Source organism: Pseudochaenichthys georgianus, unplaced genomic scaffold (assembly GCF_902827115.2).
Source record: "Pseudochaenichthys georgianus unplaced genomic scaffold, fPseGeo1.2 scaffold_547_arrow_ctg1, whole genome shotgun sequence".
Lineage (NCBI taxonomy): Eukaryota > Metazoa > Chordata > Actinopteri > Perciformes > Channichthyidae > Pseudochaenichthys > Pseudochaenichthys georgianus.
Window position 1 is genome coordinate 1 of NW_027263108.1, and position 140,000 is coordinate 140,000.

The 140,000-nt window shown below is 42.3% G+C and overlaps 6 protein-coding genes and 1 pseudogene across 10 annotated transcripts; 3 read left to right on the top strand and 4 right to left on the bottom strand.

Annotated features, from left to right (window-relative positions):
* Positions 1-13,023: 13,023 nt before the first annotated feature.
* On the bottom strand, positions 13,024-40,976 carry mybl2b (v-myb avian myeloblastosis viral oncogene homolog-like 2b). Its single transcript, XM_034079104.1, has 16 exons — positions 40,762-40,976; positions 40,136-40,492; positions 39,137-39,233; positions 38,950-39,021; positions 38,773-38,865; positions 38,373-38,593; positions 33,427-33,559; positions 31,082-31,141; positions 23,843-24,034; positions 22,621-22,893; positions 20,891-21,033; positions 19,463-19,562; positions 19,268-19,378; positions 18,937-19,044; positions 16,566-16,697; positions 13,024-13,923 (listed from the first exon to the last, which is right to left on the bottom strand). The coding sequence occupies exons 2-16, from the start codon at positions 40,153-40,155 to the stop codon at positions 13,795-13,797; spliced, it is 1,884 nt and encodes a 627-aa protein (XP_033934995.1). The 5' UTR covers positions 40,156-40,492; positions 40,762-40,976; the 3' UTR covers positions 13,024-13,794.
* Positions 40,977-41,063: 87 nt separating this feature from the next.
* Positions 41,064-41,932, top strand: LOC117443158 (uncharacterized). 2 transcript variants are annotated; one of them, XR_004551627.2, is made up of 3 exons: positions 41,064-41,165; positions 41,242-41,801; positions 41,881-41,932. XR_004551627.2 is itself a non-coding variant. In XM_034079108.2 (2 exons), the coding sequence occupies exons 1-2, from the start codon at positions 41,141-41,143 to the stop codon at positions 41,712-41,714; spliced, it is 498 nt and encodes a 165-aa protein (XP_033934999.1). In that variant the 5' UTR covers positions 41,064-41,140; the 3' UTR covers positions 41,715-41,837. The 2 variants fall into 2 exon arrangements, 1 of the variants encoding a protein (XP_033934999.1); XM_034079108.2 differs by lacking the exon at positions 41,881-41,932 and having other exon boundaries at positions 41,242-41,837.
* On the bottom strand, positions 41,918-47,827 carry ift52 (intraflagellar transport 52 homolog (Chlamydomonas)). 3 transcript variants are annotated; one of them, XM_034079106.1, is made up of 14 exons: positions 47,772-47,827; positions 47,200-47,372; positions 46,974-47,061; positions 46,680-46,809; positions 46,262-46,337; positions 45,846-45,917; positions 45,624-45,750; positions 45,457-45,540; positions 44,532-44,600; positions 44,292-44,446; positions 44,115-44,202; positions 42,927-43,035; positions 42,251-42,396; positions 41,918-42,174 (listed from the first exon to the last, which is right to left on the bottom strand). In XM_034079106.1, exons 2-14 carry the CDS (start codon positions 47,316-47,318, stop codon positions 42,133-42,135), a joined length of 1,305 nt encoding a protein of 434 aa, XP_033934997.1. In that variant the 5' UTR covers positions 47,319-47,372; positions 47,772-47,827; the 3' UTR covers positions 41,918-42,132. The 3 variants fall into 3 exon arrangements, with proteins under 3 accessions (XP_033934997.1, XP_033934998.1, XP_033934996.1); XM_034079107.2 differs by lacking the exon at positions 47,772-47,827 and adding an exon at positions 47,658-47,756; XM_034079105.1 differs by lacking the exon at positions 47,772-47,827 and having other exon boundaries at positions 47,200-47,760.
* A 980-nt stretch (positions 47,828-48,807) lies between these two features.
* On the bottom strand, positions 48,808-58,051 carry acot8 (acyl-CoA thioesterase 8). The gene is made up of 6 exons (XM_034079109.2): positions 57,838-58,051; positions 52,938-53,074; positions 52,049-52,274; positions 50,327-50,484; positions 49,534-49,725; positions 48,808-49,057 (listed from the first exon to the last, which is right to left on the bottom strand). Exons 1-6 carry the CDS (start codon positions 58,032-58,034, stop codon positions 48,939-48,941), a joined length of 1,029 nt encoding a protein of 342 aa, XP_033935000.1. The 5' UTR covers positions 58,035-58,051; the 3' UTR covers positions 48,808-48,938.
* An 806-nt stretch (positions 58,052-58,857) lies between these two features.
* Positions 58,858-63,672, top strand: snrpe (small nuclear ribonucleoprotein polypeptide E). Its single transcript, XM_071202548.1, has 5 exons — positions 58,858-59,033; positions 59,709-59,735; positions 59,834-59,896; positions 62,502-62,579; positions 63,462-63,672. Exons 1-5 carry the CDS (start codon positions 58,980-58,982, stop codon positions 63,516-63,518), a joined length of 279 nt encoding a protein of 92 aa, XP_071058649.1. The 5' UTR covers positions 58,858-58,979; the 3' UTR covers positions 63,519-63,672.
* Positions 63,673-64,221: 549 nt separating this feature from the next.
* LOC117443153 (cell division control protein 42 homolog) lies at positions 64,222-84,336 on the top strand. Of its 2 annotated transcripts, none has more exons than XM_034079100.1 (6): positions 64,222-64,306; positions 70,101-70,241; positions 72,413-72,485; positions 72,960-73,069; positions 75,176-75,373; positions 82,835-84,336. In XM_034079100.1, exons 2-6 carry the CDS (start codon positions 70,137-70,139, stop codon positions 82,922-82,924), a joined length of 576 nt encoding a protein of 191 aa, XP_033934991.1. In that variant the 5' UTR covers positions 64,222-64,306; positions 70,101-70,136; the 3' UTR covers positions 82,925-84,336. The 2 variants fall into 2 exon arrangements, with proteins under 2 accessions (XP_033934991.1, XP_033934992.1); XM_034079101.2 differs by lacking the exon at positions 82,835-84,336 and adding an exon at positions 79,304-82,799.
* Positions 84,337-103,561: 19,225 nt separating this feature from the next.
* LOC117443154 (zinc finger protein 91-like) lies at positions 103,562-115,147 on the bottom strand (annotated as a pseudogene).
* Positions 115,148-140,000: the final 24,853 nt, after the last annotated feature.

A 140,000-nucleotide genomic window follows, 5' to 3' on the forward strand; every position in this document is an offset into this window, starting at 1 on the left:
GAACCTCGCTGATATCATTCTGTTAGAACTTATTTCACCCTCATCGAAGTGTAAGCAACTTCAGCTGTTTGTGATTGTAGTATTCTGCTTTCAAATCTCAAAAGGAATATCCCTATAAAGGGAAACATCATGGAACAATAAACATTTAGGATCAAACGTTCCATACATTACTTTAGTAGCTACGTTTTCTCTGAACTGCAATTACAATACATTTCATCAAGTAAAAAAGGCCCTCAAGACTCTTAACCTGTTAAGCCCGAAGGTCCCCGCCGACGGGGACCCTGATTTTTTTTATACACACACTCACACAATATTTTTAATATTTTTTTAAGAATCTTTTTTTTTATTTACATTTTTTTTTTTAAATTTTTTTTTTTAATGGAATACCTATAGTGATTATTCAATGTAATACAATGCTTTTTATAGTCTGGTATCTGAAAAAGGTCAAATGGCACTGATGGGCCCAAATGGGCCCAAATGTGCCCAAAGCTTATTCCGCCTGGACTTTATTTTCATAAACCTCTCTAAAAGGTCAAATGTCACTTGTTTTGCCTCAATCTTGATACAGGGTACTTATTATATGTTATAATTTGGATTCCTAAAGCTTTTAGGCTACTAACCCATCATTCAAGGTTGGTCTTCACTATAAGTAATGGGTTTTCTTTAGGCGGAGACAGGAATTTACATTTTTTTGCTATGTTCCATCTGAATTTACTCTGACACAGAAACATCTATATTGATTCTGACACTTCTACATCCAACTCACAGATGTAACCTTGCTTTGATACAACAATTATTCATATAAACCTTTTAGAAGTGAAGTGCCAGTCATTTGTTCTGGGAATGTCATTTTCGAGCCTGAAACCTGAAAACAGGCTCGGGGTTTAACAGGTTAAGGTCTTCGTTGTGCGTCCGTTAGAGTTTACTTAGTCCACGTGAGCTGCAGGATTTTGTAAAAACATGTTAAGGAGGAAATAAAGTCCAAAAGATACTCCTCTGCTGTACGGGAAGACTTCCTGCCTGGCATCTTTCCAGAAGCACTTGTTGTTCTTCCATTCTTCTAACAATAAGACACTTTATCTTGTTACGCTGCTGCATTCGTGAAGCATGAGGAACTATTGTCTATCAGCTGTGAGCATCGGTTTCTGTGAAAGTCTATCTTTACATTATTGCCTCATTCCTGTCTCGCTCACGCCTTCATTCACACAACAGCTAAAGGCACAAAATGGTCCTTATGGTGGCTGGTGATTGGCTTATGCTGCAAAAGGACACAGTGAGAGTTAGAGCCACTCGACGGACATTTAGTGTCGCTTGTCGTCAAGAAACGAGAGCATCAGCATGACGAAACCACTGCGTCAATCAGCCGCCGTGAACAGGAAGTGTGTTGAGAAACAGGAAATGAAGAGACAGAGTTTATGTTGATGAGCTCCAGAGACGGGAGGAGCAGTGAGGGAAGAGAGATACGTTTGAAATGCAGACACTCAAATATAATGGAAACCCACACAGTTCAAATTGAGAGAGGGTAAATAACTCACCCCTCCCCCAGCTTCTCCAGGACGTCGAACACCTTCCTCCGGCTGCTTGGTGAGGCTGTCCTCGCTCAGCTTCTTCAGCTGTCTGGAAGAGACGGAAGAAAGGGACGTTTTAGTATTTCTGATGAACAACCACGAAAAAGAGATTAATTGTACTTCCTGTTATGTCTTATTATATCTTTTATGTATACATTTAGCTTATTCTTGCAACTTTCTTTCCCCATTATGTCAATTAACTTATTTCATTCCTTCCCTCTGTTCATGTTCAGTCTTTGAATCGATAGCAAGACAATATTCAAGGGTTTTTCTAGAAAGATACAGTATGAGAGTGAAACTGTGGCGTTGATCTCGTTTATAAGATATATCAGTACTGTCGGGAACATGGCGCTCGTATACAACATGGCGCTCGTATACAAGATGGCGCTCGTATACAAGATGGTGCTCGTATACAACATGGCGCTCGTATACAACATGGCGCTCGTATACAAGATGGTGCTCGTATACAACATGGCGCTCGTATACAAGATGGTGCTCGTATACAACATGGCGCTCGTATACAAGATGGTGCTCGTATAACAACATGCGCTCGTATACAAGATTGGCGCTCGTATACAAGATGGGCCGCGGACGTAAACAACAACGTGGCGCCAGAGCTCCTTCCGTAAACAAGCCGTCTCTGCCGTCTGACGCTCGATTTGACACCATTTTCATATTTTGGAGTGTTACACAACACACATACACACACAAAACACGTCTTTGAGGAACAGAAATATTGCTTTCCTGGCTTCACTTTAAACATTTACACGGGAAAATGTGCATTTTAGGTTCAGACAAAACCCTGCATATTGTAAGGGTGTGCCATTGGTGGCTTTCACAGAATGACATTCAGTAGTAATGAAGATGTAATGGCTAAAGGCTATAATAGAACAGTCAGTTCAGTTCAACGTTATGATATCTGTGAAATGGGAAAGAGTGTCTTGTTTGGGTCCAAACCAATAATAAGAAATCTATAGATTATCAGCTTTCAATGATATTTAAAAATGGTAGATCTTCACATTTAAGTGTCATTTAGTTTGATTTCTGGGATGGATGATTATCAGCGATATACATTTGACAGAATTTTCCAAATTAAAGTAACTTTTTCTTGCTCTTTTACACGAGTTAAACAATATAAACATCTTGAAAGTCCATATTTATGAGTTCTTTAAGGAATTCAAGAGCCGTGTTTCCCACAGAGTCTTTATGGACAGTCAGGACGTGCAAACTGAATTCATCTCAGTATTTTGTAACCATCCGTCCACATCTGCTCTCTCCCGAGTCGGAGCAGAACTATAAAACTCCTCCAGATGTTTGACAAAGTTTTGACAGGATAGAAATAGCCTCAGCTTGAAACTAAAATAGATCCCAAAGACGCCCCAGATGCAGCTTGTGAGCAAAAAGACAGATATTAAATCAAGTCGAATCAAAGACACGTTGTATTCACATTGTATTTTTGTTAAGAAGCCTGTTCTATATAAGACATTTGGATTTATAAATTAGTTCCTTCATATTTTTATCAGACTATCATGTGGGAAATACTTCCTCTGATGATACAAGTACAGAATCAATCAACAGTCCACCTTCATTTGTTACAATCGTTCTTCTTCCTTTATTAAAGGGGCCCTACTCTACTCATGTTCAGGTGTATATCAGTATGGAGTGTCTCTACTTTAAAGAGTCCTCTCCTGCTGATGTTCAGGTGTATTTCAGTATGTAGTGTCTCTACTTTAAAGAGTCCTCTCCTCTGATGTTCAGTTGTATATCAGTATGGAGTGTCTCTACTTTAAAGAGTCCTCTCCTGCTGATGTTCAGGTGTATATCAGTATGTAGTGTCTCTACTTTAAAGAGTCCTCTCCTGCTGATGTTCAGGTGTATATCAGTATGTAGTGTCTCTACTTTAAAGAGTCCTCTCCTCTGATGTTCAGTTGTATATCAGTATGTAGTGTCTCTACTTTAAAGAGTCCTCTCCTCTGATGTTCAGTTGTATATCAGTATGGAGTGTCTCTACTTTAAAGAGTCCTCTCCTGCTGATGTTCAGGTGTATATCAGTATGTAGTGTCTCTACTTTAAAGAGTCCTCTCCTGCTGATGTTCAGGTGTATATCAGTATGTAGTGTCTCTACTTTAAAGAGTCCTCTCCTGCTGATGTTCAGGTGTATATCAGTATGTAGGGTCTCTACTTTAAAGAGTCCTCTCCTGCTGATGTTCAGGTGTATATCAGTATGTAGTGTCTCTACTTTAAAGAGTCCTCTCCTGCTGATGTTCAGGTGTATATCAGTATGTAGTGTCTCTACTTTAAAGAGTCCTCTCCTGCTGATGTTCAGGTGTATATCAGTATGTAGTGTCTCTACTTTAAAGAGTCCTCTCCTGCTGATGTTCAGGTCGTATATCAGTATCTAGTGTCTCTACTTTAAAGAGTCCTCTCCTGCTGATGTTCAGGTGTATATCAGTATGTAGTGTCTCTACTTTAAAGAGTCCTCTCCTGCTGATGTTCAGGTGTATATCAGTATGTAGTGTCTCTACTTTAAAGAGTCCTCTCCTGCTGATGTTCAGGTGTATATCAGGTATGTAGGGTCTCTACTTTAAAGTTAGCTGGCCCGGCTCTGTTGTGATTGGTTAACTGCTTAGAGATGTCCCGCATCACATCACGTAGGTGTTGGAGCGATAGCCAATAGGAGCGCGAGTGTCACATGGTGATGTGACCATATTCAGAAACGTTGGGATTTTAGCCTTTGGAGACCATTCACATGCACATAAAACACCCTACAGGAGAGGGAGAACCCTAAAATAGGAAACTCTTTAAAACAGTTATTGTTTCAAGCATTTTAATCTTTTATTGCTAGCACCTGCTAGCTGGACTTTATTTCAGAGAAGTTGTTTTGGATAAACAAATATGAGAAATAGATCATGCTTCTTCTTTTGATTGACCCTTTGTTTGTTATCGTTTGTCGAAGAATGGAAAACTACATGTTTTTATATTTGAAAAGCTCTGGAAAACATAGGAATGCATACTAGTCTTTCTGTCTGTCGAGTGGTCACTTGATGACAGAGCGTCTGACTCGCTAAATGTATATCTGCCACATGTCAAACTGCGTGGACTTGGATCCAGAAGCTCCGGAGAAACAGATCTGAGCCCTGAAAGAGAATCTACTGCGGCGGCTTGCGGCGGCGGCTACACACACACACACACACACACACACACACACACGCAGCTATTTCAGTTTCCATTGTTTGTTATTCAACTTAAAAGTTATTTAACTAAATTTAACAAGGATACAAATATAATTTATACTACAAATAATAATCCACGGATGATTTAAATCAAATAATTGAGGTGTTGACTAGACGCTGTAAAGCTTTCTGATATTAGTTATTATATAAACGAGTCTTAATGCCGCAAATCTCCTTTTTAATGAGTTAACAAACTGTTGAAGTTGACTGTCGAAGTCAATTATGGACTGAAAGCATCACAAGGAAATTCTAGTTTTTAGTCATAAATTCAATTAAACAATAAAGTGCCTTAAATTGAATTTTGGGGCCGGTCGCCGGAATCAGTATCGGCCGATACCGATCCGATCGAGTGGGCGGGGCCTATGGGGGATCTACCATTTAGAGTGAGTGTTTAAAACTCAGTTTAATGCTCATTCACTGGCGTTTCCACAGCAACCAACATAATTATTACATTCAAATGAAGTACATTATTCAAGTTTACATTAACTTTGGAGAATAACACGGGAGAAGTGAGCGGTCTCTCTCTCTCTCTCTCTCTCCTGACAGCCTGTCAGTATGTCGTGTAGCTCCTGATCCAGTACTGAGTGACCCGACAGTGAGATAAATATATGTATAACTAGTTTAGCTTGTTCCAGAGGTAGATCAAATAGCTAAGTGTGTTAGGTCTAACCTATTACGCCCGTCCACACTACAGCTTCGACAGATTCAAAAAACGGTTTCCAGCGCGTCTGCCCATTCACTTTGATGGGTGACGTCACTTTTCGCCGAACTGCATTGTGGGAAGCAGAGCGGAGCTTTCCTGGCGGCTGCAAAAGTTGAGCAATGTTCAACTTTTGAAGCTTTCGGTGGAAGCGTCAGCCAATCAAATCATATGCCAGTACAAGCTCTAGCCAATCAAACCGCTGCTTGTGTGTCAGGGGCGGGAGATTCATGTGATTGGTTGTTGGTCGAGCTTCAGACACGCCAGCTCCAAGCTTTTTTTGAAGCTGTAGTGTGGACGGGCCGTTAGTGTGTGTTTCGCTCCGCTCACCGTTCCGTCACACTTCACACACGTTGCATACCGCTATTTTACTGTCTTTTTCGGACACCTACAAATACTGCCAGACCGGTGAAGCCATTTTGGCGAGCTTGTTTTGGCGATCGATCGATCGGAGCATCCCTAGTAGAAAGGTTTCCTGAAGTACATTTTCAGAGCCAATTGCTCTCAAGGTCGCCGTACAAACACATAAAAACAAGATACACACAATACATAACACCAGCATAAGAGACATAAACAAGACAATGCAGTGTATAAATCAATCAAATAACCAAACCGAGGATGTGTGATGGATAATGACCAGGGTGGATATGGGGCCACTGGAATCTTCTTCTTCGTATTTTACATTTTCCCACGGTTTTTATGACACCGCTAACGTAAGTGAGCGGTGAGATTTCACTGCATCACATATAGGGTTGGGTATCGTTTGGATTTTAACGATTCCGGTTCTGCTTTTCGATTCCGGTTATTTTTGGTTCTCGATTCCGGTTCTTTGAGAGGGTAAATAAGTCCCATGACAAACATTAAGTCAAATCTGTATTCCTATTTACAAATCACTTCATACTGTTTAATTTCTTACGGTTATTGAATACAATTATATAAAAATAATCTCTGCATTGTTTAGTTAGTTCTAAGCGGTGCAGTTTGAGAATGTACAATTGGCCCAGTGTCCTCTGATGTTACACTGCCTGGGAGACAGAGTCCAACCACACATGTCCAACACATAGGACATAACCTAATAATAATAATGACACATTATATTTATAGCCTATAGGCCTAGCGCTTTTCTACAACTCAAAGACGCTTGCACGCTTACACATGCTGCAGCTGCAGCTGCTCACTGTTTGTAAAAGTAAATAAATAGTATTTTCATTTCAATAATGTACTTCCTATACCCTGCTTCATAAACAATACTGACATCCCTGTGCGCCTCTGAGTCTGGGGGTCCGGGGATGTGAGGACAGCGCGAGGACACAGACAGGGAGGCTGCTTCACTTCACAAAGGAAATGGCATCAATATTAACAACACGGGAGCTAAAACGCTTACTAACCTTCATTACGTGTTCGAGAAAGAACATAAGAAAGTTTGACAAAGATGAGGCTGTTAACGGGCAGCGGATCCGCTGTGTAGAGAGAGAGAGAGAGAGAGAGAGAGAGAGAGAGAGAGAGAAGAGGAGAGGAGAGAGAGAGAGAGAGAGAGAGAGAGAGTAGAGAGAGAGAGAGCGAGAGAGAGAGAGAGAGAGAGAGAGAGAGAGAGAGAGAGAGAGAGAGAGACGCTGAGCTGCACCGTGCGATCAGCGATCAGCTGATACGGAGCAGAGAGAGCTGCAGTCCGCGGGGCTCGGCCTCGCCTCCTGTCCTCACAACTCTTATTAATCCCGGTACCGGACAATTGTTATCTGTTCCTACTCGGAACCGAGTTTTGCTTCCCGACCCGGCCACTGTGCTACACTTCCCACCCCGCTCCGCCCGCCCCCGTCTAACTGTACAGAAAACGGTGAGATGCATTTCCTTAGGAATCGACAAGCAGAACCGAAACTAACACTTCTAAACGAACAATGGTGGACACGTACAATTTGCGAATGAGTTCTGCCTTTTGTAAACTGAATGTATCAATAATGTGTCAATAAATCAGGCCGAAAAACGCCACTTGTCGGCCGGACAAGTCAATTGAAAAATCTTGTCCGATATTGTAAAGTACACGTCCCGGACGGTGGGACGTGTACTTTTTCGCACACTGAGTCAGTGTTGCGGATGTCAGGTGGGAGGGAGTTCCAGAGGCGGGGTGCAGAGCGGCTGAAGGCTCGAGACCCCATGGTGGTTAGGCGGAAGGGGGGTGCAGAGCGGCTGAAGGCTCTAGACCCCATGGTGGTTAAACGGAAGGGGGGTGCAGTGAGGCTGAAGGCTCTAGACCCCATGGTGGTTAAACGGAAGGGGGGTGCAGTGAGGCTGAAGGCTCTAGACCCCATGGTGGTTAAACGGAAGGGGGGTGCAGAGCGGCTGAAGGCTCTAGACCCCATGGTGGTTAAACGGAAGGGGGGTGCAGTGAGGCTGAAGGCTCTAGACCCCATGGTGGTTAAACGGAAGGGGGGTGCAGAGCGGCTGAAGGCTCTAGACCCCATGGTGGTTAGGCGGAAGGGGGGTGCAGAGCGGCTAAAGGCTCTAGACCCCATGGTGGTTAAACGGAAGGGGGGTGCAGAGCGGCTGAAGGCTCGAGACCCCATGGTGGTTAGGCGGAAGGGAGGTGCAGAGCGGCTAAAGGCTCTAGACCCCATGGTGGTTAAACGGAAGGGGGGTGCAGTGAGGCTGAAGGCTCTAGACCCCATGGTGGTTAAACGGAAGGGGGGTGCAGTGAGGCTGAAGGCTCTAGACCCCATGGTGGTTAAACGGAAGGGGGGTGCAGTGAGGCTGAAGGCTCTAGACCCCATGGTGGTTAAACGGAAGGGGGGTGCAGAGCGGCTGAAGGCTCTAGACCCCATGGTGGTTAAACGGAAGGGGGGTGCAGTGAGGCTGAAGGCTCTAGACCCCATGGTGGTTAAACGGAAGGGGGGTGCAGTGAGGCTGAAGGCTCTAGACCCCATGGTGGTTAAACGGAAGGGGGGTGCAGAGCGGCTGAAGGCTCTAGACCCCATGGTGGTTAGGCGGAAGGGGGGTGCAGTGAGGCTGAAGGCTCGAGACCCCATGGTGGTTAAACGGAAGGGGGGTGCAGTGAGGCTGAAGGCTCTAGACCCCATGGTGGTTAAACGGAAGGGGGGTGCAGTGAGGCTGAAGGCTCGAGACCCCATGGTGGTTAAACGGAAGGGGGGTGCAGTGAGGCTGAAGGCTCGAGACCCCATGGTGGTTAAACGGAAGGGGGGTGCAGTGAGGCTGAAGGCTCTAGACCCCATGGTGGTTAAACGGAAGGGGGGTGCAGTGAGGCTGAAGGCTCTAGACCCCATGGTGTTTAAACGGAAGGGGGGTGCAGTGAGGCTGAAGGCTCGAGACCCCATGGTGGTTAAACGGAAGGGGGGTGCAATGAGGCTGAAGGCTCGAGACCCCATGGTGGTTAAACGGAAGGGGGGTGCAGTGAGGCTGAAGGCTCTAGACCCCATGGTGGTTAAACGGAAGGGGGGTGCAGTGAGGCTGAAGGCTCTAGACCCCATGGTGGTTAAACGGAAGGGGGGTGCAGTGAGGCTGAAGGCTCGAGACCCCATGGTGGTTAAACGGAAGGGGGGTGCAGTGAGGCTGAAGGCTCGAGACCCCATGGTGGTTAAACGGAAGGGGGGTGCAGTGAGGCTGAAGGCTCTAGACCCCATGGTGGTTAAACGGAAGGGGGGTGCAGTGAGGCTGAAGGCTCTAGACCCCATGGTGTTTAAACGGAAGGGGGGTGCAGTGAGGCTGAAGGCTCGAGACCCCATGGTGGTTAAACGGAAGGGGGGTGCAATGAGGCTGAAGGCTCGAGACCCCATGGTGGTTAAACGGAAGGGGGGTGCAGTGAGGCTGAAGGCTCTAGACCCCATGGTGGTTAAACGGAAGGGGGGTGCAGTGAGGCTGAAGGCTCGAGACCCCATGGTGGTTAAACGGAAGGGGGGTGCAGCGCGGCTGAAGGCTCTAGACCCCATGGTGGTTAAACGGAAGGGGGGTGCAGTGAGGCTGAGGGAATCAGAAGACCTGAGAGTGCGGATGGGTGTGTTGATGTGCAGGAGGTCGGAGAGGTAGAGAGGAGAGAGGAGAGAGGTTATGGATGGCCTTAAAGGCGAGGAGCAGAATCTTAAAGACGATACGGGACTTGACGGGGAGCCAGGGAAGCTGCTGAAGAACAGGAGTGATGTGGTTAATGGAGGGGGCTCTGGGGACGATGCGGGCGGCAGAGTTCTGAACCAGTTGAAGTCTGTGGATGGATTTGAGAGGGAGACCAAAGAGAAGGGAGTTGCAGTAGTCGATGCGGGAAGAGACCAGGGTGTGAACAAGAATGGCGGTGGTCTGAGGGTTCAGGGACGGGCGGAGGCGGTTGATGTTGCGTAGATGGAAATAGGCAGACCGAGTGATATTACTGATGTGAGATTTGAATGAAAGTGTGCCGTCGAGGATGATCCCCACCTTTACCGTTAAGTGCTAACTTGATATAATAAATTGTGATATGTTTTTATCTGATATGGGCCAGACTGGAAAACGAGTACTTTTGGTACTTTCCGTATAGTTTGATACTAATACTTTTGTTCTTTTATAAGTACAACTTGAATGCAGGACTTTTACTTTTAACAGAGTATTCCTACACTCTTGTGCTTCCACTTTTACTTCAGAATAAGAACGGAGTGCTTCTTTCACTTGAGTAAATGAGCTTTGTTACACTTCACCTATAAAACACTCAAAAGCTGCACTAAGGTGATTTACCTGGTGTTAGGCACATCTTTGTAGTACAGTATTTGATCCGACATATATATATATAATTGACTTCTTCTGCATTACTTGCACACTTGTCTTGCACCTTCTTGGACTATTTGTATTTGTTTTATGTCTTAATATATTTGTTGGAGGAGCCTGGGACTTCAGATGTCAATGTATTATACACTGTAGCTGTTTATATGACAATAAAGCTTTGAATCTTGAATGTCCATCCCACCTGCAGCACCACAAACAGCAGCCAGACAACATCAACATTTTGTTTGTTTCTATTTCTATACGTTGTTAACTGTTTATTTGTATTTATCTATAGTGTATTTGCACTATTCATAGTTATTGACCGAAAACAAGTGCCTTAAATGTTGTAAATTGTAAATGATTGATACAAAAAAACATCACAGGTTGAAGGTGAATATATATTTTCATTATTAGCATATATTTACCTGCGAGGGTGGCTCCTCATCTGCACTTTATCCTTATTCTCCATAATGTTGTCCTCTTCTGGACCCCCTTCTCTGTAGAACTTGACGTGAACAACTCGATGCTAATTGACGCTAACGGATGCTACTAATACCTTCAAACTACCGTGTGGTCTGTTAGCTCGCTAAGCTAAGCTAACTGTTAGCAGCACTGTTACAGCAGCTCCTGCCGCACGTTAGCCGCTGAAAACACACCGTTCGGTATTCATTCTGTAACACGGGTTTCACAGACGGTACAGACTCCTCTCCGGTGTTGTTTCCCCGCCTCTGAGCTTATCCTCCTCCGGTGTCTCGGTAACTTTGGACTTGTTTCGCAAACCACTCGGAAGACGTTTGAAAATAAACCAGGAAGTGATCGTGAGGAGGCGGGCAGACAAAGGGTGCAGTTCCGAGGAGAGGCCGCTGGGGGGCGACACAATGCAAAGACTCAGAGCAACAATGTCATAATAAAGAGTCTATGGTCATAACACACTTCATTTTAAAAGTCAATTCATTTTCCTGATATTTTTAAGTTAAAATAGTGTTCCATCCATCAATTAAGTTGATTTATATAGCCCAATATCACACATTTTATGTTGGTCTCAGTGGACTTTCAAAGGTGTTGTGGGGGGGAATTCACGTTTTTTTCTGGTTTAAAAAACCCCCTCCATTCTAACAATATAACGGTTATCTCGTTTGGGAAATCCAGCTATGACTAGAAGGTGGTGGGTTAAATCCCAGCCATGCCGTTATCATGTTGATTTAACCTAGTGTTAATTGAAATGTGCGTGTTCTTACTGCTAGTCGAGAAGAGCTAATAAACCTGGCTCTTCAGGGCTCCGGAGTGAAGTGTACTTCTGGCGCCAAATCCATCAATTGAAGTATATTCAATCAGCCCAATTTCACACATTTTACATTTGTCTCAGGGGGATTTACAGCTTATACAGAATATGAAGACGCCGGAAATCCCCAGTGCTGTAAGCTTTTATAAATATGTATTGAAGAGAGAAGAGTCACTGTGTTCCCCCAAATAAAAGGGGGACTGGTCAGAAGAAAGGAAATAACATATTATTGCAACTCAAAGATATTGAGACACATGCACAAAACGTTCAGAGCAATTAAAAGTAGGACATTGTTATACATATTGTCGTATCCACAGAATACAAGGAAACCAAGCAGAACAACATTGTGTGAAACACGCAGACACAGAAATACAAATATATGAATGTAAGTGAAAATAAATGTAGAAATACATTTGAGATATCTAATGTGTGTTGTTTTATTCTCAACTTTTATTTTTGTATTTAATTATTCCTGTATTTATTTAATGTTTTGTATTCCTGTATTTATGCATTTATTTATGTGTTACTTATGTCATGTTCTGTCCTCCTACCCGTGTGCTCGCTGTGTGCAACAAGGTACACATTCACCTCATCACAGCAAGACCTATCGATAGGCGTTCATGATTTAAAAACACATTGGTGCTCCAGAGGTTAATGCATTGATTTGTCATGCAGGTGCTCGAGGTTCATAATAATAAATTATATTTATATAGCGCTTTTCTGGAACTCAAAGAAATTGTCCCAACCACTTTTTCTAACATCGTGGTGTTTGTTGTAAAAGGGTTGCCATCTGTTCTCTGTAAGCTGTTCTGATAGGAGAATACTGTGTGAATCTATAGAGAGATAGATCGGGAGGGAGGAACCCTCTGTAATGGTCACACATGCAGAGCACACAGCACACAGTGAAATGTGTCCTCTGCTTTTAACCCATCCAGTGCCAGGAGAAGTACTAGGAGCAGTGGGCAGCTATTGTACAGGGCCCAGAGTGAGGGGGGTGTCCGGTACCTTGCTCAAGGGCACCACGGCAGGGCAGGAGGTGAACTGGGACCTCTCCAAGTAGCAGTCCACACTCCGTATTTAGGTCTGGTCGGGGACTTGAACCGGCGACCCTACGGCTCGGAGTCCAAGCCCCGACTGCCTGAATCTGCTTTTCACTTTCTTTGCTTCATTTGTTCCGTTTTTAAATTCAGCAGGTGAACCTATATGTTCATAAAATAGTGTGTGTGAGCTTAACGGTGTGTGTGAAACTAAAACGGATTTTATTCCTGCTTTTTTAAACCTCGCCTTTCGAAATTCTAAAACCTAACTTTACCTTGTTCTGTAACTTCTGTAATGTGTCGGCACTGAAACAGCAGCCAGACGAATATATCACACCCTGTGTCTGCATGTGCTAAGATCAAATATGAAACGGCACCGTATCCAGTTTATAAATGAATTAACTGAGCTAATGATGACCTACCACATGTCACATGTCACGCTAACGGCAGCATCAGGAGAACTGTGAATCGGACATATTGTGTTTTATTAAATTTGTTCACAAAATGCTGTACGATAAAAAACATACAACTCTAAATATTTACAAACAGTGCCAAAAGACATAATACTCTTGCCATCAATGTTGGTACAGCATCCATTATGTTGAAACGACATGAAAACAACAACAACCGTTCTACATATATTAATCCCTTCTAGCATCCCAACAGAGAGCGAGTCACCTCGAGGAACTGCAGTCACTCCGATGTCCTCACTTTGATTTGCTTTGAGATGCTCATCATAAATCTACACACATGCTAAACTGATTTATACAACAAGACAATGTTTACTTAACATTTTTCAACATGAACCCCTCGTCTAATTTCCGAACAAGCCGTCTGCATATCCTCCATATTCAATTTTTTTACAAACAATACTTAAGATACGGAGGCTCCACCCGAGTCTTTGTACTGCTCACGACGTTAAAAAACTGCTCAATCACACACATTATGTAAAAACCATGTCTCCTCAGTGATAGCTAAAACATGGAGCCGTGATTTTCCCACTTTCCATTCATTGTTCTTTTTTAAGCAACGAAATGAAATTCATGACTTGTTTTTTAAAGCCTTCGGTGTCTGTGAGATTAATTATAAAAGCACCATTCTCTCTCAACTTACGGACAGAGCTATATATTATCAGTGTTTTGATTGTTAGGGACAGAAAATTGAGTACACATGACACCATTAAACAGTACAGGGAAAAACAACAGCATCAGGGTGTGCATGTTGGTCTTAAGACGTCTCAGGACAGAATGAGAGCCCGGTTGGTGGAGTGGGATTTTAACGAGCGGAGGCAACATCTCGCTTTCTCCGTCATGAAGAGCTGGTCTTTAGTTTTCCCACAAACCACCGTCTCCCATTCTTTAGACATCTGGAACGAGAGGGGGAGAGCGGTGTTAACATGGCTTCTATTAATAAACACATTCGTTAAAACAGAGGCCTGAACTACGAAGCAGGATGTTCGCTTAGCGGCTAACTTCAGGGTAAACTCGGGGTTTCCGGTCCGACGACGCTGGTTCTCTTTTTAGCGGGCTAGATCTCCATGGTAACTGATGCTGTGCGGCTAACCTGCTCCGGAGTAGGGTTGCCAGAAACTGACAATGATCAAAATCGATTATTCGGCAGCCCTGGCGAATAATAATCGATTATTCGACCGACCCCCCCCCCCCTTTTACCTGCCGCTTTGTTCATCTTTAGTCGCACCACGTGTGAGGGAGAGGGGGGGGGGGGGTCGGTGTGTAGCGTGCTGCACGCAGGCTTCCTCCAAGTTTACAGTAAAACAAACTGGTGGTGTGACCAATGGCCATTTACAATTATTAATACTATTAGCATATATATATTTATATATATTTTTGGTTGAAACTAAGCCAGAAAAAAAAAAAAAAACCGACATAAAAAAAAAAATATATATATATAAATAAAATCGATTTTTAAAAATAATATTCGATTATGGAGACTGTAGCGAATATTCGAATAATCGCTGGCATCCCTACTCCGGACCAGGTTAGGTTGCAGGCTAAGAGCTCAACTCAGTGAAAGCACCGCCTGCTGACCAATCAGAGCTCAGTGTGCGGAGTTTAAAGCGATCAAGTCATATTACAGGAGAAAGGAAATACAGAAAAACTGCCGTCGCAGGAAAGACGGCCGGCAAAAATCACCGACTGTGTGAACGTGAACATTAATAGAATATCACCTCCCATCTTCAGAGCAATCTGACTATTATAACATTAGCGTTAAGAAAGCTTACTTAAATATCGGCCACAACATCAGTACCCGGATCAGAGTACATTAAGTACAGTCCGCGGCATATCACTTCATAATGTATCATATATCTCCTTATCTGAGTCAGCTGAGCCGTATCTGGCCGTGCAGCACTCACAGTGTCACATACTGTATGCAGAAGTATTATTTTAAGCAACACATAAGTTGACGAAACACTCGAGACAAATGTAATTGAAGTCAGATCGTGTTTTAGAGGAGGCAGTGATATCATAAACCTGTTAATGTACGCATTCAAACACTTGTTCTGTTCCAGCTGTGTTCACCTTGCAGGTGCAGCTCTGTGGCTTTGATCCTGATCAAGTGTTCAAGTCATGGATGTTTAAAGTTTAACTTCTTCATGTGTCTAATATTATAGTTGACTTTTCATTCAGGAAGTATGACGCTGCGCTGTCAGTACGCTTCTCCCTGTTTGTGATTGGTCAAATGTTGCTAGCCCCGCCCCTTTTATGTGAACGTGCACATAACTAGATCGGGCAAAACTGGCTTGAGGATTAGGTAAGCCGGGTAAATCAAACATATCCAGGTTATGTTGAACCGGCTTCGTCGTACAGGCCTCTGGTCTCCCAAAAACAAACAACTGTTGTTCCGCTTTCCTTTGCTATTTATTATGCTACATTGCTTTGGTGTGAGTCGCTGAGCTTTGCTGCCAGTCTCTCCAACGACAGCGTCGCATTGCAGCTTGCCGGTTGGCGCTTCTGGAGCGCGACCAACAACCAATCACATCCCGCCCCGGACACACAAGCATGCGGTTTGATTGGCTGGAGCGTGTACTGGCAGATGATTTGATTGGCTGGAGCGTGTACTGGCAGATGATTTGATTGGCTGGCGCTTCCATCGAAAGTTGAACTTTTCTCAACTTGCGAAGCGAGCGACGGAACCACAATGCAGTTCGGCAAAGTGTGACGTCACTCCGTTCAAAGTGAATGGGAAGCGTCTCCGCTGAAGCACGCGACGCTGCCGTGCGGACGGGCCGTAACACCATGGCACTAATAAATAACAATAATAACAATAATAAGTACGTTATTGACCCCAATTTGGGAAATGTTGGCGTTGCAGCAGCATAAAGACATGGCATTGTACATTAGAGAAACTAAAAGACTACACAAACAATCCAAAGTGTAAACATCTCAAATAGAAATAAAATAGCATTAAAAAGTACATACACCACAGAATACATTTCCCTTTCTCACTTTTGCTCCAAAACATATTTAAAAATCCCAACAGCAATGTTTTTCCCCAGAAACCAGATTACACGAAGAACCATGCCGATGCCTTTATTAGAGGCAGGTGGAGCCGTGATGGGACGCAGGTTCCCTTGTCAAAAAGCAGAGGTCTGATTGTTAGAAAGAGAGGAAGTAAAACATGGACCTCCTGACTAATGTGTTAACTGGCAGCCGTTTGATTTACGTTGTTGGTTTCATTGTTAAAGGCACGGAGAGGAAAAAGATAGGTCTTTAATTTACTTTTAAAAATTCCAATTGAAGTTGCCTTTCTAAGATCAAATGTGATTTCTTGTAATGCACTCTTGGTCCTTCTAAAAGCGAAACACTGGAGGATCTGAGTGTCCTTGCTGGTTGATAACACGAGAGACAGCCACTTAAATATGCTGGGGCAAGGTTAAGTAAATCCTTAATCATTAAAAGCTCTTTAAAATCAATTCTGAAAGAAGACTAACAGATATCATTCCGTCACTTTTTCGTGGACAGTCATTTCATGAAACCAGTCACTTACTGGAGCTGGAGGCGCGTTGCTGGGGAATATGTCGCTGTCGCTGGGTCCCATCAAGAAGCCCTGATCCAAAATGCTGTCATGCTGCTTGCTGCAGAACGACGAGGAGCTGAGAGAAACTATCATGGGTTCTTCCTGTGGGCGGGAGAGGAGGAAAAGAATTAGGTTGAGTCAAATCTCCAAACAGGACTCTTAAAGGTCCCCTATTGTACTGTTTCTCATCAATATATCACAGGTCTCAGATATACACAGAGCCTGTCTCTGATTGGCTGAAACAGATTATCGCAGCATTACCCATAATCCCCTCTGTTTCAGCCCTGTTTCAAACGTGCTGATTCTCTGGGTGTTTCTCAATGTCGAGTAAAGCTGCTCCAGAGCCACTATTTCAAGCATGCTACGTCATCGAGTGCCGCTGAAGGACTGTTCCAATGTCCAGCATACTTGGAATTCTACCGAGCCCGGCGTACTTCGTTTGGAGAGATTTCGAGGCTGCACATGAGTAGACTCCGGTCTTAAAATCCCCACAATGCTTTGCGCACGGACCAAATTCCCCAAATCTGTGGCGGAAAATGTAAGGCGGGCCTCTCATATGACGCACACCTGCTCACCTGTTCCACTCTTCGTTTTCCAAAATGCCAGGAAGTATTCTTGCCTCGCTTCTGAAGCAAGAGGCTCGGTAGACATGTGCTACCAAGCAAGCGTACTCGACATTGAGAAACACCCCATGTCTGTTACTTTAGATGAAAGTAAGGAGCCACTCCCCACGCCCCTCTGAGAGTGGTTAAAAAGAACTCAATAGCCGCGTTCACACCAAGTGCTTCGCCGTACTTTGTCCCGCCGTACTCTTTAGTTCCTGGAACTGTCCTAGCAGATCGCCTTCACACTGGAATAAGTCCCTGAGGGAGGATTACGCAAATGAAGCCGCTGACGTCACTTCTTCTTCTTCTTCTGCTTTGGGTTTACTGGCAGGCCGCAAACAACTTCACGGCGTATACTGCCAACCGACTCCGGGTAAATCGGCAGAAGCGCCAACACCTCCTCATCTCCACCGCTTTTTTTTTGTGTTTCCATAAATTAGTCTCTCTGCGTTGGTGCGCTGGGCTAATGCTAATGCTAATAATGCTAATGCTAATAATGCTAATGCGAGAAAATAAAATGGCGGCTTCACAAAACTTTTCAGAGTTTTATGGGCCGTGGTTTGCAATCCGCCCAGCCAATCAGAACTTGGAACCTTTTCCTCCCCAGGAAAGCACCTGCTCTCTAGCAGGGACTGAAAAGGGGGTGAAACGGTTCCAATTTCTGATTGGCTGGGCGGACACATATTGAAGTAGAAGAGACATGGAGAAGAGGGGACACATGTTGATGTAGAAGAGACATGAAGAAGAGGGGACACATGTTGATGTAGAAGAGACATGAAGAAGAGGGGACACATGTTGATGTAGAAGAGACATGAAGAAGAGGGGACACATGTTGATGTAGAAGAGACATGAAGAAGAGGGGACACATGTTGATGTAGAAGAGACATGAAGAAGAGGGGACACATGTTGATGTAGAAGAGACGTGAAGAAGAGGGGACACATGTTGATGTAGAAGAGACATGGAGAAGAGGGGACACATGTTGATGTAGAAGAGACATGAAGAAGAGGGGACACATGTTGATGTAGAAGAGACATGAAGAAGAGGGGACACATGTTGATGTAGAAGAGACATGAAGAAGAGGGGACACATGTTGATGTAGAAGAGACATGAAGAAGAGGGGACACATGTTGATGTAGAAGAGACATGAAGAAGAGGGGACACATGTTGATGTAGAAGAGACATGAAGAAGAGGGGACACATGTTGATGTAGAAGAGACATGGAGAAGAGGGGACACATGTTGATGTAGAAGAGACATGAAGAAGAGGGGACACATGTTGATGTAGAAGAGACATGAAGAAGAGGGGACACATGTTGATGTAGAAGAGACATGAAGAAGAGGGGACACATGTTGATGTAGAAGAGACATGAAGAAGAGGGGACACATGTTGATGTAGAAGAGACATGAAGAAGAGGGGACACATGGTGATGTAGAAGAGACATGAAGAAGAGGGGACACATGTTGATGTAGAAGAGACATGAAGAAGAGGGGACACATGTTGATGTAGAAGAGACATGAAGAAGAGGGGACACATGTTGATGTAGAAGAGACATGAAGAAGAGGGGACACATGTTGATGTAGAAGAGACATGAAGAAGAGGGGACACATGTTGATGTAGAAGAGACATGAAGAAGAGGGGACACATGTTGATGTAGAAGAGACATGAAGAAGAGGGGACACATGTTGATGTAGAAGAGACATGAAGAAGAGGGGACACATGTTGATGTAGAAGAGACCTTGATGTTGTGCCTGGCTTCCAGTTTGATGGCCTTTCGTTTGGACACATGGCAGTCGACCACATCGAGAGCGAGGGATTTCCTCACCTTCTTCATAGGAGCCCGATGCTGGAAGGAAACGAACATCTGTGTTAATAACTTCAACAATATAAGGATGCTCGTGCAACAGATACGAGTTGTTAGGATACGAGTTGTGCGACTCATTCTGACACGGCTATAAACCGACCGGACTTCGGGTCGTACCGTTGGAATACGTTTCTCATCTGATCTAGTAGAACTATGCATAAATGCTTCGGTACACGGGTCAAAGTACTCAAGCAGATTTAGCTACCATTGTTTTGCGCCTTTGCTCAGGAGGAGTGGATCTGGAGGACGCGAAGTCGACCCCAGCGTCTCTCAGGATCACTTCGTTGATGTCGTCTTCCAGGTTGGGAGTCTGAGGCTGAGACGGCAGAAAGACGGAGTTAATGATAAACCCATGAAAGGCGACCTGGATGGTTCGTCCCTCTCGGTCCCAGACGCTCACCAGAGGCTGCAGAGGCCCGTATTTCTCCATGGCGTTTTTGAACGGCGTCGGAGTTCGCGGGGTCGTATACAGATCCAGCTTGTGGTTGGGCGTCACAAATCTACAGGGAAACAAGACGTCAACACAGAATTCAGAGCCAGTCTTTAATGCGATTCCTCTTTCAAATCTTACGAGGCATACATTTCAATAAAAACAGTCACTTCAATTTCTTTGAGAATTAGTGCCAGACGATGACAGTCTCAAAGTTATTGAAGTGACTGTTTTTTTGTATATCTTGATTGTTGTGCTTTTATTTAGGTGACATGTGTGCATATGTATAAATGTGTCTGTTGATTGTGTATATATAGGATATACACATTTTCACCTTTTTTCTGGCCCGACAAAATCGTGGTTCTATCGGGGCCAACAAGCGGGCTGAGTATGCTAAACTAGTGAGAAGAGAATCTCTACAACTACAACAAGATGAACATATTTGTGATTTAATTGTAATACACGTTTCAAAATGATGAAGTAACAACACACTGATACCGGTTAGTAAAAACCATGAATTGATGCTTTGACGAGTCTGCAGACAGACGGCAGAGAAACACCTTTTAAAATGCGTGTTTTCTGAATGGAGATCGGCTAAGCTAACGCTATATATGCTCCGACCGTCCACACTCACAACAACGGCCTACAGACATAAATAAACAAGCGACTGTACTCGCCATGACACAGGCGGTCTGTGGTTTGTACTGGTTTAACTTTTGTCTAGGAGGCGTGTGGCGCAGTGGGTTGTGCGTTGGTGTTCGGATCAGGGGATCACAGGTTCAAACCCCACCGCAGTCAGCATGTCGGTGTGTCCCTGAGACACTTCACCCCAAAGTGCTCCTGTGGGGATTGCCCACAGTATTGAGTTTGTAAGTCGCTTTGGATAAAAGCGTCTAACAAGTGACGTGAAATGAAAAATAAAAAAAAAGTTTCTGAACAGATATGAGGAGCTGTGAGCTCTGAGGGCTAATGTTGGTTTTGTGTTTCGCATTGAAGATGACGCCACGGCTCTGCCGACACTGCGTTACTATAGTTACTGCCCCAGCTACTAAACTGTCATGGAGACGCAGCATAAAGTGAGCCTGGCCTAACGAGGCCTAGCCATACCGAGCGAGGCCGTGTAGTGGAAATGCGCCATAAGTGCGGCAAAGTACTTGGTGTGAAAGGGGCTGTTGGAGGTGTAGAATTCTCGGATATAACTATGTTGCAGCCTGTGTGTGTAATATGTGAAAACACAACAGAGTGGAGAAAGACATTTCAGCGCTCTTGTTTAATACTGGACCAATTGCATGGGAAAATAGGGTCCAGCTTAAAATAAATAAGATTTCTCTGGAACTAAACCATGTATTGCCTGAAACGGCAGCTTTTGTAACCCCTTGCTGGTTAGAGAGCACTCACACTGAGTTCTCCTTCTGGGTGAGGGGGGTCTTGTCTCTCTGCAGAGGGGTGGAGACGAGGGGTCTCTGGCTGCACACGGGCGTGGATGTGAGCGACGGGTTCTCCAGGTCGTGAGAGTCCTGCTTGGTCCACATGTTGAGGAACTGGAACCACACGGGATAGCGATTAACGGACCGGCTCATGAGTGTTTAGGGAACTCTAATTCCCTTAAGAGAGACTGATCAATGATTCATGGCCAACGTTTGTTATATTTGATGAAGTAATAAAGAAAGTCTACATACAATTGAAATCGATCTGAAATGCAAGAACAGAGAACTTCGCATTATAGAGTAGAGAAAACATCCAACTGGTCCCACTCATCAGTTCTCTAAACATCCCCACCATTAAACCCCCCGTCCCCCTGTCCTTAACCCCGTGCCCTTCCTGAAATGTAAATCCTAAACATGTTTCTGTTAAACACATATAGGACTAAAATACCATTTAAACGAATTAAAGGTCAATCAGAGCATAACAAGTATGGCGCCGTGTCTTTTGCTCCGACCTGTTTGCAACTCACAAATTATGTATCACTTGTTTATAGACTCTCATTTGGTCTGAGGACAGAGGGTCTGAGGACAGAGGGTCTGAGGACAGAGGGTCTGAGGACAGAGGGTCTAAGGACTGAAGGTCTGAGGACAGAGGGTCTAAGGACAGAGGGTCTGAGGACAGAAGGTCTAAGGACAGAGGGTCTAAGGACAGAGGGTCTGAGGACAGAGGGTCTAAGGACTGAAGGTCTGAGGACAGAGGGTCTAAGGACAGAGGGTCTGAGGACAGAAGGTCTAAGGACAGAGGGTCTAAAGACAGAGGGTCTGAGGACAGAGGGTCTGAGGACAGAGGGTCTAAGGACAGAGTGTCTAAGGACAGAGGGTCTGAGGACAGAGTGTCTAAGGACAGAGGGTCTGAGGACAGAGGGTCTAAGGACAGAGGGTCTGAGGACAGAGGGTCTAAGGACAGAGGGTCTGAGGACAGAGTGTCTAAGGACAGAGGGTCTAAGGACAGAGGGTCTAAGGACAGAAGGTCTAAGGACAGAGGGTCTAAGGACAGAGGGTCTAAGGACAGAGGGTCTGAGGACAGAAAGTCTAAGGACAGAGGGTCTGAGGACAGAGGGTCTGAGGACAGAGGGTCTGAGGACAGAGGGTCTGAGGACAGAGGGTCTAAGGACAGAGGGTCTGAGGACAGAAAGTCTAAGGACAGAGGGTCTGAGGACAGAGGGTCTGAGGACAGAGGGTCTGAGGACAGAGGGTCTGAGGACAGAGGGTCTAAGGACAGAGGGTCTGAGGACAGAAAGTCTAAGGACAGAGGGTCTGAGGACAGAAGGTCTAAGGACAGAGGGTCTAAAGACAGAGGGTCTGAGGACAGAGGGTCTGAGGACAGAGGGTCTGAGGACAGAGTGTCTGAGGACAGAGGGTCTGAGGACAGAGGGTGTCATATTGTCATACTGATATTCTGTACAAACTGTGAAGGCTATATAAATAAACATTGATTGATTGGTGCACTATTGTATTTATTTGCACCATTGTATCCGTGTTATCGTGTAGCACTAACGGAGGAGCCGTGACCTCAGTAGCCGTGTACACGTGACAATAAAAGCCTTGAACCTTGAAATAAAACATAATCTATACGATTTGATTAAATGAAACTTTGACACGGCAATAAGCGGAACGTTTCTTCCAGCGGGTCCCAGGCCTCACCTGAGAGGGAGAGAAGGCCAGGATTTTGACCGGAGTGCTTTTGGGAGTCATGGAGTTGTTCCCGTCGGGGGACAAGGCGATGCGTCTGCGGCTCCTGTGGGTCAGGATGGAGGGCGGGGTCACCCCCCCCGGAGAGATGGGGATCAGCTCCCCTTTGCCGTTCTTACTCAGCTCCTGCAAGGCGCTGGCCTCCAGGCGAAACTGGTGCCGCTCGGGACTCGGACTGTCCACCGGGAGGTCGAAGGCTTCCAGGTTACACCAGCCGTCGATATCCTGAGAGAAGAGCGGACATTTCTACACGATAGTTTGACTTCTATTCGTCCTCACAGAGCTATCGAGTGCTGCAGGGGTGATGCGTCTTTGTAGGCCGACCAGGCAGGAAGCTGCATGGGTTCCCTCGACAGAAAGCAACGGGATTTCTCCACAGGATTTTGGAAAATAGCTCGAAATAAGATCTGCGGCGAACGAACCTGTTTGATAAAAGCACGTTTTGTTCAGCCGGATAATCTCCACATGTCTACTTTTATAACTTTCTAATCATAAATCTAACGGCCAGAAGCAAAATGCTAACGTGATGCTATAAAGGAGCTACAGGCGAGTCCAGCAGCACGACTTCAACGTCACGCCGACTTCAGATCCATATTCACACAGATTCTAAAGGCTTCAAGTTGAAGCGTTTTAACACTCTGCAGGAGGCAGGGACTTGCTTTCAAGCAGAACAGAAACTATCTCAGAGGAGTGTTTACGTGTTCGCCGTAATGACGTACAACGGCCTCCACGACTTCTGGAGTCCTATTCAGCCACTTGGTAACAACCATCGTTTCTCAGACACGTCAACTCTTCAGAAATCACCAGCTGATGGATTTAATGTCGTCGAACAAAACGTGATCCGTCTCTTCAACGTGTCTCAACCACAGACCTTATTTCAGCCAGTTTCCTAAATCCTACGGAGAGATCCCATTGGCTCTGAGACGAGGGAACAGGAAGTGGTGTACTATGTAGTGCACTATTCAAATAGCAGGAAGGGCAATATTTGGTAAAGGTTGGATATGTGTTCAAATGTAATTTTCTGAGCTGCGTAGAAATCTCAGCCGACAGGAAGATGGGACATTTGAGTAGTGATGCATTGACAATTTGGTAAGAAATAACACATTTTGATTATTTTAAAAACACAATATTAGAGGGACAAAATCATATGTGGTTTGTCCTTTTGGAAACTCACCCCGTCCACCATGTCCAGCACCTCCTTCAGAACGGGTCCGGTGGGAGACAGGAAGCCGGAGCTGTCCACCACCCAGCTGGTGCTGATCTCTCCTGGACTCTGAGCTTCACTCTTAGGACTCAGACTCGGAGACGACGGAGAAATCGCTGGTCCTGCTGCTGTGGAGACGACTTTAACGCAGACGGGCGTTTCCTGCAATAAAAGGTAAACGTCTGTTCTTAGAGGGACATTGAGACATGACAGTCGTCTAAGACAGACTTTGGATAAAAGCGGGTTGATGTAATGTATTTGTATGCCAGGATATCCCAACAGTGCTTCATTCAAAATTGTATTTTAACACATATATAGCCGTTAACTTCATTCGAAATGAAATGCTGCACTCGTCCATATTGCTATTTGGATTAATTGTGCTGCTCTATTGGGATACATTTAAGAAAACTGATGGTAAAGATCTGTGTGTGAACGTTTTTTAAATGTATGCAAGTTGCTTTGGATACAAGCGTCTAACAAGTGACATTGAGACATGACAACAGTAGTCTAACGGCCGTCCACACAGCGTGTCTGAAACTCAACCAACAACCAATCGCATGAATCTCCCGCCCCGGACACACAAGCAGCGGTTTGATTGGCTAGAGCTTGTACTGGCATATGATTAGATTGGCTGACGCTTCTGCCGAGGCGTCAAAAGTTGAACATTGCTCAACTTTTGCAGCGAGCCACGCCAGCTACGCTCCACGTCGCTTCCCACGATGCATTTCGGCTAAAAGTGACGTCACCCCATTCAAAGTGAATGGTGAAGCGTCAACGCACGCCGCTGTGTGGACGGGCCGTAAGACAGACAGTCTAACCACCCATCCTTCTATTTAAAGGTCACCCATCATGCCATTTGTAGGCAATAGCACAAGTCTCAGATATATAAAAATATATTAAAAACATGTCTATGAAGTGTTTTGCTCAAAATACCAAACAGATCATTCTAGCCATGCCTCATATCCCTCTATTTCACTTCCTGTTTCAAAAGCGCTGATTCGGGGATAAAGCTTTAGGAGGGGTCTGAGCTCATGCGGGACCCGGCAGCTACCGTCTAAACTAAATGCTGCCGTGATGAAACACCATATCATGGATTATCAAGGATCTGAAACAGTCTGGAGCTCAAAGGCTTTCTCTCTTGCCGGTTATACCACAAGGTGAGTTCCTTTTTACTTCCTGCTTCTTCACACACATGCTCTCCAGTACAGGTTAGCTCTGAGTGTTAGCATGCTAATGTAAACACCGACCATATTACGTACAAAACAGTCGGGCATTGTTTCTGATAGCAACCAGGCATGAAAACGGGTCAGGGGTGAAAAAGGTGAGAAGGATATTATCCCTCTAGGGGGGTTTGGGGGCATGCTCCCCCGGAAGAAAATGTTGAATATTCCATATTTTAAAGCATCTGATGCATTTTGAGATGCATTTTTTTGCCAACCTGGGGAGAGCTGGAGAAACTTAACTTCAGCCATGAGTCAAAAATATTATGGCCTCCTTACTAAGTATTATGCAAGACATTTCATGCCAGCCTGTCACTGGGTCTAACATTTACAGTATATGAGGCACAATGTGGTAATGGCTTAATGCAAATGGCTTAATGCATATGCAGATGGTGGACATGCTGTAACCTAACTTGTCTACTCTTTCATCATGACTGACAGCCAATACAATGTTATGTAATTCAGATTTTAATACATTTTATTGGCAAAGATAGCCTAAAACACACAATACAGTGGTTTCCAGCATTATCAAAACATTAAACACTTTACAAGGGACAGTGATATATTACTTTAAATCTGTTAAGGTCAACATAGAAAAGGAACACAATCAATCTGGTTTTGTACAAAATACTGAATGAAAGGGAGAGGAAAGGGATGTCCTTGTGAAACTGTAGTTACAGCTGAAACACTCCCTCCTGAGACTTAAGGACACAGTTCGTAATACTCTCAGAACCAGACCTCATTTGTTCTTCTTTGCCTGGACCACCAGTGTCTCCATGGCCCGCTTTCGCTGTTCTGCCACATGTCTCAGCCTCGCCCTTTTCTCTTCTTCAGCAGTCTGTTTCTTGGCCTGCTGAGCACTGCCAAATGCTTGGGAGCCATACTTGCTCTGTTGCTTTTCTTTCTGATTCATCTTCTGCTGGCGTTTGTATGTGGCTGCTGCAGAGTTGATGTTCTTGCATAGTGTTCTGTCCACCTTCCCGAACTTCACATCCTCCCTTCTGAAGAGCTGCACGGCTGTCTTCCCCCTGGACTGCAGGGTGTACTTGACCGTCTGGATTGCATTAAATGTTGGTACATTCATGTTGCCACTCCTTTGGTCAATTACTTCATTCATCAACCTAAAAGAAGACTCAACCCTTGGTCCGTGAAAGATGGAGGCAACATTTAACCATCGCACTCAGGGAGGGGTACTTATCTGGCTTGTCAAAGACATGACCCCACCACTCAACGATGCTCTCTCCCTCCTTGAAACTGGGGATGGTCAGGTGAACATGTCCTGGTCTGCTGGCAAGAGGTGCCGCAGCATACCACTCAGCCTGCCAAGAAATGGATGAGAATTTGAAATCAGTTTAAGGACATGAGGTAACAAAAATCCCAAAGTACCTGGTAATATGGCAAAAACTTTAAATGTTATTCTTACCTCTTAAACTGGATGGTTGCCTGTGAGTGGCCTCTCAGAAGAGAGTCCAGAGCAGACAGGGCTGTAAGAGTCGGACTGGCCAAGGGGAGCTTCTTCTGGAGGTACACTGCAGTGGTGATGTAGGCTTTCCTGACGTCTGCTAGGAAGGGCACCAACAGCTGACACAAAACACCCAAAACTGACCATTACGTGAACGTGTCAGCCTCCTGTCCCACATAGACCTCCTTGGAGGGCAGCAGCATATGATCCTCCAGGACCATCTCCCTCAGAGCCCTGGGAGACAGCTGTGTAAGGGAAGTAATTAATGGGAGTAATACCTTAAGTGCCTTTCAAAAGACCCCAGGTTGCTTAACAAAAAAGGAAACACTCAACTGATAGCACAAACAGAAAAGATAAGACAGGGATAAAATCAATATACTAATGTAGGCAGAGTGGGTGTGAGGAGGAGTTAATTACCTGAGTAATGTGTTCCTGGCCTTCACGAAGCTAGCCATGAAGGCCAGGAACAGCTCAAGCTGCCGATCATGAAGTTTGTGAACCAATGTCTGGCTAGCCTGTGTATGTAAAACAAATTCTTATGAAATTGATTGATTGCCAACATTGGATGTGCATGCACGTGCAGTCAAGTTGCAGTAATTCCAAGCACAACTAACACCCACCTGGAAAACCATGACATACTCCTTGAGAATAGCCAGCAAACCCATGTCGATGCTGAGCCGTAAGACTGTTGTCGTCTCCTCATGCCACAGCTTCTGACATACCCTCTTTTTTTCTCTCACGGCCTTGTGGAGTCATGCCTGTGAAACACAATACATATTCCTCCTCATCAGGGTTTCCGCTTGGATTTTTTCTCGCCGGTCAAATGTCCGGACAGAATTTATTTTACCGGAGAAATGTGAAACTTACCGGTCATGTTTCAATAAGAATAATAAGAATTGTGTAGCAGAGTTTCCGTTGGCAGTTAATTACCGGACTAGGACCGGATATGCTGATGTTTAAAAGTCAGTTAATGGGGCTCATTTTTATATTGCTTCAGTTTATAATCGTAACAGATCGAAAAATTCAGATTAATTTTTCAATAAATGATTCCAAAACCAACATAATCATTACATTCAAAGAAACTACTAGTAGATGAAGTACATTATTCAAAAGTTTACATTAACTTTGAATAATAACACGGGAGAAACGGATCCTCTTCCTCCCTCTCTCTCTCCCTCTCTCTCTCCTGACAGCCCGTCAGTTTCTCATGCAGCTCGCTTAACAGTGGGCGGGGCTTCAGGTGATTATGCAGCAGCTGATCTGATCTCTCTCTCGCTCCGGTTACACTTCACTCGTGTGTATGTCCATATCGATCAGATCCAGCTCTCCTGATCGGCCTTTATAGAGAGCAACGATCAAACTATTAAGGGTGAATATCGGCCGATAATGACCGGCGGCCGATCGATCGGAGCATCGGACATTTTGACTGGCAGGTTTGAATTTACCGGTTTTTATTAAATGTTACCAGCTAAAAACCGGTAATTACCGGCTAACGGAAACCCTGCTCCTCATTAGTAACTTCAAAACAAGTATAAGTGCTAATTATTATAAGGGATGGAACATCAAGTCTCATCACCTTTCCTGTTGAGTTCCTCCTGAACCACCTTGATACGGGCTCGTCCCGCCTGGTTGACGTGGTACTTGGTGTACATCAGTTCCAAAGGCTCCCTATACAGCTCCTTATCTGCAGTGGAGAGGAAGCCATAATAGAGGACTCTGTACGCAGGCATCATGGCATGGGTTGCCATGCTGGCATCGTATGCAGACAGCCAGCGATGAGGAACAAAGCCCCTCCGTGGGCTGGAGGCGGGGAGATTTAGAATCATAGCTATCTCCTTGAGGTACATCCCCTGACAAAAGACAGAAAAAGATTTTGAAAGAGACACATACATCGACATTCTACACATTCCATAGTTCTACCATAGTACAGAACAGTAGGGTTAGCAGCCGTGGTCTGGACTAGAGCTGCATTTTGTTTACCTGGTCTGGACTCCACCGATGGTCAATCACTGAACAGCTTCTCCAAGTAGCTGTCAAATGGCTCTGAGTACTTCTTTGCCGCATTGTGTATATGATGACGAGTCCCCATCAACATCGAGCAGGTTGCGACAGTATCGGTGCATCCTGATCTCGAGGCCGGTCTTGCTGCCCCTCATCACAGCACACGAGTCCATCAGCACACTCACAAGGTTATTCCACGGGATGTTGTTTTTCTCACAGAACTCACAGAGCACCTTCTCTAAAGAAGCAGCATTCACCTTCACGATCTCCAAGGACCCCAAATGCTCCACTGTCACCTTCCTCAAGTCTGCATGATAGTAGCAAACGAGCATGGAGAGGATCTTCAACATAAAAAGGTTTATTAGCCATGCAACATTCTACAGGGCATACACTGAAGCAAAAACAGAAGGACTTCGCTTAATATGAGACCAACCTTTTTGTTGGAGGTACTCTCGTCTAAATTTAACGAAAAGGGAAATATCTTCATGTTTGAAAAGATCCTCTCAGAGTCGGTCCGCCCTACACAAAGTTGGACAGATTTGTCACATCACATGCATAGTCTAATTGGTACAATATAAATCAGACAACAGGTACTTCTGGCAACATAGCAGTATATATAGCAACATGGTAGTTTAAGGAACGTGTTTTATGTGTGCAGTTCACTCAAATGGAAATTAAAACACTGAAATAGTAGGTAAGAAAGAAAATGTAAATACCTAGACCACGGATCATCTTGTATGAAGCTGCCGTCCGCGACAGCTTCATACCCTGCAAAGCTGGTTCATCCAAGGAAAGGGTCTGGGCAAGCTCAACAATTACAGGGGCCTTAGAAAACGGGATGGAAAGCTCCGCCAAGGTTCCAAGGACCATTGCCATGTAAAGCTAGTGTATTCCATGTTTAGGTGATGATGCTGCCAGTGACCGGAGCTGATTGTGAATAATAATAATACTACATTATTATTATCGTTATAATAAAAATAACAATCTCAAAGTGCTAGTGTACTCCGTCTATGCTGCCTGTGCTGACTAACAGGCCTACACCACCTACCTCTGCTATGCGGTTTATAACTGGTACGGGCATCTTTCCCTGGCACTGCTGCCTGATTGTTTCTGACCCCTGGTTGGCTTGACTCTGGCTGATGGATTCACCCTGTCTGATGCTGGAAGGAAGCTGCTGGCAACGCTATGAGTGGAAGCTATCATCGGCACCTTCTTCTTGTGAACTTCCGCCTGGCAGTGAGCCTGCAGGGCATGGCGGCCTTTGTTAGCATCATTGATCTCTTTGTGGCAGAGAATGCATCTGGCGAATCCCTGCCTGTTGATTTTGATGAATACTTCTCCGAGATGAAAGGACACCTCTTGCTCTTTTACTGAGACCTTGCCTTCCAGCTTTAGCCACGACCAGTTCCAGCTGTATTTCAATCCAGCATCCAGCTGTTTAACAATGGCTGAATCCTTCTCCCCTAACACACTCATTCTGCAAAAATAATGTTTGTATTAGTGTTAGCACTAACTTCTAGTTTAGCTTATTGATAGAACGGTGGAGCACTTTACCCTTCAGCCTCGTCAGTCCCCTCACCTCAAAATCATCAACACGTCCTGGAAAAACGAGTTGTAGAGATTTTAGAAAGTAGCACTAACCAGTTTTTCTTTTTTGTGATTTACCGTAAGCTATACAAGCTAGCATCTAACTTTAGTAACGATATCTAGCTAATGTTTGGCTAACGGTAGCTAATCATTTTCCACCGGAGCTTTATTGCTAGCTGTCTAACGTTGCGTTCTCTCCTGCTGTGTGCAATGACTTAATTCATCAAGCTGTAGCTAACGTTAGCTAAGCCTATGTCAACAGAGCTCCTGGGTAACTTAGATATACCAGAAAATATTAAAATGATTGAAACCATCACTCACCAACTTCAGTCAGGTAAATCGCCGAGGCCAGGCGTGCTTTCAGCTTCTGATGGTGGTCTGGATCCCGCTCTGGTCAGCACGAGCGACGCGAACTGCTTGTAAACCAATGATCAGGTCCCTTTTGGCACGCGCACCTGTTCGCAGTTCACCGAATCTCTGGGGCTGGTTCAGAGCCCGCAACGGTACGCACCGTGGAAGACGAGACCCAATCACTGCCGCCGGGAGACTCTCTCAGCGGCAGTGATTGGGTCTCGTCTTCCACTCGTCACCCAACGGTGCGTACCATTACGGCCTCTGAACCTACCCCCCCCCCTTAAATATGTTCTCATCGAATCTACACGATTCACGTAGGTCATCTATTTTGGTTTCAAAACGTCGAATTTCGCCGAAAGGTGAGTGATTTTCATGCCTGAGCAACGTTTCTGATATTCATTTCAGATATTACGTCACATCGGACGCAAATCTGGATCAGCTCCAGGATTTTATTTTCTGACGCTGCGTGAGTTCCCCGACGCACCGGGGACACATCTTTATGTATACAAGACGTCAAAAAGTGCATTTTGCATGATGGGTCCACTTTGAATAACAATATTTTCAAATAGATTTTAGTTTGCTTACTGAAGGCTGCGTTCTCTGCTCAGACTCCTTTTCTGGACCGTCTTGGGAACAACCGAGCACCTGTGTGATAAGAACGATAATTAGAAATACTTTCAAAGCACCATCCTTATGCTTGGCATGTCTACTCAATGTGTTTAAGCACTAGGGATGTAACGATACCAAAAACTCACGGTACGATAATATCGCGATAAAAAGTCCACGGTACGATATTTATCGCGATATTGAAAAATTACTTCAATTTCTTTTCTTTATTAAATAATAAATCGGATTTGAACAGCATTTTAGTAGGATAGTAGTATTTTAAAGTGTCAACAATATAATAATCAGACCCTGCAATAGAATAAATCAAGTTTCACTTTAGTTGTTCAAGTAACTCAACTCTAACTCACTCACTCAGCGTCATCAAGGTTATCTTTCAGACTGCCTCCGCCACTGACAGCCGACACACACACACGCACACACCACACATTTCCTGCTCTCTTCCGTCAAATGAACTATGCAATTTCTTATTTATTTTACGTTTGTTTAATTATGGGGAATAATTATGTTAAGAGGTGGTTAACCTGTTTATGTTTGGGTCGGATTCTTTTGTTGAAATGTGGTTTTGAGTCGATTGTGTCACCTGTTGACGGTGAGCCTGTGGGAGGGGCTATGGGGTCAAAAGGGCCGGTGTTGGTTCCTTGGACTCTAGAGGCTTCTCAATACTCAAATTTCCCCTCCTCGACTCCTCGATCCTCCGGTAGTGACCCGGAAATGAATTTCAGCGCGCCATTTTGAAGGACGTCTCATTTCTCTAAATGCACACCGAGGACCGAGGATCGAGCGTCGAGGAGGCTCCCTGGAGGAGCTCTAACCGAGGATACACTGATGGTTCCTCCACGGCTCCTCCGCGGATGCATTTCCGGGAACGGTGGAGGCGTGACGCACGGCCGGACTTATCTCTGCCAATGACAGCTCTGCATGCATCCCCTGGATATTATTTTAGAAACTGCTCTCATCGCAACACGATGTTTACAGTGAGAACAGCTGTGAGGCCCGTGCAGAAAGCAGAGCAGTGTGTATAATATGTACCACTCAGTATAACAGGCCTACTCTCTTTATTTGCTTTAGTTTAGTAGATATCTACAAACAAAGAGTCGATATTTTTCTAAAACCATTTAGTGCTTCACATAATAAAATACACAACGGCTGTAGCCTGATTATGCGTTAGGAGCTGTACGTGTGTGTGGTACAGTATGTCGGTGTGTGTTGTACAGTGCGCAGATGCGGCGGACAGACATGTCTCAGTTGGTTTGGTGTCCTCTGCTTACTTTTAATACTTGCAAATACAACTTTTGGCCTGTCATTTCAATTCCCCATTTCAGCGACCAGAGAGAGGGGGGGATATATCCAGTCTCTGATTGTGTTACGTTATTATGAGAGTGCTCTCATACTTTAAATTGCATATATTTATATAAATATATTTGTGTGTGTGTGTCCGCATCTGTAGCCTGTTATTGTCTCATTATACCGCACTCTCAATGAATTCAAATAAAATATGTGGGGGAACAATGTTCAGCTGATCTAACAGAGATTATAAAATATGACAAAACACTCCAGCTGATGCAGCTGTTGCCACGTAATAATGAACGGACGTCGCTTTAATATGACCGCTCAGAGGAGAGGAGTTCTCATTTCTTTAAACGTCTGCTGCTTCCCCTCCTCTCTCCTCGGTTCCCCTCCTCGGTCCTCCGCTCGCATCTCCTGTGGGCGGGACTAAGTCTCGAGGAGGGGAGTCGAGGAGGGGAGTCGAGGAGGGGAAATTTAAGAATTGAGAAGCCTCTAGAGTGTCACTCTGAAGAATGTTGCAGAGAAGGCAACAGCCAGAACACATTTACTCTGAATGATGGACGGCCTGTTTTTGTCTTTTATCTCGTTTGTTTAAGGTACGCTGGTTCGTATATTTTTTGTTGCCGATATAAATAAAGTTTTTTTAGAGCTTAAACAACCGATGTATCGAAGCCATGTATCGAATGGACGAATTGAACCCCGTCACATTGATGTTATCATTTCCAAAAAGCACGACCCCTTTTCATCTTCCCTGCCTCGTGGGGTTAAAAAACAACATTATCAATTTGTTTAAAAAACGTTCCTGATTGCTGCACTAAAGCAAACAGCGCTGTGGCAAAAACTAAAGACGACTTTTTACATTTTAATAAGAGACACAACATCATAAAATAAGACGACATATATCCAAAGACTCGTGGAAAATCTCAATTAAAGCTAGAAAGTAAAACAGAAGAGAGATTTGGTTCAGCTTTAACGTGCCCCCTCTTAGAGGAGCACATAACGGAGACATCGCCCACCTGTTCGTCTTTATTCACGCGGGCTAAAAGCTCTTCAAGCTCGTTCGGACCGAACACCTCTCCGGCGTAGAAACCCATCTCCAGTTTGCGTTTGATGGTGGAGTTCCAGTGGTTCTTCACTGCGTTGTCCGTTCTGTGGAAATAAACATTGCAACATGAGCCACTTTGGTAAAATAAGATACAATAAACACAGCAGCACAATAACAATACAACCGTACACTAGCCAATCCAATAACCACAAGACACATAGACGGTCACATCATTATTATTAACAGTATTTAGAAAATGCCTCAATATTTAAGAGACAACCCCAAATCCAACTCTTTATTCCTCTCAAAGACGTGTTTTTATATATAAGTGATGTGTGTCGTGAACTCTACACCCTGTGTGTTTTGGTTTAGCGACTTTTATTACAGTCACAAGACCAGAGGTGGGAATTAGTGGAGTACAAATACTTCGTTACTGTACTTAAATACATGTTTCTGGTATCAGTACTTTACTCCACTACTTATTTTTCTGACGACTTTTTACTTTGACTTCTTACATGTTGAACACAAATACCTGTACTTTCTACTTCTTACATGTTGAACACAAATACCTGTACTTTCTACTTCTTACATGTTGAACACAAATACCTGTACTTTCTACTTCTTACATGTTGAACACAAATACCTGTACTTTCTACTTCTTACATGTTGAACTCAAATACCTGTACTTTCTACTTCTTACATGTTGAACACAAATACCTGTACTTTCTACTTCTTACATGTTGAACTCAAATACCTGTACTTTCTACTTCTTACATGTTGAACACAAATACCTGTACTTTCTACTTCTTACATGTTGAACTCAAATACCTGTACTTTCTACTTCTTACATGTTGAACTCAAATACCTGTACTTTCTACTTCTTACGTGTTGAACACAAATACCTGTACTTTCTACTTCTTACATGTTGAACTCAAATACCTGTACTTTCTACTTCTTACATGTTGAACTCAAATACCTGTACTTTCTACTTCTTACATGTTGAACTCAAATACCTGTACTTTCTACTTCTTACGTGTTGAACACAAATACCTGTACTTCTACTTCTTACATGTTGAACTCAAATACCTGTACTTTCTACTTCTTACATGTTGAACTCAAATACCTGTACTTTCTACTTCTTACATGTTGAACTCAAATACCTGTACTTTCTACTTCTTACATGTTGAACTCAAATACCTGTACTTTCTACTTCTTACATGTTGAACTCAAATACCTGTACTTTCTACTTCTTACATGTTGAACTCAAATACCTGTACTTTCTACTTCTCTCATGTTGAACTCAAATACCTGTACTTTCTACTTCTTACATGTTGAACTCAAATACCTGTACTTTCTACTTCTTACATGTTGAACTCAAATACCTGTACTTTCTACTTCTCTCATGTTGAACTCAAATACCTGTACTTTCTACTTCTTACATGTTGAACTCAAATACCTGTACTTTCTACTTCTTACATGTTGAACTCAAATACCTGTACTTTCTACTTCTTACATGTTGAACTCAAATACCTGTACTTTCTACTTCTTACATGTTGAACTCAAATACCTGTACTTTCTACTTCTCTCATGTTGAACTCAAATACCTGTACTTTCTACTTCTTACATGTTGAACTCAAATACCTGTACTTTCTACTTCTTACATGTTGAACTCAAATACCTGTACTTTCTACTTCTCTCATGTTGAACTCAAATACCTGTACTTTCTACTTCTCTCATGTTGAACTCAAATACCTGTACTTTCTACTTCTTACATGTTGAACTCAAATACCTGTACTTTCTACTTCTTACATGTTGAACTCAAATACCTGTACTTTCTACTTCTTACATGTTGAACTCAAATACCTGTACTTTCTACTTCTTACATGTTGAACTCAAATACCTGTACTTTCTACTTCTCACATGTTGAACTCAAATACCTGTACTTTCTACTTCTCTCATTTGGCTCGGCAAAAGTTTGTTGTTGTTTTGTGTCAGTTTTACGTCGCCCCCTCCATTCCCATTTTCCATCATTGTTCCACGATGTTTATCATCATGAAATTAATATCTATATATTTTATACTATACTTGCAGCTGCTTACCGTTTTCATACTTTATATATCTTAGCATAATGCTTTCTACTTTTTTCCATCTTAAGGCATTTGCCTTCATCAGATGGAAAGTGTCTTGACCAACAACTTAAGTATTTCTTATAGCTATGCAGGGCATGCAAGCGAGCAAACAAGAACAAACAAGTGAAATGAAGAATAAAATTGAACAATATAATATTGTGGTGGTTCATCTTATAATTCAGTCTAGGAATGCACCAGACAGCAGCTAAGACCGGCACACATCTAAATGTTCTAGGGGGAGGCCCCCCAAACCCTTTGTGCGTCATTTCGTCCGCACGCATTTTTCAGGGCAATCTCTATTGGGCTCAGGGCCATCTGTAAATTTACATTCTCCCTCCACTCTGTTTCTGAAGGGCTGGGCTCCGCTCCCCCCCACACATGAATGCACACACTCACAATGAGAGACAAGAGCGGAGGAAAGGAGGAGGACAACAAAGTGTAAAAAAGTCAAACAAATCTGCATTATTGCCCCGAGCTCTGCTGTCTGCCCGTGAGTGTGTGTCCCATACTTGCCAACCTTGAGACCTCAGAAATCGGGAGCATTTCAAAACCACAGCGGAGGGGGGGGGGTGCTAGTGGATCGGCGGAGCTGTTAGATTAACATTAACATGCTTATTGTACTTCTGAGTGCAATGCCTTGCGGCCTGTAGCACCTTCCTCTTGATGGGGCATGTGTGGGCTGGACCAGGAAAGGAGTGAGCAGAGGGTCGAGTTGTCGATTCCTGTTCTGTGACTATCTAGTTGCGAGCGCTACTAAAGAGACGCGCTACCATGGAAACCAAACAATGGTGTAGCTGTATTAAAGTCCGAGTGGAAACAGTCCTGAATAAATCTGATTTTGTCAGAAATCTGGAGAAATATGCCCCCGGGAGGAAACCGGGAGAGGGCTATGAAAATGGGAGTCTCCTGCGAAAATCGGGAGAGTTGGTAAGTATGCCCCCCCCCCCCCTCAGTTTCAAATTCGTTTATTATGAATTTTTAACCGCAAGCCGTTATCGTCACGGGAGACGGACACACACAGCCTGCCCAGGTGGACGCAAGCGAACGCAACAACGAACGTAGCGTGCGCATTCTAAAACTAGCTCACAGGGGGTGAGCAGGTACGGCGGGTTTGAACTACAGTATTGAATTTGACAGAAAACGTCAATGAAACGCAGAAGAAGAATAGTCTAATGAGTTGGGTGGAAAAAAAGACAGGAGATGTGAGTTGGTTTATTCAGTAAATTAGCTCAGGATAATTGGATGTTCTGTCTACACCTGTTGATGTGAGGCTAATGCAGGATTTGCTAGCTTGATGCTACCGGCATTTAGAAGAAGAAGAAGAAGAAGAAGCTTCAACTTATTGTCATTACGTAGTTCAGGTTCTATGTAACGAAACGGTTTCTCTGCATTCGACCCATCCTAGTGTTAGGAGCAGTGGGCTGCCATCATTACGGCGCCCGGGGAGCCGTGTAGGGAACGGTGCCTTGCTCAGGGACACCTCGGTAGCACTTGGTCTTTCCGGGACTTGAACTGGTGACCTTCCAGTTCCAGGTGTCGACTTCGCCACCACCGCCCATTTAGCGGCAGTGACTCAACAAATTGCCTCTTAAAATGTATCGTCAGCGATGTATGACAAGCAGACTGCTTGTTTAATGTTAGACTCACACCAATAGCTCAATATGATCAGAACACGGTTGCTTTCATGTCAGAGATCAGGTGAGGTGGCGCTGCCTCCAGCAATAGAGGCTGAGGCAGAGAGAAGCAGCAGCAGCCCAGGGTTGCAGCTAGGGAGGTGCGATTCTGGCAAAAATCACTATCACGATTATTTTGGGTCAATAATTGATATCACGATTATTAAAAACGATTATCCATTTACTTTGAAAACATCCATTTATTGAAAAAAATAAGTGAACCGTATGTTTTTAAGAGTTGATTACCCTGAACGTTAAAGTATAATTCAACTGAAAAAAAAAATAATAACATTTTTTTTTTTAATAAAAATAATAATCGTTTTATTTCGATTACGTTGTTTTCGCGATTAAAATACGATTAATTGCACAGCCCTAGTTGCAGCAGTATGTTATATGTTGTAGTCAGGTGATTTAAATGTATCAATGAAAGGAAGAAGTGTAGGCTACACGATAAGAAGGGAATACAGTTTGAATAAAAGATACAGTACAGAGTAACTGTACTACTTTTTTAATGTACAAATACTTTGTTACTGTACGATATCAATAACAATAATCCACAGCTCCTCTCTGCTCCAGAGGATAAAAAAAAAAGTCGGGGTTGGGGGGGGTACCCGAGCAGCACCCTGCCAAGGCAGTAAACCTAGGGGAAACACTGTACTTCTCTCATTTTCCAAACAGCTGGGTCCTTTAGTCTGAATGTGTGTTGGTGCGTGGTCATTATTCTTCAGAGTCACTGCGTGCCTATTGGTTGGAACACGATCCGTGTATCCATCACTTCCTGGTCTTCTCTAAAGAAGAGCGACCAATGGAAACGTTGTCATGTTGCCGTGGAAACATTCATTAGCTAACAATGACATTATTGTTCTATTAATATAAAGGGAGGTCAGGTACTCTTTAAAGCAGCTGCTAGCTATGGGTACTTTTACTGAAGTACACTTCAAAGCCTCTTTACTTTTACTTGAGTAAAGAAGTTTAGTCAGTACTTCTACTTTCACCAGAGTATTTTTAAACACGAGTATCTGTACTTCTACTTGAGTAAAGGATGTGGGTACTTTTGCCATCTGCGCACAAGAGACTAAGCAAAATAAGTGTTTACTGATGTGACGTATATTCACCTCCCAGGGAGCAGCTTGGCGATCTCGGCCCAGCGGTTTCCCAGAAGGCAGTGCGCTTTGTAGATAATTAGATCCTCCTCTGCCGTCCATGATGATTTCTTCACGTTGGGGTTCAGGTGGTTGTGCCAGCGCTCTCTGCACTGCTTCCCCAGTCTGCCCTTCAGGTGCTTGGCTACCGTGGCCCACTGTTTGTTCCCGTACAGGTTCACAAGCTCGATAACCTGAGGGGTGCGAATGTCAAGAACATTGTGAATTTAGGTAGGAGGTGCCGGCTTCAAATGGGCCACGCGGGTTTTCTGCCGCCTCTTTCCGTACTCGACTCGGTGTCATCTGTTATGTTTGAGAATGTTTACATTGTGCAAAAAACAATAGTAACCGTAGCAATGGAACATGGTCGTACCTTCTCGTCTTCCTCTTTGGTCCACGGGCCTTTCACCAACTCTGGATCCAAGACCTTAAACCAGCGGTGCTGACACTGGGGTTCACTGTGGTTCTGAACAGGACAAAGGCAAGCTGTAAAACACTGACTGGGGCCCTGAAGCGTACAGTCAACACAGAACAGGACCATCAGACTCACTGGTATGTAGTTGGCGATGTGTTTCCAATCATTAGTGCCCATCTTCTGAACCAGCGCCTTGAGTTTGTCGTCCTGTAAAACAACAAACATGTTTACACTGCCTGTCCTACAGAGACACCGTTTACTTTCACAGGGTCCGGAGATCTGGAGGCGACGTGTGAAATGTTGGACAAGTCTGGACATTCACCTCCTCCTGGGTCCATTTCACCTTCACTTTCCCACCGTCTCCTCGCTCTGGCACGTCAGAGTCGGTGTCTTGATGCATGGCTTCCTCGCTCTCCTCTCTGAAGAGACACAATGAGTGTTATTTGTGACAATAAAGCTGACAGTAGGAGCAGGAAGTAGCTACTAACCTGCCCTGATGGTGGGGAGACTTGATTATCAGGTTTATTGCTATGGTAAGCCAGGGGTAGTAGAAGTACTCTGATTACTTCTTAAGTAGAAGTAGTACAAAAATATTAGTATTGTTGGGAAATACTGAATGTACTCTTCAAATATCAGCTCACAGGTATTAAGAAATCATTTAAGTGCCAAAATGAAAAGTATGCTCGATGCGAAATGGCCATTTTACGCCCTAGATATTACAAAAATACTTTGTTAAAGTTATTGTTGCATTTATATGGGTTCATCACTTTAATTGTGCACTTGGTAAATGTGTGGTTAATTGGAATTACTTGACTATAGTACTGGATAGCTTAACCAATAATAGTGTATTACAATGTCTGTCGATTTATATTGTATATGAACAATCTAAATAGAGTAAAAATCACAACATTTGCCTACAACATGTAATTAAGTATGAAGTAGCAGGACATACAAACCAAAAATACGAAGTAAAAATAAAAGTAAAATACTTCCAAGTAAACGACATTGTGACATTACAGCTACTGTGGTTAGCTAGCACTTGGCTGTGATCTAGTATGCAAACACTGTTATATAATGTCAGTACAGTATACGATAGATGTATTAGACTTATGTGATTTAACAGGTGGCATTAAATTAAATACTCCACCCTGTTTGCCGGGATTTTCCACGAAAAAGGCGGCATCCGTGAAGGGAGCTCAAAAATGGAAACCTATGTCAACTTAATGTACGTCCTACTGTAATGTCATATTATAACACTAAGTGATACAATTAGTAATCATAGTGCTACTGTTGATCAGGAAAACTAAGATGCACTTCTTACCCGCGCTGCCACCGAGACATTTCCCTCTGTTTTTCTGGTGTTTACGATTTTTCCAGCAGCCGCTTCACGACATGTGCATTAATATTTCCCGATATATCCTCGTATTATTCTACGTGTTTGTTGTCTTTAAGGTGCTTCCAGTGTCGGTGGTTGGAGGCCCGGTACGGAGGTGTTTTGTTGGATGTAGGGTTGTTGCATGTGACCAGCTGGAGGAGAGGAGAGCCCGGGTTTTGAGATCCGCGCTCCTGGATTTCTATCTCCCGCCCTTCTCTATGGTAGAAGCCAGGCGATGACGTAGATGCGCAGTAGAGGCGCGCATAGGTTCGAGCAAGAAGATGGAACGCTTCCGGTGAGGAGCTTCAAAATAAAAGTGTGTCCGCCTTACAACAATACATGACATTATCCTGTCAATATACAAAGAAAACAGTCTATGATGCAAACCTACTTGTATATATATTTTATGAAAATGTTGAACATTTAAATAAGTAATTAAAAGCCACAAGAACACTCGCTTTAGTTGGGAGCTTCAAAATAAAAGTGCGTACAAATATTTAATAAAAGATCAGAAGTGATCACGACTTCTTTAAATCCTGATCTTTCCCTGCCAAATTACATTTATTTCTGACCTGGAAAGCCTTTTAGCTGCAGTCTCTCTCTCTGTGACACCCTGCTGCTCTGATTGTCTCGCATTCCTCCCTCTGAGATGTCTGGCATTTTTTTTAAACTAGAACTTAAACTGATGCATAGCCTGTGGTGAGGTCCAACACTCTGTGAGGAGGAAATAACATGTCTGAGGAGCATGTAGAGTTTATATCAGAGGAAAGAAAGCTGCATTTCTGCTGCACATTGCAGAGGGTCATTGTTAAATGTATCTGCACCAATCTGTATGCTCCCCTCCTCCCTCCAACTGATGACCTGTTAAGTCTCCAGCTGGGCCAACTAACAAGCTGCCTCCAGTTAAAACCCACCTGGAGCTCAGTTGACACTCACTGGCCCAAGGAAACAATGGAAGAGGCTTCTGTACTCAAAGGTAAGAAAACTGCTTTTTATTCTCCAGATACATTCTGATCAGATGATGAGATTCTAAATCAAACATTTCCTCCAAGATATGAACAGCTTCGAGTGTCCATCTCCACTGGAGCTGGACAGGGTGTTTTTGGGGGAACAGAGTGGGCTGTCTGCTTGGTCGCTGGATCTTTCAACGTCGAGGGCATCAAACGACACACTTGCTGACGGATCTGACGCCCGGCTGTCCATCCCGGCTTCTCTCTGCCTCTCCTTGGACCCCGTGTCTCCCTCTCTGGCTCCGGCCAACGCTCAAGAATCTGGCGGCTGTTACCTGGCCGTGCCTCTGCAGGGGAAGTCCTCCACTCCCTACGAGCTGCTTCTGAAGAAGAAGAAGAAACAGCTCGCTGCGTTGGACCAGTCGTACAGCGACCTCACTCTCTCTCGAATGTCCTGGGACGTGTCCGGTATTACACCTGGAAACAACAGTCCGAGACCCATCATGGAGTGCAGTGCTCTGGAGGCAACATGGAGTCCAAAACCCCAACCTCCAGGAGCCGATGTCTCCCCCTGACGTGGCCCAGAAAGCCCTTCAGTGAACACGCACTTGGTTGTATCTGCACATGGCCGTCTCTTCTGCTCCATTGAGGATTATGTGAAGGTAAGATGCTCAGTTTGGATAATAACTTTTAATATTCATACAAATCCATGTTCAACTTTTCAAATTCTTTCTTTTACAGGATCCATGTGTGTGGGGATTTAAAGATTACAATTAAATAAATGTATCCATGACTTTATTTGCTTTTGAAGTGTTTTTTTTTCAAAATGAAATGCAGTGGAAAGTTATAAAAATATCTTTATACAATATCTTAACCACATCTGTACCTAGTTGATAGTCCACTACTAGTTATGGTCCCCCTTTGCTCCTGAACTCATCAGCGTGGTCATGTGACGGGGTGTTGAAAGGCAGAGATGGAATATCTTGAATCCAGTCACGACGGAGGGAAAGGCGTGTCTGTGTCGGCATCGTGCTCCTGAAAGAGGGACATTCATTGTTAGACCATCGCTTTCAGAGCCTATACTTCAGGGTAAGAGTTTTAAAGTTCTCACCTGATTGAGTTTCTTGAACTCCACCACCTGGAAGAAAATGTGTTCCAGGATGTGCTTGGCATCCCTCTGCTCTTTGTCCAGCTTTGGAGTCACACCCAGAATTTCCCCGCATTTCCGCACGTAGAATTCCAGGTCATCGTCCGTACCTGTAAACAGAATCTGTTAATAGTCAGGGTGTGCGCAGGAGTCCTGAAGTCAAATTGAAGACCCTTTCCATACATGTTAAGACCTCATCGCCACTTCTAGTTCTAACCGGTTACCATGGCGACACACTTTACCTCACATTGACTATATACAGTATTGATCGTCCTTCCTCCTTATCTTCCAACCATTTGGACGCAGACTTGCATTTCCCCATAACGATGTTGCTTAGCAACCGGCGTAAACGGACCGTCGCGCGCTATCAAGCAGTGAGCGTGCGATGTCCTGTTCAGATGACGTCAAACCCAACGGGATGCCATAAATAAACTCCACAGAATCACACGACACACCTACGCCATGACTACATCCAGCAGACTGTAGAACACAACCGCTTTGGACACTTTAGATACTTATTGAGAACAAGCTACAAAATGTAACACCTTGGAAAATGCCCTTTAATACTTTAAGACCCCGCGGACCCCCTGATTCCTGACGGATGTAACAGTCCTGTTTTTAATTGGAGTAAATAACTTGCATTTATTGGTGAGCTGGGCTAGGCGCACTTTCTCCGAGGAGAACGTTTCATCCAAGTCGAACAGGTCAAGCATCGGGGGAGGCAAGTCGCTCAAGGCAGGTGGAAAGACCTGGAGGACAAGAACACACACACATTGTGGAACTCATAACAATTCCCTTAAAGACACCCGTTCTAAACCGTGAGACATCCAATTATTGTTCTCTTAGAGCGGGTTTAGGTGCTGTGAAAGAACGCAATGCAAACAGACATTGGAGACACAGGAGACATTTGAACATATGAAATTGCTGATCACCACTTTCATTGAATTTTGGATGATTTAGTCAACTTTGAAACACCATGGTGTTCCCGGATAAAACACACACACACAGCAATTTGATACATTTCCCGCTCTTATGTGCCCCTCCCCCACATGGATCACATCTGGCACACGCAATACATGTTCAGTGTCTGTTCTTTGTATATGTACTGCAGTGTTTCATGTACACCAGTAGTCTGAAACAATATGTACAGTTTGAAAGGGTGTTCAAAGAAATGTGGTGACGATGAATGGTTTTTGTGTTAATGCAAAAGCAGTTAAAAAAGGACCGGCTAAATTTGACCGAGAACACCAAGGGGGGGGGGGAAACTTTCCACCTTAAGATTGTGATGTCAAAACTAGCATTTTAGACAAAGGGTGAATACATTAAGAGAAGGTATGAGAAGAATGTGTTCAATGAGCATTAACGCATGTACATCTGGTCTAGTAGAACTACATGATCTAAAATCAGCATTACATTATAGCATAATATACAGCGGTGCAGTGTTGACACTTGTGTAGGCCGAACAGGAAGTTCCAACCACAAAAAGCAAAGGGACCTTTCCATTTGCTTTTGTAGTTTTGCAGATAATTGTTTTAACGCCACGTTTATATTTTTAGAAGAATAAATGCAATCGTAAAAAGTTAGAATACAAACATCACGGCATGGCTTTGTCACCATCGCCGAGCTAAAGGCATTTTACCGGTCTCACTCAAATGTCCGCTTCAAATCAATCACCCACTTGATAATCAACTTTCAGCGACGGAACTGGAAGGGCTACAATGCCTCATTCCCGTGCCACTCGACATGCCTCCTTTTAATATTGCAGTTGTATGCGACTTAAGAATTGACCGGCATGTATGGAAGAAAGACATCCTAAGCACCAACTCACAGCGGGTTGCAGCTGAGGCAGCGGCGTCTCAAACTGCGGCGTGATCAGCTGAAGAGGCTCGTCTTTCACATTGAGCTGCTTGTAAGCACTGCGGAACACATTAGCATTCTCTTAGGCTGTGACGGGAATGGATAGCAAAACTGGGACTGCCTTCTTTTGTGTACTTTGCATTCTCACCTGATGACTTGGGGTAAGGTGTCAGTTGACAAATTGAACAGAGACATATCAAAGAGCGAGGTGAAGTCCCGGGGGGTTTCTTCGCCCTCCTGTAAACACACTCTGAGCTGATCTGACAAACAGCCCGTGTCCGGCAGCATGGTGTAATCTGTGATCTAGGGGAGAGGGTGGATGTCTTATTTTAATAAAAGACAATGCAAGTGATGCCATTCTCTTGTCACGTATACGGTGCTGCCTCACCTCTGGGTCTTCTGCATCGATCTGATTCAGCTGGATATTATCGGCCATGAGCAACTGGAGCAAGACATCCTGGAAGGAAAGTAAGACGGGATATCGTCAGAAATATTTGACAGGTCCACATGACTGGTTGCATGACACAAATGATATTGAAATGCAGGCCCGGTTCCAGAACAAAATGACTCAGGGTGCATCTGAGATTAGAGAGGGTGCAGTGGTAAAGTGATATTTTTTAGTGGGGAGTGGACCTAACACCCTCTAGGGGGGTCCTCACCTCCCCGGGATTTATTTTTTTTAATATTGAAGTTAAAAGCATCAATCTGGTGCACTTTGAGAGCAACATTAAGATACCTATGGATCTATGTGCTCTTTGTTTGATCATGCCTTCCCAGTCCCTTATCACGTAGCCTATAAGAGCATGGTGCCAGTTGTTGTAGCCGTAATGTCCCCATGATCTGAACTGTTATTACCTGCAGTAGATGCAGTGTTACTGCTGGCGATAAGGGCTGGTTGTTTTAATCATTTTCTGATGTCCATCATTGACTGCTGTGTCAGCACCTTGCAGATGATGAATATGCAGCGGCACAGGTCACGCACGTTCTGACATTATAACGTTCCTTGCCGTTTAAATTGACCAAATAAATGCAGCAGACAATGTTATTCAACCACAATTACAATTTATTTTATTTCAACTATATTCTTCTTCTTCTTCTTCTTCTTATTATTATTATTATTATTATTACTACTATTGTTAGTAATAGTAGGCAAAATGTAATATTTTTCACTTTTCATTTTTTTCACTTTTCATTTTTTATTTTTTTTACTTTTCATTTTTCAAATGAGGGTGCATAACGACTCAACTGAGGGTGCAATGCACCCTTATGCACCCCCGTAGAACCGGGCCTGTTGAAATGTCTACTGAACTCACCATGATTTTACTGTTCTCCTCTTTGTCTATGTACTGGTCACTGAACATGTGGCAGGAACCCAACACTACCAGTTTGCCAGCCTCCTGAAAAAGACACGAGACATCTTTTAACATCATCTCACAAGTGGACATAATGCTTTAAGGTCTGGAAGGAGTGTGAAATCTACCTTTCCGTGATGGAAGGCCAGGACGGGTCTGTTGAGGGGGAAGCAGACGGAGCCCGTTGAGAGCAGAGCCACCGCGGGCTTTATCACGCTCAGTGTGGCTCCGTACGGATACACAAACGTGAGAGCCCTGCTCAATTAAAGACAGAACATTCTGTGTTCAAACCCTCCTTCGAAAACACTCAAATGTGTTTTATTGTAAAAGATAGTAAGTAAATAATTTACTGTGCATTGTTTCCAACTTTTTCATCTTCGATGCTGCCTGCGACCACTTTTCCAGCAGCTCGACTGATCTCTCTGAACAAAGACAAAGACAATTGTGACTTTTGTGACTCCAAACTATCTAAAAGGGAACAATTGGATGTTTCAAAGCGGGGTTGAACGAGGTACTCATCCATAATCAAGTGTATTTCCTTCCTCCTTACCCCTTGAGATCTTCGTTTAAAAGGTTAGCATTACACAAGTTACCTCATAAGACCTCCTAGATGTGATGCGTGATTTGAGGATATTTACGTCATACAACCCCACTTTAAATACTACAAACTACTTTTTTAGTACATTTAGTACAACTAAATTTGAAAACATATAAATATATATTGTATATATACATACAACAAACACGCTACAAAAAATCAACAAACCTGTTCAGCACACCATTGGACACAAGCGCCTCCTTAGGGTGGAAGTATTTGTAATACACATTCCTCACAACAGCATCTGCAGCAGTGATGAAGAGAAAACAGATATATGTGAAGGACCAGGGTACAGAAAAACCAGGAGTGCAGGTTGAGGTGCACAAATACGGATTTTATTAACCCAATATATGTACAGTTTTAAGATGGGTAATACAATCAATTAGGTTTAAACAAAAAGGTGTAGATATCAGACACAATCTAGCATGTAAACGCATAAGCAGAACGTCACAAAAATGGGTGACATCCTGTGTGCTCTTCTGTCCAAGAGAAACTCACATACCCCCCCTCATGAATGAAAATCAATTCAAACAAAAATACCCAAAACTGCATAAATGATGTCACTTCAACCCATTTAAATATGCACCATTGTTGACCATTATCCCAAACTCCTCCAGAAGAAAGTTGATGTTAGTATCATATTTCCTTTCTCCTCCTTCACCGAGCATGACCAGGACGTTTCCTCCTGCGTCCAGGTAGTGCTTCAGCACCTCCAGCTGAAAGGAAACGGGACAACACTCTGAAAACATGCCTTTGTGTGCAGGAAATTAAATCAGTGTACAAAATGTGAATGGCGAGGTGATGGTGGCTTCCCATCTCCCACGCCATCATGTCTGTTTTCCCTTTACAACACTGTGATAGCTGTGCTCTCTTTCGGTACCTCTGATGCTGTGAACTTCTCCCTAGGACCCGCAGTTATCCACAGTTTGACACCCTTCAGCTTCTCCAGAGACAGCTCTTCCTTCAAACTGGGGGTGACAGCATTTATTTCACTACTGAGGGTTTTTCTCACGATTATTGCAATACAATTCATTTGTTTACTCTATTAAGCCAAAGCCAGTAGCCCAAGACAACATAGATGGTTATTGATAAACAAGCAACATTACCTTTGGATTTTCCATTGAGCTCTTAGTCTTTTCTGCATGGTTTTGTATCCATTATTCGTAGTAAACAGCTCTCTCTTCGAGACATTGAAGACGACAGTGTTGTGTTGTTCCTTCTCCATTCTTCTTTATATGATTCACTCACCGAAAGAGGCTCTTAATAGCATCCATACAACCTAGAAACAGGTTGTAACTCCAAGTTAGATCAACTAGAAGTACGTATAAACTGCCCTCGATACATTTGCTATCTTAGCTAACTATGCATTGAGTTAACAGGTTTACTCGCTAGCTATATGTGACATTTAGGTAAATAATCGACCAATATTAACTTGATAAAGTTGTAGTAACGTTAGTAGGTCCCTGAAATAACCTAAGCTAGCATACTGTTAGCAACAAAGCTAGCTCCTTCAATGTTATGTTACGTTAGCCGTGTAGAAATTAGCTTAGCGTCGTAGTCTCACGTTCGCGGTTGACGTCTGCTATGAATGTTTGTTTGTTCTCTGCATTTAAATAAATACAAAGTTGATTTCCAGTCTTTTAAAAGTGATATTAGAGTGTTTTCGTTCCCAGGTTACCTCCTTTGGTCTCCTAGACGTGATGCATGATGGGAGGAAAGTGGTAACTAGGGGCGCTAACCACTTAGCAACCAAGCAGTAGGGTGGGTCATTTTAGTATTTTGATACTAACGTTGATACTAACAGAACAACAAAAAGCTATAATACTGATGTCCTACAAGGAGAACACACACTGATGCCTAATAAACATCAGCATAGATCTATGTTAACTGTGTATTGGCTCCTTTGCTCACATTTGTGTGCATTATGGACGCCATTTCAAGTCTGCCACCTTGTAAAATGAACTATTTGTGGCAGATTCAAAGGTACTATTGATAGGGAACAATCTGTACAGTTTTGCTCTGTCCTGCCCCACAATCAGTCTGTTTTTGAGTCTCTCATGAAGGACCAGACTTTCCTTTCCAGGCCGTATCTATGTTGCTCTAATTTAAGTCTCCGTTGATGGATCAGAATGTCCCAATCCAGTCCCAGTTTATAATTCTTCATTACATAACATTTCATTTAGCTTTGAGATTCAAACTCAAGAACCAGGGACATTAGCCTTTCCAAAACATTATATATAAAATATAATGCATTGGCGTCAATTGACCTCAAATAAGCAATGTCTAACAACTACAGAAGGACTTTTTACTGATATTTTGCATTAGAAAAAGGTGGGTTTTCAGTCTGCGATGGAGGATGTGAACACCTTCTGCTGTGCTGATACTTGGAGAGCTTGTTCTACTATTGGCACAGCATGCCAGTAACAGTGTGTTGAGTCTCCACTGGTGAATCAAGCTATTTCCTTTTCTTCTTCAATTAAACAGGCAGATTAAGGCATAAGGCATGTGCAAAATAGGCATTATTCCATCCAAGTTACTTCCTTGTTGGACCTTTTCGTCATATAAAAAATGTTTTACCAGTGAGAACATCCAAGATAACAGCCAAGTTCTTGCGGTAGAATTCAACTAGATATTGTTTAATTTCACAAACTAGTATGAGTGAACCTGCAGATCAGTTTTGTGGCTATGCAAAACAAATGACAAGTGTTCACTCATTATAACATTTTCATTATTTATTGACTGGAAATCAAATATATATTAAAAATCAAATAATAGTAAATTACACATGTATGTATGGAAATCAGAAAACAGTTATACGATTAATTTAAATCTGATAAGTAAGTGCTTATAGTTTGCTGGGCTGTGTGACTGGCTTCACTCTCAGGACCCCCTCCTGGGAGCACGAGGCAGCGAGGACCCCGTCCCTCCTCCACAGCCGGCCCTGCACCAATCCCCTGCTGCCGCCTGCAGGAAACAACACACATGCTCAAGATTCAAGGCTTTTATTGTCTGTACATAGCTACAGTGTCGATATGTCAAAGAGAATCTTAGGTCACGGGCTGGGACACTCGATCTGGAGTTATGCTAAACTGCACATATAATGGTACACTCTTAATGTACTTACTTTTGGTGTATATTTTTTTATAGTGGCTTGAAATAGTTATACATTTCCTCCTATTTTTTAAACAAATTAATTCCCTTCACTGTATTTATGAATTCGACATTTTACATCAAAGCAAATTCTTTGTAAGGGTTTAAAACACATTAGCATTTGTTTCCATTACTTGAAGCTGTAATGTTGATGTTTGTTGAGCAAATCACGAAACTCAAATTAAACTCTGTAGAACTATCTCCAGGTCATAGGTCATACAGTTCCTATAGCGATAAAGACCCGCATGTGTGCTGACAGAAAGCCCAATAGGGGGTCCTGACACACTCACCTGCCCATGGGCTCTCACACTCGTACAGCATCCACTCGTCGCTGCGGAAGCTGCTGTGGAACCACATGGCGTGGTCCAGCGAGGCGGCAAACTGAGCTCTGTAGCCGGGGTACGGAAGCAGAGCGGTGCCCAGCAAGGCGAAGTCGGACACGTAGGCAGCAACGCAGCAGTGCAGCTTCATGTTGCCCTCACCTGCAACAATACACATTAGTGAGCACTGACTCACCAGACTCCATTCAAACAAATAGCCCTTTGCTTGTGATCAACAGGTGATATATTTATTACTAAGAAGGCCTTGTGTCATACACCTAAAGCTCAACTTGTAGAATTTGATCCTGGCATGCTTGACCACTGTTTTTGTATAACAGGAGTAAACAGAGCTGAGTGAAATTTAAAAAAAAAAAAATTGTGGTACATCTAATTTCTGCATGTGACTTAATGTGTCATCCAAATATTCGTAACCGACAATGTGAGGTATTAAAAGTATTACAACTGAATTTGATGTGGCGTAAATGTTTAAGCCCATCCGCGACCTTTGGGATAAACTGCTAGTGGTGTATAGGCTATTCAATATGTGTGATGCACATGTGACTTACTTTGTATCTTGGCCATCAAACCAAACCCAGCATCACGAAAACAAACGGAGCACATCGCTTGCTTATTAGAGACGTAGTATATCTGCATGTTTCTTTTTCCGAGTTTGTATCTCGATGGTTTATAGCCCTTACTGTAAGTCGCTTTGGATACAAGTGTCAACTGGATGAATTGTAATATCAAACGTCAGCCCTTTTACCGATATATCCTCGTGCTCGCACCCAGAACAGGTTCTTCGGCTCGCTCGCAGTGACTTTGTAAAAGACCGGGGGGTTGACTGGCTTTATCTCGATGGGGACCTCGTTGGCCAGCAGTTTGTTCAGGCCGAGCTTATACTTCTCTGCCAGGTCCGGTTTACTGTGAGACAACAGAGAGACAAGCAGATCATTAAATAACACCAAATACTTCATTTCCTGTTACCGTTGTTGGTGCTATATATTGATTTTGATATCTTAATATACTTACTGTCTTAGTTTATATTCAATGTACCGGTATAATTATTTATTGCAATTACTTTAGAACTTTATTAAAGTAGTTGTTTATGCCTTTATTTTGAAGGTGATCCAATCCAATTGTATTTAAATAGCACATTTAAAAACAACAGAGTTGGCCAAAGTGCTGTTCATCAATACATATATAAAAAGCAGCATAAATACATTTAGACAAAATCGATAAGACAAAAAAAACAAATGTAAAAGCACGAGACAATAAAACCATACTTTTCGCCACAGACTGAAAAACTCTCAAACATGATGTAAAAACATTTTAAAACACAACGGAATAGAAAACCCCAGCTGATGATGGGACACATTGGAGTGCACCAGTATAGGCATGTGTTTTTTCACCAGGGTGATTCAAGTAAAAGCTATTGGAAAGGCTGCAAGACAAGAATAGCAATTGCACCTTTGATGATATTGGATCATGGAAATAAATGTATGATAAGGAAACTCTTGCCTGGAATTTGACTAATTTCCCCCGCGTAGGATTCTTTAACTGGGGCTTTATCAGTTTTATTGATTCAATTGGATTTCTTTAGGATTTTCGCCGCTACAACCGTACTTATCTTAGCATCTGTTAGAAAAATCTCACTCGTCACCGGCTTGAGCCTCAGGATCCATGTATTTCTGATCCTCTCCAGATGGAAGGAGTCATCACATACAGAGCATCAACTAGTTCCTGAACAGTGTCCTTCACATGCTGATGTCCAAGAGAGGGAGTCACACAGTCACAAGATGGAGGAATGCCGGTTCTTCTCTGTAATCATACATCCTGTCATTTTCAAAACACTGACTTTTTTCTCAAAATTCTGACTTTTTTTCTCAAAATCATTTTTTATTTACTTTCCCTCAAAATTCTGATTTCTCTCAAAATTATGTATTTTTTTTCTCAAATTCAATTTTTTGGCACTTTTTCCACAAAATTATAACTTTCTCTCAAAATTATGTATTTTTATCAAAATAATTTTTTTTGTAACTTTTTCTCAAAATCTTTTTTTTTTACTTTCTCTCAAAATTATACATTTTTTCCTCAAAATTCTGTTGTTTTTCTCAAAATCTCAAAATTCTGTTGTTTTTCTCAAAATCTTAAAATTCTGACTTTACTCAAAATCTCAAACAGTGTCCTTCACACGCTGATGTCCAAGAGAGGGAGCCACACAGGCACAAAATGGAGGAATAGAAAGCAGTATTCAATGTTTACTTCAGATTAGCTCCACGTCAGAAATGAGCATGCTTGATGTCTCTCTCCATAGAGGCTGAGTCATCATGTTCATCACATAGCTATCATCTGCCTCAAACAGTCCTGATGCTCTTCCAGGTCATCACACACCCTGTCATGTTCACAGCTACAGTTGGGATACCTTTGTTAGCATGCTACTCTCAGACTGGAAGAGGACATTCAGTAATTGAGACAGCATCTTTACCTGAGATAGAGGCGGATGAGCTCCTCCACGGTGAGGAGGTCTTCGGGTGGGGGGACCACAGGCATGGTGAACTGGTGCTGCAGGGGGCTGGGCTGCAGCATCTGGAAGGAGGCCTGGCAGATGAGGATGGGCTGCCCGTGCTGGATGGCCCTGACGGAGCGCACCGTGAAGCTGCGTCCGTCTCTGATGCGGTCCACCTGGTACAGCACAGGCACCTTAGGGTCTCCTGAGACACACCCAGATACAACTGTGAGGAGACGCTGATTCCATTGTATTATGTGCAATATAGTGGAGGAAATAAGTATTTGCCGATTTTGTAAGTTACCCACTTACAAATAAATGAACAGTCTATAATTGTAATGGTAGGTTTATTTTACTAATGAGAGTAAGAATATCAAAACGAAAATCCAGAGATGTACATTATATAAAAGATACAAATGTATTTTCATTTTACTGGGGGAAATAAGTATTTGATCCCTTTGCAACCAACAAGAGTTCTGGCTCCCACAGACCGGATACATAAGTCCATTTCCTTTAGGAAAGTACTCATAATATCAACTTGTTACCAACTTCCCTAGTTACCAAGACACCTGTCCACAGGATAACAACTGTTGGGAAAACTGCCAATTGTTTCAGTTTATTCTATGGATATAATAAGGATATTTAGAACAGCTTAGTAATCATTTATTTATCTGAAGTTGGGAATGTTTGTTGTTGGGATGTTTTGATGTACACAAATGCTTAAAAGCAAAGTCATTGTCTGCTTTTTCGGTAGCTTAAATGATTATTTTTAAGATAACTTGCAGGATTTATGAGCCCCCTTTCATAAAGTTGGTCAGCACTCTTCCTGGCCATTAAAATAAACCATTAACACAATGCTGCATCTTACCTGCCCGTACAAAGTAGCAGTGGAGGGAATGGGCGTAGAGATTATCGCTGACTGATTTGGCAGCAGCGACGAGGGCCTGACCGATGATCTGACCCCCGAACAGACGCTGGCTGCGGGGAACCCAGTGGTGCGTCCCTCTGGGGAGAGATAGAGAAGAATCCATCTCTGCTGTAAGAGATATGATATTATTTCCCCCTGTGCCTAAATGCAGCAGCCATAACAATCCTAACGTTGTAAAGGGAACAAGAATAAGAGATGCTTTTTTCAAAGATAGAACGCTTTGTAGTTTTATTTACCTACAGTGCATTATATTATGTTCTCTTCCACTTGTGCGTGTTAATAGGAGTCTAGCAGCACGCCCATCTGCGAGGCTCCACGAGCATGGCATGGGACCTTTCAGGAAATATACATCAACTGAAGTAATAATGCCGCATTTATAGATATTTCATAGATGACCGTTTCCTATATTGTGCAAACGTCACGACAAACAATCACCATATGTAAAATAAAAGTAGGTTAAGATATTGAGCAGCAGCATAAAAGTGATGAATTAGCACTACCTGTACTGGTCAGCTGTGATGAATACATGAGTGTTAATAATCCAGTAATTTAATATATGATCCTGAAATATGGGACATTACGCACAATAGGACGACACGCAAGTCTATATCTCAACCAAACCCAACACCGCCCGCCCGCCCACCTCCCTCACCACCTCCCTCACCACCTGCCTCACCACCTCCCTCACCACCTCCCTCACCACCTCCCTCACCACCTCCCTCACCACCTGCCTCCAGGATACAGGAGCTGGATGAGCAGGAACTTCCTGAAGCTAAATGGTAGTAAAACTGAGGCCCTGCTCATCGGCTCAAAAAACACCCTCCCCAAAATCCTAACCACCCCACCCCCAAGCTTCATGATCGACGGCTTCCCTGTGTCCTTCACCAGCCAAGTCAAAAGCCTTGGCGTCATCCTGGACACAGTGGCGGCGCCAGAGATTTTCTCTAGGGGGTGCTGTGGGGTAGCTTGACGTTTCATAGAGGGTGCTCAAACATTAAGGGTTTCCCATTAATGCACCAGCGCTACAGTTGAATTTTCTACTGCAACACACACACACACACACACACACACACACACACACACACACACACACACACACACACACACACACACACACACACACACACACACACACACACACACACACACACACACACACCACACACACACACACACACACACACACACACACACACACACACACACACACACACACACACACACACACACACACCACACACACACACACACACACACACACACACACACACACACACACACACACACACACAATGAAGGCTCGATAATCAGCTCACGGCATAAAGGTGTAAGCAGGGGTAAAGTGATATTTTTACAAGTGGGGAGTGGACCTCACCTGCTCTAGGAGGGTCCTCACCTCCTCTAGGAGGGTCCTCACCTCCTCTAGGAGGGACCTCACCTCCTCTAGGGGGGTCTGAGGGCATGCTCCCCCGGGAAGATTTTTTTTAAATATTGAAGTTAAAAGCATCAATCTGGTGCACTTTGAGAGCAACATTAAGGGATCTATGGATACATCTCTCAACACCCATATGAAACAGAACTGGAAACAGATTTTCTATTTCTTCATAGACATTTTACAAATCACTCCCCTTTTAAAACAAACCGTTTTGATAACTAGACTAAAGTTAACTATCTAAACACTGAGAGTCCTTTACTTCACCTGAGCTGAGGTTACCTGAGACTCTCCGTCTGACAGGAGAGAGTTCTCCCTCCACCTTATACCCGTTAGCTTGGCTAGCTAGCACCAGATGCTAACCACAACGATCTCCGGTACCCACCGGTGCGCTCTCTCTCTCTCTCGCTCGCTCGCGCACGCACACAAAATGGCTCGTGCCACACACACAGAGCAGAGCTTGAATGAAACACAGAGACCCAGAAGTAAGCTACTTGTACTCACGAGGCCTATTATGTGCAGAATCCCTCTCGCTTTCAGGTGGTTTTGATTGAGTGTCCACACGTGGACGTTTAAGGACTAGAAAATGATAATTTTTTCATTTTGCTGTTAGCAAATCATTTGGCGCTCTGCTAACAGGAAGTCACTCAAGTGTCACAAAGTAATTTAGCCTATGGGTAGGTCAAAAATGGAATGGGTGCTGGCCATTGGCCTAATCATATCATCTGTGTTGGCTTTATGTTTTTGGTCAAACATTTGTTTGTTTCACATTGATGTAATCAATAATTTTTCTAATTTAATTTAATTTAATACAAATAATAATAATAATTTTCGGAAGAAAAAAAACACATTTCTTGGGGGTGCTTAGGGGGTGCTTTGGTAATCCTGGGGGGTGCTTCAGCACCCCCTAGCTCCCCCCTACCGCCGCCCCTGCCTGGACAGCACCCTTTCGTTTGCACCCCACATAAAAAACATCACGCGGACTGCCTTCTTCCATATCCGCAACATTTCCAGACTCCGCCCATCCCTTTCACAACCCAGCACCGAAATCCTGGTTAAGGCATTTGTCACATCCCGGATTGACCACTGTAATGCTATCCTCTCTGGCCTACCCACAAAAATACTCAACAGACTCCAAATCATTCAAAACTCGGCTGCCCGGATCATTACCTGTACCAAATCGTCACACCACATCACCCCTATCCTCATACGACGCTGAAGATGGCTTCCGATTCAAAGCATCCGATTCGGCAGTTAAGGGGAAAGTTAAGGGACATTTAATTTACAGCGCTGAGCAAACAATCCTCCGTGTTTGAACCTCTTAAATCGCTGCATAGCCGATTTATTTGGACTGGATTATCGCTAAAGATTCTTTATAACCCAGTTTCAGATTTGAGAAACCTTTATTCTATTTGTGAAAATACAAAAAGTGAGATTTCAGTGCTTTTTTCACATGTAGACCACATTAGACCAGGTCCTGATCTGAAACCACTAGACCTACACTCATCAAATCTGGACTGGATTATCCCAGAGGGTCTAAAGATTCTTTATAACAGTTTCAGATTTGTGAAATCTTTATTTTATTTGTGAAAATACAAACACAGGTGGAAGGCTGAGGTTGCTGCAGCAGGCCAGGATCAGGATCAGAGAGTGAACCTCCCAGCTGGACAAGCCGGGCACAAACAGGACGACACTCCCAGTCCCTGCCAGAGGACAGCAAGGCAGGGAGCACAGCCAGGCAGAAGGGGGAGGGGTCCTCACAACATGTTCTTTTGTTTTGTTGTTCTGTCTTTGTATTTAAGTATTCCAGTAATGTATGTTGCATGTTTTAATTTGATTGTATTTACTTGTTTAAATGAAATGTGTTTTTGGTTCACTTATAAAATCTGTCCAGGGACTACAGATGAAAAATAGCCTCTTGGCTAACTCTGGCACATTTACAGGACTGTTAGTTAATGTGCACTGTCCCTGTTAAACAAATGAATACATAAAAATAAGTGTATGCTCCTCATTTAGGTGATAATTCTTTAGCTACAACGTTTTCGTATCTTAAATACTGTTTCATAGCAAACACAAAAATGAAAGAGATGTTAAAGGAATTCAGGTTCATGAGATAAAGGCTAACCTTCAGTCTTTCATCCACTCTGAACAGCTTCTGCTGCTTTGTCCTAAAGCTGAATAGCAATTATTTTTCTGAGAGAGAAGACAGGATTACAATGAACCAACTTTCTCATACCATTGTTACCAAAGGGTTATTTTCTAATCTTGTAATGTTTTTCACATTCCAAGCAAGTACTCAAGAGGACATACTGTAATTAGGCAAACAAAGCTTGTTGCTTAAAGTAAACTTGAACAATGCTAGTTATAGACTATATTTAATTTCCTGTTGAAATGTTTTGCCTGCAACTGTAAATACATTACTGTAAGTTTATATAAGTATACCTACTTCTCTGTTGAATTTTTATTTGCAACAAAAAATTATAATACATTTGAGAAGTAAAGACTTTATTCTTCCTTAATTAGCTGTCCATACTTACCCGATTTGATGAGTGTAGGTCTAGTGGTTTCAGATCAGGACCTGGTCTAATGTGGTCTACATGAAAAAAAAAAGCACTGAAATCTCCCTTGTTTGTATTTTCACAAATATAATTAAGGTTTCACAAATCTGAAACTGGGTTATAAAGAATCTTTAGCCTCTCTGGGATAATCCAGTCCAAATAAATCGGCTATGCAGCGATTTAAGAGGTTCAAACACGGAGGATTGTTCGCTCAGCGCTGTAAATTAAATGTCCCTTAACTTTCCCCTTAACTGCCGAATCGGATGCTTTGAATCGGAAGCCAACTTCAGCGTCGTGCTGTATTGCCTTGTCGGTTCGATTAAATTGTGTTCCGTTTTTGTTTTAGCTGTTTTAACTTTTAAATGCACTGTAAGGCGACCTTGGGTGTCCTGAAAGGCGCCTCGAAATAAAATGTATTATTATTATTATTATTATTATTATTATTATATTGAACTGACTGTTATTTGTGTATTGATTGTTGTGCTTTTATTTAGGTCTTAATGTGTGCGTATACATGTGTCTGTTGAATGTGTATAGGTAGGCCTATATATACATATTTTTATATATATTTGTAATTTTTGTATTCGGGATTGTGGGAAACGGTATTTCGATCTCTGTCTGTACCATAGACGGTCTGTACACACAAACTGAAAGATTGACAATAAAGTTTACTTTGACTTTGACAATTCCACTTTTGGCGCACTTAGATATCCAGGGTTTCCCTAAGTAGAAATTAGACCTTGAACGTTGACGTTAGCGCTGTATGAATGTAGGAAAGTGATAATAACGAAAATCTCAGTAAGATATGAATGCATCACTACTTTCGTTTTATGCCAAACTTCACATCTACCTGTACAGGTCCACGCCCAGCTCTTCCAGGTTCAACACGCTGGTGACCAGGACGCTTTTGAGGTCCTGGTCCTTCTGGGCCTCAGGGCTCTCCGGGTCTCCATCCTCTGGCTTCAGGTCCAGAGTTTCCTCTGGGTGATCATCACTTGTTGTTGAAGCGCTGGAGCCACAGATGTCACCCACTTTTCTCTCTGCCATGTTTCTCTTCTTCTTATTTGTGCGTATCAAACTGCATTAAGTGGAATTTACTGCCACCTTGTGGAATGGAGTGTTGATTTGCACGGCATTGCCCTAAATCCTTAAAATTACGATACCTGTCGAAAACTGCTCGGTACACTACATCCCTTAAAATGTCCCATTCACGAGAAGAAATTGACTCACTGTTAACAAAATGTTGCCCTTTTTTACTTGTTATTACAACAACATGGATGGAGCTAATGTCCTGCCATAACTCCACAAACTAAACAAGTTTTACAAATGTTATGATTCACTAACAAACACAGTGAAAAGAACACCATCTACAAACGAATGCATTACGTTTTGCAATAAAACATTTTTGTATCTATCAAACAAACACATTACATTTTTCTAATAAATCATGTTTATGGTACCACTATTGATAATATAAAACGTGTGTAGGCTATATGATAAATATTTTACGTGTAATACCATAACTCTGTATATGTACCCACCTTGAAGTAAAGGTTTTGTGTGTATAACATGTTTGTTGTACTAATATACACAGTTTGGGTTTCTTCCTCCATGAACAATCTGCACGACAGCTACTTAGCAAAACTGTAATTGATGTACTTTCTGTTTCCGCTACTTTATTATCTGTATATTTATGTTGCTGTAGGTATTTTATAGAAGATTCTAATTTATCCAGAGTAATTTATAATGTGTATTCTTTGGATATGTGATTTTTACTGCAGTGAGAAAAACGTGTGTGCAGTAACGACCTCCTACCTACAGGGGCGCTGCTCTACACCATGTGACCTCTTTTTAACAGCGAACCACGACACGCGGAAGAAAGACCCGCCATTAAAGCAAGCTAACCTCCAACGTGAGAGTTTCGTTGTTGTGCACTCTACTTAAAAGTGCAATTTTTTTACATATACCTAACGCCGGTATATTCTTGAAAGGATGGCGTACAGGGGACAAGGACAGAAGGTCCAGAAGGTTATGGTCCAGCCCATTGTATCCTTTTGGTTTCCGTTTAATTGTTTGTTACAGTTAGTTAGCAGCTAGGCTAACCGTTCTTATTAGCATGAAGCTAGTCATTAATCTCCGGTTTTAACCGAGCTGTAGGGTGTGATAGAAACGTATAAGAACTATGATATGTGTCTTTATTTTAAAATGCTTTTGCTATCAGTTCTGGTTCTTTCAAACGACCGGTGTGTGTCCACTTTGTTAGCATAACCCGCTAAACTGCAGTCAACAATGTCGGAAATGTTAGCTTACTTTCACAAAGGGGAAGAAGTCTGCAAAGTAACTAAAGGTTTGAAATACATGTAGTGGAGTAAAAGTACACATCTGAATTGTAGTGGGCCAAAAGTACAGAGAAGCAAAAAACGTGTAATACATTACAGTCACCTATGCTTTTACATCACACCATCCCCGATTATAATCTAATTTAGTTTTTAATGAAATTGCTAGTTCGAGATCTGTCTAATCTTATTTTTACATTGACTTGTATAACCTATAGTTGTTCTTAAGTTGACTTTAAGCGTGGGAAAGTATGTAATGCCACCAAGCAATAATACCGTTTACGTTGGCGAGTTAATGTTCAGTGCAACAAAGGGACTATAGTTGCCTTGCATCAATGTTTGTATCTGCTTCACACCTTTTAATTTCCTTGACTCCAAGTGTCAGAACCTCATTTTTAGGTACCTTCAAAATGTAAGTATTTCATTTAAATAATCTTCCATAGTTTGATTACTGATTTTATTTATAATTGTTTGACTACATTGAATTAAACATGTTCTTCTCATTCGCAGCGCTCACGGATCCAGGTGTGGTTGTACGAACAGGTGAACATGCGGATAGAGGGCTGCATTATTGTAAGTTATCTTTCTGCTCCTGAATGTTTTATTGAATTTGAAATGGTAAATGAACTGTACTTATATAGCGCTTTATCCAGTCTTTACGACCCCTCAAAGCGCTTTACATACTACATGTCATTCACCCATTCATACAGAGCAGTGCCACTTGCTCTAGGACCTAACATTCACACACCGTTGGCCATCGGGAGCAACTCAGGGTTAAGTATCTTGCCCAAGGATACATCGACATGTTGGCTGCACGGGCTGGGATCGAACACACAACCTTCTGGTTGAAAGACGACCGCACTCCCTCGCAGCCACAGTTATTGAACACAACATTAGTGATTGTTCTCACACAGTCATCAGAATCCCTTTATTAGTCCCACAGAGGGGAAATGTACATCGTAACCGCAGGAAAGAGCCAAAGGCCGCTTCATGTTACCTAAAAAGCATGCAGTAAAAAAAGTTACACAATTTACCACAAAAAACCACATCCTGTAACAGTTCTGAGGATTCAGCAGCCAGGTATATATTGCACATAGTTTCATTTCATTAACATGGGGCAAATGGACATCGTATGGTAATAGGTTTAGTTAGTTGGCTGATTGGTCTGAAGAAGATTCTAAGACCATGTGCACTAGGGCTGTACCCGAATATTCGTTCGTTGGAGTACTATTCGGGTTTCAATTTCGTTATTCGGATTTTCGTTTTTTTTGGCAGCCGTGCTGCCACATTGAATTTATTGAAATCTCCAATATCAACGTAAGAGCTTGTGCCTCTTTGGGGGGGTGCTAACACTTAACCATACACTTTATTGTTTACTTTCTCTGTCTTTATATGTAGATATGACCTTTTCTCTGTTAATCTCAGTCACGTTGTTTCCATAGCAACGACAACTTCCTGTCAGCAGCGCTAACTCCTTCAAAATAAAAGCATGTCCATACAAAATACGAAGCCAAGCCAAATTACACTTTAAGGTGGGGTAGGTAGGTTTGAGAAACCGGCACGAGATACACTTTTAGTTATATTCCATGGAATGCTCTCAACATCCCGATAGCAATGAATATCTGAAGTGCTTTGACAAAAAATCCATAACAAATGTATCATCTGTGGCGCTGTAAAAAGCACGACCAATCATCTGAGCCGGCTAAAGTAACTGGACGGCCTACCTGCCTGTCAGCCTTCCATCGGGGCACAAACTTATCTCGTGCCCTCATTGGTCGTGTGCGCGTTCGTGTGTGTTGGGGGAGGGGCTCTGTGTGGAAGTGGCAAATTTTTTCCGGCTGTGTATTTTCAAATTCTAGCGCACTCGAGCTGGTTTCTCAAAGTTACCTACCCCACCTTTAAGACATATACACAACTGCAACAAAAATAACAAACGCAATGCAATATCCGTTTCAATTTCAAAGAACACAAATTGGGTTACATAAATGAACAAATAACTATAAAACAACAATACTGTAGAATAACAAAATGAATGACTTGAATAAACCGAAATACACGCGCTGATTAATACGCACACGGATATTCGCTTCTGATGAGTACCGAATATCCAGAGCCCGAAAAATGGTATTCGGGACAGCCCTAGTCTGCACTAAGTGGATAGATTGGATTATGCAGTTTAAATGTGCTCAAAGACTCGATGGACCCACGGTTCCCCACAGGATTGTCATATTACGGTGGGTGGACTCGGGAGGTGTTTCAGAGTGTGTAAGAATGTTTGGTACATTTTACATTTATATCAATCTTGATTACATTGAAAACTAAATGATGTGTTCAAATCTCTATACAAATGTTTGAGTAAGAATGTCTTCTTGTAGCAATTTCTGGTTAATGACTTATTCTCTATAATCAATGTATTTGTAAACTCGAGTCCACTGCCCCAACCCACACCCACCCACCACACACACACACACACACACACACACACACGCACGCACGCAGATAAACTGTCTGCATGTAACTTTGCACTGATCCCCATCTCCTGTACATTGAATTACATTCTGGGTTTAGTCTTTATATGTGTAGTTCCTTGAATATATTAAAATAGAAGGTGAATTAATAATTTCATGTACAGGGCACTTGGAATTCGACAATAAATGATACAAATTGTACTTGAATGTATAATAACTAAAAGAAACACTCAAAAATGATTAACGAGACAGGCGATGTGTTTTTGTAAACATTGCCGCAGACCACCAAAGCGAAGACAACACGGACAATAGCTGCGCACCAAAAACTGGGGAAATGATTATTGTAAATGTGTACATCATGACAGATAGGCTATCATTACAAGATGCACCCGTGGACTGAAGTGTATATGCAGAGAAAGTGAAGAGCAATTATGCATAAAGTATTAAGACTCAAACATTTCCGTACGTTTTCTCTTTATGACATAACTGAATTAATGTTTGAATCATTTTGGGATCCCCTAATACGTTTTAAACTGATCTGTTTTTGCTTTGTATGAATGTATATCTTCTGCTGGTGTCGGCCATCAGAACTGTGCTTTCTTTTTACTCTGAGTTCTATGATAATGAATGAGATCTGTCCAACACTGAGCGACATACAAATGGCTTGTAATGTAATTGAATTTTTGGCCTCACCGTCTTCTCTCTTTTAGGGTTTCGATGAGTACATGAACCTGGTTCTGGATGATGCCGAGGAGGTCCACATGAAGACTAAGAACAGGAAGCCGCTGGGGTAAGAGTAGAAAACATGTTGTGGAAAAATACCTTTTTCCCCAGACCCTCTTTGCATGTGGGACAGCGAAAGCACAGGCGTACTTATGCCGCAATTCCACTGCAAGCGCGGTTTTAAGAGTGCCCGGCCCGTTTTTTGTTGCGTTTCCACTTGGCGTAGTTCCAGCTAACGGGTACTTTTTGACAGTTTTCTGGCCCTCCAAATCGAGGTTCTTTCCGGGCCAACAACCAGGCTGAGTCGGGCTGAGTTTGCTAGACTAGAGAGAATCGCTGGCAAGGGGGCTACAACTACAACAAGATGAACATATTTGACCGTGATTTAATTGTAATACACGTTTCAAAACGATGCCGAAAGTAACAACACACTGATACCGGTTAGTAAAAACCATGAACTAACACTTTGACGAGTCTGCAGACAGACGGCAGGCGAAAACCTTTTAAAATGCGTGTTTTCTGAATGGAGATCAGCTAAGCTAACGTTATATATGCTCCGACCGTCCACACTCACAACAACGGCCTACAGATATAAATAAACCAGCGCCTGTATCCTCCATGACACAGGCAGTCTGTGGTTTGTACTTGTTTAACTTTTGTCAAGTTTCTGAACAGATATGAGGAGCTGTGAGCTCTGAGGGCTAATGTTAATGCTAATGCTCCGCCTACACTGCGTTACTATAGTTACTACCCCAGTTCCTAAACTGTAATGGAAACGCAGCATAAAGTGAGCCTGGCCCTAACGAGGCCTAGCCATACCGTACTAAGCCCTGCGAGGCCCTGCAGTGGAAATGCGCCAATTAGCGTGTTTTGTCCCAGAGTAAGTGTGTCTCCTTCCGTCCATCTGTCTCTCCTGACTCGTCTCCACTTGTGTTTTCTGTCTCCCAGGGAGGATCATGTTGAAAGGAGACAACATCACCTTACTGCAGAGTGTGACCGTCTAGGATAACGGAGAGGCCTACACATCCATCGTACTTTTCGATATATAAATGTTTTCCTTTTTTTGTTGCAAATGGTGTTGAGTATGTTTGCGTTTGTTTAACATGAATTATGTGTCTGTCTACAAAATGGTTTGAGAATAAACTTTTTCTTTTCTTAGCTTGCTTCTCAATTCATTGAACTGGTTTGCGTGAGTTTTGATCAGTGAGCTACTGTGCCATCTAGTGGCAGACAGGGTTATTGTGTACTGAAGTAGGTCAAACTCCCAGCGCCAAATGAAGCACAACAGGAAAACCATTATTTGAAGGGATCTTAAAAAGTCGTTTTGTAGGGGGATATTTTGTTGTTGTGTTCTTTTGAGGAGGGGATTAGTAATGGACGGTGCAGGGAAAACAAGTTAAGCAGATTAGTGCATAATAGCAGATTGAATCAAATACATAATAAATTGTGATGCACGAATCAAGCACATCTGTCTACTTTATACAAGCACCATGTCATATATTACATTACATTGTGTGCATATGTACCTTATTTGCCTATAATCGATATATTTTAGGATAAATATAATAGTGACGCATTCATTCACAAAGTGGGTTTCAAAACATGTCGATGCTTGGTTGTTTTTTTATTTTTCGCCCTAGTTAGAGAAAATAAGTCATAAATTGTTGTAACATTGATCAACGTGATGACGTAGTTCATCCCTAGGCACGCAACGTGCCCCTGTACTGTTGACTGGGAAGCCCCTAGCGCGGAGCTGCCAACGCCCGGCGTAGAGAGACAAATAGAAGATACGGTAAGGAAAAATGTACTTATTCTGTTATTGAAGCTATAACTATGGTTAGTTTTAACCCACAGTTAGTTTACGTTATGCTGTACATCTGTTTGTACATGGATTGTTATTGTCAAATTGCAATTCTCATTCAGCTACAGCATCCGCTAAGGTTAGCTTAGCCAGAAAGCTTATTTAGAGGGACTGTATTTAGCTAAGAGAGCAAACTATCTATAATATTGGACCTAATAATACACGTCTTTTAGCCCTTAATACGCCATATTAAACGTCTAATATATTCGTTACTTGAGTGTTGAAAGAATTTGAGATCCACAAGCCTTATGAGTAAAGCATTAAATTGCAGAGGGTTTTATTTTGTTAGCATTATTAGCTAGCCAGCTAACAAGAAGGCGTAACACTCACTGCTATATTTTAAACTGCGTTGATAACGTTACTGCTTCAGTACAGTGTTGGTTGTGCTTGGGTGGAAAGGTTTCCAACACTGACTTGGCTTAAAAGAGAGACAGCGAGTTGTTTATTGTTCGTTGTAAACAGTCGGCAGGAGAAATTAGGCCAGATTGAGGCCGGGATGTGGCCGAAATACAGCAGCTAAGCATCCGAGCTGAAGCTACTGTGTGACATTATTGGTAGCCAACTCTCAGGTGTAATCCTCAATCTTTGCGAATTAACTCGTATTAGGTGCATGTATTAAGTAAACTAAGTACGTTTACTCATGTAGTGGTCTTAAGTACAATTTTGAGGTACATGTACTTGAGTGTTTGCTACTTTGTACTTATACTCCAGGGGTAAATAGTGTGCTATTTCTCCACTACATTATATATTTCAAACCTTTAGTTACTTATGCAAAAATAATAAGCACTTAAATAAGAGTTGAGATACACCTGCAGCATACAAAGTAAATAAACTACACCTTTACCAGCTGTGATAAATAATAATAAACCATCAATAATAAACCATCAATATTTGTAATGTAATATTTATTATTCTGAAATGGGCCAATCTGCTGAATGAGTACTTTTACTTTCGTTACTTTAAGTATATTTTGCTGCTGTACTTTCACTTGAGTAACATTTGCTTTTACATTGCTGAATGGCAGGGGTGTAAAGTAATTAATTACACTTACAAATACTGTACTTAAGTACAATTTTGAGGTACTTTACTGAAGTATTTCACGTGTTTGCTTGCTTTGTACTTCGACACCACTACAATTCAGGGGTACTTTTACTCCAATACATTTATGCAGTACCTTTAGTTTCATGCAGATATAGATTAATGATAAACAATATAATCAGCACCTCAATCAGACTTTAGTTACAACTGGATTATAAATTCCAACTTTACCAGCTTTCATAAACACATCAATAATTATAATCAAAACATATATTATTCTGAAAATGGGACCAATCTGCACAATGACTACTTTTACTTTTGGTACTTTAAACTATATTTGACGAGAATACTTCTGTACTTTTACTTGAGGAACATTTTGAATGCAGGGACTTTGCTTGTAACTGAGTATTCCTACACTCTTGTACTCGTACTTTAGTGCAAGATCTGAGTACTTCTTCCAGCTCTGACGGTAACAATATCTGACACGACTTGTGGTCGCACGGTTCGTCATGTCATAATGGACCCTAATGTAACAGAAAGTGCATCGTTGGACACTCGTCGTGGATGTTATGTCAATATATCAAAAGAAAACAGCTTCGGGTTTATCTCTTCCGACTTCCAAGTATGCGTGTGTCAACTTTCAAAGAGCCAGACCGTTGAAGCATTTCCCTCTCGAGCCTGTGCACGAGGGCATCCCTAAATATATGTTACAGATGATTTGAGAATGAAACTGTGACCATGAGGGAATGAATCTGTGTGATATTTGATTCTAGTTTAGCAGAAGCATCTGTTTTTGAAAAGACACGAACGGGTCAGAGTTGATGATTTAAAAAAGTTATATTCAGTGTTTATAGCACACATATCTGTTAGCATGTATGCACAGGTTTTCCTCATCGTCGGTGTAAAACTACATGACATACAGATGAAACAGAAACGTAGTAAGAGTCTGAATATTTTTGGCACCTTCTGATTTAATTCTCAATTCAATGAGTCTGGATATTAAATACATTCTCAATGAAGTAAACAGGGGTGCTAAATTCAGGAAGTACCACAGTCAGCTGTGTGCTAATAAAAGGGGCGTGACCAAGTATGCCAGTCTTTATAATTGAAAAGGATCTATCAATTAAACTCGCTATTTTTAAGTCATTCAAAGTTATCAATATATTCTCGGTGTTTTGAGAATAGAAGTTAGAATTATTCAAACTAAATTGTGCTTGTAACACAAATTAAATATGACTTGAGTCGCCCTTATTACCCAAGTTCCCCCTGGGGAAAAAACATTTTGATTCTGAATCTCAAAACAATGCCAATTTAAAAAAAGATTACAGTATTATATGTGATCTGGTGATTACAGAATAAAGCTCGACACAACTTGACCTGATATATGGGATTACTGTTCATCAGCTTCCATATGGAGTTTCAGTGCAGAAACAAAAATAACAATTTTAAGTTGTCGATCTGTTCAGAATCTGGGTTTTACACGAATGGACTTTTTCCCCACGCTTATAAAACCCAGCAATCTTATACATTACCTAGTTTGATTTCTGGAACATTAAAGAGTCTTATTTGGGCTTATTTCTAGTGAGCTTTTAACAATTTCACATCTGTCGTTTTCCATCATAGCTGCGCAGTTTGGTCAGTAAAGAATGGGCTCTTAGTCAAGGCTGCAAGCTGTTGAGTTCTATGCTTCAGTCGAGGCTTCTTCCACCGGTTTTTAATCTATCAGTTGAACATCATACACACATTAGTGTTTAGTAATACCACCACCCACAACTTCTTGCACTAGTCGGATTACATTGAAAGTTTACCTTCAGATTCAAGGCTTTTTTGTCATGTGTGCAAAGCTACAGTGTGGATATGACAATGAACGTCTCAGGTCCCAGGCTCCTCCAACAGAGCAAGTAAACACAAATACAAACAAGAGTTGTAGGAAGTATCAGAGGGTTTGCATTCCCCTCAGCTTCCTCCAGGAGAATTCCCTGAGCGTCCGCCGGACATCAACCTGTAGTTTTGCTCCCTTGATACACCGTAACATTTGGTGCCTGCATTTTTGTTCCTCCTCCTTTTCTCAACGACATCCCCACCCCCACAGCCTGCTGCAGAGCGCTGCAGTGGCTTGGCTCTGACAAACTAACGCGTGGAGTAGAAACGGGGGGATACTGTGGTCCACATACTACATATAGCGCGCTGTCTCTAAATGCACAAAGCGTCAGGGTGCATGACAATGGAATAGACACGGATTTAAGATCAGATTTCTTTCATTCTTTTGTATCTGCCACTTTAAAAAACCCGTTTAAGATCTCATTTACTCCATTGTTCTGTGATATTTTTGACATGCAAAGCCCAGGTGTGGGTAACCAAATGAGAGGTTCAGATTAATTGTCCCAACAGTCTTAAACACAAAGACTTGCTTAAGGCAAGGAAGGCAGCTTTTCAATTTGACTTCTGCTTATCTTTCATGGTCGGGTATTTTCCTGCCGGTTCACTGTCACGGCTTAATGGGACACAAAGACCAGAACCGCCGCTCATGTTATAGCAACAACTATTTCCTACTGTAATACGTCTTCTTGAAAGAAGTCCTTTTAAGGTTTCTTGTAGGCAATGTTATCCTCTGACCGCGGTGTGTTAGTAATGTTTGATCATTCTAACCTTTTGAATCACTGGCCCTGTGGCCGACCAAGCCTCGACATGTGTGTAGGAGATATTTAGTGTTTTTTTGTCACCTCCTGCAACATCTGATGAAATGACTCAACAGCACGGCCAGGCCCAGTTTAATATGCTTAATTTGAATATATATATATAGTATGGCGTTCCTGCTCCATCTGTCTTTTAGCTTTGGCCTAAGAAACAAGTCAATTTCTGTGAGCTTGTTGAGCTCTTTGAAGCCTCGAGCTTCATCGTAATGAGACTGTTTTGAGTTCAACGCTTTATTATCTGAAAATATAAAACCCTCTTAAATGTGCTGCTGAAGATCACATGCTCTCTCTCCAGCATTTAGACCTTTTACTCCCCATGTTCTTTATCCTGACGCACCATACAAGTCGGCCACAAAGTGTGCAATGCATTTGTGTGAAGTACGTTTATTTACACTGGGTGATTTGTAACTCAAGTGGTTCTTCAACTGTGGGTCCCCTCACCCCCTCACCCCCATCTGGACAGCTCCATTGACCCTGAGGTTTATCACAGAGGTCTGACTATCAATCTGCGAGTGGACAGGGTTATCTCCCCATAAACACTCTGTCAAGTAGATAATGATTTTACTCGAGGCCTGGGTCCCCTCAACCTCCAGATTAACGCCCGAGTCCTTTCCGTAGTAACGATAACAGTTTGTCATCGACAACTAATGAACATGCCATCTGGTGCTTTCCACGGTCTCCCCCAGAAAATTGGTTTGTCTCCACCTCAGTGTCTCATTAGACAAAATGTCCACACTGTCCACTACAGTACGAATTAAGACATACATAATTGATCTAATAAAACGCATACATTCGGTATAAACCTTCCTGTTGTTCACTGAGCCAAGTGACTCGATCTGCATCGCGTGTCCACTTGCAGGTTATCTGTCGCCACTTTTTGTTGTTGTTTTCAGACTCTCTAAATGCGCCCTTTTTTAGAGACGGTTAGCGATAGTATATTTTTGTGAAAATCGCGACATAACACATCTGTATTTGTGAAAAAGTTGGAAAAATAAATTAAAGAGTTTCGACAGACAAGTACCGTTATTCCTAATAGCTGTTATAACAGCGTCCAGCGTAGGGCAGTGGCTGAAAATACAAAACTCCTTATTAGGCGCTTTCACGCCGGAGTGCTTTTCCCAGGAATAGTTCCGATAGTTCCTGGGATTTTATGTTCACACCAAAAAGATCTGGAACTAGAACCTAGTTCATGAGAACCGTTTCCCCGCCTTTTCAGTCCCTGCTAGAGAGGTGGTGCTTTCCCGGGGAGGAAGAGGTTCCAAGTCCTGATTGGCTGGGCGGATTGCAAACCACGCCCCGTAAAATTGCGAAAAGTTTTGTGAAGCCGCCATTTTATTTGCTCGGATTAGCATTATTAGCATTAGCATTATTAGCATTAGCCCAGCGCACCAACGGAGAGAGACTAACTTATGGCAACACAAAAGAAAACATGGTGGAGATGAGGAGGCGTCGGCGTTCTGGCGATTTAGCCGGGACTTCGGGCGGCAGTATACGCCGTGAAGTTGTTTGCGGCCTGCCAGTAAACAAGAAGAAGAAGAAGAAGAAGAAGAAGAAGAAGAAGAAGTGACGTCAGCGGCTTCATTTGCGTAATCCTCCCTCAGGGACTTATTCCGGTGCGAACGTGATTTTAATAGGACAGTTCCGGGACTACAGAGGTCGGCGGGACTAAGTACCGGGGGCAAGTACGGCAAAGTACTTGGTGTGAAAGCGGCTATTGCTATATTCTTCATTTTCGCCGCGGTTGTTTACGTTTCTGTTCCGTTCCATGTCTAACGCCTGGGTCTTCGCAGAAAGTGGGCACGATCACTAACAGTATGGCGATATCTTTGGCAGTGTTTCAGCTAGAATATTTTCATAAATGGGATACGGTCCCAAAGCCCTAATGTGTGAATGGAGAAGTGGGTAAATGCTCAAAAGGCTGCGGGGGGTATTTTTTGTCCTGTTGGCATAAACTAATGGAGTTTCGTTGTATGTTTGTTTTTCTCCTCCAGATCTTGAATGAGTAGTGAAGACTGTACATCACAGCCATGCAGACCATAAAGTGTGTTGTCGTGGGGGACGGAGCAGTGGGTAAAACATGCCTGCTCATCTCCTACACCACGAACAAGTTCCCCTCTGAATATGTTCCTACGGTAAGTGTGTTTTAAAATCCTCTTCTTCATGTCTCTTCTACATCAACATGTGTCCCCTCTTCTCCATGTCTCTTCTACATCAACATGTGTCCCCTCTTCTTCATGTCTCTTCTACATCAACATGTGCCCCCTCTTCTTCATGTCTCTTCTACATCAACATGTGTCCTCTCTTCTTCATGTCTCTTCTACATCAACATGTGTCCCCTCTTCTTCCTGTCTCTTCTACATCAACATGTGTCCCCTCTTCTTCATGTCTCTTCTACATCAACATGTGTCCCCTCTTCTTCATGTCTCTTCTACATCAACATGTGTCCCCTCTTCTCCATGTCTCTTCTACATCAACATGTGTCCCCTCTTCTTCATGTCTCTTCTACATCAACATGTGTCCCCTCTTCTCCATGTCTCTTCTACATCAACATGTGTCCCCTCTTCTTCATGTCTCTTCTACATCAACATGTGTCCCCTCTTCTTCATGTCTCTTCTACATCAACATGTGTCCCCTCTTCTTCATGTCTCTTCTACATCAACATGTGTCCCCTCTTCTTCATGTCTCTTCTACATCAACATGTGTCCCCTCTTCTTCATGTCTCTTCTACATCAACATGTGTCCCCTCTTCTCCATGTCTCTTCTACATCAACATGTGTCCCCTCTTCTTCATGTCTCTTCTACATCAACATGTGTCCCCTCTTCTTCATGTCTCTTCTACATCAACATGTGTCCCCTCTTCTTCATGTCTCTTCTACATCAACACGTGTCCCCTCTTCTCCATGTCTCTTCTACATCAACACGTGTCCTCTCTTCTCCATGTCTCTTCTACATCAACACGTGTCCTCTCTTCTCCATGTCTCTTCTACATCAACACGTGTCCTCTCTTCTCCATGTCTCTTCTACATCAACACGTGTCCCCTCTTCTTCATGTCTCTTCTACATCAACATGTGTCCCCTCTTCTTCATGTCTCTTCTACATCAACATGTGTCCCCTCTTCTCCATGTCTCTTCTACATCAACATGTGTCCCCTCTTCTTCATGTCTCTTCTACATCAACATGTGTCCCCTCTTCTTCATGTCTCTTCTACATCAACATGTGTCCCCTCTTCTTCATGTCTCTTCTACATCAACATGTGTCCTCTCTGTGGAAAGAGACTCTGAAAGGTTCAGGAACAAAGATTTTCTCTCTTTTTGATCCATTTCTATAAAAACCTGTCTGAAAATGAGCTGATCAGATTTTGGCCACTTTATGATGTCATCACGATGTGTTGTCTTGTGTAGCCAATCAGCAACAAGGTAACCATGTTAATCAGGAATCCTTCAGGGGGTTGATTTTATATCTTTTAGCCTTTAAACGGATAATGCTGCACAGCCTGACCATAGACTGTATACTGATATATTTGTAATGTATTACGAATATATGTTTTCAATATCAAGATAAGATAATATTTACTTTATTAATCCAAATGTGGGACTTTTTGTTGTTGTTGTTGTTGGAGCCACAATGAAGTCAACGTTATTATTCAGCTTCATAATTTGATAAATGAATTAATGATGGAAAAGGATTTATATGGTGAATATCTTTTGATGAAATGATTTATTTTAAATCCATTTTGAACCTTCCGGTGTTTATTTAAGTGAGGTAATTGAGGCCAGCCGCGAGGCTCCGAGACCCGATGAGACGGGGAGCCGAACAGTTTTTCGACCGCAAATTGTAAACAGAAGTCAGTGTTGCAAATTGGACTGCAAAGTATAGTTTATATAAGAACGCATATCGCCGAAATATTGATTTAGATTTGTTCTTTTGAGTCTATTTAAATCAATAGCTTTTTGTTAATAAATTACATGTTTTGACTGAAAGCCTTCGGCTGCTTTGGAGAGCGTGTCGTCAGCCCGCTCGATAGCGGCAAGAGGAAAGCTTGGATGCCATTGCAGTTGTTGTTGCAGCATAAAACAAAACAAGGCATTGCACATAATAACAAATTAAGAGTAGGAATAAACAATTCTAAAATAGAAACATGTCAAAATAGAAATAGTAACAAACACGCATTACAGAGTAAGACAAATATACAGAAGACTGTGAAGATAGAAAATGTCAATAAAGCTTTTGTGCAAGTTTAATGTTTCCATTTTTCAGAATTGAGATGTCGCTAAGCTTTGGTTTCGATCTGTGTTTCTGTAGGTGTTTGATAATTATGCTGTAACGGTAATGATCGGAGGCGAGCCCTACACTCTGGGCTTGTTTGATACAGCAGGTACGTGCGTCTTGTTTCCATCTGCACTTCTGTACTGTTCATCATCCAGTTGATATGACGTTTGTATTGTGAAGGGCTAAAGACACATCCTTTCAGATTAGCTTTGTATTAGCAACCCTCCACTTTAAATGTTATTTTAGTCTCTATTATTTACCTTCCTTTAATTTATGTTATAGGTCTTAATCTTTTTATTTGATGTTCACTTTGTTTTATGGGGTTTTATATTTAATATTGTTGCATCGACTCAGTCGTCTTGTCTGTCAGAGAGAAACCATCCTCTCCTTGTGTCTATGAACCTGATAACATGTTGTATTTTGCTGCATGTACCTTTTAAAGTTCTTGTTCTTTGTTTTTCAACTTGCGATGTGTCATCTTGTAAAGCACTTGAGCTGCATAAATAAAGCTTTATTATTATTATCAGAGAGTGCTGGAAACAAGACGGTGAGTTAAACATGTTGTGTGTGGTGTCTCCAGGTCAGGAAGACTACGACAGGTTACGACCTCTGAGTTATCCGCAGACAGATGTCTTCCTCGTCTGCTTTTCCGTCGTGTCCCCCTCCTCCTTTGAAAACGTCAAAGAAAAGGTGAGTCGAGCCATTCCTTTTAGAGCTACTTCTCTTTTCCCCGATGAAATATGTTTCCACTCGTTCTTATATCTCCAAATGCACAGAATTATTAAGGATATTTAAAGTTAATTTGTCATTAGCAGCTTTTATAAGGTTCATCTCTCTTTCTTTTGAATAGCACATGTTGTATTCTTTTAGAGTGTTTTCTTGGAGCTGCTCACTGCCTTTTATGAATGCTAACAATTTTATTTTGTTGTAATATATTTGTTATTGACATTTGGCAGCAAAGAATTAGTGTTTTTCCAAGACATGGTCATTGTGCATCTTAAGTTAGTCTGAAATGCCTTAAACAGTAAATAGTACGAACAATAGAACATTACGGAGGGAATTTGATTCTGTTTGTGGGGGCACCGCACAAAAAAAGAAAAGCCAAAGGCCCCTTAACCTATTCGGGTGCCCCCCCCTCAAATAAGAGAATACATGCGAGTTCATGGCTACTGTAGTCTTGTTGCTCTGTGTTGCGTTGTTAACGAGTGAGACACCGGAGTTGAGGATCTGTGGGGTTTATTCTCCCAGAAATATAATTTACAATTCAGGCATTTAGCAGACGCCTTATTCCAAAGCGACTTACAACGACCGATCACAGAGACATTCTCCCTGGAGTAACCGAGGGCTGAGTGCCTTACTCAAGGGCAGGATTTGAACTCGCAACCTTCCGATCATCAGCCCACTGCGGGCCGCCACAAATAAAGAAAACCAAGCTCCGAACCTGGGGGACAGAGCCTTCTCCATCGCTGCCCCCACCCTCTGGGGGGACAGAGCCTTCTCCATCGCTGCCCCCACCCTCTGGGGGGACAGAGCCTTCTCCATCGCTGCCCCCACCCTCTGGGGGGACAGAGCCTTCTCCATCGCTGCCCCCACCCTCTGGGGGGACAGAGCCTTCTCCATCGCTGCCCCCACCCTCTGGGGGGACAGAGCCTTCTCCATCGCTGCCCCCACCCTCTGGGGGGACAGAGCCTTCTCCATCGCTGCCCCCACCCTCTGGGGGGACAGAGCCTTCTCCATCGCTGCCCCCACCCTCTGGGGGGACAGAGCCTTCTCCATCGCTGCCCCCACCCTCTGGGGGGACAGAGCCTTCTCCATCGCTGCCCCCACCCTCTGGGGGGACAGAGCCTTCTCCATCGCTGCCCCCACCCTCTGGGGGGACAGAGCCTTCTCCATCGCTGCCCCCACCCTCTGGGGGGACAGAGCCTTCTCCATCGCTGCTCCCACCCTCTGGGGGGACAGAGCCTTCTCCATCGCTGCCCCCACCCTCTGGGGGGACAGAGCCTTCTCCATCGCTGCCCCCACCCTCTGGAACTCCCTCCCACAACACATCAGAGACTGCACCGACCCCCCACTTTCAAAACACTGACCAAGACACACCTCTTCAGACTGGCTTTCAATCTGTGAATTATGCTGTGTTGCTGTTCTAATAACTTTTAAATTCTATTTATCATGTTTTATCACCACTGTAAAGCGTCTTTGAGCACCTGGAAAAGCGCTTTGAAATGCAATGTATTATTATTATTATTATTATTAAATCAATGTATGGAAAAGTGGTCAGGACTTCAGTCAAATCATATGTTTGGTAAACAATCAAATCTGGCCTATACGGTTTGAAATGCTAACAATGTTCAATGTCAGCTGGAACATATTCTAAAATCCAAAGCTACCTGCGGCTGGACTGCAGGGTTAGCATTGTTTTGCAACAGCTCCTCTCAGCCATGGCCAAAAAACCAATGCAGTAACACAGATGGAAATAAAGCCTAAACGCATGTGTAGCTGTGCAGAGGAGAACATGTGTGGAGAACAGATTTGCTGGACGAGGACACCCTGTTGAAAAGGGGAACACTGTGTATCATTTCTGTTTTTATATGTTTCTAGTTATCGTGCTATTATCTTACTCCTATTGTGTGATTTTATTTTGTCTTTGGTCAACTGCGGTTGTTTTAAATGTGCTCTGTAAATAAATAAAGATTGAGCTTGAACTCCCGGACAGCTGATCAGTCGGTGTTGAAGGAAAGTCGATGTTAAAATCTTGCGAAACAGCATGCTGCATTAACCCTTTGTGTGTGTCTCCAGTGGGTTCCAGAGATCACCCACCACTGTCCAAAGACCCCCTTCCTGCTCGTTGGGACTCAGATTGATTTGCGGGATGACCCCTCCACTATAGAGAAGCTGGCCAAGAACAAGCAGAAGCCCATCACTCCGGAGACGGCTGAGAAACTGGCGAGAGACCTCAAGGCTGTGAAATACGTGGAGTGCTCAGCCCTCACGCAGGTACATTCTACAGTTATACAGTCGTCACTTACTGAGGACACAATTGAACACGCTCGATTCAAATGTCAACGGCAAGAAGTAGGAAACATGTTCGTGCCTCCTTGGTCTCAGTGTTGATCGGATCTGTTCTGCGTGATGGTTTGGTTTCAGGGAGTTTTCTTACTCGGTAGTGTTGCCAAGTACAAATTGTCAGATGGTTGCATTTAGCTGTTATCGTGCTGTTGAAGAGACGTGTACAGGATGTAGAATCTGTCATCGTTTAGAGCAGGGGTGTCAAACTCAATTTCATCGCGGGCCACATCAGCATTATGGTTGCACTCAAAGGGCCGGTTGTAACTTTAAGACTATATAAAAATACATATATAAATATATCATATATATAAAATAATGTATTATATTACATAGTTGCCTCTGCATTGGATTATCATCGGACAGGGTAATAACTTCATGATTAACTACGTCTGAAAGCAGAAGTCTGGGGCAAATAATTGCAAGTCTTTTCAGTGAGAATGTCCCAAAATGATTTAAAAAGAAAAGCCAAATTCTGGAGAAAAAAGAAATAGAAGTGACATTTTGAAATAAAATGTAATTCTGAGAAAAAGGAATTCTATGAAAAAATGAATATTTTGAAGAAAAAAAGGCAAATTCTGAGAAAAAAGTCGTATTTGAGATGCATTGTGGGAAATGTAGTTTATGGGCAACGTGCTTCTGTAGCATGTAACCGTATAATAAACATATTATATTCTTTGCAAGCTCTTGTGGGGCCACATAAAATGAAGTCGCGGGCCGAATGTGGCCCCCGGGCCTTGAGTTTGACACCCCTGGTTTAGAATAATGTCTTGTAGGAGTTCTTGTAAGGAGGGTTGGTACACTCGGTATCTCCCCCACTGATACGGTCCAGTGAGGTTGACAATAGTTTGCACCTTTTTCCCGGAAGTCTCAAGAAAGGTGTTCTGATAGTGTCTACACTTTCAGAATGGGCACCTTCGAAGGGCGCTAACTTGGATCAGCTAATATGTTGAGATATCAGTAATTAACCAAATGCTTAACATTATCCTCGAGGAGCGACATGTCTCATAATGTGAACATGCTGGTTTTGTTCTTTCGTGAAGCTCAAGAGATAACGTGTGTGTTTTGGCGGAGGACGTTCTCCTGTCTGTTGTTGAAGTGCAGAGAAGAAAGGACCAATCAAATTCAAGAAAATCAAAGTATAGAAATGGCATTGAAAATCTTCTAATAATAATAGCTTTGATTTCTATAGCGCCTTTCAAGGGACCCAAGGTCGCTTCACAGGAATAGGGCAAACACATAACAAAGGTCAGACAGACAAAACAACAGATTGATTTAGGGCCGAAAGCCTTGGCAGACAGATGGGACTTGAGGGCCCTTTGAAGGCGTCCAGTGGGGGGATGTTGCGAATCTCCGCAGGGAGATCGTTCCAGAGGGTGGGGGCTGCCACGCTGAAGGCTCTGTCCCCGAAGGTTCTCAGTTTGGTGCGGGGGGTGGTGAGCAGGCCAGAGTCTGAAGACCGCAGGTTCCGGGGTGGGGCATGCGGGTGGAGGATGTCCGATAGGTACTGGGGGGCAAGGGCATGGAGGGACTTGTAGGTCAGGAGGAGGACTTTGTAGGATATGCGGGACTTGACCGGCAGCCAGTGGAGGTGGATGAGGGAGGGAGTGATGTGCTGCCACGGCTTTGTGTGCGTGAGGACCCGAGCAGCACAGTGTTGGACATACTGGAGCCTGTCCAGGGTTTTTTAAATAAAAAGTAGTGCAAAACGTCTATACAGTAGGGTGGTCCTTACAATTGAAAGTGGGAAAGTCCAACCCCCAGAATTCATCCTATTAGTCAAGAGAACTCTCTATGTGTTGCTGGCGTGGCAGCCCAGGGTGACGAGGCAGGGGTACATGTTGTCAGATTGAGAGAAAGCATTCACCAGGAGAGTTTTCTTGACTATCATAACAAATTCCGTCGGTTGGAGCTTAAAATAAATGAATTTGAAAATGTGCGTGGCCCTAAGGACCACCTGATTCATTACATGTCACTTGTTAGACGCTTTTATCCAAAGAGACTCACATACTCAATACTGTGGGCAATCCCCACAGGAGCACTTTGGGTGAGGTGTCTCGACATGCTGACTGCAGTGGGGTTTGAACCTGATCAGAACACCAACGCCCAACCACTGCGCCACACACCTTTAATATACATGTAAATAAGATAAGATGGACCTTTATTAATCCCCGTGGGGAAATGCAGTAGTTTAACAGCAACAGGGTAAGAATGAAAAACAGGACAGCACAGATTCACACGATCAAGGATACGGTTAAAATGATAAATAACTATACAATAAGAGATTCATTTAAATGAACAGAAAATGAATATGATATGATATGTACATTACGACAAAATGAAATACGGTTTATTGCGTTGATAACTATTTTTAGAAATAAGTAGATTGCAAGATGACTAACAGAGGAATGCTTATCGGGCACTTAGCAGTCTGTGGGATTAAAGTGTCCCACCAACTGGTGCCGGACCACTTGAGAGACGACTGAGAGCTTGTGTTGGCTTCAGTGTTGGAAGGAGGGAACGCGAGTCGCAGCAGAACAGATGAGAACAATAGTGTTGATGGAGTCGAGGTGGAGCCTCTCTTTCCTTCCTCCTCCGACTCTCTCCCTGGCACAACTGTTACTGAGCTGCCGATGATGTCATTTCCTGTTTCCTGTCTCAGCTCTCTGACTACTCACACATCCTTTCCCCGAGTAGAAGTACAGATACTCGTGTTTAAAGATACTCTGGTAAAAGTAGAAGTACTGACTAAAGAGGGCTTTGAAATGTACTTCAGTAAAAAGTACCCATAGCTAGCAGCTGTTTGAAAGAGTACCTGACCTCCCTTTATATTAATAGAACATGTGAGAAGTAGAAAGTACAGGTATTTGAGTTCAACATGTAAGAAGTAGAAAGTACAGGTATTTGAGTTCAACATGTAAGAAGTAGAAAGTACAGGTATTTGTGTTCAACATGTAAGAAGTAGAAAGTACAGGTATTTGAGTTCAACATGAGAGAAGTAGAAAGTACAGGTATTTGTGTTCAACATGTAAGAAGTAGAAAGTACAGGTATTTGAGTTCAACATGAGAGAAGTAGAAAGTACAGGTATTTGAGTTCAACATGTAAGAAGTAGAAAGTACAGGTATTTGAGTTCAACATGTAAGAAGTAGAAAGTACAGGTATTTGAGTTCAACATGTAAGAAGTAGAAAGTACAGGTATTTGAGTTCAACATGTGAGAAGTAGAAAGTACAGGTATTTGAGTTCAACATGTAAGAAGTAGAAAGTACAGGTATTTGGGTTCAACATGAGAGAAGTAGAAAGTACAGGTATTTGAGTTCAACATGTAAGAAGTAGAAAGTACAGGTATTTGTGTTCAACATGTAAGAAGTAGAAAGTACAGGTATTTGAGTTCAACATGTAAGAAGTAGAAAGTACAGGTATTTAGGTTCAACATGTAAGAAGTAGAAAGTACAGGTATTTGAGTTCAACATGTAAGAAGTAGAAAGTACAGGTATTTGAGTTCAACATGTAAGAAGTAGAAAGTACAGGTATTTAGGTTCAACATGTAAGAAGTAGAAAGTACAGGTATTTGAGTTCAAAATGTAAGAAGTAAAAGTAAAAAGTCGTCAGAAAAATAAGTAGTGGAGTAAAGTACTGATACCAGAAACATGTACTTAAGTACAGTAACAGAGTATTTGTACTCCACTACTCCCACCTCTGCTTCTCACTCTCTTTGCTGTACCATCCCAACACTTTAACCCTCATCCCTTCTGTCTGTATTTAACACTTTGTTCCTCCATGTTCTTCCTCCTCTCCTCTCTTGTTCTGTGTTTTCTGTGCTAACTGTGTTCCTGTTCTCTATCTTCTTCTGTCGTTGTAGCGAGGGCTGAAGAATGTTTTTGATGAAGCTATCCTAGCCGCCCTAGAGCCCCCCGAGACGCAGGGAGAGAGGACATGCTGTTTATTCTAACATCTCTCTGTGCCACTGCTCTCCTCCTCCTCCTCTTCTAAATTACAGTTTTCTTTCTGCCTTTTCCTGAATTGCCCCGTCTTTCTGCTCCCCTGTAACTGTCTGTATTTACGTGTGCTGCTTTCAGTCTAGATCAATCTCAGTCACTTGACAAACCAACTCCATCAGACCGCTTCCCAGCTAACTGCTATTGAAGAGGATTTAGGGGCTCAAAATGTGTGTGAGTTAAAAGTCAGAAATCGGGAAAACAATTATTCTCATTTCCCCCCGAAAATATAGGGAGAAAAAGTCCAAATAATTTCTTTTCCCTTTTAGTCTGAAAAATAATTCTGACGTTTTTCCCGAAATTCTGTGAGAAAAGTCAGAAATGTGAGAAAAAAAGTCAGAATTTGAGAGAAAAAATAATTATCTCCTTTTTCGCTGGAAATCTTTGAGGAACACATTTCAACATCTGAGAGAAAAAGTCTGAATATGTGGAGAAAAATAATTCAGGGAAAAAGTCAGAATTCTGAGATTTAAGTCAGAAATTGAGGGAAACCAATAATTATCACTTTCCCCCCAAAATTATCTGGGAAAAAAGTCAGAAAAAAAGTCAGAATTTGTGGGAAAATGTGAGAATTCTTAGATTTAATTCAGAAATCTGAGAAAAAAAAGTCAGAATAAGGAAAACAATTATTCTCACTTCCCCCCTCAAAATATCAGAGAACATTTTCAAATCGGAGAAGAAAGAAAAAAGTCAGAATTCTGAGATTTAAGTCAGAAAATCGAGGGAAACTAATAATTTTCCCCTTTTCCCCTGAAAATCTTGGATAAAAAATTCTAAAGCTGAAAATAAAAGTGTGAATTTGTCGATAAAATCTGTGGAAAAGTCAGAGTTCTGAGATTTAAGTCAGAAATCTGAGAGAAAAGTCAGATTTTGAGGGAAATAAATCATTAAGCCCTTTCCCCCCGAAAATCTCTTGAGAAAGAATTCAAGTCCAAATCTGAGAAAAAAGTGTGAATTTGTCGATAAAATCTGGGAAAAGTCAGATTTTGTGAAAAAAAATTATTGGAAAAAGTCAGAAATCTGAGAAAATAATATTTTGAGGAAAATAAATAATTAAGACTTTTCCCCCAAAAAATCTCAGATAAAAAATTCCAAATCTGCGAATTTTTTTTTTTAATTTGTCGATAAAATCTGGGGAAAAGTCAGAATTCCGAGAGAAAAGTCAGATTTTCAGGGAAATAAATAATGAAGACTTTCACTTGAAAATCTTTTGAGAAAGAATTGTCCAAATCTGAGGAAAAAAAGTCTGAATATGTTGAAAAAAAAATTCGGGATAAAATCAGAATTGTGAGAAGGAAAAAAAATAACTGACTTTTTTCTCAGCACTTCAATTTTTTTTTTGAATTCACACTCTCCCCTAATCCTCCGTAAACTCCCAAACTACTACCCCTTAGGAAAATACAACTCAAACTTGTGTCCCAGCCTGCACCACTAACCGTCTGATCTTCCTGTTGCTTCTAACCTGTAACTGCTGCCATTTGGTGTTTTCATCCACATCTTCTTCTGTGGTTAATGTCAGCGTTCTTACACTCTGTGTTACTCATGGATGTATAATAAGAACCGGATACAGCGTGGTGGGAGGCGGAGTCTCCTTCTTTCCTATGAGAGCTGCTCATTGGCGCATGAGGACAACATGGCCCAACTTACCCATCATGCCGAGCTGTCGGAGCAGAAGAACCCGTATGTGCGCTCACAGAGCATGCGCCCCTTAAGCCCCGCCCCCAAACTCCCACTCTCGGCTCTAGAATGAATGGAGACAGAAAATAAATCTAGATTCGGCTTTTAGTGCATTTTACAACTTTAAGGACCTAATTATTCTAATAAGGTCTATAAAGTGGTTCATACGGGGTAGTTTATTTAGTTTAAAAAAAGTATCCGCTGATTTACAGACGTCTCTTTCCCCATGTCAGTCAATGGGGAAAGGACTTTCTGGGCCCAGTGACGTCACGGACTGATACGGAAGTTGTAGTACCGCCATTTGGCCACTACGAATTTGTTCCTCAGAGTCTGGCGCACTTCCTGGGGGCTTGGTATTACTACTTTCCTTTCCTCGGCTTATTAACATGGCTCCTTGCCGACAGTGGAGCGGTATCTAACGGAGGAAGTAGGAGGTCGTTTGGGATGCAGCCATTGTTTGAGTTCAACCCTTCCCGTGTGTTGTACTGTTCGATGTTGGGAGGATTTAAAATGAGGGTGGGGGGCTGGGATTGATCTCAACCATAAACAGAGCTTCCATTTCTACTGCTAATGTATTTTTTGTACTACTGTGGATGTAAACTAAACTTGAAGTCTGGCTTAAGTGAAAGCTTTTAAGTACCTGTGTCATATAAATGTAACACAACGAGTAAGGACACTTGGGAGATTGTTTCTTTTCGGCCCGTTGGAAAGCCTGTTTTCTGACCTTTCCATTCCATGGCATTGGCAGAGGAGATTCGTCATGGGCGCAACCCTCATACTCCGCTCTGCCGCCCATCCCACAAATGCATGTTCCTCACAAATGTGGTGCCATTGGAAAGGTAAGGAAACAGGCTTTCCGGCGGTCTAACATGTATTTCCAAAAAGCATGGTTTCAACAGAGAAATCATCTTCCAAACACGTCCTAAGGTTTGTGTTAAGTTCATTTAGGGATTGTTCGGTCATATTTTGTTTACAAGATTCATTCAGTTGCTTCTTATTGATCTAGTTTATAGCTTTCTGATTTACGTTGGCCCAGCTTTCTCCATGTGTGACGTAACTGCTGCTCATCATGCCGTCTTGATCACCGGGAAAAAGACAAATCTATAATTGTGTGAAATGTGAAAATAATGAATAAAGGATTAATTAACTTGCTCTCTTGCTTGTTTTTCCAGTTCTTTGTCTCGTTAGTCCTGGGCGGAGTTAGGCAGCGGGGGTTTATCGGTTTACTGCATAAAGTGAAGCCGTGTGAGGAGCTCTGCTTTGCTATCACATGACCAAAGCTCGTGGTGTGAGCTCGGGGCAAACACAAAAGGAACTCGGGATCTTTAATATTCCATAGTGAGCCGTTTCTATCTGAGCACCCGGCGTTCGGAATGATTAGTTTCAGGGGCCCTGCTTCCTCCCCCTCCTCTTTGGTTGACCTGCCTGTTGCTTTCAGCTTCACGTTGCATCTGAACAAAGCATGTGATTTGTGTTGTTGACACTTTATCCCTGGCTTCACACGACATCCTGGAGTTGGTCTGATTCTTGAAATCATTTACATTACTGTTGATTTCTTATGCGCCTGTTTTATGACACGCCCCTTTTGGTTTTCACTTGCTATTCCCCTCCGTTTAAGCTGACATCGTGTTTCCCCTGTACCTTTTTTATTTGCTGACTTGTTTGTGTTTACGTTGCCTCCTTATTTAGCCTGTTTTTTTGTTTGTTTGTGTTCACAGAAAGGCCTAAAGAATGTGTTTGATGAGGCGATATTGGCTGCACTGGAGCCCCCAGAGCCCAAGAAGAAACGCAAATGTGTGCTGCTATGAGAGGCTCCTCCCCTTTTCAAAGCACACACACACACACACACACACACACACACACACACACACACACACACACACACACACACATATGACACATACACACATCTTAAATACACACACACACACATACACCCCGCCCTCCATAGAGAAGACTAAGAAGTGAAACAGCCCACAGTTCAGATAATTCTCTGCAATAAAACGAAGAAGCAGGAGGACCTAGTCTCAGGCGGGGTCCAGATGTCGAGCTCACACACAAGTAGAATCCATTCTGTGGAGCTTTTGATAGATTTCGATGCAGCCAGGTCAACTTTTAGATGTCCAAGTCATTTAGATGTCTTCAGCCAATGTAAAGGGTTTCACGGATATATAAAAAAAAGCCCCGCCCCAGCCCATCCCAGCTGTCTGATTGGTTGCTGATCGCACTGTTGGTCCCCGCCTCCCTACCAGAAGAAATGCTAACAAAGTAGTGTTTTGTTTGCCAACACCCTCCTTTTTTCTCAGCCTCAAACACACAAGATATTTATTCCATGTTCTGGATAGACTCGCTCTTAACCACTAAGGAAGAAATGCGACAGCAATACGGCTAAAAACTCCACATCCAGGAACGTTTTAAACGATAGTAACATATTGCCATTTTAGTATCCAGTTCTTTTTAGTGGCGGTTTTTTTTCAAGGAGTGCGGTAATCACGTGAAGAGCTTGAAAGGCGTCCGGTAGAAATGGTTCCACGAAAGGAATTGGCCTTTTAGGTGCAGGGAACTCAAACAGTGTTAGCAGAACAAAGCGGTGTTCTTCGTGCGACTCCAGGGACCAAAGGAGGGGTCGTCATCCATCTACACTTCGAGCGGGTACAGGAGAGACAGACATGTTTGAAATCAGGAGATCCAGAGAAAGTGAAACGGTGTCCTCTCTCTTGTTCCCGCTCAAACTGTACGTGGCTCTGGTCTCTGTTTCTACATGCTACTTTTAACAGATGTAATTATAATGTAAAATGGCACACGATGTTGATGTAGGTGTTTTTTACCAAAATATGTTTTTTTTCTTCATTATTTTCCGTTTGTGCTGTTTTATTTTTTATTTTATATATATAAATATATAAAAACAAAAAAAGGTTACTTTCACTCCTTTTACATTTTAGGGGTCATCTGAACTCTTACCTGCCAGGTAATACCAAGAAACACGCTCTGATTGGTTATACAAAAACCTCCAATGGCAGAAAGACTGTTTGTGATTGGTTGGCCCTTGTTTTTCTTTAACTGGTGGCTTCGAGTTGGGTTCATTTCCAGCCCAAAGTCAGTATAATTATTATAACCTGTTGTTGTTTTGGTGCAAAAACCAAATGCTCTGTCTAAAGTCTTTGTTCTTTGTATATGCATTCTTTAAAAAAATATTAAACTTATACCTTAATTGCCTTTACCATGTTTCCCTTGCCATTCTTTTATCGTGACTGCTGAACTTCACCCACAAACAGAATAATGTTCGACCATCATGACGTGTAAACTTATGATATTTTAATAGGGTTTAGTAGGGATGTAATGATATAACGCGATAAATAAATCTCTCGATACCGTCGTGAGACTGACAAAATCAATTAAAAAAAAACATTTAACCAGACGGTCCCATTGAGATCATCGATCTCTTTTTCAAGGGAGACCTGTCCAACATGGCAGCAAGTAGGTTACAACATGAACACAAAACAACAGAACACAGGGCTACATGTACATACCTAGAGACATGGACAAGTACCAACAGTATATTTATATCTCTGTCAATTAGGGCTGTGCATCTTCACTGGTCTCACGATTCGATTCGATTACGATTATCCTGTCAACGATTCGATTCGGTTCGATATCCCGGTGCATCACGATTCATACCAATGCGTTGCATCCTCAATTTTCTATATTACTGCACATGGCTTATTTTCCATCAATGCATAGATGCAGTAAATACATATGAACTCTCTTTTTATTATTTAGAAAGTGCTTCAGAAATCAATAACATAAATGTCTTGACATTAATTTATAAACCAAAATAAATGAATTGTATAGGTCTAGCCTCCGTGTGTGAAGATGTTCCATCCTCAAAAACAAAAAGCTAATGCTTCTGCAGTCTAGCTGCAGCTTCTAGCCACGGCCTTCTGTTAAAGGACACTGAATGTCCTGAATGAGGCCTCACACACAGGATTTGAGTCTGAACACAGCAGACAACAGGAGGATTTACAACAGCATATACAAACAAAAATACTGCATGTGGGTGCACACTTACATTCTCTGTCTTACTGTTACATAAATCCCATGAATGTATGAGATTAAATTAGCTTCATTATATCTCAGTGATTAAGTGAATAACAACGTTTCTTGCGGGTCACTATCAGCCTGTCACTCATTATTTTCAGGGAGGGGGCGGGGCTTGGAGTAACGGAGAGGAGACGGTGATCGCGGAAGCTTTTTTCCTCCTGCCTTCACAAACTTTACACACGTATATATCGTCTGAAAATTGCTAGAGGACATTCATACTTTGCAATCCAAGACTTAATTAAATCCACCAAACATCTGACATGATTGTAACGTGATTATATTTGAAAAACATAAATCCCTGTCACACTCCGTGCTCAGAGACACACCCTGTGTCTCTGAGCCGCAGCGACACGGAGTGATTCGGAGCGGGTCCTTCTGCTGTGGGTTCTGGACTGGTGTTCTTGTGTTGGTGGATAAAGCAGACTGCTCCGTGTTGCTGTGCCGCTGTCACGTCTGTTCCCTGATCTCTGCGTCACCGACCGATTTGATATTAAAGTGACAGAAAAAACGTTATAGTAAAGCCGCGGCCGGAAAATCAGGAAGCAACGTTGCTACTCTATAACCGATTATCTTCCGTCACTGCATCGAGACCGAATCGTCCACGTCCGCATCGCAATGCATCGTAGAAACGATTATTTTCAACACCCCTACTGTCAATAAGCCTCACCTTCTTGGCAACAGCTGTATTGTTGTTGAAGTGGTGGAGAGACACAGTTTGACCCACTGCTGTCCCCCATGGCCAAAGCATGTCTCTCTGTCCCAGCAACACCAGCACTAAGCGAGAGAGTTGTTTCCACAGCAGGGGATTTTGAAAACGCTCAAACATCCCAGCTTCTACCTGGAAATGTGGACGTGCTCATATTCCTAAAAAACAACCTGTCTGATGAGTGAATGAGTTACTTGAACAACTAAAGGGTCTGATTATTATATTTTTGACACTTTAAAATACTAGTATCCTACTAAAATGCTGTTCAATCAGATTTCTTATTTAACAAAGAAAAAAAAATTCAAGTAAAAAAAAAGAAAAAAGCCCAAATAAATGTTTCAAATTTGTTTTTTTCTAAATCCTTATTTTTCAATATCGCAATAAATATCGTACCGTGGACTTGTTATCGCGATATTAACGTACCGTGTTTGGTATCGTTACATCCCTAGTGTTTAGAAAAAGAAATATATGTCCTCCTCCTCCATCAAATCCACTTTTTACCAAACCTCATATTGGTGGTTTCCATGTTATCTCTTGCTGGTAATTGTATGCCACTTCTATTGAGCAATTTGGGACACAGCATGGGTTTTCTCCATATGGGAGTGCCAACATTATTCAGATGTTTGCACATGCTTAGTTAAATGTAGATTCATATTCCAGATTCAAACCGAATAATCCATCAGGTACTTTAGATCTGAACTTCTTTAGGAAATTAACTGAATCTAACATGATTTTTTAGGAAAGTGCAGACTATTCTCTAGAAGTCTTTGTTTCCGTTACTCTGTATATTGTATGCAACTTGTATTAAGCAATCTGGGACAAAGCATGGTGTTTCTCCATATGTTCGAATTCCCATCACAGGTGGATGCGCCTGTCATTACATGTTCATCCAGCAGGAGGCGCTGTCCACCAACATTGTATTGTCCCTGATGTTCCTTCCCGCTCCGTCCCTCCATTGAAGTGCTTTTATTCCCATTTAAAAACGTAAAGTAAGTTGTCACTGGGATTGTTTGCACTATTTGGATCGTGTGTGCACATCGCCCACAGTCCAGAAGTTAACCCTCTATGGTACGCACTATGATGCCATTTAGGACAAAAAAATGTGGAGTGTTTTGGTGTCATATACATAATCTAAAGACATTTTAAATAAATAATTATTTGTAAGTTACGAAAAAGAGTTATTGTTTCAAATTTGAACAACATGTATTTAAAAACACATGCAAAATACTAAATAGCCTCAACAGGTTAAATTGCATGCCAGTTCAAATGTGAAAATCTTTATTTTTTATATTTTAACAAGATTACATGTCTGAACGTTGCCTGCAGGCACATTGTACTACCATTGTGAAACAACCTTTAGGAATAAATACGCGAAGAGCCTCGGCATCTTACATCAAACTTTATTGAGCCATTTGACAAAATACACTCACTGCTTGTGGAAGCTCATGAAGCAGTGACACACTTTGATCACTGCACTTTCACCCTTACAGCCAGGGTATTTTCACCGGCCCTTTTTCCTGCAATGTTTCTTTCTTTTTCTTATCCCATCTTTGCACAGATCGTTGGGTTCGCTTTAACATCAAATGTATCTTGGTTAAATTGTAGAGATCTATGATGAATGGTATGCTTTTGAACAGTTTATAACTAAACACACAATACCCCAATATCATGGTGAATCCATAATGGTACGGTGTTGCCTCCAGGCAACATTTGCATTTTAACAAGTTTCCATTACCTAATTAGCAAATTAAGTATATTAAACTATTGGAAAAGAAGGTTTACTCACCTATTATTGTGAGACAAGAAATGTGCAGGAAGTGACGTTTTTAGACACATTTCTTGGAGAGAAATGGCTGAGCTGATCCTTGTGGGAAAGGCAGCACACAGGGTCAAATTGGCCACCAGAGAGTCATGGGACAAATTCAAACACTACTATTGGTTCCTTATGGTCCTGCCTCTTTTTTAAAGTATTGCATCATAATTTGAGATGTATTGTGTGAATCTAAAAGGCAACAAATGGGTATGTTGCCTGGAGGCAACATCATACCATAGAGATGAAACTGAATCCTCAAGAGAATTAAAAAGTAAAACAAGAAAGCAGAGGTACAAAAATCAAGATAAATATATGAAAATTCAATATAGTATTGATTTGAAATAATAATAGTAGGCTATGGACTTTAAAGAATGCATAGAGGTACGATTGTCTGCAGTGTTTTTTAAATTAACACATTGTTTGGATACGGACGGCCTGCTTAGATCCATAATGAAATACTCTTGATATGATAGTGATTTAATATGAGAACATGTACTGAATGTTATCAAGAAATCCTCATGGTCTGCTGGTTTGATCACAACTTGAGTTACTACATTTTGTATGAAAAAGTATCGGACAAATCGACGATATTGTGAACTAACTGACAAAATTTTACTTAAGATTCTCACGGATAAAAGCCAATAAACAAGAACAATTGGCTTTAAATTAGACATCGATAATAACATGTAATTGTTCAACGGTGATTCATGTGTACACTTTTGAAAGGACAATGATTTTAATATCACAATATCCAAGTATGAAAGTATTGTTTAAGTTATTTCATTGTTTGTTACGTATGGAGTTTGTCACAACGGATAAGGCAAGGTTATTTATAAAGCACCTTTCAACACAAGGCAATTCAAAGTGCTTTACACATTAAAGGTGGGGTAGGTAAGTTTGAGAAACCGGCTCGAGATCGCTAGAATTTGAAAATACACAACCGGAGAAAATCTGCCACTTCCTCACAGAGCCCCTCCTCCAACACACACGAACGCGCACATGACCAATGAGGGCACGAGGTAAGTTTGTGCCCCGATGGAAGGCTGACAGGCAGGTAGGCCATCGTACTTTTTACAGTATTACGGCTTCTACAGATGAAATTTAAGATATACTTCAGATATTCATTGCTATCGGGATGTTAAGAGCATTCCATGGAATATAACAAAAAGTGTATCTCGAGCCGGTTTCTGAAACTTACCTACCCCACCTTTAAGAGCATTAAGAAACATATTATAAAATGGCATTTCAAAGCACTCATTTAAAAGCAAAGATAATAAAACATGAATAACGAAGGTACATGAATTAATAAAATGATACCTTATTGGCTTTTTTAATAATGTTATTGGCACCTGTACATACAGTGTATATATATATATATGTATATGAACATCTGAGGTCACCGGCTACTCCAACAGTGCAACGCAATACAACTGATAAAATAGAATAGCTACCATGTTACTCCGACCTTTGCTTATCCCTTCCCCCTCAGGGTTGGTACACTGTAGTAAAAGTGTATTTCTGTAATGTTGGTGTTGAGAGATCAGTGTCACTTTCTCACAGCTTACGCAGATGTGCAGGAATTCCTCAAATGGCAGAAAATGAGGGCGATATCCCAGGTTCGGTGACCTGGATCTTCTCTTCTTCACACAGTCCCTGCGTTTCTGGAGTGATTTCTGTCAGCGCCTTCTTCTGCTAAAGAGACGCTGACAGCCATTAATTATCACACAGGCTGAACCAAGGGCATTCCTCTCTATACACACACACACACACACACACACACACACACACACACACACACACACACACACACACACACACACACACACACACACACACACACACACACACACACACACACACACACACACACACACACACACACACACCCACACACACACACACACACACACACACACACACACACACACACACACACACCACACACACACACACACACACACACACACACACACACACACACACACACACACACACACACACACACACACACACACCTCAGCCCTCTCTGTCCTCACACTAATGCAGTGAGATACCACCTGGCCTTCATTGGTCTTCATCATATTTGACAAATAAGTCTAAATGTTTTGTCCTCTGGGATCGTCCAATCACCATCCAGTTGTGTGTGAGCAGGGGCGCCGCCAGATCACATTGGGCCCCACCACCAGGCCCAGGCCACGCCAACCGAGCTCAATGCTGTAACCACACCTCCAGAACCCAACCGACTCATTTATGCTTTACATAACTCTACAGGTTTGCATCCATCTTGAAGTCCAATACTAACTGCACGATATTTACTGACACTGAGCGGTGAACTTATAACACTGTGCAGACCGCAAATTCTACTGCAACATTCTGCTGCACTATTTCATTTAACAAAAGGGAGGGAAGAGTCCATTATATTGAGTAATTGATTTTATATTGGAACATTTATTTCTCAAACCTATGTTTTATGGAAGAGGAAATGTACTCCTGATAAACTAATCTTTTATCAAACGGTAAATGGTGAATTAATATAACATTTAGAATCATTGAGAAGGGGTTATATCCACAGGGACTGGCTCACCTTAAAATAACATGTCTCTGCTTTGGACTGATGAGTATATGATTCTTGCATGTTAAATGACTAACACAAACCTTACATTTATGCATGTGCATGTGTCAGGAAGGCTCCCAAATAATTCTGAGGGGCCTATCCTATTTTTGTAATTGAATGATAATGTGCTAATCCATTACCTTGAGTTGTCTCAGGAAAACATCCCTATCAAGTGTTAACCCAATAACTAGGACAGCTCTGAAGGCCAAGGGTCAGAGAGAGAGGGTCCCACTCTCCGGCTGCAGAGAGCACCCCAGCCACGGGCAAGGAGGCACGAGGTCGTTCGAGATGAGAGGATTCTAATCTTCAACTTTCTGAGGAGATGGGATGCTTCTTCATCTTTCTGCTCGGTGGGCTCAAGCAGACAACTCTGCAGGACGAGCGAGGGCTTCAGAGGCTTCATACAAGGTTCCTTGTTTCTTGGAGGAGCAGATGTCTTCCTAACCTCTCCCATCACGGAGGGGGGGCATCTGGATGTGCCACTTGGAATACGCAGTTGCACTGCTCTCAAGCAGACAGCAGAAGGAATGCAGGCAGATGAGCCTCCATTTCACTGGGGGGATCAACTACAGTGCTCACTGAATGAGCCACAAAAGCAGAGCAATTGGGGGGTTGAAATATGGCGCTCTGATGAAGAAGAGTTTTGAGCCAATCAGCACCTCAGTGCTAATCTACAGTATCATGATGCCTTTACACACACCAGACACTCAGTGTCATAAAGAGAGGAGGAGAACGAGTCAGGTGGACTGAAGGACACGTTCTTCCAGCTCTCGTCCAATGACCAGACATGTGTTGAATAGTGGTGATACATATATTTTTGCCGGATCAGATTACACTTTCGCACTAAACTAAATTAATTAATTAATATGTTCAGATTATAAAGTATTGAATAATAAGATATTTCTACTATTATCACAGATAATGTTAATATCCTTAATCGTCCAGCAATCAGTCTTAACAACAATACTCTTTAAAGTATTATCCATGCACAGAAAGACCTACAATGATGTTTCAAGTACTGGATTAATTTCAGTTTTGGCCCAAAACAAATATTTATAATATTTCATATAACCGTTATGTAGCATATTTGATCCTCAAATTAGAGAAGTATAATTTAAAGAAATTGATATTCTATATTCAACATTAGATAAACACAGAAGAATCCTTTCCAAGTACCATAAGTAGATGCTCAGGTAAGTATGGCTAATAGGAATAATTGAGAGACTTCATTTGGTACAGATCAGTGGTAGCATTCACAAATGTAATAATTCAAGTTTTAAGAACGTTTAATCCTTCCTTTCCAGGTTTTTACAAAAGTCTTTGAATATTTGCCTAACTTTTCCTTTTCAGATTTTGAACAATGTACTTGACTAAAATGAATGTATTTGACTAAGTGCCTTACTCTTGACTAAAGCGTATTTAAGTAAACGTAAAAGTAATCCTAAAATTGTGGACACTGCACTTTTGCAGATTACAGATTGATAAAATCACAACTGTGAAGTGTATACCTTAGCTGGATCTCTTAGGATCCTAAATTTTAAAATGCTTGTGACTAGTGATTGCCTTGAAGTAAATCTTTAAAGCGGCAAGCTGGTTTTGATTTGATAGTTTGATGAGGGAAATTAACTAATGGTAAATGATAAAAGATATTAAGTTTAAAACAAATATTTAGCTATTTATGCATCTGTGTTTTATGTGTGTTCATTATTGTGCTTTTGACGAAAGATGATCAAACACTGAGTGACCTGCTCTATCGAAATCAGTCGGAAGTCGCATTTCAAAATAAACGTGGATTTACAAAAAACTATTTTTTAGGGGTTCGGATGTTTCAATGGACAGCATGGCAAGACTGCAAAGCCTTATGGGGGGACAGGGCTGCTGAGCCTAAATGTGGATCAGTTGGTCCTGGCACCAGGGGAGGGACAACTGGTTTAGTATGAATAGCTGCTAAAAATGTACCTGCACTTATTAAATGTCAGCTAAAAGACGAGTGAAATGAAAAACCTCAAAACAATTATTTACAATGGACCACGCTTAGCTAAAACTGGATGACATACTGTCGCCCTTTAGTCCCTCTCTCTTGTCTTTCTCTCCTTTCTTTTTGAAAGCCTGACTTTGTGAGTCGTTGAGACATTGTACGCACGTAAGTACTAGCATCCCTCCTCACATGCTCTCACTCTCTGCTGCTAGAATTAAGTGCGTGCACAGCGTTTGGAGGCAGGACCAAACCATTACATGTAAATAGAGGGGGGTGTTCGATGCTTTGGATAATTAACTTTTGGAAGAAAATAAGTTAAATGAATCGTAAGTTTAGTGAGTACATCATCAATATGACGTTATATTAATGTTAATTATTGATGATTGATGAAAGGTTACTTACATTTTTTTTCTGAATGTTCTAAAAATGTTTGGGGCCCCTGTCAGTCAAAAAAGTTAGAATCGTCCTAACTGTTCACCCCCTTACGGCGCCCCTGTGTGTGAGTGATGCGCAGGTAGAAGAGAGGATGTGATGATCAGGTAAAACCCAACAGAACCAGTTTTCCAATGAGATGGTTCCGGTTCAGAGCTGGTGCCGATGCCCAAACGCGAAACCAGTATGTTTTGTTTCCACTGCAGCAGAACTGGCTATCGGCCTCAAAAACGTGTTCAAATCGGGCAAGTTGCTCGCCTGGCACTGAGAACTTATAAATGCATACATCAGAGGCTGTGGTGAACAACATAAGTGTGAAATGATGAATAAAGAATGCTGGTGTATACAAGTCTGGCCTAAATCTTCTGTCAGAAAGATTGCAGCAATCCAGGGGGTGTAGATATCCAAACTGTAATTGTTCACAGGAGTTATGGTGTTACAGGATGTTCGTTTGTTATGTTGTGGTTAGTGCTGTGTACCGGTACGCCGAACCGGTACTGGACTTGTAAAAAGTTTCGGTTCAAGTCCGGTTAAAACCGGAACGTCGGGAACCGGTACTTGGACTCGCAAAAAAACTAGCACTTACGTATATTCTGGTGTCTGTTGTTATTTAAACATTCCCTGATAAACGTTATTCAGCGTCAATAAATGAGTGCTAATCCCAGTGTGCTCAGTGTCCAACATCACATGTCATTTCACCTTCGATTCACGGTTTGAAAACGTAGCATTTCGCCACATGCTAATGCTAACCGGAAGTGAATAATTTTCAGAATAAAAGTATTAAGTTAATAGTGTGAACTTTCGGTTTTTTCAGAATAAAATTGATTTAAATTAAATAGTGTATTTAATTCAAAATTACGCCATATCAACATTGATTTTCATTTCTAACAGTATGTATGTACATCACTATGTATGTAGTATGTACTGTATAATGTACACATGTAGAGTTGTAGAAAAGACATGGTGTACAGACAGTACAGTACACTCTGACTGTACAGTCACTACAGTGTAGCCTGTATAGTAGGTGTGTAACAGTGTAATGCGTATAGTCTACTCTACACTCTACCTTTCAGCAACGTTTTAGGGATTTAGGCTCAGTCAGCTCAGGGACTGTTTGGTTACTTTAGTTTGGTCAATGAAATACTTTTTTTTTTTTTTTTTACATTTGTACTTTGTAGAGAAATGTAGACACAAGTTAGAAGGGAGCGCAATAAACCTGATGAGTTTGAATTTGAGTTGATTATGAGTTCATTTTCAATTGATAATTAGCTCACAATAAGTTCACTCTAGTTACTCACACAACTTGACACAAGCCATGGGTTCAGGTCCGGACTTATAAGTCCGGACCTGAACCTGAACCTCTGGACTTGAGTCCGGACCTGAACCTGAATGTGAGTCCAGGTACGCAGCACTAGTTGTGGTTATCTAGGAAATATAAATAAACAGAGTGAATATAGTGAAAATTAGTGAATATATATATATATGTATGTACAGTTCTCAACATGCCCAGACTTGTAGTGATTCTCACCTATTTTAATACTTTTCACTTCATTCTGAAAGAAAGAGGTGAAATGTGCCGACGTGACGGCCATCTTGGTGTTGATGACGTATGCGAGACGGGAGTTGTAGTTCATTGAGCGTTTCACACAAAAACATGTGTTACTTCACAGTTTTACGACACATTGCTATGTTTTTGACTCGCAAAATTATCTTTTAAATTGACAAACATCATGTGTAATTCGTGGCACAATTCAAACGGGATCAAAAGATAACTTCTCTCTCCATTGACTTCAATACATACTTTTTCCAAAATAAGGTCCCATGGAGGTCCCCCGGAAAGGGAGGGACTTCGCCTCTCTATATAGTTAACCACATATATGTCCGTGCGGAAACAATACCCCCAACGTGTAGTTCCATGTGTGAAATATGTGTCAGTGTGTTAATAAGTGATCACTACACTGTCGTCATTGTGGGAGTTAGTCGCGGCAACTATTTCCACCTTGCACCAGGAACATTGGTGGGGTGAATGCTGGCTATTACATCCTGGGAGACAATGCCTATCCCTTGCAAAACTGGCTCATAAAAACATTCCCTGACACTGGACGGCTGACAGACGAACATGTGACATACAACAAGAAAATGTGCAGAGCACGGGTAGTGGTAGAAAACGCTTTTGGTAGACTGAAGGTGGCGTTGCCTCATGAAACGAAATGACTGTGATGTGAAACCTGTGAAATCCATGGTGCGGACATGCTGTGCTCTGCATAACCTCTGCGTCATGGAGAGGCCTATGATGATGGGTGGGATGCACCAGCAGCAGCAGAGCCAGCCAGGGGTAGCAGTGGCACAAGGTGCAGAGGAGTGCAGGGGCATACGAGAGGGTCTGGTGCGCTACCTGAATACCTAGAATGTATAATGTAATACCTAAATATTCATTGTACTGTATTGAACATAAATATATCTCTTTTTTTCACATACATGTGTTTGTCAAATGATTTAAAGGTCCCGTGTCATGGCCATTTCCACTGATCATAATTCCATTGTTGAGGTCTACTAGAATAGATTTATATTGTGCAGTTTTCCAAACTCACATTGGTTTCTCAAACAGCATCTCTGTAAACTACGTATTCACTGAATTTCACTCTCTGCCTTTAACGGCTCGTTGTAGCTCCAGCCCCCCCCCTCCCTGTGAGCACAGTGTGCTCTGATTGGTTGGGACATTGTGAATCGCGCTGAGCTCCGTGTCTTTCCTTGTTTAGCGATACACAGCCAAACTCACCCTGAGCACACACAAAGTCACAGCCGAAGTAAAAACAATAAGTGTGGCTTGATATTGAGTAAGAGAAAGGTTGATAGACGCTGTGAGAATGGGTCTGCAGAGAGGATTTCTCCGCGATCCCAACTGTCTGTTATCAGCCTGCAGCCAGGGAGGAGAGATCAGCAGAGCTGCCTGCACTGAGTGTGTGAGGAAGTCCGTGGATTGGTCAATTTGGACCAATCAGCTTAACGTAACGGCTCCACGGATTGGTCCATTTCGTTCCAGGTACTTGCTTACGTAATCTCGTACCCAGAAGAATCAAATGGATGATGACGTTTCACCAACGAGGCGTTTTGGGGAGGTATTTTCTGTGTTAGAATTGTACTCGCTACAGGGTGTACTTTGAGGGTTTTGTACGGTGGCCCTGAGAGGCCAGGGTGCTGCAAATAAAAAATAACGCTGCAAATAAAAAGAAACGGAAACGCCGCGCAAATAAAAACGCCGCGATGCAAATAAAAAAACCACAACGGAAGTGAATTACCGGGGACTATTATTGCTGATGCACATGCGGTTTTTTATGCGAGAGAAGAAGAAGGCTGGGGGATCTCCAGGAAACATCTCATGGGTAAGTTTATAATGTTAAAGTTACACAGGATGTATCTGTCGCTGCCGTATTTATGACTTTAAATGACGTTATTTTGTGTGTGGGAGCAGATTATGTGTGTAGTGTATAATGTTAGAACATAGCTTTGATCAAAACTGCAGAAAGCTATTTTCAAGTTGTTTGCTTGTCTGTGAAAACTGATTCTGCTCGATTTATCCGTGCAGCTTGAACCATTTCAAATCTAGACCACACACACACACACACACACACACACACACACACACACACACACACACACACACACACACACACACACACACACACACACACACACACACACACACACACACACACACACACACACACACACACACACACACACACACACACACACACACACACACACACACACACACACACACACAGTATTCTTGCGTGTTTAACTGCCTGAGGCTTGTCTTGCCCGTGTCAGTGGGGAATGTCGTGATTAAGACACACTTGCAATCCATGTTGGGATATTCCTTGTATTAAGCCAGCGTTGAAAGTAGTACTGATTAGTCTTTCCAAATGTGTTAGTGTTATTTAAAAACTAGTGCAGTGCCCGTTCGGGGCATGGCCATTCAGAGCTTGTGCCCGTACTAAGCGGACCGATTGTTTGGCTCCCATAATTGCTGCTTGCAATGTTGTCCGGGGGGCGTACCCGATCGGAGCGTGTTCCCGATCGGAGCGCGTACCCGATCGGAGCGCATTCCCGATCGGAGCGCGTACCCGATCGGAGCGCATTCCCGATCGGAGCGCGTACCCGATCGGAGCGCGTAGATTCGTCAAAAATAAAGGTTTAGAAAAATGAATCCCAAAAAATTCTAAATGAAGGATGCACATCATCATTGACGATTGATTGGACTGTTATTTCAAGCAGAGGCTACAGGAAAAAGCACACTGGAGTTATTTCGGACTTTCCGGAGTGCAGAGCAAAAAATGAAGACCGTTGACAGAAATGTACATGGCGGTCCCTACGTACTGCTCTACCCTGACGGTACAAAGATAACTAATATACCAGGAACAGAAGTACCCTTCACTCTAAACGAGTACAAAGAGGTAGTGGGGAAGGCCTACCAACGTATCACACTGTACAGCTGAAGATTTCTTTACATCTGGTAAGTAATTGTGAAATGAATTACCAACCAAGAAGAGCTTTTTAAATGTATTTGTTTGTCAAGGAAAGCACTCTGTTGTTCTGAGTAGTCTAACATCCTCTTATACCTGTTCTTGTATTTCACAGCTCAGGAAACCAGCTCTGAATCCAACTCATCGGATTCAGAGGTGATCATCATGAGTCCAACTTCTGCAGAATTCAATGCAGCTGACACATTAGTGAGTACTACATGTCTTAGATCGCTTATATTGTAGATTCTATCTGGAAGTGAAAATGTTTCTAGATTTCACATAGACGGCATATTTTTTTTTGTGACCAACTTTTTATTGTTTTTCTTTTCGTTCTTACTGCAGTACATTCATAAACCATGTGTACATATGTGCCAATAGTCTTTTGGTTACAGAGAAGGCATATGGGGCTTGGAATCATCCTTAAGTGACAGCATTTTCTGGTTGACAGGTAATATCTGTGTATCATTTTATACTGTATCAATTGGTGATTGTGGTTACGCGATGTTAAGGAGATATTATTCCATATTCTCTTCCAATCAATAGTCTGCGTATCATTTTTTAGATCTGCGTTCCATACTGCAGAGATGCCAATATATCCGGTTAATTTATCTTGCAGTTTTTTATATATATATGAAGTAGTGCCGCTCACACTGTTTGGACTTAATATGACCTTGACCAATTGATGTGTTGGCAGAGGTTGATTCCAAGGAACTCCATGTGTGCGCATGGCAGTACGTAGTTGTAAATAGAAAAAGAAGGAAGAGCCAGGCACATTATACATCTTTCAATTCTTGGAAGGACATCATGCCGGCATATTTTTACGATGAAACATGTCCCAAAATAGCATTTTAAATTGCGGTAAATGTTGCAGCGTCCTGGCCTACACATATTTTACAAACTTAAGAAAACAACTTTATTTAGTGCAAAATCACACCATAATAATTTGTATGTTTTTCACTGAAAGTGATAATGTAAGAAGGATCATTCCCCCTGTCGCAAATCACATACACTATCAGTCAGAATAATATAATTCAATATTTAAGTTCAAATGTGTTAAGCTCTAGTTCTGTCAAAAAGTGTCACACTGATATATTGTTTTTTACTTCCAGGTATGGGAACCTGCAGATGGAGTCAGGCGCTGATTCAGCAGCTCCGGTAATTGTGGCTCCTAAACATTGTCTATTGTTACATTTAGCCTCGTCTGAAAATATTGTCACACAATTAATGTCTTAAACTACCGTACTTTTCGGACTATAAGCCGCGACTTTTCCCCCCATTTTTTCTGTACAGCTAACGGCCACTAGGGGACCTCCTAAATCTATAGATTTTACAGGTACAATTAACCACCTTTATGGGCTCTAGGACCGGTCCGCACCCGCCACCTTTAAGCGGCGGGCGCCAGCAGGAAAAGCTGGAGGCCGGAAAAGAGTGAGACAGGTAGCGCGCCAAAGTAAAAGTGGAACCGAGAGACGGAACGAGAGCAAGACAGACGGACAATGTAGCTGCTGCGGCTTATATGCAGGTGCGCTTTATAGTCCGTAAAGTACGGTACATGAAATAATGTGTCACACTGACCCAGAGATCCACGTTTGTGTACATTAGAATAGTCTTTTCTTTCTAAATCAGCCCTCTGATAGCCATGATTTAAAATACTTCAACTTACCTGTCCTATCCCCGTTATGGTTTGTGATTCAGGTCTTATTTTCTGACTCACAAGAGGGCCCAGGAACATCAGGAGGTGTGCTGGAAACTGCGTGCTATAGGTATTATACTTTCCTTTCTACAATTCAAGTATGCTTTATATGAAAACAACAACAATGTAAACTTGTGTATGTCAATTTCTCAGCAAATAGACTCAGCTGGATGCGCCCATTGTAATAGAGGATAAGGATGACTCGGACAGTGTTGAGTGCAGTCATTCCAGAGGATACAAAGTAAGAGAAAAGTTACCCTTACTTCAACTGTGGTTGTTAATTTTCCTGATCAAAAATGTGTGCTATGGTGTACCATTTAACATGGTCATAATGTATCTGATGACAGGCAATGACTTTCTGAGATAACTGCAAACCTGGCCCTAGAGATAGACCATCGAGCTGTCAGCAGATTTAACATCCGTCGCTCGAACATCTGGGATGGAGCAGTCGGAGGATTCAAAAGGGCAACATTCTCAGAAAAGAAAGACATCCTGGTGAAATTCTCTGACGATGAAGGGAGGTTTGAGGAAGGTCTCGATACAGGTGGCCCCAAGAGAGAATTCCTCTCCCTTCTCATGAAAGAGCTGAACACACGCCCATATTTGATGGACCTGTGGAGAGCCGCGACCTGGTCTACAATTCAACAGGTTCTGTTTTGTGTATAATGTTTTTAAAAGAACCCATATTTCAACCTTGCAGTGTTTTCAAATATGGAAACTGATTTAATATTTCTTTATTCTGCATTATCTTGGACAGCTATCAGAGAGGATGAGTATTATTTAGCAGGGAAGATGATTGCTGTGTGCATGGTGGACCTGGTCCTAATTTTCTGTCAGAAGATCTGGGTCAGCTACATCTCAGGGCAGAGCAGTCTCAGGCATCTGTCGGAGACATTACAGATGAGGAGATAGGGAAAGTCCTACAAGAGGTATGAGAAGGGTGTGAAATTCTAGAATAGGTAAAGAGAGTTTTGTCCACTTAAACCATTCTTTCAAGATATACTTCTGGCATTACCATTTTTTATAATTACATGTCATATTTGAAATGTGTGGGACTCTGTTATCTCTTCTTTTAGATTCAGAATTCACCCTCAGTGGAGATCCTTCAGGACTTGATGATACGGAACAGTGCCATGTTGCAGACTGCTGGGTGCTTCACACATGTCAGGTCATGTGAAGAAGAAAAAAATGATTGTAGAGGATTACCTGAAGTGGTACATAATCCACAGGAACAACACTGCCATCGAAAAGTAGGTTTTTGTATTTCATTGTTAAAATAATTATGAAAAACGTGTTGCTGTTGTCCCATTTTCTTGCTTACTTACTTCTACATGATGCACATGTATCTTTGCATGCATCTTTTAATCGTATTTTAGATTCAAGGCTGGACTTGAACGTTTGCAGTTTCTGACAGCTCTGCATCCGACGGTTCTGACCCCTGCTCTCCGTCATGCCGATGTGAAGCGGTCTGCTGCAGAGATGGAACATCTGTTCCAGCCTGAACGTAGTCAACAGGGAAGCAACAGAAGGACTCAGGAAGAGAACGCTATGAGTTTACTGGGCAGACTATCTTCTCGATTGTGAAGATAGTCACAGTCACAATAGTCAAGATAGTCTCGATTCTCTTGTTTGATTGTTATACACACAGATTATAAAAAGTTCCGGTGTTGATGTAGATAGTATTTACTGTCAATTGATTCCAATGTTCTCTACTTTTTAGAAAATGACAGCTCAGTGACCTTGGAGGAGGTGTTAATGTTCGCTACACGTGTGCCATGTGTGCCTCCTGCTGGTATGAGTCCTCTGCCACGCCTTCAGTTCCTATGTTCTACAACGTCAACATTCCCAATGGCAAATACCTGTGCCAACATTTTTAAAGCTTCCTCTTTTGGACACTTATGGTGCCTTCAAAGCCAACATGAACTTTGGCATTAATAATTCCCCCGGCTTTGGGTGCCTTTAAACAATTAAATAACTTGTGGTAAAAGTTAATGTTACCACACACAGTCCGTTGTTTTAAAGGAATGGTCCACTCATTAGATAATAATCAAAACTTCAGTATTTAGTGAAACATTATGTTTAAACCATACCCTGAAGAAATCAGCGATATTCCCCGGTAAATAATGATTTTATAGCTCTTTTTTATCAAGACCTGTATATTCCGTCTGGCCGCCGCCATTTTCAGTAGTCACGTGATGGTCGTGACGTCATCCATGCGTTCACTTTGTCAACACACGGAAACATGGTGGAGTATTTGGGTTCGGACTCGTCAGCAGAGGAAGACGTTTTGACCAATGTGAAGATTGGGATGGGGGAATTCAGCCATACATATCAGTATGACAATACGACACCCTCTGTCCTTAGACCCTCTGTCCTTAGACCCTCACATCGTACAAGGAAAAAACTTCCGAAGAAAACCCACAGTTTAAAGGGAACATGGGAGAAACCTCAGGGAGAGCAGCAGAGGAGGGATCCCTCTCCCAGGACGGACAGACGTGCAATAGATGCCGTGTGTAAATTGAAAAGATAATACATTTGCAACATTAGGTATTCCAGATGTTTGGAAATGCATGTGTGTATAATGGGAAGATGATATAGATACTATATGTATGCATGTAGTACCACCCTTGCTAGCGATTCCCTCTCTAGTTTAGCATACTCAGCTTCGTTGTCCCTGCCATAGAATCACGATTGTATGGGGCCGGAAAAAACTGGGGTAAAATACACACTAGCCGGTACTACGCTATATGGAAAGGCCACCAAAAACTGTCCTGGCCTGGACGCTAAAGGACGTTAAAACGGGGCTAGCCGCTGCAATGGAAATGCGCTATAACATACCTTATTCTTACTCCGAGCACTACTTCTGCTCCTCCGTCGCTTCACACTTGCAGAGGGCGATTTCTCTACTGGCCGAACTGGGTGTCCTGGTCGGTGATGACACCAGAAAGACCGATGGTACTGCATCTCCATTGAGTAATGGTTGTTCCATAAATCCCATGTTATGTTTTATCATACTCTCAGAGTAGTCGTCCGGAAATTTGAAATGTTCGCTGCATACATGAGCCTGTGAATCTTTCGGTTCGGGCCGGCCACATTTCGCTAGCCACTGCCTCCGAATGTACTTCTTACGCTTACCTTTTGGCAACAGATGGAACCGAGCATTCCGTGGATTGTTCCTATCAGAATTGTGGCAATATTTCGCGATACAGTGAGGCATATTTGAAGAGAGAAACTACAGTAAATAACATGGAGATCAACGTGTCTTCGAAAACCAAACGCATGGTTTACGTCACGTCCGGAAAAATGGCGGCACCCACAGTGTTGATGTTATTTCGGTATATATCAGTTTAAAATCACTGATAATGTCATCGGATTAAAAAAAAAAAAGACTGGCAGAGACTGGTCTGTTTTATCGGATGATAATTATTTAAAAATGAGTGTCATTAGCATACCATTCCTTTAATGTTGCGGTCTGTCAGACCAAAATGTAGTGACGTAAGAGAGATGGGAGTATTTTCATGGCAGATTTGTCCCATTTCATTGTCTAACATGTGAACAACACCACACATTTGTATTGATTGTTATTTTATTCTCGTTAGGTAGACCAGTGGTTAAATCAGAGTTCATAAATGTGTTAAGAGTTTTATAAATATTTACATAAAGACTGCAAAAGGCATCTTGTCGTGCAAATGTGCCAATTTTGTTTTGGCCACTCATGTTTTTTACATGGACTTTGTGAAAGAGTAAAGCTGAATGACTCTTCATTATGGTTTAAAAAGTGTTTCATTTTAACGTAAGGACTTGTAAATAAACAATATAATGTCAGCCAGAGGTTACTTGTATCACAGAGGCAGAGGAGACGGGGCACGTCGGCTCCCATTCCCCCTAGCACTGGCCAAGAGTGCGCAGGAAGGCTAAATTAAAAAAGGTCGCTGCTTGAGCGATCTCCTCCCTTCTCAAGGCTGCTTCCAACTTGAGAAGGGAGTTGCGACTGGGACACTAACAAGGACTCGACTGGGACTTTACTTACTTGAGTAAAGAAGTTTATTCAGTAACCCAGCACAACAAATATGTCGGGTTGCGAGTCTGAAGACACTGGGGACATTTAAATTGCCATTACATTAAGTAGAATCGTACTCTATGAGTGAAACCGCGACAATTTAAGAAACATATCGCATTGGATTAAGGATCTTTTCACACCGGACAACAAATTGGTTACTTCACAAGCCGAACAGTCATATCCCGGATCAGCTGGACAACACGCCACAATCAGCTGGAGATTGTCACCACCTGCGCTCATCAAGACAGCGAAAGGAGATGCCGACAGCCAAGGCTGGGAAAGCGGTCGGGTATGTGAAGGCATTAAAACTGGATTGTATATTGGATACATAAGCTGTATTGGACAATGGCTTGGATTTAATGCTGAAATAATGTCAGTGCGCTCTCCGCAGACAGACAGCCAGAAAAAGAAACTAAAAGGAACAGTGAACATTATGCCAGTCAAATCTGACGTTACGTCAACAGATGGCGCTGTTGGGATGGGATCTGTAATTGAAAAAAGCATTACCCAACACATGGCCAATAGATGGGAATTGTTTATTGTAAACTGTGAAAAAACAAAACATGCTTAATTGCGGCTCCTACACTCTTCACACCAGTACGGTTTTTCTCCTGTGTGAATACGTTCATGTGATTTGAGAGCATCTGATCAAGTGAACGTTTTCCCACACTCTTCACACCTGTATGGTTTTTCTCCAGTGTGAATACGGTGATGTGCATTGAGAGTACCTGATGTAGTGAAAGTTGTCCCACACTCTTCACAGCTGTAAGGTTTTTCTCCTGTATGAATACGTTGGTGTGATTTGAGATGATCTGATCTAGTGAAAGTTGCCCCACACTCTTCACACCAGTACGGTTTTTCTCCAGTGTGGATACGGTGATGTTTTTTGAGAGAACTTGATGTAGTGAAAGCTGCCCCACACTCTTCACAGCTGTGAGGTTTTTCTCCAGTGTGAATACGGTGATGTGCATTGAGAGTACCTGATGTAGTGAAAGTTGTCCCACACTCTTCACAGCTGTAAGGTTTTTCTCCTGTATGAATACGTTGGTGTGATTTGAGATGATCTGATCTAGTGAAAGTTGCCCCACACTCTTCACACCAGTACGATTTTTCTCCAGTGTGAATATGGTGATGTTTTTTGAGAGAACTTGATATAGTGAAAGCTGCCCCACACTCTTCACAGCTGTAAGGTTTTTCTCCAGTGTGAATACGGTGATGTGATTTGAGAGTACCTGATGTAGTGAAAGTTGCCCCACACTCTTCACACCAGTACGGTTTTTCTCCAGTGTGAATACGGTGATGGTTTTTGAGAGAACTTGATGTAATGAAAGTTGCCCCACACTCTTCACACCAGTACGGTTTTTCTCCAGTGTGAATACGGTGATGTGATTTGAGAGTACCTGATGTAGTGAAAGTTGCCCCACACTCTTCACAGCTGTAAGGTTTTTCTCCAGTGTGAATACGGTGATGGTTTTTGAGAGTACCTGATGTAGTGAAAGTTGCCCCACACTCTTCACAGCTGTAAGGTTTTTCTCCAGTGTGAATACGGTGATGTGATTTGAGAGTACCTGATGTAGTGAAAGTTGCCCCACACTCTTCACACCAGTACGGTTTTTCTCCAGTGTGAATACGGTGATGTGATTTGAGATGATCTGATGTAGTGAAAGTTGTCCCACACTCTTCACAGCTGTAAGGTTTTTCTCCAGTGTGAATACGGTGATGTTTTTTGAGATTACCTGATGTAGTGAAAGTTGTCCCACACTCTTCACAGCTGTACGGTTTTTCTCCAGTGTGAATACGGTGATGTGATTTGAGATTACCTGATGTAGTGAAAGTTGCCCCACACTCTTCACAGCTGTACGGTTTTTCTCCAGTGTGAATCCATTTATGTGATTTGAGATGACTTGATCTAGTGAACCTTTTTCCACACTCTTCACAGCTGTACGGTTTTTCTCCCTTGTGAATACCAGGTGGTTCTTTACATTTTCAGATGTTGTAAAGGATTTGTCACATTGTTGACAGCTGTGACGTCTCTCTCTTCCTTTCGGTTTCTAGGGACAGAGAAAGAGAGAAAGTCAATCTAAAAAGCATAAATACAGTTTAAGTTAACACAATCAAAACTCACTTAATATCCACCTTGAGTTAACAAAATACTACTTATCAACTGTTTGTGTTTATTATATTTGTATTGATACAATAATATTCTAACCAAAGTTTATACCAGAGGTGGGGGACTCGAGTCACATGACTTGACTCGCATATGAGAAGAGCAGCACCAGCTGCAAAGAGCTGTGCCTTCACTGTGTTTACCGTCATTAGAACCACACACACACACACACACACACCACACACACCACACACACACACACACAATTTCAGAGCTCCATTGTTGTTAATGTTGAAAATAAAACTCTAGTTTTCATAACCACTGTCTTTTAACTGATTTCAATGTGGAAACTGGGGTTATCAGGATTTCGTAGGACTTGACTTGCTTGACTCTCACCCCAGTAACTTGAGACTTGCACATGTATGCACAGATAGCTGAACTAACATCTCTTTTAACCGCCTTTGCTTTCTCACTGTCTCCATCCCCACCAACTCATAAAGCTGGCAATGTCCTTGATCTCATTTTCTCAAGGAACTGCACTGCTTCTAACCTCTCTGTAAACCCGCTCCACACATCCGATCACTTCTTCATTTCATTCTCTTTACCCCTTTTCAAACATAACGAACTAATCTCTTCTTATCCTGCACCTGTCCGCCGGAACCTTCGCTCCCTCTCCCCCTCTACCTTTGCCTCATCGGTTCTCTCAGCCCTCCCTTCCTCTGACTCCTTCCAACTCCTGCCTCCAAACTCTGCTGCAGAAACTCTCCTCTCTACTCTCTCATCCTCTCTGTCCTCTCACATCTCGGCAGGCTCGTCAGTCCCCTCCTGCTCCCTGGCTAAATGACGCAAAGCGGAAACGGTGGAAATCCAAACACCATGACGACCTCCTAACCCATCAGGCTCTCCTCTCCTCTGCTTCGATCTCTCAGGCAAAAAGCACTTTCTTTCAAGATAAGATCCAATCTTCCTCTTCCTATTTCAAAAAACTATTTTCCATCTTCTCCTCTCTCCCCAGAGCCCCTTCCCCCTCCCCCTTCTGTCAAGCGACTTTGTTAACCAAAAAAGGTTGATGATTTTCACTCCCTTTTTCTGACTCACCAGACCCACCGTTCACCCACACACTGACCTCCTTTTCCCCCCTCTCTACATGTGAGGTTCTTACCCTCTGTCCTCTATCCCTTTAAACCTCCTTCAAACTATCGCTCCTGATATTCTACCGTTTCTCACACATTTCATCAACACTTCTCTAACTTTTGGTCACTTTCCAAACAGTCTCAAGGAGGCAAGAGTAAACCCTCTCCTAAAGAAACCCACTCTCAACCCGTCTGATGTTATAAACTACAGGCCTGTCTCTCTCCTCCCGTTCCTGTCTAAAACACTTGAACGTGCTGTCTTTAAACAACTCTCCTGTTATCTCCATCAGAACAACCTTCTGGATCTGCACCAGTCTGGTTTCAAGGCAGGTCACTCCACTGAAACTGCGTGCAAAATCACACCATAATAATTTGTATGTTTTTCACTGAAAGTGATAATGTAAGAAGGATCATTCCCCCTGTCGCAAATCACATACACTATCAGTCAGAATAATATAATTCAATATTTAAGTTCAAATGTGTTAAGCTCTAGTTCTGTCAAAAAGTGTCACACTGATATATTGTTTTTTACTTCCAGGTATGGGAACCTGCAGATGGAGTCAGGCGCTGATTCAGCAGCTCCGGTAATTGTGGCTCCTAAACATTGTCTATTGTTACATTTAGCCTCGTCTGAAAATATTGTCACACAATTAATGTCTTAAACTACCGTACTTTTCGGACTATAAGCCGCGACTTTTCCCCCCATTTTTTTTGTACAGCTAACGGCCACTAGGGGACCTCCTAAATCTATGGATTTTACAGGTACAATTAACCACCTTTATGGGCTCTATGACCGGTCCGAGCCCGCCACCTTTATGCGGCGGGCGCCAGCAGGAAAAGCTGGAGGCCGGAAAAGAGTGAGACAGGTAGCGCGCCAAAGTAAAAGTGGAACCGAGAGACGGAACGAGAGCAAGACAGACGGACAATGTAGCTGCTGCGGCTTATATGCAGGTGCGCTTTATAGTCCGTAAAGTACGGTACATGAAATAATGTGTCACACTGACCCAGAGATCCACGTTTGTGTACATTAGAATAGTCTTTTCTTTCTAAATCAGCCCTCTGATAGCCATGATTTAAAATACTTCAACTTACCTGTCCTATCCCCGTTATGGTTTGTGATTCAGGTCTTATTTTCTGACTCACAAGAGGGCCCAGGAACATCAGGAGGTGTGCTGGAAACTGCGTGCTATAGGTATTATACTTTCCTTTCTACAATTCAAGTATGCTTTATATGAAAACAACAACAATGTAAACTTGTGTATGTCAATTTCTCAGCAAATATACTCAGCTGGATGCGCCCATTGTAATAGAGGATAAGGATGACTCGGACAGTGTTGAGTGCAGTCATTCCAGAGGATACAAAGTAAGAGAAAAGTTACCCTTACTTCAACTGTGGTTGTTAATTTTCCTGATCAAAAATGTGTGCTATGGTGTACCATTTAACATGGTCATAATGTATCTGATGACAGGCAATGACTTTCTGAGATAACTGCAAACCTGGCCCTAGAGATAGACCATCGAGCTGTCAGCAGATTTAACATCCGTCGCTCGAACATCTGGGATGGAGCAGTCGGAGGATTCAAAAGGGCAACATTCTCAGAAAAGAAAGACATCCTGGTGAAATTCTCTGACGATGAAGGGAGGTTTGAGGAAGGTCTCGATACAGGTGGCCCCAAGAGAGAATTCCTCTCCCTTCTCATGAAAGAGCTGAACACACGCCCATATTTGATGGACCTGTGGAGAGCCGCGACCTGGTCTACAATTCAACAGGTTCTGTTTTGTGTATAATGTTTTTAAAAGAACCCATATTTCAACCTTGCAGTGTTTTCAAATATGGAAACTGATTTAATATTTCTTTATTCTGCATTATCTTGGACAGCTATCAGAGAGGATGAGTATTATTTAGCAGGGAAGATGATTGCTGTGTGCATGGTGGACCTGGTCCTAATTTTCTGTCAGAAGATCTGGTCAGCTACATCTCAGGGCAGAGCAGTCTCAAGGCATCTGTCGGAGACATTACAGATGAGGAGATAGGGAAAGTCCTACAAGAGGTATGAGAAGGGTGTGACATTCTAGAATAGGTAAAGAGAGAGTTTTGTCCACTTAAACCATTCTTTCAAGATATACTTCTGGCATTACCATTTTTTATAATTACGTGTCATATTTGAAATGTGTGGGACTCTGTTATCTCTTCTTTTAGATTCAGAATTCACCCTCAGTGGAGATCCTTCAGGACTTGATGATACGGAACAGTGCCATGTTGCAGACTGCTGGGTGCTTCACACATGTCAGGTCATGTGAAGAAGAAAAAAATGATTGTAGAGGATTACCTGAAGTGGTACATAATCCACAGGAACAACACTGCCATCGAAAAGTAGGTTTTTGTATTTCATTGTTAAAATAATTATGAAAAACGTGTTGCTGTTGTCCCATTTTCTTGCTTACTTACTTCTACATGATGCACATGTATCTTTGCATGCATCTTTTAATCGTATTTTAGATTCAAGGCTGGACTTGAACGTTTGCAGTTTCTGACAGCTCTGCATCCGACGGTTCTGACCCCTGCTCTCCGTCATGCCGATGTGAAGCGGTCTGCTGCAGAGATGGAACATCTGTTCCAGCCTGAACGTAGTCAACAGGGAAGCAACAGAAGGACTCAGGAAGAGAACGCTATGAGTTACTGGGCAGACTATCTTCTCGATTGTGAAGATAGTCACAGTCACAATAGTCAAGATAGTCTCGATTCTCTTGTTTGATTGTTATACACACAGATTATAAAAAGTTCCGGTGTTGATGTAGATAGTATTTACTGTCAATTGATTCCAATGTTCTCTACTTTTTAGAAAATGACAGCTCAGTGACCTTGGAGGAGGTGTTAATGTTCGCTACACGTGTGCCATGTGTGCCTCCTGCTGGTATGAGTCCTCTGCCACGCCTTCAGTTCCTATGTTCTACAACGTCAACATTCCCAATGGCAAATACCTGTGCCAACATTTTTAAAGCTTCCTCTTTTGGACACTTATGGTGCCTTCAAAGCCAACATGAACTTTGGCATTAATAATTCCCCCGGCTTTGGGTGCCTTTAAACAATTAAATAACTTGTGGTAAAAGTTAATGTTACCACACACAGTCCGTTGTTTTAAAGGAATGGTCCACTCATTAGATAATTAATCAAAACTTCAGTATTTAGTGAAACATTATGTTTAAACCATACCCTGAAGAAATCAGCGATATTCCCCGGTAAATAATGATTTTATAGCTCTTTTTTATCAAGACCTGTATATTCCGTCTGGCCGCCGCCATTTTCAGTAGTCACGTGATGGTCGTGACGTCATCCATGCGTTCACTTTGTCAACACACGGAAACATGGTGGAGTATTTGGGTTCGGACTCGTCAGCAGAGGAAGACGTTTTGACCAATGTGAAGATTGGATGGGGGAATTCAGCCATACATATCAGTATGACAATACGACACCCTCTGTCCTTAGACCCTCTGTCCTTAGACCCTCACATCGTACAAGGAAAAACTTCCGAAGAAAACCCACAGTTTAAAGGGAACATGGGAGAAACCTCAGGGAGAGCAGCAGAGGAGGGATCCCTCTCCCAGGACGGACAGACGTGCAATAGATGCCGTGTGTAAATTGAAAAGATAATACATTTGCAACATAGGTATTCCAGATGTTTGGAAATGCATGTGTGTATAATGGGAAGATGATATAAGATACTATATGTATGCATGTAGTACCACCCTTGCTAGCGATTCCCTCTCTAGTTTAGCATACTCAGCTTCGTTGTCCCTGCCCATAGAATCACGATTGTATGGGGCCGGAAAAAACTGGGGTAAAATACACACTAGCCGGTACTACGCTATATGGAAAGGCCACCAAAAACTGTCCTGGCCTGGACGCTAAAGGACGTTAAAACGGGGCTAGCCGCTGCAATGGAAATGCGCTATAACATACCTTATTCTTACTCCGAGCACTACTTCTGCTCCTCCGTCGCTTCACACTTGCAGAGGGCGATTTCTCTACTGGCCGAACTGGTGTCCTGGTCGGTGATGACACCAGAAAGACCGATGGTACTGCATCTCCATTGAGTAATGGTTGTTCCATAAATCCCATGTTATGTTTTATCATACTCTCAGAGTAGTCGTCCGGAAATTTGAAATGTTCGCTGCATACATGAGCCTGTGAATCTTTCGGTTCGGGCCGGCCACATTTCGCTAGCCACTGCCTCCGAATGTACTTCTTACGCTTACCTTTTGGCAACAGATGGAACCGAGCATTCCGTGGATTGTTCCTATCAGAATTGTGGCAATATTTCGCGATACAGTGAGGCATATTTGAAGAGAGAAACTACAGTAAATAACATGGAGATCAACGTGTCTTCGAAAACCAAACGCATGGTTTACGTCACGTCCGGAAAATGGCGGCACCCACAGTGTTGATGTTATTTCGGTATATAATCAGTTTAAAATCACTGATAATGTCATCGGATTAAAAAAAAAAAAGACTGGCAGAGACTGGTCTGTTTTATCGGATGATAATTATTTAAAAATGAGTGTCATTAGCATACCATTCCTTTAATGTTGCGGTCTGTCAGACCAAAATGTAGTGACGTAAGAGAGATGTGAGTATTTTTCATGGCAGATTTGTCCCATTTCATGTCTAACATGTGAACAACACCACACATTTGTATTGTATTGTTATTTTATTCTCGTTAGGTAGACCGTGGTTAAATCAAGAGTTCATAAAATGTGTTAAGATGTTTTATAAATATTTACATAAAGACTGCAAAAGGCATCTTGTCGTGCAAATGTGCCAATTTTGTTTTGGCCACTCATGTTTTTACATGGACTTTGTGAAAGAGTAAAGCTGAATGACTCTTCATTAAATGGTTTAAAAGTGTTTCATTTTAACGTAAGGACTTGTAAATAAACAATATAATGTCAGCCAGAGGTTACTTGTATCACAGAGGCAGAGGAGACGGGGCACGTCGGCTCCCATTCCCCCTAGCATCTGGCCAAGAGTGCGCAGGAAGGCTAAATTAAAAAAGGTCTCTGCTTGAGCGATCTCCTCCCTTCTCAAGGCTGCTTCCAACTTGAGAAGGGAGTTGCGACTGGGACACTAACAGGACTCGACTGGGACTTACTTTACTTGAGTAAAGAAGTTTATTCAGTACCCAGCACAACAAATATGTCGGGTTGCGAGTCTGGAAGACACTGGGACATTTAAATTGCCATTACATTAAGTAGAATCGTACTCTATGAGTGAAACCGGACAATTTAAGAAACATATCGCATTGGATTAAGGATCGTTTTCACCGGACAAACAATTGGATTACTTCACAACCGACAGTCATCCCGGATCAGCTGGACAACACGCCACAATCAGCTGGAGATTGTCACCACCTGCGCTCATCAAGACAGCGAAAGGAGATGCCGACAGCCAAGGCTGGGAAAGCGGTCGGGTATGTGAAGGCATTAAAACTGGATTGTATATTGGATACATAAGCTGTATTGGACAATGGCTTGGATTTAATGCTGAAATAATGTCAGTGCGCTCTCCGCAGACAGACAGCCAGAAAAAGAAACTAAAAGGAACAGTGAACATTATGCCAGTCAAATCTGACGTTACGTCAACAGATGGCGCTGTTGGGATGGGATCTGTAATTGAAAAAAGCATTACCCAACACATGGCCAATAGATGGGAATTGTTTATTGTAAACTGTGAAAAAACAAAACATGCTTAATTGCGGCTCCTACACTCTTCACACCAGTACGGTTTTTCTCCTGTGTGAATACGTTCATGTGATTTGAGAGCATCTGATCAAGTGAACGTTTTCCCACACTCTTCACACCTGTATGGTTTTTCTCCAGTGTGAATACGGTGATGTGCATTGAGAGTACCTGATGTAGTGAAAGTTGTCCCACACTCTTCACAGCTGTAAGGTTTTTCTCCTGTATGAATACGTTGGTGTGATTTGAGATGATCTGATCTAGTGAAAGTTGCCCCACACTCTTCACACCAGTACGGTTTTTCTCCAGTGTGAATACGGTGATGTTTTTTGAGAGAACTTGATGTAGTGAAAGCTGCCCCACACTCTTCACAGCTGTGAGGTTTTTCTCCAGTGTGAATACGGTGATGTGCATTGAGAGTACCTGATGTAGTGAAAGTTGTCCCACACTCTTCACAGCTGTAAGGTTTTTCTCCTGTATGAATACGTTGGTGTGATTTGAGATGATCTGATCTAGTGAAAGTTGCCCCACACTCTTCACACCAGTACGATTTTTCTCCAGTGTGAATATGGTGATGTTTTTTGAGAGAACTTGATATAGTGAAAGCTGCCCCACACTCTTCACAGCTGTAAGGTTTTTCTCCAGTGTGAATACGGTGATGTGATTTGAGAGTACCTGATGTAGTGAAAGTTGCCCCACACTCTTCACACCAGTACGGTTTTTCTCCAGTGTGAATACGGTGATGGTTTTTGAGAGAACTTGATGTAATGAAAGTTGCCCCACACTCTTCACACCAGTACGGTTTTTCTCCAGTGTGAATACGGTGATGTGATTTGAGAGTACCTGATGTAGTGAAAGTTGCCCCACACTCTTCACAGCTGTAAGGTTTTTCTCCAGTGTGAATACGGTGATGGTTTTTGAGAGTACCTGATGTAGTGAAAGTTGCCCCACACTCTTCACAGCTGTAAGGTTTTTCTCCAGTGTGAATACGGTGATGTGATTTGAGAGTACCTGATGTAGTGAAAGTTGCCCCACACTCTTCACACCAGTACGGTTTTTTCTCCAGTGTGAATACGGTGATGTGATTTGAGATGATCTGATGTAGTGAAAGTTGTCCCACACTCTTCACAGCTGTAAGGTTTTTCTCCAGTGTGAATACGGTGATGTTTTTTGAGATTACCTGATGTAGTGAAAGTTGTCCCACACTCTTCACAGCTGTACGGTTTTTCTCCAGTGTGAATACGGTGATGTGATTTGAGATTACCTGATGTAGTGAAAGTTGCCCCACACTCTTCACAGCTGTACGGTTTTTCTCCAGTGTGAATCCATTTATGTGATTTGAGATGACTTGATCTAGTGAACCTTTTTCCACACTCTTCACAGCTGTACGGTTTTTCTCCCTTGTGAATACCAGGTGGTTCTTTACATTTTCAGATGTTGTAAGGATTTGTCACATTGTTGACAGCTGTGACGTCTCTCTCTTCCTTTCGGTTTCTAGGGACAGAGAAAGAGAGAAAGTCAATCTAAAAATCATAAATACAGTTTAAGTTAACACAATCAAAACTCACTTAATATCCACCTTGAGTTAACAAAATACTACTTATCAACTGTTTGTGTTTATTATATTTGTATTGATACAATAATATTCTAACCAAAGTTTATACCAGAGGTGGGGGACTCGAGTCACATGACTTGACTCGCATATGAGAAGAGCAGCACCAGCTGCAAAGAGCTGTGCCTTCACTGTGTTTACCGTCATTAGAACCACACACACACACACACACACACACACACACACACACACACACACACACACAATTTCAGAGCTCCATTGTTGTTAATGTTGAAAATAAAACTCTAGTTTTCATAACCACTGTCTTTTAACTGATTTCAATGTGGAAACTGGGGTTATCAGGATTTCGTAGGACTTGACTTGCTTGACTCTCACCCCAGTAACTTGAGACTTGCACATGTATGCACAGATAGCTGAACTAACATCTCTTTTAACCGCCTTTGCTTTCTCACTGTCTCCATCCCCACCAACTCATAAAGCTGGCAATGTCCTTGATCTCATTTTCTCAAGGAACTGCACTGCTTCTAACCTCTCTGTAAACCCGCTCCACACATCCGATCACTTCTTCATTTCATTCTCTTTACCCCTTTTCAAACATAACGAACTAATCTCTTCTTATCCTGCACCTGTCCGCCGGAACCTTCGCTCCCTCTCCCCCTCTACCTTTGCCTCATCGGTTCTCTCAGCCCTCCCTTCCTCTGACTCCTTCCAACTCCTGCCTCCAAACTCTGCTGCAGAAACTCTCCTCTCTACTCTCTCATCCTCTCTGTCCTCTCACATCTCGGCAGGCTCGTCAGTCCCCTCCTGCTCCCTGGCTAAATGACGCAAAGCGGAAACGGTGGAAATCCAAACACCATGACGACCTCCTAACCCATCAGGCTCTCCTCTCCTCTGCTTCGATCTCTCAGGCAAAAAGCACTTTCTTTCAAGATAAGATCCAATCTTCCTCTTCCTATTTCAAAAAACTATTTTCCATCTTCTCCTCTCTCCCCAGAGCCCCTTCCCCCTCCTCCCTTCTGTCAAGCGACTTTGTTAACCAAAAAAGGTTGATGATTTTCACTCTCCTTTTTCTGACTCACCAGACCCACCGTTCACCCACACACTGACCTCCTTTTCCCCCCTCTCTACATGTGAGGTTCTTACCCTCTGTCCTCTATCCCTTTAAACCTCCTTCAAACTATCGCTCCTGATATTCTACCGTTTCTCACACATTTCATCAACACTACTCTAACTTTTGGTCACTTTCCAAACAGTCTCAAGGAGGCAAGAGTAAACCCTCTCCTAAAGAAACCCACTCTCAACCCGTCTGATGTTATAAACTACAGGCCTGTCTCTCTCCTCCCGTTCCTGTCTAAAACACTTGAACGTGCTGTCTTTAAACAACTCTCCTGTTATCTCCATCAGAACAACCTTCTGGATCTGCACCAGTCTGGTTTCAAGGCAGGTCACTCCACTGAAACTGCCCTCCTTGCCGTCACTGAGGAACTGCACACGGCTAAAGCAGCCTCCCTCTCCTCTGTCATCATCCTTCTGGACCCGTCTGCTGCATTCGACATGGTGAATAAACAGATCCTCCTTCGCACTCTCCAAGAACTTGCAGTTTCAGGCTCTGCACTTTCCCCCCTCACCTCATACCTCAAAGACCGCACCTACAGGGTTACTTGGAGAGGGTCGGAGTCCGACCCTTGCCAATTAACTACAGGGGTCCCTCAGGGCTCTGTTCTTGGTCCCCTCCTCTTCTCCTTGTGCACAAACTCGCTCGGATCAGTCATTAGCCCGCATGGTTTTTCATACCACTGCTACGCTGACGACACCCAATTAATTCTGTCCTTTCCCCGCTCAGAGACCCAGGTCGTCGCACGCATCTCTGCTTGTCTAGCTGACATCTCTTGTCTGCTCACCACCTCAAGCTCAACCTTGACAAGACTGAACTGCTTTCCCTTCCGGGAAAAGATTGTCCCACTCTTGACCTGACTATCAACATCGGCACCTCTATTGTTTCCCCGACTCAGACTGCAAGGAATCTGGGTGTGACCCTAGATAACAACCTGTCCTTCACTGCAAACATCACTGCTACAACCCGCTGCTGCAGATACACGCTTTACGACATCAGGAGGATACGTCCCCATCTGACCCAGAAAGCGACGCAGGTTCTGGTCCAGACTCTCGTCATCTCACGCCTAGACTACTGCAACTCCCTCCTGGCTGGTCTACCTGCATGTGCCATCCGACCTCTGCAGCTCATCCAGAATGCAGCGGCTCATCTGGTCTTCAACCTTCCTACATTTTCCCACACCACTCCGCTCCCTTCACTGGCTTCCGGTAACTGCTAGAATTCACTTCAAGACACTGGTACTTGCGTACCATGCTGCGAATGGATCTGGGATAATACTGTTGAATAAACGGCTTCTGTTTGAGGTTGATAAAATAAGGTCATCCTTGTAACGTAGAGATATTTTATTAGCCTATGTAGGTAGGAACTGTATGCATCGCTAAGGTTAATTTAAATTGGCTATGCTCAAGTATGTAGACAAGCTAACGTCGAAGTAGTGTATGTGAAATCAACCTCACAATAAGATGTGTATATTACAATTATTAATGTCATATTTCAAGATGATTACTTAAGATATTACAATATGGTTGGTTGAGCATTATTGAGCTTACACGTTAACATCACAGTCATCTGAAGAACGAACCCAAACCTTGTTGTTTTTATTAATTGCATTACCAAATGGGTATCAAATAAACAGTAAGCATTGGTAACACAACTTCCAAAGTTACAGTAAAATAAAAAGGACCCCGACTCGGACAATACACAATCCAACATGTTCAACAGAAGAGAATCAGTTATATTGTTTGTACACATGGTACTTTACATATATATCTGTTTGTTTGAGGTGTCCAGGTGATGCAGACAGGCTGGACCAGAGAGTGAGAGACAGAACTGGACTCCTCACAGCAGTGAACTTCAGCACAGGTACAAAGACTCTTTTTTTCATACTGTACAAAGAATCAAGAAAGATATTGGTTTAAATGAATGAAGTATTGACTTTAATACACTGATATACATTCCATTAAACAATACTAAATACTAGATCACCTAAACATCAGTTAAGTTGAGGGTTTTTTCCATGCAAAAAGTTACATTTAGATGTTAACAAGCAATATGATTTTGTCAGCTTTCTAATTTAATGTATTGAAGGCAAAGATATTTAACACATAGTGAGAACTGCTACTATTTATCTCTCAATATTGTCTGTAAAAAACGTGGTAAAAGTGATTCTTTCAGTGAGACAACAGAGCAAGCTTCTACAGTTACACTACGTTTTGATAAGTTAAATATTATTTTGATAATAACATATTTCAATGTTGATGAACTTCATACTGTTCATTCATAATCTGATTGTCTTTTTAGCTCATTGTTGAAATAAAAAAAAAAACATTACAATTACAAAATAATGATATCTACAGTCCCTAAACACACAAACGCACTGCTTTCATAAATAACACACTTGTTCTGCAATAATATGTTTTGTTTCCTGTCATTTTTGTTAGGAAAGGACATGCCTGAAAGACACGACATGTTCTCCTTCTCTGAGGGTCAAGAAGAACATCCAGGAGGATCATTAAAAGCTGATGTTATGAGATTTTAAGACCAGTACACTAAGAAACTACTTTTATTGTAAAAACAGTCAGTTGATCGAATGCACCTATTTCCACATCTACGCTCCATCAGCTGATTTGCCTCACTTTATGAGCTTCACATTGCGTGTGCCTTGTACCGCAGAGTTTGCAACATCACAAATAAATGGGGCCAATCTTCAGTCAGATGTGAATGTGTAATCTAACATTTTCAGTAAGAATAATGGACAAAAGGAATGCAAATACAAATACAATTTAATGAAATGTGAACCAAAAGTTAATCAAATGTTTTAAATAAAAAGCACATATGGACAGAAGGTGTAAACCTATTAAATGTATAAGTAAACACATTTAGTCAAATAAAGTGACAGACTAGGCCTGTGCAGTTGGTATCAGCTTTGCCCAGCATGGGCTCCTCCATCAGGCCTGGGCTTCCTCGCTGAGGAAAGACCCTCAGTCCTCTCCAAACCAACAGACTGGACGTCCATCACATGGAGGTTTCTCCCTGAAGTCTCTGCAGCTCTCTGGACACTAAGAAAGTGGATCACATCACTCCTGTTCTGAAGTCTTTACACTGGCTTCCTGTGTGTCAAAGAATAGATTTCAAAATACTGCTGCTGGTTTATAAAGCACTGAATGGTTTTGGCCCAAAATACATTTCTGACCTGCTAAATTATGAACCATCCAGATCTCTCAGGTCTTCAGGGACTGGTCAGCTTTCTGTCCCCAGAGTCAGAACTAAACATGGAGAAGCAGCGTTCAGTTATTATGCTCCAAATATCTGGAACAAAGTCCCAGAAACCTGCAGGTCCGCTGCAACTCTGACTACTTTTAAATCCAGGCTGAAGACTTTTCTTTTTGTTGCTGCTTTTAATTGAACTAGTCATATATTAGACTGCACTTTAACTTTTATCCATGTATTTTTTCTTTTTATGTTTATTTTATTAGCTTTTATTTTAAATGCCATTTTCTTAATGTCTTTTGTTTTTTGTAAAGCACTTTGAATTGCCTTGTGTTGAAAAGTGCTATATAAATAAACTTGCCTTGCCTTGGACACCATGCTGTCTCAATCCGTCCACACTGAATATGAGAGGGGGAAAATGAAAATAATAAATGCTTTAGACAATAAGAAACATAAAGTTGACTGTTGAGTTGCTCAGTTTTTTTAGATTGTCAATACTATTACTGTATAACTAATATATCAGGTTAAGAGGCACATTCAAATAAAGATTGGTCTTTAAATACATGTTGTCTTTTGAATTGTTTGTCTAAAGTCAAGGATCTAGAACTGGTACTTAGTTTTAATGATACAGTCTGGTTATTATGCTGTTTGGATGAGGCCTCACAGGTAAGAGCACTAACTAGCTACCATCACATGTACCTTAGCTTGACTTAAATGTATTAAACGTGTAGTTAAGTGATCTCAAAATACAAATAACTAATGTCATGCAAACATTAATATTTGCACAATTGCATACAAACATTAAGGAGTTTTAAGATTCTGAAGTATTATGCTAAAAACTCAATAACTTGGATTATTATTTATAGTTTTGCTGAACAGTTACATATCCGCTTACCTTAGAAACGTAAAATGTGACGGCAGTGTGCAGATGGGGAGCATGTTAGCTTAGCTTGGTAGCTTCAGCTAGCTCTGGAACTTCCAGCTCGGTGGCAGCAGGCTCCGCCTCTTTGCCCTTATTTGGAGCAGGCTGGAACAGGCAGGAGTTGAAGTCACGGACCCTACGTTCATTTATATATACAGTCTATGCTTGGGACGTATGTGCCATACAAGCGTACACAGCTCATGTTCGGAGAAACCTTAAAGAAAGGCATCAGTAAAATGGAACTTCTGTGTGAACTATTCATATCTTAAACTGCACTGTAACTTTTTATTCATGTACTTTTTATTTGTGTATTTTTTCTTTTATTATCTTTTCTTTTTAATGACTGTTTTTAAATGCCTTTGTCTTTCATTTTTGTAAAGCACCTTGAATTGCCTTGTGTTGAAAGGTGCTATATAAATAAACTTGCCTTGCCTTCAAAAACAGACTATGGAGCACTTAGACAGCTAGAGAAAGAACTGAAGGTCAAATTGAGGGAATCAAAACTGGCACACAGAGAGCTTTTGTGAAATGCTTTTAAAGCCAAAGACCCCAAACAAGTGTGGGACACCATGAGAACCATGACAGGAATGACCTCTTCATCTAAACGTATTGTGACGGACAAGACATACTTGATCCATACCAATTTGCCTATAAGCAAGGGGGTGGTACTGTTGCTCTGGTTCATATCATTACTAAACATTTAGATAAACGTCACACCTATGCAAGAGCCCTCTTCCTAGACTTCTCAGCAGCAACACAATACAAGCAGACATCTTTGTGTCAAAAATGGCCAAAATGGAAGTAAATCCATACCCGATTTACTGGTATGCCCTGTAGCTGACGCTCAAAGGTCCCTTATTATTGTTTTGTCCTTTTTTGAAGAGTGTTTAATGTATGCTTGAACATTGGTTTATTTTGTAAAAATGATAAGAGTTGTCTTTCCGGAAGTCATGTGACCTCTTGCCCCGGATGTTTATATTGTGTTTGGAGAGAGTAAAAGGGCGGTAAAAGTGTCAACGATGTGATAACGATAATTCTACTGCTGGTCTACTAGGCAAACACGTTTTCACGGTGTTTCATGAATGAGCAAAGAAGAGAATAAACGTCATTGTGGACATCAGTTCGATGCGTAATGTTATTTCGAGACCAGAGTAGTTACAGTGAAAACGTAACCTAATCCATCCGAATCGAGGTATTCGATCCTGCTGCCAGCTACAGGCTAAAGTGTGCTACGCTATTCCCCATCCTGCTGCAAGCAACAGGCTAAAGAGGTGAGACGCTGTTCTCAATCCTGCCGCAAGCTACAGGCTAAAGTGTGCGAAGCCATTCGATCCTGCTGCAAGCTACAGGCTAAAGACGTGAGACGCTGTCGCTGTTCCCCATCCTGCTGCAAGCAACAGGCTAAAGAGGTGAGACGCTGTTCTCAATCCTGCCGCAAGCTACAGGCTAAAGTGTGCGAAGCCATTCGATCCTGCTGCAAGCTACAGGCTAAAGACGTGAGACGCTGTCGCTGTTCCCCATCTTGCTGCAAGCAACAGGCGTCGCGTATCGTGTGCGAAGCTGCGCTTCATCGGACGGTGTGCTGCGCATCCCGTGCGGACGACGAGCTTCATCAGACGGTGTGCTGCGCATCCCGTGCGGACGACGAGCTTCATCAGACGGTGTGCTGCGCATCCCGTGCGGACGACGAGCTTCATCAGACTGTGTGCTGCGCATCCCGTGCGGACGACGAGCTTCATCAGACGGTGTGCTGCGCATCCCGTGCGGACGACGAGCTTCATCAGACGGTGTGCTGCGCATCCCGTGCGGACGACGAGCTTCATCAGACGGTGTGCTGCGCATCCCGTGCGGACGACGAGCTTCATCAGACTGTGTGCTGCGTATCCCGCGCGGACGAGTGTGGCTCTTCAGGTTGAACTGTACTTTGAAATGTAAACCTCAAATAATTGATGGATAGTCCCACAAATAAGGTAAAGGTAATAAAGACCTATTAGTATAAAGTAAAGAAAATATATTTAAAGTTCCTGTAACTGTTATTGTTAAGGGTTATTACTGTTAAGAATTGTATTGGCTAAGTGTTAAAGGTAAGAGTTGCCATTGATGCCTGTAACTTAGTCTGTCAGTCTGATTTAATGTCGCTACATGAAAAAGAGCAAAGCTCAGACTTTGAAGCAGAAGAGAAAGATGAGAGAAGAAGTGCTACATCTAAAAAATCAGAGACAAGAGTAAGGAAATCCTCTCTCGAGAGACGGCTAACAACAAAAATGCAAGAACTTAAAGAGCAAGAGTTAACTCAAAAGGAAAATAAGTTCAAAACGGTGTATGAAAAATGGAAAAATGCGGTAAGAGACATTCGGACAAAAATTAAAAGAATATGCTCTGAGTGTGACATGTGTAACATGATGGATGAAGTTGAGGGGCTTGAATCCGAATTAAAGGACTTATATGACAACATGCGACTTAATACAGCACCTAATCAGGACATTCGCAGGAAAATGGATGCATGCTCAGCTGTAACTGCAGATCTACTACAGCTAATGAGAGTAAGGTTAACTGAAGATGCAGGCGACTTTGACGCTGAAGCAGAAAAATCAAGGTTACGCATGCTGCTTAATAATGAGTATGCTCGGTCCATATTAGGGTTGCCAGAAACTGACCATGATCAAAATCGATTATTCGGCAGCCCTGGCGAATAATAATCGATTATTCGACCCGCCCCCCCCGCGGGAGAAAAAAAAAAGGACGACAAAAAAAAATTAAAATCAGACAAAAAGAATTCCGTTGCTGTCTTTACTGGAACATGTTTAACAGCACAAACAACAAACAAGCATGTCATCACAACGACGTGGCCTTGAAGTGAAGTTGGTAATGGCCAGCTGTGCTGCGTCTTTCTCTGTAACCTCTTTGGCGTGCTTCGCACTCAAATGCGAACGCATTGTTGAGGTTGAGCTGTGATAGACCAACGTCTTTTCGCAGAGCTTGCATTTAACTTCCTTTGGACTTGTAAGTTCGAAGTAGTTCCACGAGGAGGAACTCTTTTTACCTGCCGCTTTGTTCATCTTTAGTCGCACGAGAGAGGGGGGGCGGGGGTGGGGTCGGTGTGTAGCGTGCTGCTGCAGCAGCAGTCTGCTCTGCGCAGGCTTCCTCCAAGTTTACAGTAAAACAAACTGGTGGTGTGACCAATGGCCATTTACAATTATTAATACTATTATTAGCATATATATATTTATATTTTGGTTGAAACTAAGCCAGAATTTTTTTTTAAATAATAAAAAAAATATATATAAATAAAATCGATTTTTAAAAATAATATTCGATTATGGAGACTGTAACGAATATTCGAATAATCGAATAATCGCTGGCATCCCTAGTCCATATATGGATCTACAGCATCTAGAGCCACTGCACCTAGCTACCGTTCAGATCATCTCTCAGAGTCACCTAGTATTTCAGCCAAGAGAGCAGAGACAGTTGCACAGTTAGCTGCAAAGAGAGCTGAAATGGATATGGAAGCTGCTATTGAAGCTCAACGTCAACAATTGAAGAAACTTGAAAATCAAAGAGATCTTGATGTCATTCAGGCAAAGTTAAATGTGTATACCGAAGAAGAGAGAAAGGAAAGGAGTGAGAGGCGTAGTCCTGTACACAGCCAATTGAATGAAGCTAGCCCATCTTCTCCTCACTCTGGAAGTCAAGAAATGACTAAAAATGAGGCACATTTAGTACAGGCGTTGCAAGAAGCAATGGCTCTCACCCGACTTCCAGTCCCAGAACCCACTGTATTCTTTGGTGATCCATTGAAGTTCACTGAGTGGAGCTCAAGCTTTAAAGCTCTAACAGAAAGGCGATGCTCTAACCCTGCAGATAGGCTGTTCTACCTGCAAAAGTACGTAGCAGGGGGGGCGAAATCGGCCCTTGAAGGTAGCTTCTACAGAAAAGATGAGGAGGTCTATGAACAAGCATGGGAAAGGCTGAATGCCAGATACGGTCATTCCTTTGTTGTGCAGCGAGCCTTCAGAGAGAAACTCAACGGATGGCCAAAGATTGGGGGAAAGGAATATCTCAAGTTGAGAGAATTTAGTGACTTCCTCCAAACATGCAGCAATGCTATGCCTCACGTTAAGGGCCTACAAGTTCTTAACGACTGTGAAGAGAATCAGAAGATGCTAACCAAACTTCCTGATTGGTTCACATCAAGGTGGAACCGTTATGTCACAGAACAGCTGGATTTAGGCAATGATTATCCAAGTTTTGCAGAGTTTGCCAGGTTCATATCAAAGGAGGCCCGTATAGCATGCAACCCAGTGTCATCACTATATGCTCTGAAACCCTCAGCAGAAATGCCTGTAAGAGAAGCCAAAGGGCCAAAAGCAAACACATTTGCCACCGACGTGGGGGATTCAGAAACACCTTGCATTGTAGCTAAAACCAACGTTGAAGAAACCAAGTCAGAAGATGCAGAGAAAGTGAAGAAAGGGAGCATGCTAACACAAAACACTGAGTGTTTTTGCTGTGGAGAAAATCATTCCATATTCAAATGCCAAAAGCTACTGGAATTGACTGTGGAGGAAAAGAGAAAATGCATACAAGAAAATAGGCTGTGTTTTGCATGCCTGAGAAAGGGACATGTCTCCAGAGACTGCAAGAACAGAGCCATGTGTGGCATATGCAAAAGGGGTCATCCAACTCCTTTGCATGAAGAGCGTTCCTCAGCGGACAAATCCTACACACACAGCAGGTTTGAAGGAAATACATCCTCACTATCATGTTGTGTGAATGGAGGTGAAGGTGGGAGCACATCAATGATCGTGCCAGTGTGGATTTCATCATCTAACACTCCTAATTCTGAAACTCTGGTGTATGCTCTATTGGACACCCAAAGCAGTCACACCTTCGTAGAACAGGAGGTTTGTGAGAAGCTGCAAACAGAGATGGAGCCGGTAAAACTAAAATTATCGACTATGATGGGAAAAGACTCAATTGTAAAGAGTCAGAGAGTTTGTGGACTCAAAGTCAGAGGGTACACCTCAAATACATCCCTTGATCTGCCTCCAGCTTATACAAGGGATTTCATTCCACTGGAACGTGCGCACATTCCAACCTGCAAGACAGCCATGAAATGGAAACACCTTGCAGATATAGCTCAAGAGATGCCTCCACTTATAGATTGCGGTGTTGGATTACTGATTGGCTATGACTGCTCCAGAGCACTGGCCCCAAGGAAAATCATCACTGGTGGCGATTACGAGCCCTATGCCATTAAGACTGACCTTGGATGGAGCATCGTAGGAAGTGCATCGCAGCGTGTGAATTCTCAAGATGTGACTGGACTTTGTCATCGGGTATCAGTCAGAGAGGTGCCACCTGTAACGCCATCAGCGGTTATCAAGGTGCTGGAGTCCGATTTCGCGGACACCAAGCCAGGGGACAAAAGTATATCACAAGATGATATTCGCTTTCTGCAGATCCTAAAGGAAGGAATCCAGCAAAACAAGCAGGGTCATCTAGAAATGCCTCTTCCATTTAAAGCAGACCTCATCAGCTCAAATTGGATCACAGGTCCCAAGTGTCTATGGGAAAGAGAGATTGTTGCACATCAGGGTACTACAGAGTTGCTGGTGGGAGACCCTGAGGTAAAGGTTACTCAAGTTCTCAAAACAGATGTTGCAGTGCAATGTGACTTTCAAGAGCAACTGGCAAGGTTCTCAAGATGGACCACAGCAGTCAATGTCATTGCTCGCATTCAACGATTGGCTAAGAGGACCAAGGCCACTGAGCCTTTAAATGTGGAGGAAAGAAAGCAAGCTGCACTGACGCTCATCAAGCTTGCACAACAAGATGCCTTTCAAGAAGAGTTGAACACGCTCAGCCAGAAATCAGGAAGGCTTCCTCGCAACCATCAACTCTATCAGCTTGATCCATTCATCCAAAATGGTGTAATGAAAGTGGGAGGGCGAATGAGGAAAGCGTCGGGACCACTGGAGTTGAGACACCCAATAATACTCCCTAAGGATGGTGCAGTCACACGCCTCCTCCTTACACACCACCACAACACAACACAACACCAAGGCAGAGGTTATACTCTGAATGAACTGAGAGCCAACGGCTACTGGATTGTTGGTGGAAGTAAAGTAGTAGCCCAGTTCATCAGGCGATGTGTCTTGTGTAGGAGAGCTAGAGCACCACCAGAAGAGCAGCGGATGGCGGACCTACCTAGCGACCGTACAGATCCCTCACCACCGTTCACATACTGCGGTATGGACTGTTTTGGCCCCTTTCATACTCAGCAGGGCCGCAAAGAATACAAACGGTATGGTCTTCTCTTCACGTGCCTATGTTCCAGAGCAGTCCACATAGAGATGTTGGACGACATGACAACTGACGCGTTCATTAATGCCTTACGGTGCTTCATAGCTATCCGAGGCGCTGTGCGACACATCAGATCGGATCAGGGTTCTAACTTCGTGGGAGCAAAAAATGAAATTGCAAAATCCCTGAAGGAAGTCAACAAAGACAGAGTAGCTGCATACCTGGCAGATAGGCAGTGTGACTTCCTCATGAATGTGCCAGGCTCAAGTCATGCTGGAGGAGTATGGGAGCGGCAGATCAGGACAGTCAGAAGTGTACTGACCACAGTCCTTGCTCACAGTGTGGGAAGATTGGATGACGCCTCTTTAAGAACCTTCTTTTACAAAGCCATGTCCATTGTAAATGGCCGCCCACTCACTGTTGACAACATCAGCGATCCTATAAGTCTGGAGCCGCTAACTCCAAATCATCTGATCACCATGAAGACATCTGTTTCACTTTCTCCACCAGGCAAGTTTGTTAAGGAGGATTTGTATACCAGAAAACGCTGGAGAAGAGTTCAATATCTGTCCGAACAATTTTGGAACAGATGGAGAAAGGAATATCTGGCCAACATTACTCTCAGGCAGCGATGGCATGTTCCAAGACGGAACATGAAAGTTGGTGATATCGTGATAGTCAAAGAAGAGGACATACCCCGCAATGAATGGAAACTTGCCAGGGTTCTTAAAGCACATGAGGATGATGATGGGCTGGTGCGGAAGGTTTCAATACAGATTGGGGCGCAGCAGTTGGGGAAAAAGGGTGAACACCTCAACAAGCCATCCGTTGTTGAAAGACCGATTCAGAAGTTAGTTGTTCTAGTGGAGAGCAGTTAGGAAGCTAACTTTCTAGAATAGCTAGAAACATATATATTTCCTCGTTAGGCTAAGGGAATATTAAAGTTGATGTAGCCTCAGTTATGTAAATGATATTAATTGTTCAAATATGTAAATTATATTGTGAACTTGCACTGTTCTATATGCGAGTTAAGGGAAAGACAAACAAGATAAAAGAGTTGAAAATTACCATTTGATGTAGATCATATAGTATATGTATTAACATCTGCATATGTGTTTGTAGGTAATTTTGGTGGGAGTGTAGCTGACGCTCAAAGGTCCCTTATTATTGTTTTGTCCTTTTTTGAAGAGTGTTTAATGTATGCTTGAACATTGGTTTATTTTGTAAAAATGATAAGAGTTGTCTTTCCGGAAGTCATGTGACCTCTTGCCCCGGATGTTTATATTGTGTTTGGAGAGAGTAAAAGGGCGGTAAAAGTGTCAACGATGTGATAACGATAATTCTACTGCTGGTCTACTAGGCAAACACGTTTTCACGGTGTTTCATGAATGAGCAAAGAAGAGAATAAACGTCATTGTGGACATCAGTTCGATGCGTAATGTTATTTCGAGACCAGAGTAGTTACATGCCCCTTTCCTCACCAGTAGAGAGCAACTTGTGAAGGTTAACAAAACCCTGTCATCTGCCATCACAACCAATGTAGGGGCCCCCCAGGGCTGCGGGAGTTCAACTGTAGTGTTGTCACGATACCAACATTTTGGTTTCGATACCGATACCAAGTCAAGAATTGCGATTCCGATTCTTTTTCGATACTTTTCTTAAAAAAAGGGAAACACGGAATATCGGCTTTAAAATTAGGAATAACAGATGATTTTAGCAGTCAGAACAGCTAAAGCAGCAGTGTTACTAAGAACAGAAACACCAAAGAGTCACATCTAATATAAATATATATAAAAGCATTTATTTTAATTGTGTAGCAGTGAGTTTAACATTTTGGCAGCACTGTTGAGCATTTTGAAAATGTATTTTCATGCCTCTGTTCAAGGCTTAGTCTTTCTATCTGTATAGCCACTGGTGTAAAGTAACTAAGTTCATAAACTCAAGTACTACTTGGGTACAATTTTGAGATACTTGTACTTTATTTAAGTATTTCAATGTTTCTTTTGCTACTTTGTACTTCTAATCCACTACAGTTCAGAGGTACATGGTGTACTTTTACTCCACTACATGTATTAATCCCTTTAGTTACTTCACAGATGTGGATGAATGATGTGAAATATAACCAAGTGTTAAATCAGACTTTAGTTCCACCTGGAGTAAATCCACAAGATTCAAACTAGCTGCACCTTTACCAGCTTTGAGAACACTTTCATGATCAATCATTATAAAACACATCATATATATTATTCTGAAATGGACCAATCTGCACAATGACTACTTTTACTGTCGCTACTTTAATACTTTTACTTGAGGAACATTTTGAATGCAGTACTTTAACTGTAACAGAGTATTCCTACACTCTGGTGCTTCTAGTACAAGACCTGAGTACTTCTACTTTTACTGTCGCTACTTTAACTATATTTTGATGATAATACTTTTGTACTTTCATTTGAGGAACATTTGAATTGCAGTATTGTTCCTACATTCTGGTACTTCTACTTTAACTCAAGTACAAGACCCGGGTACTTCTACTTTTACTCAAGTACAAGATATATACTTATACCACCTCCGTTTATAGCCTATGAAAAAAACTAATAGAAAACGAAGGCTAAAGCTAACGTTAGCAGATAGTGATGCTAGTTTGCTAGTTAAGTTTGCTCAACGATAATATTGCGACAGAAACACTTTTCAGTGCACATCTCGCTCTGCCGCTCCGACAGGGAGCTCTGCTCTGAACACCTGAACGACTTCTGGCGTCTTTTTTGTCAACAAGCCGAGGCGCAGCGGCAGTTGCACTCCCACTTGCAGCCATGCTTCTCGTTTTCTCACATGCTCTGGCAGCTAGCGCGTGGCCGCGTGCACGAGAGAGGGGAGGGACTTAGAACGTGCTTGAGAGGAGCGGGACTGCAGGCACCGCTGCAGGGAGTGGAAGCAGAGCGCTGAACACACACGGCTCTTATTAAAACGGCGCTTTTTCACGGGAGTAAATTTCCCCGTCATTCTTAAAGTACCGATACTAATGAAACGGAGGAATCGTACCGTTTTTAACGAAAGGGTATCGCGGTACCTTTCAAGTATCGGTACACCGTGCAACACTATTCAACTGTGCTCTTTACTAGCTTACTTCAGCTTTTTTTGATGACTTTACTGAACTGCTGTTTATAGTGTGTATTGACTTTGACCGTCTAGTCCAGGGGTCGGCAACCCGCGGCCCACGGGCCGCATGCGGCCCTTTAAGCCCTCTGCTCTGGCTCCCTTGAGCTTAGACAAAAATAAGAAGAAAATAAAAGTATTTGTAGGACTATTTATATTTTGTTGCATGGTTGAAAATGTTTCGTATCTTGTATTTTGAGGTGATACTGTGACACATAAATAAAAAACAAACCGGTTTTAATTAGGTCAACTAAAATATGCGTCACATCCTGCTCCGGTCCCGCGCGAGCGCCTTTTCTTGGAGGCGAATAACCCCCGGCTCGATGAGCGAACTATGGATAAATCAAAGAAAAGTACCGGAGGAACACAGGATTTAATTCTGCGTGGACAGAGTTATCTGCTTTCACAGCAAACGATGCTGGTTTACCGGTATGTTTGATATGTAGAGAGAAGTTGTCAACGGTGGTGCAGCCTTTACGAGGGAGAGGAAGCCAGCTGACGATCTTCAGTCATAATTCAATGGGGTATGTCATTTATTTCAGAAAACACTTTGTTATATTCCATGGAATGCTCTTAACGTCCCGATAGCAATGCATATATTAAATGCGTTGACAATAAATACATACAAAAATTAATCTCTGGAAGCCGTAGCGCTGTAAAAAGCACGACCAATCATCTGCCTCGGCCCGGCTAAAATAACTGGATGGCCTACCTGCCTGTCAGCCTTTCATCTGGGCACAAACTTATCTCGTGCCCTCATTGGTCATGTGCGCGTTCGTGTGTGTTGGAGGAGGGGCTCTGTGAGGAAGTCTGAAGGAAGAGGCATATTTTTTCCGGTTGTGTACTTTCAAATTCTAGCGCACACGAGCTGGTTTCTCCATTCTTACCTTTAACTCTTTTTAGGGTGCAGATATATGTTTTATTTATTTCAAAGTGGGCCCATTTAATAATATTGTTTTCCCCTTCAAATGTGCAGAGGACTCCCCAAGTGCTGCGTTTAATTTATTTTAAAGTAGGCCTGTGTATTATTTTTAATTCTCCTTATAAAAGTTCTTTGTTTCTTATTAGAGGTTAACAGTTTTATATCATGTAATAAATAGCCTAATAAATGCAAAAAAACTGTAGTTTTTGTCTGATATAACTGATCTAAAACTATGAAATCTGTTTTGCGGCTCCAGACAAAAAATGTTTTGGGAAAAAGGAGCGAAATGGCTCTTTTGGTCAAAAAGGTTGCAGACCCCTGGTCTAGTCAATAGCCGCGTTCACACCGGACTACTTTTCCCGTTACTTTTTGCGTTTAGTTCCGTTAGTACCCCTTATGTCGCGTTCACACCAAAAATAGTACTTAGTGCCAGGAACTTTTACCCCCATTTTTAGTGCCTGCTGAGAGGTGGTACCATCCTGGGGGAAAAAAGTGCCCCAGTTCTGATTGGCTGGGCGAATTGCAAACCACGCCCCATAAAACTCTGAAAGGTTTTGTAGAGCCGCCATTTTATTATCCTCGCATTAGCATAGCGCACAAACGCAGAGAGACTAGCTTATGGCAACACAAAATAAAACATGGGAGCGGTGGAGATGAGGAGGTGTCGGTAATCTGGCGATTTACTCGGAAGGCTTCAGTAGAAGCTGCTGGGAGTCCCAGCAGCTTCTACTGAAGCCAAACCAAAATGTTGGTATCGTGACAACACTAGTGCACACTCACCTGAGCTCCAGGGGTCTTCTTGTTCTCCTCCATGCTGCTCTCAGTTCTCCTTCTCCGGCTTTGTTTCTGAAATAATCAACAAAACTAGAGCTGACACAAAACAAGACGACTCAATACAACCGACAGACACAACAAAACTAATCTACTTCGTAGGTTCATAGCAGAGGTGAGAAGTAACTAAGTACATTTACTCCAGTACTATTTAGAGGTACTTTTACTTTACTTGAGTATTTCCATGTAATGCTACTTTGTCTGCGACGATAGGAGACAGTAATAAAGCTGCTTCACTGAAGAGGAGAAACTCACAGCTCCAGGACTAAGTCAGTCAGGAGGAGACGAGAAACAACAAGTCAATACACTGAGGATTCATCCTGTAACATAAAGGAGTTGCCCAACAGAAACCAGTATGCTAACGGTAATAAAGAAGAGTTACCGTACTAAAACAATATGCTGAAGGTAGAAAGGGAGCGTTTACTCAAACTAAACGGTATGCATATAACTTATGAGTATACTGTGGGATAAATAATGTTAGAGAAAGTAATTATTAAGGTATGTCCTCCACCTGAATGAGAATAAAAGAGGACGTGCTGGCAGAGACGCACACACACACGAAAACTGTCAGGAGTGAAGAGGAGGAATTAAAAGAGTTTATTCAATGATATGTTCTATTTCTAGATGCTTATATGTAGTGTTTTATCACACCATGTGCAGTGCCTTGTCTCATCTCTGCTGCTGGGACGTAAACATGCTCCAATTTGATCCATTTAGTCAATGTGATGCTAAGCAGAGGAGAACATGATAGAAAGGTCAGATAGTTATTAACGTTAGATGCAAATGACTTGAACCATTACGATGAAAAGTTATTATTATTAATATAATACAAATATTTAGATATAATTCATCATAATCTGTTTAGCAACTTACATTCTAACTTACAGCTCACAGTTTGTTCACTTTTATTTCATTAAAATGACTTTATTCACATAGAAAGTGACAGTTCTAACGCTATCTGTGTCATTAACTATCACTAAGTTAACACAGAAAGCAAACATTAGCTAGTGAGACTGATGTACTCCATGTATACAGTATGTTCTGTATATTGTGTAATCTTTAGATACTCTAGTGCAGTGGTCGCCAACCAGTCGATCGAGTGTGGTGCGGGTAGATCGCGGACCGTTAAAAGAAAGAAAAAGCAAAATAATAATGTTTGAAAAATACGTTTTTTAGAACGGGTTTGTCACAAATTATTCAAAAGATTATTTCCGAGGCACACCTTCATATGATCATTATAGTTATCCAAACAATAAGAGAATACATGAAAAACAGGTATGAAATACTATATGGCAGTAAAACAAGAATACAGTTTTTGTAAGTGAGTGATTTGTAAAATATCCATAAAGAAAAAGAAAATCTGTTTACAGTTCTGTTTCATATGGGTGCTGAGATAGATCTCTTCAAGGTTGGTGACCAATACTAGTGATATGTGTCCTGTGTGTAAACTTGCTGCTAATGCTTCATTTTTATTATACCTTATTGTAGCTTTTAAATATGTTTAACTCGTGTAATGCCTGAAAACACTTCTGCTGTGCCACAATCATTTCCCAGTTTAAGATAAATCATTATTTAAATAAAGTATATCTATTTATCTAATGAGCTAAACCGTCGCTTAGCTTAGCGTTAGCTGCTAACTGAAGAACTCCATTCATATCAATAGAAAAAATGCTACGTCACGGTGAATGGAGATGCTAATAAGCTAGTTAGCATATATTTAAAACCATATCTATGGTAAAGAGCACCAACACAACAACTCAAACAGTCTTAAAGACAACTGGTGTAATAAATAACTAACATAAAGTCAGCTGAGCATTACAAATCAACTGTTACTCCCCAGAGCCGAACTGGAATAATAACTGTAGCTATTAGCCGATAGCTTTTAGACTTTAGCTGTTAGCCGATAGCTTTTACACTTTAGCTGTTAGCCGATATCTTTTAGCCTTTAATTAAAGAGAATTTGAGACTATTTCTGGCGTACATTTGAACGTTTTTTTTGTGAGTTTCTTTCTTCCAAGATTACAGCTGTTGTGTTAAATAAGATAACTTCTGATTCGTGATTAACTGTAAACTAAGCATTTAATCCACTCACCTCTTCTTCTTCCTCTCTCGGTTTTTGGCGGATTGCAAAGAACTTTAAACGTGCATACTTCTTCTTCTCTCGTTTTTGGCGGATTGCAAACAATTTAAAAGGTGCATACCGCCACCTACTGTACATGAGTGTGAACAGGGTTGCCAACTTTGGGTACCTGGCTGGAGTGAGATTTTGATATCATGGGTTTAATTCGGTTTAATTACACATATGCGCACTACATGACTGCTATAGTGTCAGTAGCGGGACCTTAGCATATATATAGGATATATAATACAATATAACAAATACACAATATTGGACACAGACTATAAAGGGCACACAGTTTCATTCACTAATGAAAGTCAAACACATGTTTGTTTCCACTGTTTTATTGTGTGCATAGGCCTGTCGCAGGCCCGGTTCCAGAACAAAATGACTCAGGGTGCATCTGAGATTAGAGAGGGTGCAGTGGTAAAGTGCTATTTTGTGGGGAGTGGAGTCGAACCTAACACCCTCTAATGGGGTCCTCACCTCCTCTAGGAGGGTCCTCACCTCCTCTAGGGGGGTCCGGGGGCATGCTAAAATATTGAAGTTAAAAGCATCAATCTGGTGCACTTTGAGAGCAAAATGAAGAGATCTATGGATCTGTGCTCTTTGCTTGATTCATGCCTTGCCAGTCCCTTATCACGCAGCCTATAAGAGCATGGCGCCAGTTGTTGTAGTCAGTTGTGGTGAAGGCATCTGACTTACTTGAACCGAAATGTCTACATGCATAGCAGAATATGGCATCTTTTTCACATGAATATTCCAGCCAATCTCTGTTTTGAAACCATGAGCTGCAAAATGAGCGCCTGACAGGCGAGTTGGGTACTTTTTTAAATATACCTGGGAAGGCTCTGTTTTGCCCAGGTCCTCTGGCACTTGCGGGCCGCTGAGGGGTGGCGGTGTTTGGGGCAACGAAGACGGCTGCTCCGCCTCCGTGGGCGAGGCGGGCAAAGCCGGCGAGTCAGACGGGAGGACGTTATTGTCCACGACAGTGGCCGCGGGTAACGTAATGTCCCCATGATCTGAACTGTTATTACCTGCAGTAGATGCAGTGTTACTGCTGGCGATAAGGGCTAGTTGTTTTAATCATTTTCTGATGTCCATCACTGACTGCTGTGTCAGCACCTTCCAGATGACGAACGTGCAGCGGCACAGGTCAACGTTCCTTACCATTTAAATTGACCAAATAAATGCAGCAGACAATGTTATTTAACCACAATTACAATTTATTTCAACTAAATTCTTCTTCTTATTACTACTATTATTATTATAATAATATTTTACACTTTTCATTTTTTACTTTTCTTTTTTCAAATGAGGGTGCATAACGACTCAACTGAGGGTGCAATGCACCCTTATGCACCCCCGTAGAACCTGGCCTGCCATAAATGCCCGCAAGACGACTCACTTGACCGCAACAAGTGCAACCTTTTTCTTTCAGCCCTGTTTTTACTGATAAACCACTCATAATTTCAATGGGTTTTCACTGAAGAAAGCACATTATATATACCGACATACATGAAGCATCTGGTATGTTGCAACTGACAAACCACATGAACAAGTGAAGACACAGTATAGCCATAATAACATACTTTAAATAATGTTTTATTTGGTAATGTTGTGAGTGAAGTGTGTGTGATGAGTGCTGAGTGTAAAAATTGTTTATGTGGATCAGCATGTGTGAAAAACTTATTAAATTAGAAATGTTTCCGGGTCCACGTCAAAAATTAGCTGGTGTATCCCGAGGCGGACTCTTGCCCTCTGTCCCCTTGTCATCAGCCTCATGGAGGCAGGGTCTGCCGGGGGACATTGCTGGACGTCTCACGGTCTATGATGAATGGGGTTAAAAACCCCATCCCTGCCATGAAACGCCAGGGCTTGTTGAACCCCCCTGCAGACCCTGCCCCACTTCTTCTTGCCTCCTTCTTCATATTCTTCTCCTTGCGGAACCTGTCCCTCAGAGTCTTCCATCTCTTTTTGCACACATCCTCTAATAAAATTAAATGAAATAATAAAGTTAATAAATAATAAAGTTAATTTCTTGAATTTACTAAATTATTCCTCCATTTATGAATGCTATTGTTATGCTACATTCCATGCTGGCTAAATATACTGTCTATGCTTGATAGCTGTGCATGTATTATATGTTATGTTATATATTAAGGGTAATATTGGTATATTATACATATATATTATTGGTATATTAATATATTATTATATTAAGATATAAGATTATATATTAAGCTTATACTTATATTATTATTTTATTATTATATGTTATGCTACATTGCTAGCTGTCCATTTAATGTTAAAATTAAGTAAACTGGATATAAACTCCCCAAACAGTTGAAATCCTACCAGTTTCACCAACTGTGTCTGCCACCTCCCGCCATGCCTGGTTCCTCCGGTTTAGGTCCCGGTAGGTGAACAGAGTACAGTCATACAGGACTGGGACATTTGCCACGGCAATGATTAATTTATCCTCCATTTTATGACATATGGAAAATAGTCAAGACCTGCCGTATTAGCATACATGCGGTTTGATTGGCTCGCGCTTGTACTGGCGGGAATTGCATAAACGGGATTTGATTGGCTGATGCCAAGCATTGAGCCTCAAAAGTTGAACATTGTTCAACTTTTGATGCCGATAGATGCTCGCGATGCTTGCAAAGCCATGCCATGCTCCCCACAATGCAGTTCGGCGACATTTAAAAATCTTCTACGTCACCCCATTCAAATGAATGGGCGAAGCGTTGAAAGCATTTTTTGATGCCTGTAGTGTAGACGGGGCGTAACCAGTGTGCGAAATACGGGGGGGTCCGGGGGAGCTCAACCCCCCTGATTAACACCTGAGCCCCCCTGAAAGTCTCAACAGCTACATTTGAGGGGGGTCTCAAATTATAATATTTATTTGTCACTTGCAATGGTCACTAAAATGTTTTTAAGCTTCCAGTATTCATAATTCAAAACATTTATTCACAAATATCTTCTATTTTGGCTGGAAAAAGCAGTTCCTCGCATGGAATCGAAAACAGGCGGCTCTTTAGCGGTCACGCGTTCGTTCGTTCATATGAACGTCAGAATATAGAATTATTTGACGGCACCCCTAAAGACGCCAGACGGCTCCCCGGTTGAGAAACGCTGCTATAGACTACTGATTGTCTTGGCTTGCATCCATGGAATATTGTATAGGAGGCCGACTACATATTGAGAAATTTTCGACCGGTATTTTGCGCAATAAACGGGAGATGGGGACCACCCCGATTATTGACGGGTATTTCGCACACTGGGCGTAACCCTTACCGTAACCCTAACCCTAATCCTAAACCTAACCAAGTCTTCACCCTAAAATGTATGATCCCCCTCATGGGGACCTTCAATTTGTTCCCATAAGGGAGGCGAGTCCCCACACGTGACTATGTAAACAGATTTAGGTCCCCACAAGTATAGTAATGCTAGACCACACACACACACACACACACACACACACACACACACACACACACACACACACACACACACACACACACACACACACACACACACACACACACACACACACACACACACACACACACACACACACACACACACACACACACACACACACACACACACACACACACACACACACACACACACACACACACATGAATAAAGATTGTGCAATATTAACCAGCCATACGTGTTTATTTACTATTCACTGTACTTTTGTACTGTACCCCTAAGTTACTTAGCATTTTACCACTTCCAGTTCTCTCGTCTCACAATCAATGTTTTTTTTAACTTGTTTTGTATGTACCGGTATGCACCAAGTCAAATTCCTCATATGTGTTAACCTAACTGGAAATAAACCTCTCTCTGATTCTGATTCTAATGACATTGCTTCTCTCGGTCGCTGGTCAGGTGTAAATCCAATCAAATCAAGTTTTATTTATATAGCACATTTATAAACGATGTTTGGTGGAGCCAAAGTGCTGTACATAAAATAAAAATAGCCTACAGTAGAGACACTTTACAGCAAATACAAGGCAAGGCAAGGCAAGTTTATCTATATAGCACTTTTCGACGCAGGGTAATTCAAAGTGCTTTACAAAAAAGAAATGAAAGACATTAAGCATTAAAAAAGAAAAGCTAATAAAATAAACATTAAGGAAAAATACATGGATAAAAGTTACAGTGCAGTCTAAAATATGATTTAATTTAGACAGACTTTCTTCACCATATTTTGCTCGCATGACATCCACAATCGGACCCTCAGGAGGCTGTACACACCCCCTCCCCTGCTTTGCTTCCATAACAAAGTCTTTAAAGTGTTACCAAAACACTCCGTGTTACCAAAACACTATTTTTCATCCGTTGATGCCAGATATTCCAAATATCTCTGCTTTCGAGCAGTCCCTCTCATAAATGTCATGGAGTTTAATTACGTTTAGAAAAAGTACATGGATAAAAGTTACAGTGCAGTTTAAGATGTGAAAAGTTCAATTAAAAGCAGCGGCAAAAAGAAAAGTCTTCAGCCTGGATTTAAAAGTAGTCAGAGTTGCAGCGGACCTGCAGGTTTCTGGGAGTTTGTTCCAGATATTTGGAGCATAATAACTGAACGCTGCTTTACCATGTTTAGTTCTGACTCTGGGGACAGAAAGCTGACCAGTCCCTGAAGACCTGAGAGATCTGGATGGTTCATAGTTTAGCAGGAGGTCAGTAATGTATTTTGGGCCAAAACCATTCAGTGCTTTATAAACCAGCAGCAGTATTTTGAAATCTATTCTTTGACACACAGGAAGCCAGTGTAAAGACTTCAGAACAGGAGTGATGTGATCCACTTTCTTAGTGTTAGTGAGGACTCGAGCAGCGGCGTTCTGAATCAGCTGCAGCTTCCTAATATATTTTTTAGTGAGACCTGTGAAGACACCATTGCAGTAGTCGAGTCTACAACAGCACAGATTGTTCAGAATATCAGTATGAGAACAACGACACCCTCTGTCCTTAGACCCTCACATCGTACAAGGAAACAGTTCCAGAGAAAACCCACAGTTTAAAGCAAACTCAAATACAAAGAACCTAACTCAAATCAGTGGAAAAGAGATACTGGAAACTTGAGAACACTGAAACACACTCTGAAACACACTCTGAAACACACTCTGAGCTGCACCCACTTTTATGAGAGGAGTTTATGATGATCTGCACAGATACTGACTTGTGATGAAAAGCACGCTGAGGATTTAAGCAGTTTATCAGGGCCTGCAGTAAATCAGTGTTCAGATGCAGTATACTGTGTGAGTGAGGGCATGTGCAGGAAAATAAATCTTCATACTCGCTAGAGAGAGGACGAGGCCTGCTTAGCCGTTCCTCTGATACACTTTAGACAGTTCCAGTGTCCACAACTTGAGCCAATGCCGTGAAGACAACGTGGTTTCCATGTAGAAGCTGGCGGTGGAGAAGAGGTGCCGGTTTGGCCCGATTCACCTGGTGAAAAACTCTCAACCAGGTGGAAGGAGGTGGAGAAGGAAGAGAAATGGAATGGGCCCATCTCAGATATATGAACTCAATGGTGCCTTACTTATACTACTTATACTACACTTACTTATACTTATACTACAATGTGTTTTCAATTTATAGAAATTAACCTTTACCCCAAGTGGAGGAGTTCAAATATCTCTGGGTCTTGTTCTCGAGTGAGGGAACAATAGCCGCGTTCACACCGGAGTACTTTTCCCCTTTAGTTCCGTTAGTACCCCTTATGTTGCGTTCACACCAAAAAGAGTACTTAGTGCCGGGAACTTTTACCCCCATTTTTAGTGCCTGCTGAGAGGTGGTACCATCCTGGGGGGAAAAAGTGCCCCAGTTCTGATTGGCTGGGCGGATTGCAAACCACGCCCCGTAAAACTCTGAAAAGTTTTGTGAAGCCGCCATTGTATTTGTGGCATTAGCATTATTAGCATTAGCATTAGCCCTGCGCACCAACGGCGAGAGAATAATTTATGGTGGAGTGATGAGGAGGTGTCGCCGTTTTTAATATAAATATTCCTGTAAAAACGACCTTTACCTGATTCAAGGAATAATGCTGTTATAAGTTAAGGTATACTGTATATTTCCAGTTGATTTGATACTTCACCAGTTTTGAGCAATGTTTTATAACATAGAAAATCAGTTTTAGATAAAAAATAAAATCAGAAATGGTCTCTCCTTTTCTTTCTGACTTTTCCAATGACAGTAGCGAGCAACACTAGCTCCACTAGATGCTAATTCTAGCTACTAAAGTTGCTAAGTTGTCAACACGGCATATCTTCCTGGCTTCTCTCCGTTTTCAGTCCCCCAAAATTAACTTTATAAACTCAAACATTGAACATGGCTATTGCTATAAGTCACACCTGTCAATCTAGCAGCTCTAAACCAGGCTGTAAAATACCAAAGTTATCTTTTTGTTATTCACTTTTTCACTTGTCTAATTGGTTCTATATTACACCCAGTAAAATGTTTTTCTGTAACTCTACTATTTCATAATTTCACGTTTCCCTTTCCCCCTATATTACACATTACACATTCTAGTGCTGTATTTGTATTGTGTTTCTCCTGACGATTATCTTCCCATGTTTGCGATGTCTTTCAAACACCTGTCTGAAAACCAGGCGACCGTCCAGTCCCGCTGGTCACTGTGAGGATTATTATGAAACGGCAGGCTGCTGTTGGCTAATAGATACATGTAACACTCACGCTCCAACCCCATCACCTGCATACACACACCGATAGACCCACACGTGTTCAGCTGTGTGTGTGTGTGTTCAGTGTCCAGGTGTTAAGGGAAAGTTATTTGCACTTCAGCTGAAATCCCCCTGATGACAGACTCATGGCTATAACCATCGATGGAGAGTGTGTGTGTTATGTGTGTGTGGACAGGTGAGCTCACATTTATCCTCTATACCAGCATCCAGAGAGGCTAAAGCCCTCATCAACAGCCTGATCCTCCATGTGTGTGTGTGTGTGTGTGTGTGTGTGTGTGTGTGTGTGTGTGTGTGTGATGACACTTTCACTCCTCCTGACTGATCCATTCTTATCGGATCTGTCCATGATGAGATGCAATCTTGAATGAGAGACTAAAACTTGATAAAGTGCCCTTAAAGTGCTAGAGACAAAAGTGCCATATATGCTGCTTTAGATGCTAGAACACGTCGTGCGTGCTGACGCCCTTTTTTAACAAAAGTTTGCGAATGTGTAGTTGAACTCAAAAGGAAAGATGAGTTTGAAGATGGGCGTGTTTCCTGCAAAGGTGGCAAAGTTATTAGGGTAGGAAGTGAGGAAGGCTGGTGTTATCCCATCGAGGGACGGTCTATGATTTTCATAGTGAGTATCTGTGTCTCTGTCAGGCTTGCAATGGCCCACAGGCGTCTGCAGTTGAGGAATGTAGACGGTAAGCTGTGGGTCACCTCCATCCCTCTTCAAAGTCAAACACAAACCCCCTTTATCCCCCTCTTCTGGGGGTTGTGTCACCACTCCCTCCCCCACGAAATCAGTCAATTATCTACCATCTTTACCTCATCTGCTGGAGTATTCCTTGTCCTCCTGTTCGCCCGATGTGTGGCCTGTCATCTATGTATATCAAGTTAGAATAGGTTAACTTAAAACAACCCTTTTTCACAAGCTGTTCATATGCAGCTTATCCGTGTTAGCTAGTTACCTTTGAGTCAGGAATCTACACAAATAGAAGTTAGGAATGTGAAGGACAGTGGTTCATGTCCTTTACCGTATTGTGCCAACATATGTTGTGCAAAATCTTAGCATAAGAACGCAATTCATATAAGATACTGTTTTTTATGTAGAGATGAGGA

Bases quoted from the DNA above. Each gene is read 5' to 3' on its own strand.
- ift52 (XM_034079106.1), bottom strand. From the start codon at position 47,318: ATGGAGAAGGAACAACACAACACTGTCGTCTTCAATGTCTCGAAGAGA. The intron at 47,062-47,199 runs GTAATGTTGCTT...TGTCACCCCCAG, and splicing joins GCTCAATGGAAAATCCAAAG to TTTGAAGGAAGAGCTGTCTC. The intron at 46,810-46,973 runs GTACCGAAAGAG...GTTTCCTTTCAG, and splicing joins AGAAGTTCACAGCATCAGAG to CTGGAGGTGCTGAAGCACTA.
- mybl2b (XM_034079104.1), bottom strand. From the start codon at position 40,155: ATGTCTCGGTGGCAGCGCGG. The intron at 39,022-39,136 runs GTGAATGTCCAG...GTTGTTTTACAG, and splicing joins TGAAATGGACCCAGGAGGAG to GACGACAAACTCAAGGCGCT. The intron at 22,894-23,842 runs GTGAGTTTCCAA...CTCTTCTCTCAG, and splicing joins TGCTGGACATGGTGGACGGG to GATATCGACGGCTGGTGTAA.
- LOC117443158 (XM_034079108.2), top strand. From the start codon at position 41,141: ATGGAAGAGGCTTCTGTACTCAAAG. The intron at 41,166-41,241 runs GTAAGAAAACTG...ATTTCCTCCAAG, and splicing joins AGAGGCTTCTGTACTCAAAG to ATATGAACAGCTTCGAGTGT.
- acot8 (XM_034079109.2), bottom strand. From the start codon at position 58,034: ATGGCAGAGAGAAAAGTGGGTGACATCTGTGGCTCCAGCGCTTCAACA. The intron at 52,275-52,937 runs GTAAGATGCAGC...GGTGTGTCTCAG, and splicing joins CTGCTACTTTGTACGGGCAG to GAGACCCTAAGGTGCCTGTG. The intron at 49,058-49,533 runs GTGAGTGTGTCA...TGTTTCCTGCAG, and splicing joins GTGTGAGAGCCCATGGGCAG to GCGGCAGCAGGGGATTGGTG.
- snrpe (XM_071202548.1), top strand. From the start codon at position 58,980: ATGGCGTACAGGGGACAAGGACAGAAGGTCCAGAAGGTTATGGTCCAG. The intron at 59,736-59,833 runs GTAAGTATTTCA...TCTCATTCGCAG, and splicing joins TTTTTAGGTACCTTCAAAAT to CGCTCACGGATCCAGGTGTG. The intron at 59,897-62,501 runs GTAAGTTATCTT...TCTCTCTTTTAG, and splicing joins GGATAGAGGGCTGCATTATT to GGTTTCGATGAGTACATGAA.
- LOC117443153 (XM_034079100.1), top strand. From the start codon at position 70,137: ATGCAGACCATAAAGTGTGTTGTCGTGGGGGACGGAGCAGTGGGTAAA. The intron at 72,486-72,959 runs GTACGTGCGTCT...TGGTGTCTCCAG, and splicing joins GGGCTTGTTTGATACAGCAG to GTCAGGAAGACTACGACAGG. The intron at 73,070-75,175 runs GTGAGTCGAGCC...GTGTGTCTCCAG, and splicing joins TTGAAAACGTCAAAGAAAAG to TGGGTTCCAGAGATCACCCA.